The 117,544-nt window shown below is 36.7% G+C and overlaps 4 protein-coding genes across 5 annotated transcripts; 3 read left to right on the forward strand and 1 right to left on the reverse strand.

Moving 5' to 3' along the window:
* The first annotated feature begins 1,130 nt into the window (after nucleotides 1-1,130).
* On the forward strand, nucleotides 1,131-6,003 carry LOC129246124 (uncharacterized). Its single transcript, XM_054884686.1, has 3 exons — nucleotides 1,131-1,571; nucleotides 5,353-5,574; nucleotides 5,737-6,003. The coding sequence occupies exons 1-3, from the start codon at nucleotides 1,439-1,441 to the stop codon at nucleotides 5,829-5,831; spliced, it is 450 nt and encodes a 149-aa protein (XP_054740661.1). The 5' UTR covers nucleotides 1,131-1,438; the 3' UTR covers nucleotides 5,832-6,003.
* Nucleotides 6,004-14,549: 8,546 nt separating this feature from the next.
* Nucleotides 14,550-114,252, reverse strand: LOC129243384 (uncharacterized). Its single transcript, XM_054880357.1, has 8 exons — nucleotides 112,825-114,252; nucleotides 23,243-23,759; nucleotides 22,974-23,169; nucleotides 20,407-20,692; nucleotides 19,614-20,325; nucleotides 19,407-19,553; nucleotides 15,780-15,865; nucleotides 14,550-15,683 (listed from the first exon to the last, which is right to left on the reverse strand). The coding sequence occupies exons 1-8, from the start codon at nucleotides 112,857-112,859 to the stop codon at nucleotides 15,152-15,154; spliced, it is 2,511 nt and encodes an 836-aa protein (XP_054736332.1). The 5' UTR covers nucleotides 112,860-114,252; the 3' UTR covers nucleotides 14,550-15,151.
* Nucleotides 35,130-47,803, forward strand: LOC129243386 (lysozyme). Its single transcript, XM_054880360.1, has 4 exons — nucleotides 35,130-35,814; nucleotides 39,595-39,683; nucleotides 39,823-39,886; nucleotides 47,283-47,803. The coding sequence occupies exons 1-4, from the start codon at nucleotides 35,664-35,666 to the stop codon at nucleotides 47,414-47,416; spliced, it is 438 nt and encodes a 145-aa protein (XP_054736335.1). The 5' UTR covers nucleotides 35,130-35,663; the 3' UTR covers nucleotides 47,417-47,803.
* LOC129243385 (lysozyme c-1) lies at nucleotides 53,985-67,350 on the forward strand. 2 transcript variants are annotated; one of them, XM_054880359.1, is made up of 5 exons: nucleotides 53,985-54,464; nucleotides 63,090-63,247; nucleotides 63,625-63,777; nucleotides 66,777-66,925; nucleotides 66,995-67,350. In XM_054880359.1, exons 2-5 carry the CDS (start codon nucleotides 63,100-63,102, stop codon nucleotides 66,998-67,000), a joined length of 456 nt encoding a protein of 151 aa, XP_054736334.1. In that variant the 5' UTR covers nucleotides 53,985-54,464; nucleotides 63,090-63,099; the 3' UTR covers nucleotides 67,001-67,350. The 2 variants fall into 2 exon arrangements, with proteins under 2 accessions (XP_054736334.1, XP_054736333.1); XM_054880358.1 differs by having other exon boundaries at nucleotides 66,777-67,350.
* Nucleotides 114,253-117,544: the final 3,292 nt, after the last annotated feature.

Below are 117,544 nucleotides of genomic sequence, written 5' to 3' on the forward strand. Positions count from 1 at the left end.
AAAAGTAGAGTAAAGTATGGAATTTAAAGTGAATAAATTATTTTTGGAAAAAATTTAATTTTTGTTTTTTTTTGTCAAAGCGGTACTTACTTTAAAAACACGCCTCGTATATTAAACTTTTACAACATTTGCGGTAGGAACAGCGATTTCCATAAAAAAATAGGATTTATGGCATTAAAGTAGTTTGGAGGAATGCATAAATAGACGGACTGAGCCTTATGCCAATAATCACATAAGAAATAAAGGGTAAGCATGCTACTGTATTGAAATTAATATCGTTTTTCTATTATTCAAATATTTTTATTAAAAAATATTTAAATTTTTATTCAAAAATATTTAAATTCAACTAACAGTCATCAATCACATTACTTACATATGTACTAGTGACTATAAGCTACTGTCTGCATTCTGGCATAAATTTATTAAATCCTTCATCGCAGATGTGTCATTGTCCTGAAATGTGTGCCACGCGTATTTTTCATATAAAAGTAATTTGCTAAATTTTAAAAATGTAAATGCTAATGACTGGGAAAGACAAGTCAATCTACATGTGTAGGTAAATTCGCTTCAAGGAAGTTTTCCATTCTATCCTCGGCGGATTGTTGGCGTATCACACATGCACACCCACACACACACACCCGAACATACATTGGCATATAATTGCGATTAGCGCCACTTCACAGGTAGGTTTGTACAAAATTAAATTTACATGCATGCATGCACACATACATACGCGTACATTCGCGTGTGAACGTATTGTATGTATATTGGTGGGTGTGCGTAACACTCCTCCAATTCACTAAAAGCACACAGGACACATATACACGCACACATACGAGTATATACGTACATATGCATACGCACATGCCTGCACAGTTATTATTTGTAACTAAATATTTTTTTCACATTTTTATTGTTGTGGTCACACAAGGCTATCATCGTCAACTTAGTGGCTATGGCAGCTAGCAATCCAAAAAGCAAATAGCAAACGCGACCAAGCCACTCGACGTGCTACATTTAATGTATGTAGTAGAGTACGTGAAAACGAGGCGGTGGTGACCAAGTCAAATATCCTTGCGTGCGGCTTGGTGGTCAGCTCAGTTCGTGTAACGGTGTTAGCGCAGCCACAACAATCTTAAATGTCGCGTGCGCCAACTAACTTTGCCAATTATCGATTTTCATTTTATAATTTTTGACTGTTGGCTATTGAAAACAACAAATTAGAACAGTTACTGTGACAAAGTCAAATAGCCAACTAACCAATGTGGCGACCATTTCGAATTTCAGTGGAATAGTGGATTGTCGCATACAACAATTTAAATATTAAACTAAATATATGCAAAAGCAAAAGAAAAACTCAGCAACCAAGGAATAAAATATTTTTTTTTTGTTATTTTTTTTTTTTAATTATTGAAAGAATTCCCGAAATTGTTGCTCTATGAGTATGCTGGGTTTCGTTTATCTCTTTTTGATACTCGGTTGGATTCTGATTGTGTTATTTCTTAAGTGCAAAAAGTCGATTACACCACATTTTGCTTTCGCCGAAAATTATACAGACGCTATTGCGGCTGGTGAGTGAAAGTGTATACAAAAAAAAGAAATAAAAAAAAAAAAAAAAAATTATTAAGTAGTTACAAGTAAATATATTGCACTAAAATATTACAGTGCTGGCTTTCGATGCTTTGAATGCTCAAAAATTCACTTGTTTGGGTTGAGGTAGGGTTATCAAAATGGGTACGTTACGACAACGCATTTGACTCTAGTGACGTGTAAACGCATCGTGGTGCCACAATGAAAGTACCGCCGCATGAAAAAGAAGGGAAAAAACAGATTTTCTTGTCGTGAAAGTTAACATATTACTTACATACCTTATGATCAAAAAGTACCGGGAATGTTTAATTTAAACGAACCGCGCTCATGGGATCCGGTCTATATTTTTTCCTTATGCTGGTAGGACTGTAAGACACACATCTGTCACTTTTTAACGCCACTTCGTGGAAGAAGATTTCAGTCGATAGAGGAGATCAAAGAGAACACGATGAAGGAGCTGAAGGCCATCCCTTCGTCGGCCTACCAAGGGTGCATGGAGGACTGGGTTAAACGTTGGCACATGTGTCTTCAGACGGGTCCCATTTTGAAGGAGATAAAATAAATTTGTCTGAAACTTAATTCTGTCTTGTTTTATTTAAACATTCCCGGTACCTTCTGATCATAGGGTACATACATAATTGGCATTTACACCCGTTTTGGGTGTTTGGCCGAGCTCTTCCTCCTATTTGTAGCGTCCGTCATGATATTGTTCCACAAGTGGAGAGACCTACAGTTTCAAGATGACTCCGAACGGCAGATATTTTTATGAGGAGCTTTTTCATGGCGACCGGTATTAGAAATTGTGTTTTTTGCTTTTTTTTTGTTGTTTCACCGAGATTCGAACCAACGTTCTCTCTGTGAATTCCGAATGGTAATCATGCACCAACCCATCTGCTACGGCGGCCGCCGCACCAACCCGTCGTATTAGTTTGGGGAAATAAATCCGTAATTTTTGCGAAAAATTTTTGCGCAAATGGCTTAAAACTGTTTTACGGTCGATCTTTAGCTCCTGGGTGAAACTACGACTAGTAATATCTCTGTGAACTTCGATTATTTTTCTGATCGACATTTTCTTTAGCATCAAAAATGTCTGAACGGAATCGACTGAACCAAAATTGAACGTAATTACCTGTTACAGTATCAGTAATATAAACACCATTCACAATTTCAGCGCCCTGGCTTGCATTTGCGCCTTTCGCCTTTATCAAAGTAAAATTGTAAAATATACCGGATTTTTCCTTTGTTGACTGCCACTATTAACACCCTGTATTGAGATGAGATTAGATATGTGGTTGGTTAAACAAGTCCTAGCACGCAGTCAGGAAGACCATTTTACCACACCTGAATAGATTACAGTGGCAGGGATAGAGAGACTGGATAGATACGGTACGGATGCTAAGACTGAACAATTTGGTTTGGAGTCACTCACCCTTCCGCGAATCTTTTGGCCTCTTTGAAAAATCTTAAGAGATCCTGCAGAAGAAGAGTATGAACTTGATACATACTCAATACATCGCAAACAACAGCCTAAGTCTGATTCTAGAAAACGCCGGACAGCTATAGGAAAAATGCTCTCCAATTGCCTCGTTTTACCGGCAGGATAGGCATGTTGGGTCGTCAATGATTTCCATGGTATTCATATGCTGACCACAGGCGTTGTGCCCTGTAATTACATCCACCAGTACTCTCAGATCCTTCCTGCTAAGCTTTAGGAGAAATATCACTAGTTTCTTGTTTTGCACTTGGCTACTCTGCAGGAACCCAACTCAGACCAACGTCTTGTATGGGTAGACCTCATGATGTCGTCAATTCATAGTTGAATCGATGCAGAATTGACACCTAGAAAGGGTTCTGATGGTATGCTTTTAGAGCCTTCATTAGCCAGTTTATCATCTTGTCACTCACAACTCAATGGAACAAAGGAAAACTCGCAAAATATTTTTTTAGTGTGAATTGTCGCCTTGATAAATTGTAAATTGTTTGATCGATACTTTATGAGATATCGATCTATGGCAATGTAGAAAAGCGGGTAGAAGAAGCTTGAGTGGCTTATTAGACTTGCAAAAAGGTTACCAGTAGAAGCTGGGGTCCAAAGCCTAAACTCGCACTTTGGATGTATTCCGTTTTAGTAAGACCGATTATGTCATACGGAGCATTAGTATGATGGTCTGCATTAAACAAACAGTACAACGTTAGGCGTACAACGAGCAACTTGCGCAGGAATAACTGGAGCTATGAAGCCGTGTCCAACAGAGGCACTTAATTTCATGCTCTACCTGCTACCAATAGACTTACAAATACGACTAACAGCAACGAATACCGCCTTCAGAATAAAAGAAGGTGACTTTCGGAGTGCTAGGATGTTTGGTCATAGAGTTATTTTAGACAGGCAACGGCTTTAGACTTTAGAATAGAGTTTAAGGTAAAGTTCCCCACGCGAAAGGAATGGGACTTGAATTCAGTAGTCAAAGAGAATCCAACTGCACTTTAGACTGACGAATCCAAGAAGGATTGCGCCTGGTGAATTGGAATAGTATCTTCCAAGCAGAGGTGCACGCGATAAGGGAAGCTTGCAGGATAATTAGAAACCATGCACAACAACAATCGGAAGCACGTATTTTGTCAGATAATCAAGCAGCCATCTTAGCTTTAAAGTCACCTACAACCAATTTAAAAATCATCAGGCAATGGAAAGAAGAACTTAATGCTTTAGCGCGCACGACAGACATCACACTTTGGGTATCTGGGTACCTGGTCATAGGAACATGGAAGGAAATGAGAAAGCTGATGAGCTGGCAAGACGGCGGCATCCTATAATGAATCCGAAGCGGTAGAAAAAGGCTGCGCAAAAGAGAGATACTCTCGCTATTCCAGAAGCCGGCCGTTGACAGATGGACTGACATGGATACCTGCTAAATAACTAAACAAACGTAGCCCGATTTCAACAAATCCAGAACTGGAGAGTTGTTAAAAAAGCCGTGGGAAGACGTATTCAGAATTAAGTCAGCAATAACCGGCCACTGGGCTTTGGGAGACTAGGAAGATGGGGTGGGAGACCAGCAGATGCCAGGAAGATGGGTAGGCGTACAACTATAAATGTAGAAGCTGTAATCAAGAAGTATCTAAGAAAACAGTCTTTCACTATCTGTGTGAGTGCCAAAGTCTGGGTGTTCTGCGTCATAATATAGAATGCTGGGGGAATTCTCGATGGTTAACTTGAAAGAAATTGCAGAAAAGAAAATAGACGACTTAGGCAGATTCATAGTCAAATTGAGATAGTTCGACTAACAAAAAGTAGTGGTTCTACAAGGGGGTTTATCAAAATGGCATCTTTTGTGCTAATTGTGTGTGGGCTGTGTCACTTAGACAGCACCTCCAACACCACCAGTAAGCGTACTATATAACACATTCAAACCTTGAATCTCACCTCCATCCGATGGTCCGAATTTTCGATGACGCTGCGGCATAATTGAGGTTCTATGTCGTTTATGTGCCGAATTATCTCATCCTTTAGCTCTTGAATTGTTGCTGGCTTATCGACGTACACCTTTTCTTTCAAATAATCCCAAAGGAAGAAGTTCAACGGTGTCGTTGATGTTTAGGTGTGGTGCACATTCAACATAGGCCCTTAAAATTTAACCACCCTTTATATTGAAAAAAAGTTTTTTTAGTCAGTGTTATTCGTAGGCGAAGAAAAACAACTGTATTGGAACAGAGCGAAAGCCGAAATAGTAATTACTTTTCCTTACTTAATTTTCTCAGATCGTCGTCCGTCAGTTCATATCATACAACTACCACCGGAAGAAATGGATAACGAAGATCAATTCATCGACTCGTATCATCAACGCAGCAGTAGCCTTCGGCGGCATTCGAATCGCTCGCAACATTCGGCTATGCACGAAGAGCGCACCGTCGAAACGACATATCCAACAGATGCAGTTGTGAATCCCGCATACATGCACGATGAGGAATATATCATTAATGGTAGGTGGAAATATACTAAAAAGAGGCATGCATCGAAAAAAGTATAAATTTACAAATTAGTTTTGCAAAATGCCAACAAATATTAGAGGGAACATTTAGATATTCAACTTAGTCTGCAAAACCACCAAAAATATACTTTTGATTTCACTTTCTCTGTTACAGCTCCGCCCCCTTCTTATGAAGAAGTTATGCGCCAACCGGAAGTGTATCCCAAAGTGCATCAAAGTACGAGCAAAGTGAGCGACGCGAATATTTAAAGCTCACCAGGGCGCCTCATCTGTTTCTCTTTTGCTGAAAAGTCTGAGCAATTCAACGCTGCATAACAACAAAAAAAAGGAAACAATTGTTACATCTGAGTCATGAGGGTGCCCTTTTTTGTATATATTGTATATTAAAAACCTTCAGCTGTGATTTTATACTAAAATTAATACGGAAAAAAAAAATTTTTTTTTTCTAATATAAATGTTAAATGTGGTTTAGAACTGTATAAATTGTCTTTTTTATTATTAAATACAAATAATTAATAATGAATTTCATATTGATTTCAAAAATAGTTTGAATCATTTTTTATTGCTAAGCGTAATGACTGATACCTGTAACATACCTGTATATTGCAAGATTTATTGGCAACGCAACTTGAAAAAATTTGCTTCACCCCCTCACCAAGAACCCTCATATCCTTGTTTCTTCTTCTTCGTCTTCCTAGCGTCACAGTCCTTGGTGAACCATTGCTTCCTTCACAGCTTCTTGCCATCGTTCTCGATTTATAGCCCCTTCCCTTCAACATTGCACGCGCATTTTCCTAAGATCAGCTGCCACACCTTTCTTTCTGCAATTGGGCGAAGATATAGCGCCTTTCTCGTTCAACGCTCCCTTGGCATTCTAGCCACATATTTTGTTTCATATTTTTGAAAAATAGTTTTATTTTATATTTATTTTATTTTACAATTTTAGTCATATTCAAGCCGTCTCCAGACAAATTGAACAAAAACAAAATTTATAACGCATTTTTTTCTCATTCGGTGCTTTGAATCCAAAAATTTCAATCAGAATGAAAGAATGAGAGAAATAAAATGGCGCCCATCAGAGAGTGCGTGACGTCACACTAGCCTAGTTTTGCAGTGTTGCCAACCCTTTGCTCTTCACGATAAATGTAGTGCTTTTTTATACACAAAAATTGGAGATTCTCGCTGTAGTGTTTCTTAAGCGGAAGTAGCAGCAATTAAGGAAGCAGTGGATGGGTTGGTTACTTCTGTAATTACTGTAAAGGAGGTAAATATCTACTCTGACTGCCAAGCGGTAATTAGGGCCATGAGCTCGTTGGTTGTGCGTTCGAAATTAGTCGCGAAATGTCTGACTTCTCCCTCGATTGCATCCGAATACTAGGCACATTCGGCTCAATATTCAGCTCATTTGGGTTTCCGTTCACAGTGGCATAGAGGGAATTTGCTGGGATAATGAGCTGGCTAGAGGGACACTGGATACGGTTTGATTGCAAAGTGAGGGAATGGGAGTGCCCTGAAAACCTGTGGTCTACCCCTGCAAAGATAGGCCTCGCGAGTGTTGGGCTAGTGCTCAAATGTGTAAAATCGTGAGATCCTTCAACCGCACGGGGGCTCTCGAGGAAACTTCTAAAGCTAACAAAGCTGCAGCTCTCGATTTTAGAAGATATCCTTACCGGTCATTGTCCGTTAGGGGTCCATGCGGTGAGACTTGGGACTGCTTCAAGTCCTTTCTGCAAAAGCTGTCTGGAGGATTAAGTGGAATCATCTCAACACCTTCTTTTTAGTTGCCCTGCTCTCGTCGGGCAAAGATATAGACATCTGAGCTTTTACTTTCTTGCTACCGCTGCGGATATTACAGGTTTAAATATCACTCACTTGAATTTCATTGGGGTCAGGGGTATTCAGAGGCCCGAAAAAATGTTGATTTTTAATAATTATTTTTTTGCTGGTCAATTGCTTTATTTTACAAAAATAAAAACATAGCATTAATACATCAATTTTCGTCTTGACTCTAGCAAAATTAAAAAAAAAAAATTAATAATTATAAAAGTTATCGCTGTTTGTCTGGAGTCTGTTTCTCCACAAGTCCCTTGCGGTGATCCTCACAAGTCCTTGGAGATTCATCTAAAATCAATCGGACAAGAGAAATTAGTTTTAATAATAGATAATCTTGTGCCTGATCGAAGCTTTTTTTTCAAAATTAACAATATGTCAGCCTCAGAAATATTTTTCAGATTTTTCAGACAATTAATTGTTTAAAAAAATCGACATTTTTGAAAAAATCCTTCGCTCAGCCACGAGTTTTTTATGTTTTTCAAAAGCAGTATAAATTTTATTGAAATCTACCAAACGGTTTTTAAGTTACAGTTCAAGTTCAGTTTCAGATCAACAGTTCAAAAAAGATAGTTTTGAGAAAAACGCTATCTATCAGGTCAGTCCATAAGTTCGTGCGTTTTTTAAAGGTGGTTTTAAAATTAATAATATAAAAAAAGATGTTTAAAGTATTTATTAATCAATAATATATTTTCCTTCTTTATTTATAATGGCTATGGAAAATTTTTAATTTCCTGCTCAAAAAATTGTTTGTTCTTGGAGCCAAGATACGCTTCGATATCCCTTTTTGTAGCTTCTTTTGAGTAGTTCTTGTTACTCATATGGGATTAAGTCCACGGAAAAGGGGACAATCACAAGGTGCAATATCCGGAGAGTCTGGTGGATGCGGCATTAGCTCTTATCCGAGCTCGTTCAGCTTGCCCAATGTTTGTCTTGCGGTATGAGGTCTTGCGTTGCCGATGTGAAACCAAACTTTGCGTCTATTCACTACAGACAGTCGATTTTTGTTAAGTGCCTCATTCAGGTTTGACAGCTGAGGGGAATAATAATCACGTTATCGTCTGGTTTGGTTCCAGGAGTTCATAATAAACAATACCGGCCATATCCCACCAAATAAACAGGAGAATCTTTTGGGGTGAAGACCATCTCTAGGGGTTGGTTCTGGTGTTTCATCTTTATATAACCATTGGCGTTTGCGAACAGGACTATTGCAAAGGACCCATTTTTCATCACCAGTAACGATACGGTTCAAAAAACTTTCATTTTCAAGTCGTTGCAGCAGCTGAGAACACACATTCTCTCTCTGCTGAAGGTTGGCGACGGAAAATCTTTGCGGAACCCATTCTCTCAGCTTTGAAACCTTTCCCAACTGAACCAGGTGCCTGTGAACTGTGAGCTGTTCCATGCGATGAATTTAACCTCTGAGCTCAGCTTCCACGAGTTCCAGCAAGGCGTCGGACGTAATTAGCTACTGTTGGTTGTCATCCTCTAATTCAAAGTCACTCTACCTTAGTTTCACCTGTTTGGTTCTTTTTCCTCTTAATTAGGAAAGAATGCAGGAATGTGTGCACCCAACCTTTACAATTTCGTCGGTAGTCCACCTTCTGACAGGATAGGCATAGTTTACGAATACACATACATATATACCTACACTCTTGCGTATGCAAAGCAAGCTCTTGATGATGTAATAACGGTGACGTGAGAAAGTACTTACGCAACTTACATACTTAAATATAGACGCATATTATATATAAATGGATATTCTTAAAATAAATATTTAGTTTAACCCAGATCACCCTCCTACATGCAGCGTAAGCATACGCCTACAATTCCATGTACTTCGAGGTATGTATGGCGTACATACATACAAATATTGTAAACTTTTATTTATACCTCCTAACCTACTTATGCATACAACAATATGAAGGAATCACCTCAAAGTAAGTGGTTGCATATTTTTTCTGGAAGTGGGATTATGTCGCAATTGTAGCGCTAGAGAAACCTAAAATAGTAAATTCTCACACACATTTGTTTCATTCTCATTTGTTTGCCAGAAGCTTTCGGAGAATTATGGAAAACCAACCGCCGTGGATGAATCATCCTTGATGAAGACAATGTGAGTTCTTACGTATCGGCTCACACAAGAGTGCTTTGGAAACTCAAAAAATCGAATTAATAGGTCAGCTGCCTTACAGCCCTAATTTGGTACCTAATGTTTTTTTTTGTTCACGCACATTAAAAATAAAAGGCGAGGTCAACTTTTTTCAAGGGCAGAAGAAGCTGTTGAAGCCTTTAAAAAGTTCGTTTTGGAGGTATCTGATTTTTAGTCGCAAAACTGCTTTAAAAATTCGTTCAAGTGAATGCAGAAGTTTATTGACCACCAGGAAAATATTTTGAAAAGCAATACAGTTATTTTCATTATTATTTTACCATGTTTTCATTATTGGGCGCAAAATATAAAAAGCAACTGACGCAGAAAACCTTTGAGTAGATATCTCTACTTATATAACGGGTGATTTTTTAGCAGTTGGTTTGAACAGCTGACGCACGTTTCGCGTTTTGTTTTACTGTCTAACATCTTCAGTTTGGTCTATAACTTAACCATGAATCGTCTTACAAACAAACAACACTTGCAAATCATTGAATTTTATTATAAAAATACGTGTTCCGTTAAGAAAGTTTATCGCGCGCTTCTTCCATTTTATGGTCAGTTTAATCGACCCACTAAAGCGGCTAATCGAGCTATTGTGACTAAATTTAGAACCAGAACCAAATTTACATTATTGGACATCAAACCACCAACTCGCTTACGTAGAGTGCGAACTGAAGAGCATATCGCAGCTGTATCGGCCAGTGTTAATGATGACCATCAATTATCGACTCGTCGCCGTTCGCAGCAATTGGGCCGAACGACCTACCGCAACGTAGAATTTTTGGTGAATGGGCTCATGGAAAGTTGGCCGAAGGTCCACTTTTTTATCGAAAAATTGTGTTCAGCGACGAAGCTCATTTTTGGATCAATGGGTAGGTAAATAAGCAAAATTGTCGATTTTGGAGTGAAGTTCAGCCAGAAGAATTGCAAGAGCTACTAATGTATCCAGAAAAGGTCACAGTTTGGTGCGGTTTATGGGCTGGAGGTATCATTGGACCGTACTTCTTCAAAGATGCTGCAAATCGTAACGTAACGGTGATTGGTGAGCGCTACCGTGAAATGATATCCAACTTTTTTTTGTCCAAAATGCAAGAGCTTGACTTGCATGCCATGTGGTTTCAGCAAGACGACGGTGCCACATGCCACACAGCACGCGTAACAATGGACTTGTTGAGAGGCGAGTTCGGTAAACATTTCATTTCACGTTCGGGAACTGTCAATTGGCCACCCAGATCGTGCGATATAACGTCTTTAGATTATTTTTTGTGGGGCTATGTTAAAGCTCATGTCTATTCAGACAAGCCTGCTTCAATTAACGCATTGGAAGACAACATTAAAGCATTTATGTGTGAGATACCGGTCGAAACATTGGAAAGAGTACGCGAAAATTGGACTCAGCGGATGGACCATTTGAAGCGCAGTCGCGGTCAACAATTGCATGAAATAATCTTCAAACATTATATTATATGGACTGTATTATCGATTTAAATAAAAATTAATAAATCATAAATTTTTCTGAATTTTACGTGTGTTTTTTTGCAAAACTTTCCTATATCTCTTAAAAAATCACCCTTTAGTTAAAGTCGGGGTCAGCGACCAAGCAATTGTGAGCGCATTTCTACCGTTCGGAGGCGGCATAAATTTATATACATATAAAAGCTGAAACTCTGCTAAACATTAACCAAATTTGTCTTCCAATTTGTAGATAATTTTTCTCCTACGAACGAAGTACATTACAGCTTTCAGACAAGGTTGATTGATTACCAGGTTTGTCCAATCTGTTATTTTGAAAAACGAAATTGTGCGAGCTATTTCGTCTACCACGTCATCGGGTACTCAACAGCCGAATTCTGCCCTCTCATTTCACATGTAGTCATTCGGTCGTCCAATCAGTCGTTGTTCAGACGGTAACGAAGAGACTTGTGTTGATTTTTTCGTATATCACCAACACAATCAGCCCATCCGCTGATTTTGTGAAATTCGCTTGGAGCCGAATAATGGTGTATTAGAACACACCTTCTCAATTATTTTCACCATGGAATTCTGCCCTCTCATTTCACACGTATTCACATCAAGGATGATAGATACCATGTTTGCTCGTTAGGTATGGTGCACAAAACTTTGTTTGAGGGGAACTTTGGATTCTACGTCATTCGTTTTGTGTTTCACAAAATTTAGCTTTAGCTTAGTGAAACACAAAACGAATGTCGTGTGCATATCTATCAGATTCGCTCAGAGCCGAATAACGGTAGCACACTTTTAAAAATCTTTTAAACAATCTTACAATTACAATTTAAACAATCCGCTGTCATAATCCCTTTGACGTCAGCCTATCAACTGATTATGTGAAGTTCACTGAGAGCTAGTTAACGGAGCGATCTTGACCACACCTTCTGAATTCTTCTCACCATGGCTCTCAGGTACTTACATACCTACATGTGTTTAATTATATGTATCATTAGCCTTCCCTGCCGGAAAAACCTCAACTAGTGCAAAAACATGTTAAAAAAATGCGAAATCGAATATTCGAAAGATTTCGAAACTTCCAAGTCTTTTCGCCTAGGGAATGGGTATACAATTTTTCAAGTAGGACCTCTCGGAGCTTGTGGAATAATTAGAAACCATCTAGAACAACTATCGGAATCACGCATTCTTTCAGATAGCCAAGCAGCCATCTTAGCTTTAAAGTTACCTACAACGAATTCAAAAATCGTCAGACAATGCAAAGAAGAATTTAATGCTTTAGTGCGCACGACAGACATCACACTTTGGGTATCTGAGTACATGGCCACAGGAACATAGAAGGAAATGAGAAAGCTGATGAACTGGCAAGACGGGGGCATCCTATAACGAATCCAAAGCGGTGGAAATACGCTCCGCAAAAGGGAGATCTTCTCGCTATTCCAGAAGCCGGCCGTTGACAGATGGACTAACATGGATACCTGCTAAATAACTAAACAAACGTAGTCCGATTTCAACAAATCCAGAACTGACAAGTTGTTGAGAAAGATACGAGCAGACGTATTCAGAATTAAGTCAGCAATAACCGGCCACTGGGCTTTAGAAGATTATATTAGATTAGATTTGTGGGGGGTTGGTCAAGTCCAAGCACTCAGTCAGGAGACCATTGTACTACACCCGGATAGATTTCAGTAGAAATAATAGAGATAGGAAAGATAAAATGTGGGTGGTGAGACGGAAAAATTAGTTTGAGGTCATTCTTCCACAAATCTCTTGGATTCATTGATGAATCTTAAGAGATCCAGAAAAGGAAGCGTATGAACTTTATCCATACTCAGTACATCGCAACCCTATATCCTAAGTATGATTCAGGAAAATGCCGGACTCTTCAAGGGAGCCACTGTTGAAGTGAAACCCGTTATCAACAGTTCATATCTAGATCCGTAGTGTTCTGTTTTAACTCAATTTCACTCTATTTGTCATCTGACAGCAAGGGATCTTACTGAGTTAAGTAACTGGGTCACCTTGCGCAGGGTGCGATTCTTCATCACACACTAACGGTCTTAGCTTAGTAGAAGCTATGGAGTTGGAGCAACCAACTGTATTGAGTTTATCTAAGCCCTGTGTCGTCCTCATAGTAGTCATAGTCAGTCCTAACGAAGACTCATAAAGTGAGAACAAAACACTTGACCCCAACACTTGACACTTGACTCCCCGTTGGGAGACTAGGAAAATGGGGTGGGAGACCAGAAGATGCCGGGAAGATGGATGAGCACACAACTATAAATGTAGAAGCTGCAATCAGGAAGAATCTAAGGAAACAGTCTTTCACTACCTGTGTGAGTGTCCAAGCCTGAGAGCTCTACGACATAGAATGCTGGAGGAATTTTCGATGGTTAACTTGAGAGAAATTGCAGCCAAGAAAATAGACGACTTAGACATAGATACTCATATTTAAATCAAGATGGTTCGATTAACAAAAAGCAGTGGTTCTACAAGGGGGTTTTCAAAATGACATCTTTTGTGCTAATTGTGTGTGGGCTGTGTCACTCAGACAGCACCTCCACCACCACCACCATAAATCTCTACATGGCAGCTTGACAAGATTTAATGGACAAAATTGTCAAAAAACTGTCTTTACTTGGACTACTGATGTAACAGGAGCTGATCTATTGTGAAAGGCCTTTTTTTGAAACCATAGAGTTTTAGGCTTTTTAAAAATTTTAGCACAATTTTAGGTTTGTTGTTCCAAAGATTGCATGGAGATACTACGATACCACCAAGGTGATGAATTCTCTGTCTGCCCAACGCAGGACATTCACAAAGCACGTGTTCTGAGCTTTCTATGTCCATTTCGCAAAAGCGGCAGACATTGGTCTCAGATAGACCAATATTATTTAGATGATACCTCAGACTGCAGTGACCTGCAAGATATCCTGTTAAAAGACGCAGATCTACTCTGCCTAATGAGAGTAGCTTGTCAGATATTGCTTTGTTGGGACTTAGGAATAGTTTGGCTTGACATTGACCAGCACAATTTAGCCAGTGTGCAGCAAATTTCTGCCCATTACCTAAGGAATTCATTAATGTGGCCTTTTGTGAGTCCACAGAAAGGCTCAGGACCAGTAAGTTGCATATTTGCTCCTTGTTTTGCAAGGTCATCAGCCATTTCATTTCCCGCATGTCCTTCATGTCCCGGAATCCAGCCTAGTGTTACTATGTTGAGGTTTAACGTGTTCAGAAGGTTTAGGCAATCATTTACCAATTTAGAGGTGATAGTTGTTGATAGAAGGGCTTTTAGAGCCGCTTGGCTATCTGAAAGTATGTAGATGTGAGTACCTCTCATTTTCGATACCTCTCATTTTCGATACTTCGATACAGTCGCAGATTAAAGCTAAAGTATGACCCCTATGCGCCCCGGTGGTCAATCGCACAAGGGCATCATTTTAGACAAATTTTCCAAATAAGTTTGCACATTTTCTTTTTATAAATAAATACTTTTTATTTGTGTGTTAAACAATTAGTTAAAGGTGTTAATAAATTAGTTGAGTTATATATGAATGTGTGTGTGTTTGCTAATCAAATGAAATAAGATAAATCATAAACACTTACTTACGCATAGTTTAAAGAGTCGTGTAGGTGTGAAGAGCCAACTACGAGCAACTTAGATAACTAAATTAATGCGTGTGAGTACAGAAAATGTTCAGTTATGGCACAAGGAATCAAACAATGCACAAAATACACTTCTGTGCAGGTTTTCAGTGCTACTCAAAAAACAACAAAGGTCGTTGTTATGTTATGAAAATTTTGTTGGAAAGTCGAAAAACCTTAGAACTATCAATTACTAAGAGAAAATGCATTAACAATTTTTTAATATTTGGCTTAGGTGCTATAGTGTTAACTTTACAACTAGAAAATCGATTAAAAAGAAAACATTATTTAATGCATTGGTACAAAGTACTATCACAAGAGTTGCTAATTTTCGGCAACTCACAATTCTATCTCTTACATACACACATACATATACACATATGTATGCTGTATTTCATAAAGACTGACTCGACTTTGAACAATTAGGGTGGCGGAGTTGGCGGCAATAATGTCTTAGAATACCAGCTGCCCTTCCTCAAAGACTGGTGGTGGCCTGTAACTTTAGATATCGCGTTCCATTCTCTGCATCTGCTAGGCGCGCTATATGCTCCGAGGCCGCGTAGCAGGTGGTGGCAGTTGGCGTGCTCGGTCGACTATTGTTCGACTGTTGTCGTATACGCGCAGCGCCCCAAACGAGTACCACCACCGAGGTCACCAATATACCAACGCCCAAGCCGGGTAGGAAACTCTTATTCAATGAATCTAGGAAGCTGTACGTATGCTGTTGTGTGGTTTGTTGCGATTGATTTGCTTCTTCGAAAATTGCATTGTAATTTCGTTTGGAGTTCGTCAGATTCTCGTCCATTGTATGTGCGACAATGGGCGCGAAACTCATTTCGGTGTCTGTATAAGTGGGTAGCTCAGTTTTAAACGGCCGTCTTTGATATTGTCGCACTTCTGGTATCGAACCAGGATTACTCAGCTGCAGTTTGGTGATGTTTGAGCAGCCCACATTCAAGTCAGCATCGTGATTTTGCTCCTGCACCATAACCAAACAAAAGCGGTAGCTAGGGGAAATAAAAAAAGGGGGAAAAAGTATTTTAGTTAAAAATTAAAATCGTTATTTAAAGTTAGTATTTTGCTAAAATAAATGGTGTTATTACCTTTCTCCAATTTCCAAAGAAGAGCTGTCTGGCACAATTACACTGACCGTATTTTGGCCATTTAATACTTTGCTTTCGCAATGGATCTGCAAAAAATGAATATTTAATTATTCATTTAATAAATATTAAGTGAAAATATTACAAAAAATTCAACTTAAACGATAGTAATAAGTATCACTCTGCTATGGAGGAAATGGCAACTGTTTTCCAAACGCAATTTTTTGCCATCGTCACAGTAGCCGAATGGATAATCGAGAGGAGATTGAGCGGGAAACAGGTTGCAGTTTTCAGTGACACTCAGGCTGCACTGAAGGCCCTAGAGAACGCGAAGCAAACCTCAAAGATTTTTCAAGAACGTAAGAAGAAGCTTAATTCCGTCGCAAGACAAAACAGGCTTGTACTTATATGGGTTCCAGGGTACTCCGGTGTTCAAGGAAACGAAATTACCGACGAATTGGCCAACCGTGGATCAGCGGTTATCCCACAAGGGCCAAAGTCAATAACCGGAATCAGTTCCGTAGGAATCATGAATTGGATCAGTGATTATGTACATATGCAATTTACATAAAGAGCGATGGTCTGATCTAGAACGTTGCAGAAGTGCAAAGTGTTTTGTGACAAGTCCGAACAGAAAATTGTCAAACTTTCTACTAAAACTTGGAAGGAAAGATGTTCGGTTGATGGTCGATATTATTAGAGGACACAATCCATGGGGTCAAAATATGACCACCATTGGAATTCTTGAGGACCCAGTAGGCTTGTCTTGCTTGGAGGACGCGAATAGCACTGAGCACTTTCTCTGTGAGTGTCCTGCCTATGCTAGAGCACGGCTACGAGTTTTGGATTCCGATGTCGTGAGAATGTGTAATATTCGTTCTCTAAAACTGGAGGAAATTTACCGATTTGCCAAAGAATATGGAAAATTCTCACAGGACTAACTATCTTTGCCTCTGTCTCTATTCTTTCCTATCTCTTTCTCTGATACTTTTCTTCTTCCCTCCTTGACTGTCTGGCCCCTTTCCCAGAGCCCTAAAAACAATGGGCTTTTTAGCCTGAGTGTTTTAGGAGCCACCAAATCGCTCAGTGCTCCTTGGCTCGACCTTCTCAAATTTCAATTTCAAGTGAAAATAATTTTAAAAAGAGTTACATTCGAATAATGATGATAGGTATACTAAATCTTTTATATCGTACGATAAAAGGAACTGTAGAACTTTAGTTGGTGTACTAACAGGGCAGTGCCTAGTTGCAGCGCATGCTGACAAGCGAAATCTAACCCTTCACGAGAAGCCCCGACGCATTTTCTGTGCTACTGTCCCGCTCTCTCGAAAACTAGACTATGCTACCTCGGGGCTCTCCGTTTTGAAAGACTGGAATCTATCCCTGAACTGGCGCTTGAACGACTCCTAAAAGTGATGACTGATGCTCATTTTCGTTAAAAAAAATTAAAAGGACTCTGATCTGGTACCGCAATGGATCAAAATGGTATATGCGTGGCTTCGACCAGCAAGTGTAGCTTAACCTAACTTATATTCGAATACTTTCAATATAAATATGTGTACACTTGTGCTCACTTAATTAAGTCACCTCATCTATTTACAATATTCGTAATATTTCTCAAGCCAAATTTTTTTAATTAATTTTTTTTTAACATAACAAAAACTATTGCAGAACAAAAACCTTATACTTCAAAGTTCCAAACTTGGTATAAAATTTAAAAATAAATTATTAAAACTTAAAATAAATTCGGAATTTAAAAAAAATTAATCAAAATTTTCAACTTTGTACAATAATTGAAATTATAAGAAAAATTCTGGGCATTCATGAAACGGCACTCATGGCCCCTTCAATTTTAGTCTAAGTGTACTATAAGTTTGAAGTCGTTAAGAAATCGCGTTGATTTCTGACAATTTGTTCGCATTGAAAACTTTCTTCCATATGAAGCACAAGTTCGGATGCCTTTTACATGGAAGAAAATAGTCAACAATGTATGCAAAAAACATTGTCACAAGCCAACGTGATTATTGAGCTACTTCAAATTTAAATTTTATTGCATTAAAATTTATTGCGTTAAAATTTAATGGGTAATAATTTAATGAATTTTCTAAAAACTCTAATTAATATTTAAAAATTTTAATGAAAATATTTGAAATTAGTTACGTTTTTGTGAATTTTGTATAAAGTTTGGAACTTTGATTTGTAAGGTTTTTTTGCAATATATATAGCGACCTATATTTTTTTTGTTAAAAATAACGGAAAAAGGTTAACTTGAAAAAACCTGCGAATATTGTAAAACGATAAAGTGACTTAGTTATGTGAGCACAAGTGTATTTATGAAAGTATTTATGAAAGTATTAAATTAGTGAAGTAGTTTAGGATAGGCCAAAAAATATTTTTTTTTGTTATATTTTCCATTTTGAAAATTTTTTAGAATACAATTTTTTCAACGAGCTTTACGATGACACACACATAGCGCAGCGAAGATCCAGCGGCATCGTTGCATGGGTAATGACGTCCGAATGGATACAAACGCTCCGATTCTGAAAGTAATCGATGCGGTACCAGCTTGTGGTAGCAGAGTAGCAGAGAAAGAGGAAGGCCTCCTCTGCGTTGGAAAGGTGAGATGGAGAAAGACTTGTCTTCACTTGGTGGCCCAACTGGCGCCGGTTAACATGAGAAAAAAACGACTGGCGCGCTTTAATAAACTCGCCAAAATTGCTTAAGAGGTTATCCCGCGAATCAAGAAGAAGAATATATGTACAAGTATGTATAAACTATATATATAATTGTCGCTTCCATACTTTATTAGGTGTTTGGCCGAGCACCTCTTCCTATTTGTGGTTTCGGCTTGATGTTTTCCATAAATGGAGGGATCTATGTTTTTACATCGACTCCAAAGGGCAGATGGGTTTTTTATGAGGAACTTTTTGATGGCATAAATACACTCGGAGGTTTGTCATTGCCTACCGAATTCTCTATAAATTTTTGGTTCCTGCCTGGGGTTTCGAAGTTGCACACTTCCGAATGGTAGTCAAGCACCATTTCCTCCAGATTCCAGTGGTTGAGTATGTGAGTTGCGAAAAATCAGTGCATTTGTATATGGAAATAATATCAGCTTATGTAGTAACCAACTGCTGCCAAGACGAAGGTTAAAAACACTATGCCAAAATTTTCTACATTGAAGGAATCTCAAAATTATTAAAATTTTCCTGTTTATTGCTTACTATAATCAAGGCGGCCGCCGTAGCCGAATGGGTTGGGGTGTGATGCCATTCGGAATTCACAGAGAGAACGTAGGCTCGAATCTCGGTGAAACACCAAAAAGAAGAAAAAGTTTTTTCTAATAGCGGTCGCCCCTCGACAGGCAATGACAAACCTCTGAGCGTATTTCTGCCAAGAAAAAGCTCCTCATAAAAGCATCAAGAGGCACGCCACAAAGGAGGACGAGCTCGGTCAAACACCCAAAAATACTTGGACTGTATGACACGGAATCACTCAGTTATCGGCTAGCTGCAAAGCTCATTAGGTAAACTCGAATGTATCCTTTTGAAAATTGTCTATTTTGATTAGATATTTTTTATCAAGTGTTCATAGGAAATCTAAAACTGCACACCTCGCTTGCGAACTTACCGGTGAGTTATCGATTAGTATTTCGTTGATATTCTCCTCTTTGTAGACAAAGATTGCATCGCACATATAATCGTTCTTACTCAGATTCAGTACCCAGGTGAGTATTAATCCATAATCGGCCGAAAAATGCAGTTCATGCAAAACAATCTACAAAAGCAGTGTAAAGTGAGCAAACTCAATTTTCGGGGCATCTGGCTCAGCACTTACCTCCTCTGATAAATCTTTAATGTGTGTCGTATGATTTTGTCTCGTTATCGCTTCCAACTGCTCGATTATATTGGCGTTGTCCTTCTCCACATTGTCCATTTCACAGTTTAAAGTCTCCAATGGTACTTGTATGAGCGGTGCACCCTCCAGCCGTGGCGGTGTCACACAAGTAGCGCTTATCAAATCGCCCGACTGTATATTGGCCACCTGCAACCACTCGGCAAACGAGCGTATGGTGCAGTCACACGACAAGGGATTATCCTGCATGGAAAGGCTCTTCAATTCACGTGCCCCATCCAAAGCATTCTTGGCCACAATCGAAATATCATTACCGGCCAAACGTAGCACTTGAAGCGATGGTAGCGGCGTGATGAGATCAGAGGTCAATGCGCGCAAAAAGTTATGCGTGAGGTCGAGTGTTATAAGACGAGTAAGATGTTGCAGCGAAGCGCTTGAGATGGCCACGATGCCATTGAAGCTGAGATCGAGACTTTCAAGTGTACCCAGTCCGTAAAAAGCGTGATCTTGTAATACATCAATTTGATTGTGACGCAACGAAAGGCTGGTAAGACCGGAGAAATTTTGCAGCGCCTTGTTTTGTATGCTCTTGATGAGGTTGCGATTCAGTTCCAGCGATTCTAGATTTCGCAAACCCGGCAAGGTTGTGGCAGTGAGCGGACCATTCAGGTTATTGGCTGACAGGTCAAGTTGTCTATTTAAGAAACAAAACAAAAGTTTATTTTCAATTAAATATTTAGAAGAATGCCGGTAGGAATGAGATTAGTTGTATTACCGTAAACTGTAGCATGACGTGAGCGCTTTAAGGCTGGTTGGATAGTCTCCCAGACGATTGCCGCCCAATTTTAGTACTTCCAACTTACGCAAGTTCATAAATGTACGCTGGGAAATGCTAGATATTTGATTGTTACTCAGCTCAAGATAGACCAGATTGGAGAGCCCGGCGAAGTCAGATGTGCCTAAAGCTTTTATTTTATTGTTGGATAAGTCCAAGCGCTCGAGCGCAGTAAGTGTGGATATGGAGTTCCATGGTACACTTAAAAGAGCATTTGCGGGCAGACCTACATAGACGAATAGGTAATATTAGTTAGTTAAATGTTACTGAGTCGATGGCGATATGAAGAAAAACTGCAAAAGTCCGCCACCGTATTAAAATTTTATATTGAGAGCACTTCAGACCATAAACAAATTATGTTTATCCTTCTAAAAATCACCAATTACGGGTTTTTTAGAATAACTTGATTTATTTTTCTTTTGGCCGGGACAACTAATAAGTACAGCACTCAGACAATATTAAGTCCATCGCACTGTACTCGGGTTCTCTTTTTAATTTTTTTTAAATCTACCCGACCTCCAAAGAAATATGAGTAGATGTCTTGTGGTACCAAGGAGCCATGGCACCATCTTTATGACACGAAGTCACATGCCACTCGAGGTCAGTACCTATGTAAATAGGCGACACATCCTTAATGATCCAAAAAGTACTAAAATACTTAGGTATTCAACTTGACTGCAGGCTTATCTTCTGGGCCTAGATGCGGCTTGTGGTTACCAAAGCAGCAAAGGTCACGGGTATGCTAAGTAGATTAATGGCAAACATCGGTAGGCCAACACAGAGCAAAAGAAAGCTAATTATGGCGGCCACAAGCTCAATTCTTCTGTACGGCAGCGAAGTATGGGGAATTGTGCTAAACTGCAAAGCCAAGCGCAAACCACTGGAGGCTGTGCAACGAACAGCGGCTCTCAGAGTTGCCTCAGCCTACTGCACTGTCTCAGGTGCAGCAATTTTCGTGATCAGCGGGCAGATACCCGTCGACCTCATGGTCCGGGAACGAATGGATGCGTAGGACTCCAAGAAGACACACGTCATCACTAGCTTCTCAGAACGGAGATGCCAAACCATGCCGCGGTGGCAAAGCCGATGAGACAGTGAACTGAGTGGTAGATGGACGGCGAAACTTATTCCATCAATAGACAAATGGATCCAAAGAAACTTCGGGGAAGTGAGCTACTTCTTAACTCAGTTCCTTTCGAGCCACGGATACTTCCGGAGATACCTATACCGCATGGGCTAGGTAATCGATTCCAAGTGTATATACTGCGAAGCGCTGAGCGATGACGCTGAACACACATTTTTTAGTTGTAACAGATGGCTCGCGCGTAAAGAAATGCTCTCAGGGAGCAGATTGGCGACATCGCGTCGAGCAACATAATCAGCAAAATGCTCGATCGCTAGGACAGCTGGAACGCGGTAAAGAAATACATCGAGAATGTACTGCGAAAAAAAGGTTGACCTCGGCACAGTGCAACAAAGGGACAGATAGAGACACAAGAAGACGAGCCTATAGCATGAAAGCTGGCTACAAATATAGTGGACCCAGACGTGGGTGAATTGAATTGGTCCTTTATGGAAGCCGTTCTGGGCCCTACCGAAGTAATATAGAAAGCAATTCCGGGAAGGATGCCTCCCCAGAAGGAGAGGAGGGATCGTTTTAATGGTCACACCACGCGACACAGTAAACGACGGGCGCTCTAAGTGCGAAGGCATTTTGAACCCTACCTCACCCACCAAAAAAAAAAACAAGAACAAAGGAACCAAGGTATTCGCTTCTTAGCACATCAGTGCCAAAGACCTCAAGCCTGATTCGAGCGAAGGCCGGGCAGACTCACAGAAAGAAGTCCGCAGTCTTATCCTCCTCTCCACATGCTGGGCAGAGTTCACTGTCTGACATACCTACCTTTACTATGTGCTTCGCCCATAGAAAGCGGCCCGTCATTAGTCCAATCAACCAAGCTCGCTTGTGGGTAAAAGTAACCCGTTTGCTAACCGTGGCTTTGATGGCTGCAGAAGAGAGTAGCAGAACGAGCTTCGGGCCAAAGAAGTTGTCCTCAGAGTCCATCCTAGTTCACCACCGATTTTTAAAAACAATATGTCATTAATCCGTTCTTGAGTAGTTCTATATTTTGTACTAACATACTTTTGAGACCCCAAGTAGTTTTCCGATAGTTGTGTAAGTTACCCAAGCTGTGCCCCCTCTAAGATATACTTTTTATTTCATCAAGCAATTAAAAATTTATTAAAAGTCTGCTTTTAAGCTGTTTTGCTAAGCTCATAAACAAAAACTTTATAAAACTTTACACTCCTAACCCCCATAGAGCTCCTCAGGGTCGGAATTTTAAAAATTGGATGACAAACAGCTAAGTTATAAACGAGAAATAAACCGTTTCAGTGGTTTCCAGAAGTATCACAAAACAACTTTTTTGTATAGTGCCTGAACCCCTTCAACATACGTTTTTGGACTTTTGCAAGTTTTTTGTTTTTCAAGCCACTCTAATACCCACCTAAAGCCTGTAACGGCCCTTTTATGCCCAAAAATGCCGATTTATGTACTCGTTTAATTTCACCAGATGAAATCACCAAGCCATACAATGAAATACCTTCGAAGATTTTTGCATCACTCAAGAAAGTCACATTCCGCAAAGAGCAGTCCAACAGCGAGATTGTATAGGGCGACACTCTCAAATTACTTGCAAGTACCTGGAATTGACAAATTGTGAAATTGAATATTAAATCATTTAAGGCTGTTTTTTTTATTATACTCGTATATTACCGTTAAGCCATGCAAATCGCCCGTACAACGGAGCGTATGTGGCAAATCGCAGCCACATTCCAAACTCCGCGAACTCGTCACATTCGGACACTTCCACTCAACAGTGGGATCGTAAACGGGAATGGCGGATATTTCGCCAGCCTTTCGCCGCTTAGGCAAACTCTTGTTGAAAAGCTTTCCCGTGGATTTTATGGCTGGTGGCGGATGTGGAATCATAGGCGTAGGTCTGACTTTCGCAGTGGCAGCACCAGCCAACATAATCGAGTTGGAAATGTCGCTCGCATTGCTGGGCAGTGCGTCGGCAGAGGATGTGCTATAGGGTGAACTTTTCGTTAGTAAAGTGATTGTTGTTATTGCTGCAGGCATTGGGGTCATCGCAGGTACAACTGTTGTTGCTGCTGTTGTTGGTGCTGTGGCTGTTTGTGTTGCCTTCGCATCGGTACGCGAAATATGCAAATCATTGCCCATCGATCCACGCATTAAGATGATACAAATGAGCAAATTTAGTGAAATTGCGCTGTAATAAAGAAAAGAAAGCGTGGATGCATTTAAATTAAGAGACTTCCTTATTATGGCGTTCAACAATGGCAATAATCATTAACAAGACATGTGACAGTGAAATGATAAATAACATAACTGTATACATATATCTATGAATTTTTGACTAAACAGCGAAACTGACTTTGGTCGGTTTTGCTTTTCTATTGAAAATTCTTCATTTTTCATACAAAAAAACTTAATATTTTAAGCATTTTTTTTAATATGGATTCTCGAGCTATGGATATGCATACAAATTATTTTAAATATTGCACTCAAATTCAGTTATTTAGTGCTTGATAGGCAGAAAGTATAAAGTCGTTTTAAGCTGTTTTTTTGAAAGTGCACAGCTAAGTATGCATATGCATGTGCCCATAAGTATATGGCGCACGCATAAGATGAAGTAATTTTTTCTGGCATATGAACTAAATTACGCTAATCATAATAAATGTAGTCACATTTTGATTGAGTCATACAATTCTTACTTGATGCTGGAACGGCAAATTTATGTGAGCTGTGGAATCGTTATTTGTAGTAACTACAAATTACACCCCCGTAGCCGAATGGGTTGGTGCGTGCCTACCATTCGAATCTCGGTGAAACACCAAAATTAAGAAAAAGTTTTTTTCTAATAGCGGTCGTCCCTCGGCAGGCAATGGCAAACCTCCGAGTGTATTTCTGTCATGAAAAAACACCTCATCAAAAATATCTGCCGTTCGAAGTCAGCTTGAAACTGTAGGTTACTCTCCATTTGTGGAACAACATCAAAAAGCATGCCACAAATAGAAAGAGAGCTCGGCGAAACACCCAGAAAGGGAGTACGCGCCAATTATATATTAGGTGTGCATGCAAGTTCCCGCTTTTTGTCAATAGATGCCGCCAGCAGTGTGTGCTAGTCGATTCTAACATAACCTAAACGTCATAAACCAAGCTTAGACATATGGTAAACAAACTGCTTCGACACATTAGTGATTTTGTTTTGGTATCAAACACTTTTGGTTTTGCGAAAATGTCTGATTTTGTGCCGAATAATCGTCATTTGCGAGAAATGTTGATTTTCCTCTTTCATTTGAAAAAAAAGGCGGCTCAAGCGCATCGAGAGCTACAAAAAGTTATCCAGAAAACGGCGGACGTTTAAAGATGAAGAAAACGTTTTCGACTCTTTTTTTGACTTTAAAGGCCCGAGAAAAATACTGAAATTTTTTTTTCCGAATGATCATAGTTCACACGATAACGATAACAATTCTACGTCATTTGAATTTTATTTAATCAAAATCAGTTCAGTGGAACCGGCTACATCTGTGACCACTATGTTAGTGAAGTGAAGTAAAAGTGAAGACCAAGACTCATAAGGCCAAAACATTTTTTTTATTTTTTACCAATATATTAAAAAATAAAATACTGGAAACAAAAATAGAAAAGTATTTTTTCGTTTTCATTTTACATGCTTTTAAAGAAACGCTCAAAAAACACAATTTCAAACAAAGCGAGGGCCTTAAACAAGGCGCGTTCATTAAAAGTAGTGGCACTAGACCAACAGCACTGTTCTGTACGTTTAATTGTTAAAGTAAAGCATTGAGAAACTAGCAAACAAATAATGAATTCGCTTTGTTTCATTCTGAGCTGACAGCCACATGGACACGGCAAAAGAAAAAAAAACAATTCAGCTGATTTACCAACACCACCTTTAAGTGGCAGATAACTGTAAAATTTCGAAAAAAAAAATTTTTTCATCATAAAATGTTAATATAATCAATCCTTTAAGAATATGTCAAAAAAATTTTAGAACGTAAATTTAAGTATTTCTTATATTATAGATCGTCAAGCGTGACGACTCTATTCTTTGCGATCGAGTGCTCGGAGAGGTTGAATTTTCATGTTTTCAAACTTAAGACGCGTTTTTCTCAAAACTATATTTTTCGAATTGGCGTAAACGATAACTCGAAAAGTTATTGACCGATCTCCCTGAAATCTGGCACTCTTTTTTATGATATTACTTTCTATGTGAATTTAAGTTTTAGCAAAAATAGTAGGAAAACTCGCCCCGAAATTCAATTTTTTTAACATTTTATTCCGTGAATTTTTTTTTTTTAATTTTTTTAATTCATATAGAAATTATGACATTAATAAACAAAAAAATTTTTGGTTTTTTGTATTCTGGTCACTGACACCGATGCTACAATGCCCCGCCTTTCTGGCAGAATTGAGTGTACATCCGCCATTTTAAATGATTAAAATAAAAATGAAAAATTTTATATTATTTTAATGTGCAAATAAACTGTATGCAAATTTTGAAAAAAAATATCAGAAATCAGGGAAAATAGGGCCGTTTAAAGGTATCTGTCCCCTTAATAGTTTCGCCTTGGCCTTAAATTACTTTAAAGCCTCAAAAGATTAGAGTAAAAAAGAAATATAAAATAAATATACAAAATAATAAATAAATACTTGTGCCAACTCTGTGATAATCAAAAGGATATGCAACGAAAGAAGATATATCTAAATATTTAAAAAAAAAAAAACACCAGTCTAACGGTTAGACGCGATAGAAGTGAAACCTTCCGTAAAACAAACTGAGAGAGAATAAGACGAAAGCAGCATTAGGAGCAAGATAATTATAGGTTCATTATAATATTGCTATAAAGTTCATATTTTATTTTCTTCATTTTATTATTATTCATCCTCAATGTTTTCAATTTCAACAAATGATACGAGTGGCTTATGATAGCTAAAATATGATACAAATGCTTTGGTTTCGATGTTGTGAACATGTCTTTGAAATACCGCGTCAATGGTTGTTTTTGATCGTGTTGTCGATTCAGTGCGATTCTTACACATTTCTAAATTGAATGTTGTATTGAGAACGTCAATTAAAGGAACCGCTGTGTCCAATGCAAAATTTACGTTAAAATCGCCACTTAAAATCATTGGAACTTTATTGTAATCTTTTCTAAGTATCCGCGATACTTCTGGTGTATACTTTATTAAATTTTCGTGAATGAATTCCGTGATGCTATTTATTGATTTTTTTTCTGTCGATATTCACGACACTTTTCTGCATTATTTTTCGGCATAATTGCGGTAAATATTTAAAAATGAAAATATTTACGAATATAAAAATACACACGCGGTTGCTATTATGAGCGTCCCCAGCAAAACCTGCGTGACCGAAACTCTAACACAATTACATTTTTTTGAATGTTACAAACACATATGCACGCAGGTTTTGCTGGGGCGTGACCGAAACTCTAACACAATTACACATATGCACTCGTATTTGTTTGAAAATCGACTTTTTTTTTGGTTCTCCGTCACCTTTGGAAAATGTGTAAACAGTAAGCAAACTTTATTCATATATTTTTCCTCATTTTTGCATCAGTAAAATTAAACAAACGCCGTGGCCGAATGGGTTGGTGCGTGACTACTATTCAGAATTCACAGAGAGAACGTCAGTTCGAATCTCGGTGAAAACACCAAAATTAAGGAAAACTCTTTTTCTAATAGCGTTCACCCCTCAGCAGGCAATGGCAAAACACCGAGTGTATTTCTGCCATGAAAAAAAGCTCCTCATAAACATATCATAAAATAAAATAAAATAACTGTATAAAAAAAATTTTTTTCTTGTGATTCGAATCAAGGATTTTGGATCGGAAGCTCACATTGCTAGCCGCTCGGCTATCGCGCCATGCTGTCGGCGCTGGCCTAAAAGTTATTTAGTTCGTCGCTACGTGTATATATAATATTCGTAGCCAAGAGTGTCGCTTTTTTCGTTTCACTTTTTCTCAAATCACTCCCAACGATTCTAAAGAAGTTTTCACTTCAAAAATATTTGCCTAATGAACTATTTTGAAAAAATATATGTTAAAGGTAGTCATACCAGGTTGTTCAACATGTTTCGCGGCCCTATGAAAAAAACATATTGAAATACACTTTATTATTCAATATAGTCTCCTTGAACATCAATACACTTGACCCAATGATATGCCAATTTATGAATTTCATCCCTGAAGTGAGAATCTGAAAGGGCTGCAAAATACACTTCCAGACCTGTGTTGACTTCTTCATTTGATGAAAAACGATTTCCACGTATGCATTTTTTTATGGGAAACACATGGAAGCCGCTAAAGGCCAAATCTGGTGAATACTCCAAGGTGGATGCCCCAACAATTTAAACTGTAAGTCATAGATTTAAGCCTTTGTCAAAATGCTCTTGTGACGCAGTGCATTGCCCCGACGAAAAATAATTATTCTTCGTTTGCAAAGAGGGTATTTTTTCATGAATTTTTTCCTTCAGTTGATCTAAAAGGTTACAGTAATATTCAGAATTTGTTGTTTTACTAGTTGGCAAATAATCCTCAAACAAAACTCCTTTTGCATCCCAAGTAACTGATGCTAACAACTTCTTGACCGATTTCTGGCCACGAACTTGTTTTGGAGCCAAAGAACCAGCTTTACACCACTACTTAGCTGCTTGTTTTGATTTAGCATCATGGTGATAGACCCAGATCTCACCAATAGTGATGAATTGATACACAAAATCTACTTTATTCTTTCGAAAACGCTCTATATGTTGCTGAGAAAGTCGCATTCGAATGTGTTTTTGTTTCATTCTTAGCGAATGCAGCACACAGCTTTCTGAAACCCAATACTTCAGTCAAAATATTGCTTATACTGCCCCATGAGATGCCTATGGCTTCTACTAAACCTTTTTCAGTCATTCGACGATTTTCCGATACGAAATCCTGCGTTTTTTTAAGATTTCTGGTGTTGTTGCAGTTTTTGGACATACCTGACATGGATCTTCTTCAAGGCTTATAGAATCACACGTAAATTCAGTAATCTATCTTTCTACTATACTAATTGATGGCGAAAAGTCCTTATACACTTTGAACATTTGCTCATAAATTTCCACAAATATTTTATTTTTTTTTATTTTTGCTTAACTTATACAATCACAAGTTATTTATACAAGTTTTAAAATTGCAGCACTTGCAACGAAGGCCATCAGCTAAGCCTTCCACAAATAAAAATTCAGTCACTGCACGAAACTTGATTTTTTTTTCTTGTAAACAAAGAATGAATTTACAGATTGAAATGACACTTCACGTACATTCATATGAAGTGCGGACCAACAGAACAAAAACAAAACATGAGGCTAGTAGCAATGTTCTCTCTTATCGAACAGTAAAACATATTAAACAACCTAGTATGTTGTAATACTTGCCCTAACCGCTATTCCAAATTAGAACCATGGCCGTACAAAATCGTACTGAATCTTAGGAGACAAGGTATGAAAAACGCGATAGGGGAACTAATTGCGAGGCATGCAAATAGATTGGGGGTACCACATAATGACATTTGTTGAAGCTGTAAAGATGTTGAAGAAGAGGAAACTATGGAATACTTCCCCTGTAGATGCATTGCTCTATACAAAAAAAAAGAAGACATTCCACGCTCAATTTCGCCATTCTTCACAGCATTGAAGAGGTCTCACAAATATGGTAGCCGAAATCAACAAAGTTCATTAAATCCACAGGTTAGTTCAGAGATGACTTAAGGGTTTAAAGGACGAGCTCCAGTGGTTGTATTACAATTGACCTATTCAGGCCTAAGTGTGCGGATGACAGCCACTCAACTTAACCTAACCTAACCTATGGTACAATTTTTTCTCATATACTACCCCCGCCGCAAAATTATAAACAAAACACTATTTTTTGTTTTTTAAGAAAGTTATAGTTGATTTTTTAAGAGCTATAGGAAAGTTTTAGGGGTGATAGTTATAGAAAACTATATAATATAAGTTTAAAACTTTATACAAAACAAAAAACAATTTCATATAAAAAATTGCCAAAAAACAACGGCCCTTTGTAGTCACTTGAAAATTGCACTTTGTACTAAAACTCAATGAGCTATAAAACTGCATAGCTTGAAAAATTGAATAAATCTGGTTAAAAGGCTGAAAGTTTTGATTAGTTAAAACTTTTCATGATTTTGTATATATAAGGTTTGAAATCTTGCTTCATCTGCTTTCCTGCTGCACTTCCCTCCTATGAAATAAAGTATACGCAATGGGTATCTCAATTTGCAGCTTCCCTTTCAAATTCTTTAAAATAATAAATTATTGAGAAAATAATAAATTTTTGAAAAAAAGAGTGTACAGTATTGCTATATAAAATCGATAAATTCACGAGCATATGATTTTTTTTCTTAATATATAGTAGTAGTAGTGTAACGTTCTTTATTTGATACAGCTAAAGTTATATGAATACTAAACACAGTCTCTACGCGTGGGAAACACTCCACTTTTATGTACTATTTGAACTGTACTACTGTGTCCAAAAAATAAGGTGACATTGTATTTATTTTGAAAATTCTTTATTTATTCTTCCAAATCAATTTCATCCCCTTCAAAGTAATCCCCTCCCGACACAATGCAATTCAATGCAATCCAATTTTCGAAACACTGGTTGTAGTCACTTTCCGGGATGGCCTTCAGTTCCGTCTTCGTTGCGGCTTGAATCTCCTCTATCGTGTCAAAACGGTGTCCCCGGAGCGGTCTTTTGAGCCTGCTGAACAGCCAGAAGTCGCACGGTGCCAGATCAGGTGAATACGGTGGTTGCGGAACGATATGGGTTGAGTTTTTGATGAAATGATCACGAATTACGAGTCCAAAAAATTCAATGTTTTCGGTACCAGTCGAGATTTGACGCGCTTGAGGCCCAAAACATCCTTCAAAATGGTATTGACTGAGCCTTTCGATATGCCAACATCATCAGCAAGGTCTCTAATCGTTAATCGACGGTTTTTCAACACCAAATCTTTGATTTGTTGGACGTGAGCTTCGTCAGTTGAGGTTGATGGTCGCCCAGGACGCTCTTCGTCTTCGACACGTTCACGACCGGCTTGGAACTCACTATACCACTTGTAAACATTTTTTTTAGACATAGCCTCATCACCAAAGGCTTTCTGCACCATCCTCAACGTATCCGAAAATTGATTCCGCAAACAAAATTTAATGCAAATTCTTTGCTCAACAAATTTCGACATTGCAAAAAACGAGAAACTCACTTTTAGCAGCTCACAAAACGACGCGTATCTCAAACAGTAAATGAATATTTCACATGAAATTTGACATAGATGTCACTCACAGTACTACCAACCTAAAAAAAAAAAGAATTCTCCTAATCCTTCAAAGCGCGCAGTTTAAAATCAAATGTCACCTTATTTTTTGGACACAGTAGTATATACACGTATTTATTCATTCATTTTTTCTGTTTATACAAAAGCACGCAGTTGTATATTTATAAATTAAACTTGTTGCTTTCAAAACGTCTTTGGATGGATTTATTACTCATATTGAATCAATGACATGTCATAGAAAATAGTTCTCAGGAACACATCATCGCACTACTGTTTTTGGGTCAAGACAGAAAACGTTGACATTTTGACACATATAAACAAAATGGTTGCGAGATTCACAACAAATTTGCCTGATAACTTCATTAGATGCAAACCAATTTGCCAATTACTGAAATTAACCCCAACTTGACGCACATTGTTTTCTAGTTTTGCAACAATCTATGAAGAATATGTAAGCATTTTATTTACGTGAGTTAGATTGAAAGATTTCGCCGTGCAATAGGTGGGGATTCCTATGACTAGCTGAGGTCTGAGTCTTATACAAACGAGCCTCGAACCAACTCAGCGAGTGCTAAGCAGAAACATTGGCGAACAGGGTTGTGTAGCTCTTCTAGTCACAGCGCACCGCATTACTCGTTAGTGTTGATGACTATGAAAAACATTTGAGCTTTGTGTAGCCGATAATCAAGAAATCAACTGCAAAAACTTCTAAGCCTTCATAAGGGACTCTGGAGATCAGCATTTAAGTTCGCTTTTGTATTTATCCACATGTGTAATGCTGATAAAAATTATAAAATGATACAAAAATACAAATATTTAAAAACGAATAAATGATAAATAAAAACACAGAAAATTTATTCGAAGGACAATCACTCAAAAACTACTGCCCCTATTTGAATATTTCTTGCCACCGTTGAAGGCCTTTGGGTCGCAGATATTTATTTGTTTTTAGCGTGTGGCCACCTGTATGCATTAAAAAAATTATTACACAATTTATATAAGTTTTACAGCAGAGCCATGCCAAGGCAATTTTAAGAAAAACTATTCCGAAAACAATTTTTCAAAGCGTTGCCACTAGAATATTATTGGAAAAATAGCACGTTATCACACATTTTAGTTGAATATGAAAATATAGGTATCAACTGAAAGATGCTTAAACTGGCTTTAATAAAAAATATTTTTTACTGGTGTTGCCACTTATTTCTTTTTGGAAATTAAGAATTAAAAAAAAATAATTGTAAAAAAATATATATCAAATGAAAAGTGTTTAAACAAACTTTAATACAAATTATTTTTTGCTAGTGTTGCCACTTATCTTTTTTGGAAATTAAGATTTTTTTTTAAATAATTGGAAAAATAAATATGTATATCAAGTGAAAGATATTTATACAAACTTTAATAAAAAAAGGTGTTTGCTGGTGTTGCCACCTTTGCTTTTCAAATTAATAAATTGATTAGAAAAATATGATTGTAAAAAAATATATATCAAACGAAAAGTGCTTAAAGAGGCTTTAGTAAAAATATTTTTTGGTAGTGTTGCCATTTTTTTTTTTTTTGGAAATTAAAAAATTGACTACAAACATATGATTGAAAAAAAAATATATATCAAATGAAACGTACATGTTTTAATAAAAAAAGTTGTTTGCTGGTGTTGCCATCTAATGCTTTGGAAATTAAAAAAATTATTACAAAATTATAATTGTAAAAAAACAGATATCAAATGAAAAGTGTTTAAACAAGCTTTAATAAATAATATGTTTTGCTAGTGTTGCCACTTATTTTTTTTTTGAAACTAAGAATTTAACTACAAAGATGTGATTGTAAAAAAGTATACATGTATAGGAGTATGCTTAAACTGGCTTTAACAAATAATATATTTTGTTGGTGTCACCACTTATTTTTTGGAAATTAAGAATTAAAAAAAAAAATATAATAATTGTAAAAATAGATACATCAAATGAAAAGTATTTAAACAAGCTTTAATAAAAATATTTTTTTTTAAATATTTGTAAAAAATAGATATCAAATGAAAAGTGTTTAAGCCGGCTTTAATAAAAAATATTTTTTTGCTGGCGTTGTCACTTATATATTTTTTTGAAACTAGGAATTTTATAACAAAAATATAATTGGAAAAAATATATATCAAATGAAACGTACATGTTAGATAATAATTAGATTTAAATTAATAACAACACTTAGTTAGAGATTAGGATATGGGTATGGGTGTTCAAAAGAATGAACGAAACAAAATTGAAATTATTTGTGCATGGCGTTGCCACCTAACTTCTATAGCGCCAATGGTAAATAGCAATGCAGATAAATTAAGTAGTAGGACATATGTAGATTTCATGCAAATTAAAATTTATAATCAAAATAATTATATAAAATAAATTATTTTTAATTCAAAAAGTATTGGAATATAAAGTATGTGGATATGTACATCAAAAGGAAAAAAATATATATAAACTAAAAACAGAAGTTGTTTGCCTTTTCCTTTCGAAGATTTAATTCGTTTAAGAGGAACGCCATCGATTTTTTTTACATTTTCTTAAAGTAAATATATTCAAAAATATGTAAAAAAATTTAACTTAAAATCTTGAAAATTGATGAAGTTATACCCAATACAATAAGCGTAGGTAGTGAGTTACAACGGCGAATGAAAACTTTAAACGCATTCTTCTCAAAACGACTTTTCTGTACACGGTGGCCCCGATTTCTCGAAGACTTATGAACCGATTTTAATTTTTTTTTCTAATTTTTGTACATTGGCTACAGTCGTACATAGCCGTTTTTTAAAATTCCAAAAATTAATAATTGTTCAAGCCTTTCGAAAACAAAAAAAGGGTAAAAACACAAACTCATTGTTCAAACCTGCACCATTGTCTCAAACAAAAAAAATACCTAAAAAAAAAAACGCCACGTACGATGATGTATAGATTACGATATTTTTTTGGTTTTTTGCTTTCAGATGATTTTTCACAGCTGTATCGTTGCATTAATATTAAAAGCAATTGTAATTGTTAATATTTTTTAATAAAAATTGTGTTGGTATAGTTGAATACACATATATGTTAAACAAATTATAATTTGTCCGATTCTCAAATAATCATCCCTACTTATGAAAAAAAAACTCATGAAAATCACTTAATTTTCACGCGTTCACTGGTGTTCCCCCTTAAAAGTAAGTAAGTAAGTATAAAATGCCTTCAGTATTAAGCAAGCGAAGCTGCAGCTATAATGACTTTTAAGCATCAACCACTGAGTATTTACAAATTTTAAATTTCTAAAAAGGGATGTAGTTAGAAGATTCAAGCATTGCCTATTATCTAAAACGTGCTTTGTAGTTCAATCACATAAAATTTTCCTAGGGTTATTGAGGTAAGGAATGCATCAATTAGATGGGCGTATATGTAACACACATAGATATGTTAAAAATAGTTCAAGATTTTAATATAAATTATGGCTTGCATAAGTATATTCTGTACTGAACGCACGAGTTGCACCATTTGGGTTCGCGTGACTCTCACTCCTGTAACCTTCTTAACTCTAGGACTTAGGTATATTGAAGCAAGAGTCCTGAAAATGTAATATATTGTGAATTCAGTCCATTTGAGAATATTTCACACTCTTTTCATTTAGCCTAGAAGACATGGTGTTATATTAAAAATCAAGCGAAAAGTGGGCGCTTTATATGCAAGTCAACTGTTGACTTAATTTTTCATTGCACTAGTAGAAGTGTTAAGACGATAACGAAAACGAAAACGAAAACGAAAGTGAGTCTCTAGTGAGTTCGAGAATAATACAATTGAAAGATCTTCTAAGCTCCATCTACTTAATTCACTACTTTATCGCTACCACATCACATCCATTCAAATCCAATTATGTTTGTATCTGACGCCTGCGGTGTCATTTTGATTATCGTCTGCTCTGGCGATGAACGTACATACATACATACATACGAGTGCGCAAACATACATACGAATAGGGGCAACCTATGAAAAGATCGTCTTTATGCTAATGATTCAGAGTAGCGCTAGAACACGAAAAATAAATTTTATTAGTTGAACTGTACATTTGTATGCACCAAAAGTGGCAAATTATGAGGCGACACCAGCAATGCATAACGAAATGTGGAAAATTTAAAATTGTCGCAACAAATATCCAACGGAGCAGAGGCGACACAGCGAAATTGGAGTGGTCCGGCCCCCGAGGCTTTAAAAACCTTAATTCCTCTTGTTGTGCGACAGTAGTGCGGTAACACTGAAGCACCGAGCTTTAACAGCTGTGGCAAGCGCTTAAACTCGCAATCCTTTAGCGTGGCCTAGATGCAAAGCAAAGTGATCGCAATCCTTACACACGTCCTTAAGGCGATACGCAGTTCGCAGGATAATTGATAATCAAATTCAGTGAAATAATCGAATAAATCGAACAGCAAAATAAACAGCGGTAAATTGCAAATTTTCGCCAGAGGTCGGAGTATCAATTGACCTGCTGCTATATTTGTCGCGCAAAAATCGTTAATTACATGGAAAATTCACTAAACAAACGAAATCGAAGTGCCGACTTAATCTAAGCTTTAAGCATTGCAATTGCTTTAACATATGCGCATGCTACATACGTACATACATGTGCAAAAGTGAATAATATATTTCGTATTTTGAATCGATTCCTGGAATTTAGCCGGCGATCGTGAAACCGTAGTTCTTATCAGCTTTGAATATAAATACATAAATTGGAATACAATAATATGCGCTTCAAAACGAAAATAGCATTTCTCAGCATTTCGGTGATGTTGAGCTGTTGCTTGTGGACGCACAGTGAAGCAAAAATGCTAACAAGATGCCAACTGGCCAAGGAGTTGCTGGCCCATGACTTTCCAAGAAGTTATCTTTCAAATTGTAAGTCGTTTTTTTTCGTTTTTTAATTGAGAAAAAGTGTGCACTAATACAGATACATTTTTAAAAATTATATTATATATTAAATATGTATGCATGTATGTACATTAGGATGGCTCACCAAAATTTTGTTTACATGTTACCATCATCTGAATTATTTAATATTTACTATTGAATTTTCATGTGAAAATTCACTTTTCAGCAGAATTGTTCGATTTTACTTAATGTCTTTTTCTTCCCCCCAAAAATTGTCCAAAAATTTCTATCCTACGCTCTATTAACCCTTTTGCATCATTCGACTCAACCATCCGCGAACAAAAACTCTCTCTTATCATCAAGAACGGCATAATTCGCAATAAATTATTTTTTGTTAATAATTGAGGAACAGAAATCATTTTGGTACAGTTACAGTTTGTTATACTTCTTTTTCATTAGAACAAACAGTAAAAGTCTTGCCCGAGCAAAGTACTTTGAGTACATCGCGCCTTTCGAGCGGTGATGCAAAAGGGTTAAAAAACAAAGTATAGCGATTCGATGCCTGAAAACTGATTTATTTTTAGCTTTGTGTACAATAAGAAGGAAACTGAAAAATTTAATTGTAAATTAAAAAATTTGAAATTTGAAATTTTTTCAGTTTTGAAAATTTTGGTATCAAGTTGTTTAAAGTGATATGCCCTCGGTTTTTTTTTACTTTTTTTATTTTTTATTTTTATATTTATTATATTTATATTTTTAGAATAAAATATGTTTACAAAAGTCATTGAAAAGGAAAAAATTTAATTTTGAAAAAACAATATTCTTGAAAAAAAATTTAATTTTTTGTTTGAAATTTTTAAAGAAAATTTTGTTATTAGTATTTTTAGAATAAAATATTAGTATTTACAGAATGTATTGAAAAAATAAATTTAGTTTGCTTAAAACTTTTGAAGAACATGTTTTTTGTAGTTTTTGATAAACGCAAACAAATTTTTTTCTTATTTTTTTTTAGAATAGAATTAACTTTTCATAAAAAATTTTATTAAGAAAAAGTTTTGAAAAAAAATTGTCATTTGCTTAAAACTTTTTGAGAAAAGGTTTTTTTTTAATTCTTAAAAACACTACCACTCAGATTTTTTTTATTTTTTAAGGAGAAATGAACTTTTAATAAAATTTTTTTTTAATAGAAATAGTTTTTTTGTTTAAAACTTTTGGAGAAAATTTGTTTGTCATTTTGAAAAACCCCTTTAGTCAGAGTTTTTAGGGTAAAATAAACTTTTAATAAAACATTCTTTGAGAAAAAAATTTGTTCGTTTAAAAAAGTTGAAAAAGTTTTTTTGTCATATTTTGAAAAAAAAGGTTTGAAAAAAATTAGTGTATTTGGTTTTTTTGTTTAAAACTTTTGAAGAAAATTTTTCTTCGGCATTTTTGAAAAACACCTCACTCAAATTTTTTTCGTTTTTTTGTTTTAGGTTTTTTTTTTCTTCTTTTGGTTTTTTGTTTAAAAGTTTTGTATTTGGTAATTGTTGAGAAAAGCTCCCAATCAAATTTTTTTCTTAACTTTTTGGAGGATAAAATTAACTTTTTAATAAAAAAGTTTTTTTGTCCTACATTTTTTCCTTATTTCTTTTACGAAAAAATAAACTTTTTTTTTAAGAAAAAATTGTTTTCGAAAAAAACTGGTTTTTTGTTTAAAAGTTTTGAAGATACTTTGTTTTTGGTAATTGTTGAAAAACACCCCCAATCATAAAAAATTCCATAAAAATTGTTTTTTGAAAAATAAAGTTTTGAACAAATTTGTTTTTTGTGTGTAAAATTTGTAAAAAAAAAATTTTTGTCATACACTTTTTTCAAATTTTTTACGAGAAAATAAACTTCTAAAAAAAAAAAATTTTTTTTGAAGAAAAAAAATTTGATTTTTTGTTTAAAAGTTTTGAATATAATTTGTTTTTGGTAACTGTTGAAAAACATAAACTTTTAATAAAAATTGTTTTTTGAAAAATAAAGTTTTGAGCAAAGTTTGTTTTTTGCTTAAAATTAAAAAAAAAAAGTTTTTGTCATAAATTTTTTTCAAATTTTTTACGAGAAAATAAACTTCTAATCAAACATTTTTTTTAAAGAAAAACATTTTTTTGAAGACAAAAATTTGGATTTTTGTTTAAAAGTTTTGAAGATAATTGGTTTTTGGTAATTATTGAAAAATACCTACAAACAAATTTTTTTCTTATTTTTTTTAGGATAACATAAACTTTTAATAAAAATTGTTTTAAAAAAAAAGTTTTGAACAAAGTTTTTTTTGCTTAAAATTTGTAAAAAAAAAGTTTCTCATACATTTTTTTCTTATTTTTTTAACGAGAAAATAAACTTTTAATCAAATTTTTTTTTATAACAAAAAATTGTTTTTCAAAAATAAAAGTTTGGTTTTTTGTTTAAAAGTTTTGAATATAATTCGTTTTTGGTAATTGTTGAAAAATACCTTCAATCAGATTTTTTCCTAATTTTTTTTAAGATAAAATAAACTATAAATTCTTTTTTTTTTAATTAGTTTTTTTTTTTTAAGTTTTAAGGAAAATTTTATTTGTTAATTTTTAAAAAACGTCCAATTTTCTTCATATGTCTTAATATCTAAGACTAATATCCCCGAATGTTTCATAGTGAAATTAATAAATCATAAATTTCATAGTGATTTCTCTTAACTTTTCCAGTTATATTCAAATATGTATGCAACCCAGTGCAAAATCACGATTATCTGCTTACTAATTTACGTGCCGACGCTTCGATCGATCTAAAAATGGATGCAATACAAGAGTAATATACAAGTTGCATGTACGAGTTTGTATGTTAGCGCTTCGCTGAAGTAGTATTTCGCACTGACTTTTCACTGCTTCGACACACATCTTTGAATATAACAGGAAAAGTTATGGGAGTCCCACTGTGAAACTTTCACAAATAAGAGAAAAATTACCAAAACATTTTTTTTAATAACATTTTACTCTAAGACATTAAAAATAGAACAAAAAAAATAGACGAAATATTTCACTTTGTAAAATTCTATACCGAAATTCTCTACATTGAATAAATCTCAATATTATTAAATTAAAGAAAAAAAAAAATTTTATTTCTTATTAGATTCAAATCTACAAATAAGCCAATTTCCAGGAAAAATGTAATGTCCATTATCAAAAATACTTGGATCACTTCACATGGAATCGCTCAGTGATTTAAACTATATTTTATAGGGGCTCTGAAAACAGCCCAAAAAAACAGAATTTTAAATTAATAAAAAAAATATCTGTCTCGATTTTGACCTGTTTATCTTTGACAGTCTACAAAAATGTTACAATAATAACAAAAGAATGTTTTGTTTTATTGTTTTTCGAATTGCTTAAGCAATTGTATTTATGATATTTAATAACTTTTTTATCTTACCTAGAAAGTTGTAGTTGTTTTTTTGTTTTTTAATTATAAAAATGAATTTTTCTCCAAAAATTGTCAGCTTTAGATTCCCTATTTTGACACTAGAGTCAGACTTCAAAACGTTCTAAGCACGAGCGAAGTCGATTTATTCTTTCTTGTTAAAAAATACGACCGCCACTTTGATTTTCAGAAAGTTAACACGAAATCCGTAATAAGCGATCTCTAAGCCCACCTAATAGAGATTAAAAGCATGGCAATGCTGTTTTCCCGAAATCTTATTTTTTGACGATAGGTCCCTTTCAACTGTTTAACGCACATACATACATACATACATATGCAGCTTCGCCATATTTCAATTTATTATAAACGCTTATTTAATTACTTAATTAGGGGTGTGTCTTGTTGAAAATGAAAGCGGCCGAAGTACTTCAAAAGTTATGCAATTAGCTAATCACAGTGTGAGCTATGGACTTTTTCAGGTTAGTCGGAATAATTGCTTTTTTAGTTACTTGTGTTATTATTATTCGGATTTTTTTCTTTTTCTTTTCTGATTGATTTTATAACTTTTGCCAATTAAAATATTAAATGAAAATATTTCCTATGAAATACAATTTTCAGATAAACAGTAAAAACTGGTGCCGAAAAGGTCGAAAAGGTGGAATTTGTAATATAAAATGCGAAGGTAAGTGCCTTTATATTCTTTTATTTAGGTCCAAAAAAATATAATAATAACTATAATAAATGAGTTAACGAATTATTTTGTTGAATTATTATTTATGAACTTGGATACATAGTTTCTCATATAAATAGTCTCCGCATAAATTAACAATAACTTCATAGGAAAGAAAAAAGGAAAAGAGCGTTTAATGAAGTTTTCAAAATTTAGTGAAAAATACTGCAGGATTCATTGACAATTTGCTGAATTTTCCTAAAACTCAAAACTTCTTTTCTTTGTCAGACACTGCGAGGGCACTGAAGAGCACATATTTCACACTTGGGAGCCTTTTAGTAAAATATCTTGTGAGATAAATTATGAAGATAATTAATCAGAAATATTGACTGACTTACAACCTTTCCAACAATAACCCATTTATGCAAATCGGATTAGCAAACTTTGACTAACTGGAGGTTTGTTTTTGAAATTTGAAAAAGTCGACCCTAGAAGCACCGAGAGATTTGGTAACTCCTAAAACACTCAGGCTAAAAAGGCCATTGTATTTAAAGCTCTGGAAAGTGAAAGGGTATATAGTTAGGGAGGAAAGGAGAGAAGTAACAGAAAGAAAGAGACAGGATAGAAAAGAGACGTTGAGGTAGCTAGACCTGTGTGTTTGGTAAATTTGAAAATATCTTCCAGTTTGAGAGAATATTCGTTCTCACGACATCGGAACTCAAAATTCGCAGCTTTGCTCTAGCAAATGCAGGACACTCACAAAGAAAATTATCTCTGCTATCCACTTTCTGTACGTAAGACAAGTAAATCGGGTCATCAATGATTCTAATGGTGGTCATATGTTGACCCCATGGATTGTGTTCTGTAATAATACCGACCATCAACCGAACCGAACGTCTTTATATTATATATATGTACAATTGGCGCATGCACCCTTTTCGGGTGTTTGTTGGGGCTCCTCCTCCTATTTGCGGCGTGCGTCTTGATGTTGTTTCACAAATGGAAACAGAAACTTTTTTTTATGAAGAGCTTTTTCATGGCAAAAATACACTCGGAGGTTTACCATTGCCTAACGCACCAACCCATTTGGTACGGCGGCCGAACGTCTTTACTTCCAAATTTTAGAAGAAAGTTCGACTGTTTTCTGTTTGGGCTTGTCAAAAAACACTACTTGAAGTTTTACTATTTTATGTTATTGACTTTTTTATTTCTGCCATCTCCATAACTACTGTGTAAAAATTTCAAATTTTATTTCAGTCCTTTTCCATCAGCTTGTACATGAAAAATTGTAGGGCAGAATCAGCGGAAAATCATCTTATTTTGCTACATTTAAGATGGAATGGCTGTGTATACAGATACACCTACTCCCCAGCAAGAAGAGTCCCGGTCACGTAATCTAGTGACGTTACCGTCACGTGTGACCGGTAAACGGTCACCGAACATTGCTCATTACAATCACTTTGTTAAGAGCGTTGGGAAAATCGTACGAAAAATTTTGTGTACGTGTGATTTTCTATCCCCTTCATACATATGGATTCGTTTCAGTGCCAGTTACATATAAACGTAGCGACAAACAAAATAACTTTTAGCGCACCGCCGACAGCGTAGCGCGATAGCCGAGCGGATAGCAATGTGGGCTCCCGATCGCTATTAGAAAAATATTTTTCTTAATTTTGGTGTTTTCACCGAGATTCGAACCGACGTTCCCTCTGTGAATTCTGAATGGTAGTCACGCACCAACCCATTCGGCCACGGCGTTTGTTTATTTTTACTGATGCAAAAATGAGAAAAAATATATGAATAAAGTTTGCTTAGTGCTTACGCATTTTCCAAAGGTGACGGAGAACCAAAAAAAAGTCGATTTTCAAACAAATGCGAGTGTATATGTGTTTGTAACACACAAAAAAGTGTAATTGTGTTAGAGTTTCGGTCACGCAGGTTTTGCTGGGTTATATTCGCGTTACTAACATCGTTTTCCAATGCACGGTATGAGTCTTAGTATTGCTTTACTAATGGATGGCTCCACAATATCATGCCTCATGCTTTTCCTGAGCATTCGAGAGTTGTCAGTGCCTGCAAAGTGACGATGGTTGTTAGGAAGCAGTTTTTCTACGATTAGATGTTTTATACCAATAATCAGGACAATCTCCCCGGGGGGCATCACAATGGACTAAGAGCCTATGTGTGCCATAGTAGGCAATGGCTACAAGCTAACCTAACCCCACTTAATATTGATAGTCACAGTAGATATCGACCCAGAAACGAAGGGTTATCTTTATAACTACAGTAGATATCGAGCCCAGGGTCAGCCGAGTAGAAGGGTTCGCTGGTTGCTGCCACTTTTGTCAGTCCATATAGAGTTGCAATTGGACGCTTTCAACCATTAGATGCATTCAAAACCCTTGCTCTTCTTTGAATCAGTCCTTGGAATCCAATATTAGCAACTGCCGTACCTTCAATTCGCCTGCTGCACTCAGTTTACTAAAATAACCTCTATAAAAAAATTTTGTGATCTCCTACTTAGCGCATGATCCTTAACACAGTGCGTAAATGGTGTTTTTGGCACTTTTTCCTCATAGCTGCCACAGCTTAAACTCAGTTGATGCGCTTAGTTCTCTTAAAAACTCGGTAGCTACAAATTATTTTCATCTTTTAGGTAGCACAGAGCAATCACACAGTAGATTTCTGAAAATTGCTGGTCACTCTTCGTCATAGCAGCCGCTGCAAAACACATTGTGGGGGGTTTTAGATGTTCTGCGTGTCTCCTGATAAGAATATGGCTTGTACGTGGGCCTAAAGCAATGATAATATTGTCAAGGTTTGTACCTCGACCTTCAGATCTGTTGAGCTCTCTACTCGTCATCACAATAACTCATTCAAACCCAGTTATCTCAAAGAAGCTTGGATGGAGCTGGGTTGGGCCGGAGGTATGTGCCTTTCTTCGGGCCGTACTAGGTTGAGTTGTTTGCTACTTACTCTTGCTGTGGCATTGCGTTCGAGAAGCAACTATGCTGGTGTTTCTGGAGATGGGTCACAGCTTCGTTGGTATCTTTAGGAGAATTAAATCGTATCTTTAGGAGAGCAGTAAAATGTTGAGACGGTTTTCCGCCTATCCTAAACATTTCGTGACTGTATCCGAGGTAATGCAATACGAAAGTTAAGCGGCACAATAGGTGCTCGGTTTTGCCATAAGAGCTTCGTTATATGATAGTTTGAGAATCAACACCGTCTCCTAATCCACTGGTTTTGCTCTCTACTGCAAAACTCGATTGATTTCATATATACCAGCAATCTACTTTATGCACCTTAAATATGAAATACAGATGACAATAATTCTTCACACTTGTGCGCCTACGTGGGCGATATTTACGCGTACGAATGACGCTAATTTCAATTCTACGGTATCTAATATGTTTTACATATATTTGTGAATGCAAGAAATAATTTCATTTGACGTCAATTGTCTTTTGCTGTCCCTAAGGTACGCCAGTTGTTTCTTCCCCTTCATGTTGACCGGCGCAAATTAGCAACGCCAAGTGAAGAGATTTTTTTATTTAGACTCTTCAATGCAGAAGGGACTTTTATCTTTCTGTGCTTTCACCAGAAGATACCGTAATAAATACTTTTAAGGCTGTTTGTGCAACATATGAATTCGCTTTGATGCTTATTGGACATGTTGTTAAACTCTCAAAAGTCAAGTAAGGAGTTCGAAATGTCCATCTGGGAATGTCGTGAGCCACTTAGAAGTCGTTTTGAAGCGTGAGAACGTTGAAACGAACACCAAATAGCTTACGAAAGCTCAAATAGATGCTAAAAGTTAACTTACATATCCATTCTTGCGACATTACTTAGCTACCAGAGCGAGACCCTTATTAGCTGCAACGTCCACGTATATACATACATATTACTGATAAAGCCCTGCAACTCAAAGTTCCATTGTCAGCGGTGTTCGGCGCTTTGAATGTGAAAAGGCGTTAACATTTTTCTTAGAATATTTTTCGAGAACACTCCTGAATGTTATTGACACCGTACAACTTAATTCATTTTATATATTTTTTAACGACTTCGAAATAGTCTCTACCTCCTGTTTGTGGCCAATAAGAAAAAGTCACAGAGGACAATATCGGTGTTATAGAGTGGGTGCGGCTGGCCAAACACCATCAGTAACGACGCACTGTGGAGATGAACATCTTTAGGCAAACCAATCGTTGAAAGTGGCGATGGATAAGTCACACATTAAGAAGCAGAAGCAAATAGCATCACGAGAATGCCACTGGACTGTAACTCGCAAGGGAGCAGAGATCGCGGCCGACCAAACAACACTTGGAGAAGGTCGATGCTGCACGAACTATCAGATGCCGATATCTCATGGGACGGTGCAAAAATAACTGCACAGAATCGTGTACGATGGAAGAGTCTTGTCGAGGCTGTATGCCCCCGTGAGGGGTAAACAAGAAAAAAAAAATTATTATCAAACAAAAAAGATGGCCGATTTAGTTCGGTAGTTGGAACAATATTTTCCTGCATCTATTTAAATAATAATCTTTTGTGAAATCTCGTTTTGCTTCCGCCGAAGAGGTTTTTCTCGAATTCTAAGCCAACTGATGGGACAAATTTTATTCCGATATCTGATTATTTTGTGATTTTTGTGTTTTAGTTAAAGGCAGAATGGTTTTCCCCTATAGAAAACCTCGTACAGTCGATTACATTTCCATGAAAACCAGGAAGTCACAAGTAAATAAATCCATGCGTTCTGTATATTAAAAGGCATAACTCTCGTATTTTTGTTGCGGTTACATATTCGTATAATTAAAGTTGCTTATCTGCAAAATACACACGCGAACTTTTACTTTGTTTTATGTATGTATGTACGTACATTGGAATTCATCATTCAAAAAGTTGGTACGGTTTTTCCATGGGTATTATAAAAATATTATATTTTAAGAAACATATGAAGAAAGAAAAATATGAAGATTTATGTGCTGAACTGATTTCCAAGTACGTCGGAAAATCGAGGTTTTTATAAATAAAATTATTTTTAAAAATATTATTATTTCAAAAAAAAAAAAAAAAAACAGTCACCTCAGCTAATAAAAACATTTAAACGTTTTTTGTTTTCATTTTTATTTAAATGGTGAGATGAAAATCCACAAAACGCCAGGGTATTCCATCAGCTGTGAGAACAAACTGTATTTTGACGGAAAACTGTACTCGTATGTACCGTTATTGCGCCAGTTTCTTGTTTTTTATGATTCCTATTGACCTCTTATTTAAATTGTGTTGAATCCTTTTTGTTTTGAATCGATGGCTTTGTATTTATTTTAATGTATTTCATTTTCAATTATTAATTTTATTGTTTAAATTTCGTTTGATTTTGCGTATATTCTTATGTTGTCTTGTTATTTTATTTTTTTAAATTCCTTGCAGTTTCTTTAGAAAACTTGGCTTGGTGTGTAGTTGTTTATTTTTGTTGTACCCGATAGGTTTACGTGACTTTCTAATCGAAGAGCCATTTTGTGACTCAGAATTTAAGGTTAAAATGTCTGCATAATAATGTTTAAGAAGTTTATAAACAGAATTAAAATAAAGATATTTGCTCAACAAAAAAAAGACGTTAATTTTTCAATCAAATATCAATCAATCAATATTTATAACCTTTTAAACTTCTACTCTTCCAAGAATATTAGCTGAAGTTTGTTTTGGACAAACTATTTTTTTATACAAAACTCGGGGTTCTTAAATAAATTAACCTTTTACGAGTATTAGCTGAGGTTTTTTTTTGGAAAAAAAAAATTTTTTTTTTATTAATTATTTAAAAAAAAAAAATTTTTTAAATTATTATTAAAGAAAAAAAATATTTTAAAAAATTATTTAAAAAAGAAATATTTTTAAAAATTATTATTTTTTTATGTTAAATTCGAAAGCCTTGAATAAATTAATCTCTTACAAGTATAAGCTAAGGTTTTTTTTTGGAAAACTATATTTTTAAAAACAAATTTTTTTTATACAAAACTTGGGAGTCGTAAATAAATTAATCTTCTACGAGTATTAGCTGATCTTTTTCTGAAAAAAAAATATATTTAAAAATTATTAAAAAAAAATTTTTTTTAATTAGAAAAAAAAAATATTAAAAACTATTTAAAAAAGAAATATTTTAAAAGTTATTATTTGTTTTTATGCTAAATTCGAAAGCCTTAAATAAATTAATCTTTTACAAGTATAAGCTGAGATTTTTTTTTTTGGAAAACTATATTTTTAAAAACAAATTTTTTTTATACAAAACTTGGGAGTCTTAAATAAATTAATCTTCTACGAGTATTAGCTGATGTTTTTTCTGAAAAAAAAAATTTTAAATAAAAAAAAAAATATTTTTAAAAATTATTAAAAAAATATATATTTTTAAAATTAGAAAAAAAAATATTTTTGAAAATTATTTGAAAAAGAAATATTGAAAAAAAAATTTGTTTAAAAATTATTATTTTTTTATGCTAAATTCGAAAGCCTTAAATAAGTTAGTCTTCTACGCGTATTAACTGCGTTTTTGTTGGAAAAAATATTTTTAAAATCTAATTTCTTTTATAAAAAGCTCGGAAGTTTTAAATAAATGAAATTAATTGGTTGCTAAAGAATTTTTGCTAAGAAATTTCAAAAATAAAAAATTTAAATTTTGGTTTAATAAAGTGCAAATTTGAAGGTACTCGAAAACCTCGTCAGATTTTGTTTTAGTTTTTTTTTTCGTTTTTTGCTGGTGGTCTCGAGTATTTTCTCCATATAACGAAGGCTTTAAATTTTTTTTATACAGAAAAAATAGGCAACACCGTCAGAGAAAAATAACTACTAAAAACCAATTTTTATTTTCAGCTACTTAAAGCTTGCACTTTGTTGAAAGGACTCGAAAATCACGTCACATTTTTTGTTTGTTTTTTTTTGCGTTTTTTGCTCGTGGTCTCGAGTATTTTCTCCATATAGCGAAGGCTCGAAATATTTTATATGCGGAAAATAGGCAACACCGTCCGTCAAAAATAGCTACTAAAAACCAACTTTCATTTTCAGCTACTTAAAGCTTGCATTTAAAAAGTTTGAAAATTTGATGAAAATTTGTCGAAAAAAACAGTTGAGATAGTCTAGTTTTTTCGCTGGCTGGTTTTTTAACTCGTTCCAGCTCAATTAAATCGTAATATTTTTTGTGAAATATTTTCCCAGAAGACTTAGAATGTAATAAATTTCATAAAAACTTTGAAAAACCGCAACTTGTTCGCCGAGACACCCTAATGCATGTGCATATGTACAAATATGTTATTCAATTTATTATCTTTTCAATTTTTATGTAAACGAAATAATTTCTTTATATTTTTGCTTATTGTAATTTGCAGCAGCTGCAATAACAATTTTTTAAATTTTTTTGCAGATTTTTTAAACGACGAAATTTCTGATGATTCCCGCTGTGCCATGCAGATCTTCAATCGACACGGTTTTCAGGCTTGGCCTGGCTGGGTGAAGAAATGTCGTGGGCATACGCTACCTGATGTCTCCAGATGCTGAGTGTAACCGCTGCATCCTATTCTATGCGAGTGGCTGATGTATAAAAAAAATGCCACAGTAGTGGTTGCTGCTCATTTTACAAATGTACACATGCACATATGTATGTGTGTGTCGCCAGAATTTATACATACATACATACACACTATGAGAAATATTGACTTTTTATACAAACAAACGATTAACATTTAAGCATCATAACGCATACAAATCTACTACAAACATACAAATATACATACATACATTGATTGTTTTCGAACATGCGAGGCAGGAAGCATTCACAAATTTACACATAATTGTTGTGAAAACAAAAATAAAAAAATCATTAAATTATTTTTAAGTTTTATAAGTTCGATTATTATGTAAGTAGCGAAAATCGACAATAATAAACTTAGGCTAATAAATTAGAATTAATTAAATTAATTATAAAAAAGAAATAAAAAAAAAAAAATAAAAAAAAAATAAAAACAAACTATCTACAGACGATTTCAGTCAAAAATGCCTAAAATAAAGTAGAGAGCCAAAGATTTAGTTTTAGGTTTCGGATTTCGCAAGCATCAAAACTTATCCCTTGTGCTGGAATTGCAAAATGTTGTGTATCGTAAAATACTCTAATGGGGTTACGGGCCTTACGGGATTACGAAACTGTGGTAATTTAAAAAAAACTAATTACTTTCGCTTATAAGTTGACTTCGGCGGCCGCTGTAACCGAATGGATTGGTGCGTGACTAGCATTTGGAATTCACAGATAACGTAGGTTCTAATCTCGGTGAAACACCAAAGAGAAGAAAACGTTTTTTCTAATAGCGGTCACCCCTCGGCAGGCAATGGCAAACCTCCGAGTGTATTTCTGTCATGAAAAAGCTTCTCACAAAAAATATCTGCATTCGGAGTCGGCTTGAAACTGTAGATCCCTCCATTTGTGGAACCACATCAAGACGCACCCCGCAAACAACCCGAAATATGAACTGTTGCAACTCATATTGCAGGGCAAGATTGAAGGAAGAATAGCTATCGGGCATAAGCAGTTTTCTTGGTTGAGGAACATAAGGTAGTGTGGACCGGCATACAACGTGTGGGCCCCCTTTTGGAAGCAGCTAGAGAACGCGAATTATTTTCAAATATAGTTGAAATTTTAAATTAAAAAAAACACGAAAAGAAAAAAAATTGTAAACAAAATGTTCTTACTTATAAATTATTTAATCGCTTACATTCGAATACGCAAGCAAATAAAGAAGAAGAATATGTAAATAAAGGGTTTTCCAATAACAGGTGTTATCTATCGCTATCGAGAGATTATTAATGATTTTTTATGGCCGGAATTGAACGGTATTGATCTGGACAACTTTTATTTTCAAGAAGACGGCGCTACGTGCCCCACAAGCAACAAATCCATTTATATTTTACGGGAAAAGTTTCCGGACCGTATTATCTCTCGAAGAGTTGATCACAATTGGCCACCGATATCTTGTGATTTAACACCTTGTGACTTTTTTCTTTGAGGCCACGTGAAAGAGAAGGTCTACGCCAACAGCCCAGGGTCGATTCAAGACCTCAAAGATGGAATTCGTGAGGCTATCGAGGACATAGGGCGGCAGTCACTTTGCAATTCGGTTATGGAAAATTTCATGAAAAGGTTATTTCTCCTGCAAGCGTGGTCGTGGTGGTCATTTGCCTGATATTATTTTCCACTATTAACGGTATATTTTTCTCTTTATAATGAAATAAACATCCGATCATTTATTTAAAAAAGTAACATTTTTCTTCGACGGACAAAATAACACTACTTATTAAAAAACCTTTTAGTTCATAATTTGAATAAAAAACAAAAACAAAAAAAATTTATTACTTTTAAATTGTATAATTGTTTAAATTACATGAAATTGAGTTCTGAAATTGTGCTAAGTCAGCGTTCTAGCTTATAGTGAGCTGCATAATTATTTTGAAGGCCCGTCCTAGTGCACATATTAATGTAAGTAGGTGCCTCCAAGTATACACCCAATCATGTAAAAAATAGTAATATATTTCACATAAAATCGAAATAAATAAAGTATTAAGCAAAAAAAAATAAAATTATAAATGCAAATTTGCGCCCGTCAACTTTTAGCTCATTTGTATGCAAACCCATCCCGATCTACAATTTCCGTTCCAACTTACTTTTGCGCAAGTCACACATTCTTATCACTTGAGCTGATAAGCGAAACGATGAAACGATAAAAAAGCTTGATTTTTATCAACAATGCGCTGTGACATATGGTAAACAAACCTCTGAAGCAAATGTATGTATGTAATGCACGTAAGCGCTGCCCAGTAGTAGTAGTTCATCGTGAATTCCTGATTTTAATTCGTTTTACTTAATCCGATAAACGCTTGTGAATTTATACAACTATGTACGTGCATGCATACATGTCTTCGAATATTTATTATATTTTAATTTTAATTTTTTTTTTGGTATTGTTTCAAAATCATTTACTTTACCAGACTTCTCTTTTTCATTCCTAAACAGCTGCCGCCCGCGCTCGAAATCAGCTTATATGAAAATGTGCTTGAATGCCGAGTTGGTAGTGAAGAGAGAGCGTTTTGAATGTAAAATTTATAAAAGCTTAGCCACACGTCGCAGAGATATACAATAATATGCTAATTATTCGCATTATAACACCCTACACACAGCAGTGTGAGGCATAAGCATTCCAGGTAGCATCACGCGTCATACAAAAAAACGAACATTGGTGCTGTTTTTCATGGGAATTAATTATAAAATGTGTGATACTCGTATTTATTTTAAGAAGATCTTAAACCCTTCTTTAATATCTTCTTAAATAAGTATAAATATCTTCTTAAAATAAAAAATTTATAATTCCCATGAAAAACTTGAATAACTCAGCCAAATTTCGACTTCTAGGTAGGTAGTTAGGGTGGCTGTCGCAATGACACACTTAGACCATTCATAGGTCCATTGTGATACCACTGGTACTTATCCTTACCCTATGGGATCCTTTTCAAACCATTCGGTAGCGTTGTACCGGTTCGAGCAAGTTCATCTGCCTTGCAGTTCCTTGCTATGTTCCTGTGGCTTAGCACCAAAATAAGGTGTACTTTGTAGTATTTTGATACGTCATTTAGAAGTTTATAACATTCTATGACTTTTTTTGACTGTAGACTTCTAAGATATCACTGGAAAGCATTTCCTCGCCCATACATTTTCTTTACGTCGCAAATATCAGCGCGCCTGCGTTGCGTTGATTCCTAAATATAATTTAATATATCTCTGGTACATTTAAAAATTCCGTTGGAAAACAGCAACTTTTTTTTTTGGTTAGGTACCCTTATATATGTTACAAGTACATATCGGCGTCTTATGGAGAAAATTTGAAAGCCCGCTTTTCCTAAACATATCTACAAGTATTTTAGATGCGACCGCCGTAGCCGCTTGGGTTGGTTCGTGACTACCATTCGGAAGTGCATAAGTGTGAATCTCTGAAACATTAAATTATAGAAAAAGTGTTTTCTAATAGCGGTGTGTTTTCGCCGCTCGACAGCCAATGGCGACGCTCCGGGTGTACTTCTGCCATGTAAAAAAAAATAAATAAATAATTGGCGCTTACACCCTCGTATTCGTCTTGACGTTGCTCCACAAAAGAAGTGACCTATAGTTTTAAGCCGATTTCGAACGGCAGATAGTTTTTAAGAGGCGCTTTTTAATGGCAGAAATACCTACACATTCCTCATAAAAAGCATTTTGGGTATGCAGTTTTAAAGTCCATTGAATTTTGGCATAACAAAGTGAACGTTTGAAGTGGCTCAAAAATCGCGATGAATTTTGAATTTTTGTTTTTTTTTTTGCTGATGCTGTTAAGTATTTTCTTCCGAAATTTTTTATATACAATATCATATAAGAAAACACCCAGCACTGTCATAAAAACGATGAGAATTTGTTCGAAAGTTCATAACTCAAAAACTGCTGTCCCGAATTTTATTTTTTTTTTCACCATTAAAAAGCTTAAGCGTTGTAGATGGTCTGTGTGTAACACTTAGTTTAGCAGTGTTGTCATATGTTTGCATTGAAGAAGCAATTTAATAAAAAATGAGCGTAGGTATTACTACATGGATATTTTTACGAAAAATCTAGTTCAAAAACATTTTTTTGACAGTGTTGCCACTTTAATTTTATTGCAAAACTAGCAATTTATCATATATTTCATTTGATTATTAAGATATAGGTATCAAATAAAAGGTGTTTAAACAGGCTTTAATAAAAACTAGTTTTTGCTGATGCTGCCACTTTGTTTTTTGGAAATTAAAAAATTGTTAACAAAAATATAATAGAAATAAAATGTTGCTAATGAAAGCTGTTCTAACAAGTTTTAATAACATAAGTGTTTTGCTGGTGTTGCCACCTATTGCTTTGGAAATTAATAATTTGATTACAAATATATGATTGTAAAAAAATACTTATCAAAAAAAGGTATTAAAAAGGCTTTAATAGAAAAGAGTTCTTCGCTGGTGTTGCCACCTAAATGCTTTGAAATTAATAAGTGGACTACAAAAATATAATTGTAAAGAAATACATATCAAAAAAAGGTATTATAAAAGGCTTTAATAAAAACTATTTTTTGCTGATGTTGCCACTTTGTTTTTTTAATAAAATAAGTGTTTTGCTGGTGTTGCCACATACTGCTTTGGAAATTAATAATTTGATTACAAATATATACTTATCAAAAAAAGGTATTAAAAAAGGCTTCAATAAAAAAGAATTCTTCGCTGGTGTTGCCAATTAAATGCTTTGAAATTATATTAATAAGTGGACTACAAAAATATAATTGTAATACAATACATATAAAAAAAAGTATTAACAAAGGCTTTAATAAAAACTAGTTTTTGCTGATGTTGCCACTTTTTTTTTGAAAATTAAAAATGTGTTTACCAAAATATAATAGAAATAAAATTTTTCTAATGAAAGCTGTTCTAACAAGTTTTAATAAAATAAGTGTTTTGCTGGTGTTGCCACCTATTGCTTTGGAAATTAATAATTTGATTACAAATATATGATTGTAAAAAAATACTTATCAAAAAAAGGTATTAAAAAAGGCTTTAATAAAAAAGAATTCTTCGCTGGTGTTGCCACCTAAATGCTTTGAAATTAATAAGTGGACTACAAAAATATAATTGTAAAACAATACATATAAACAAAAGTATTAACAAAGGCTTTAATAAAAACTATTTTTTGCTGATGTTGCCACTTTTTTTTTGAAATTAAAAATGTGTTTACCAAAATATAATAGAAATAAAATGTTTCAAATGAAAGCTGTTCTAACAAGTTTTAATAAAATAAATGTTTTGCTGGTGTTGCCACCTATTGGTTTGGAAATTAAAAAATTGACTACAAATACATATATAATTGTAACAAAATATGTATAAAGTGAAAGGTATTAAAACCGTCTTAAACAAAAAGTTTGTTTGCTGGTGTTGCCACCTAGTGGTTTGGAAATTAATAAACTCACTACAAAAATAGAATTGTAGAAAAATATGTATTAAAAGAAAGATATTAAAACAGGCTTTAATAAATAAATATTTTTTGCTGGTGTTGCCACCTATTGCTTTAGAAATTAATAAACTCACTACAAAAATAGAATTGTAGAAAAATATGTATTAAAAGAAAGGTATTAAAACAGGCTTTAATAAATAAATATTTTTTGCTGGTGTTGCCACCTATTGCTTTAGAAATGAATAAATTTATTACAAAAATAGAATTGTAGAAAAATATATATCAAAATAAAGGTATTGAAACCGGCTTAGATAAAAAATTTGTTTGCTGGTGTTGCCACCTAATGGTTGGGAAATTAATAAACTCACTACAAAAATAGAATTGTAGAAAAATATGTATCAAAAGAAAGGTATTAAAACAGGCTTTAATAAAGAAATATTTTTGCTGGTGTTGCCACCTATTGCTTTAGAAATGAGTAAATTTATTACAAAAATAGAATTGTACAAATATATGTATCAAAAGAAAGGTATTAAAGCAGGCCTAAATAAACAAATATTTTTTACTGGTGTTGCCACTTATTGCTTTGGATATGAATTAATTGATTAAATATGTTTTTCGAATGGCGCTGTCATATATTTTTTTAATTAAAAAATTATTGGTATTGCCCTATAGCATAAGTACGTATGTAAATCAATATTAAAAAATATAAACTAAAAACAAACATTATTTGGCTTTCACTTTCAAAAATTTAATGCTAAGTGTTTTATAAGTGTTAAATACTTTAATCGGTTTATTTGATGCGCAAGCAAAGCGGACACCAGTTAGTGCAATAAGTTAAAAATTTCATAACAAAAAGCAAAAAAAAAAGCACATAAATGAAGTTAACCCAATCATAAATTTGAATAGCGTAGCGCATCATGACCACATCTTATGCCAACAGGAATTATTCAACATCAACACACACACATACACACGCATACACCTTGAGGCACTTGTCGCTCGCAACGTAAACTACGCCAGAATTCAATGTGATGAAAACAACAAAAACAAAAGACCAAAACATGTTTCATTCACGCTGTAGTTACCGCTCGGGGATCATTAAGCGCGCATTGCTTCTGCTAACCGCCGCTCGATCGGATCGTATTTTGTTTTCTACAGTTCACTTTTGTTGTTGGCGTTGTGAGGCGGGCGCACACAAAGCAAAACTAATTAAAAGTGTACACGAAACTATAGAAACAACAATAACAAACAAAACTAATCTAAATTACCAAATGCTAAATAAACACAACTAAGCACAGAAAAAACCAAAATTACAAAGTGCATAGGCTGATTTAAATAAGAAAAAAAGTTTTGCATAAAGTGGTTTTAGCATTTGCCACGCACTTGAAAGTAAACTCGAAATTGTGAATTTTAGTATTTAATGCCTGCACGTCTACACGTGGACGTACATATACACATACATATGTACATGGATATTTGCTAAACTTTGCAGCAAAGAACGCTAAAGCATCTGTTTACCTGTTTGTTTGTGTGTGAGCACGTGAGATTATCGAAGTTCAATATTAAGTAAGCACTTTCGCCTGTCAAAAATTGATAATACACAAACCTTGCACTCTCATAAGCAATGGTAGATCGGGAAATGTAACGGGTGTTTTTGTTATGCGCATAAGATTTTGGTTGAGAATGTCTTCAATGACAGCTGCATAAATATAGGCCTGTTTTTGAACTATTTTTTCAGCATAAATGCTGGGTAACTTCGCTGGCAATTTGCCGAGCAAAAATAGTGTTTACCAATTGTGGGAAAACTACTTCCAAATTTCACGACCCGAGCACCCCACTTACAGAGCACTTCGTCCAAATTGCGTTGCTCTACAATACTTCGATTTCTCTATTCAACCAAATGAATAATGCAAAACCCATTCTTTGCGTACCGAAAAAGAATTGACCGTAGCAGAAGTGAGTGTTGTACTGAATCCAAATTTGTTGAATGAACTCGGCCACTACGAGTATTTGAAAGATTTTGTGTGAAGATGCTTATCAGTGCCGACTGAAACAAGAGTTGAAGCAATTAGGCCACCTGTGATCGGTGAATGGACTGCAGAGCATTGGAAGTTGAACCGGATTTTTACTCTCATATTAACTTCAACGACATATCTCACTCACTTTTCTGTCTTAACGAGTTCGTAACCAAGCAAAATTGTTACACTTCAGTGAAGCCAATACTCAAGAGACTTTCGGGACATCATAACATTCTAAAAATGTCGCGTTATTGAATAGAATTATAATTTTTTTAAAGCCTGTTTTATCAAAAAAACAAAAAACAAAAACAAAATATATATATAAACATTAAAAAAATTATTATTAAAAATTATATATATATTTTTTTGTTTGTTTTGGTTTTGTTTTTTTTTTTTGATAAAACAGGCTTTAAACAAAATTTTTTTTTTCCAGTAACACATAAATTAGTTATTTTGAAATTTATTCAGCGGTCGAAATTTTGATATAGAGTTTTTTAAGCACTTTTCTAACTTTTTTTTAAGGGGTTACATGGGTTTCGTTGGTTCAAAAAATCGATTTATTTTTTTTTTGCTTATTAATTTCTACAACTTCTCAGAAATATTATCCTAAATTTTCAAGTCGATCCGAATAATAGTTTCGGAGATACAGTCTTTGGAAGGTGTGCGCTCCAATCCACTTTTATTGTTACTCAAAACTTTAAACGCGTTTTTCTCGGAACCGTGTTTTCAAAGTCGATTGTCAAATGTTCTCGAAAACTACTCAACCGATTTTGATGAATGAACGAAACGTTTGACCGAAGGATTTTTTTTTTTCAATTACAACTATTTAAAAAAAACAAAATGTCAAGCAAAATTGACCAAAATTTTCCTTTTTTTGCTTTTTCTTCGTTCAAGCTCGAGTTTATCGTCTTAATTAAAGCACTAATTTTTGTTTTTTAATTTTTGATGAGCCTGTCAGGAGTTATGCTGACAACGCGGACGCACCTTTTTTTCGAGGAGTCACCGAAAATGATGTCACAATGGAGGAATTTTAATTTTTGTTTTTTGAAAATTTCAGAAATTATTCTTTAAATATGTATCTATAAGACAGAAAAAAGTTTGAATTAAATATATAATTTTTTACATAGAAAAAAAAAATATTGAAAATAGGCCTTTTTTTACCCGACGAAACCCATGTAACCCCTTAAGTATATTTTATCGAATAATTTAAAAAAAAGTTAGAAAAGTGCTTAAAAAAACTATATATAAAAATTTTCACCACTAAATAAATTTCACAATTACAAATTTTTTTTTAAATGTTTTCAGCGAGATTTTTTAGAAATTTCAAACTTTTTTGCCTGACGACTAATCGCTGCACAAACGCATTGCCAAATCAAATATTCAATATAAATGGTAGTTATTATCTATAACTGTTTATAGATATTTTTTAAATATCAATTCAAATTAGAGATAAAAAAGTTGTAATAAAAAAAGTACATTTTCAGATTTTTCTGTTTCGAAAAATTACGCAGGACAAACGTAAATTTTTGACGGAATAAAAGAAATCCATTATTTTTGTATCAACTTTTTTTTGCAAATGGTTTAAAATTGTTTCATAGTCGACCATTAGCTCCTGGGCGATGCTACGACTACTAACACGTCGATCAACTCTTTCTGTGATTCTATCGACGTTTTCGACATTGTCGACATTTTTTACATTATCGACATTTTGTTTAACATCAAAAATGCCTAAATGGAATCGACGAAACCAAAATTGCACGTCATTACCTGTTACAGTATCGGCACCATTCACAATTTCAGCGGCCTGGCTTGCATTCTCGCCTTTATCAAAGAAAAGTATCGCCTTTTGATCCATACTTTACAGCCATTTCCCCTGAAAATAATGGATTTCTTTTTCCCCAACCTAATATTAAAATATACTTAACGGGATATTGCGAAAAAAGTCATTTTCGTATGTTCATCTTAACCCAGTTTTCATGCCTGAATCTTTATTTTTTAAATGGTGATTTTTTTGATATTTTCTTATTTTTAACACCTGCAAACCAAACTTATCGATACTATTGCTTTCTAGACCCTTTGCACGCGATTTATATGTATGTGGCGCCATCTGTGTGTGTCAGATATTTAACGTAATTTTAGTCGAGCATTTTTAAATAGTAAGCATATATCATTTAATGGAAGATTGAGAAAATTACCCCTGTTAAGGCTAGATAAACCTAGATGTTCAACAACAATCTCACATAAATCAAAAAAGGTCACTGTTTTCGCAAGCTCTAGCGAAGCGATAACCCCTAGTGAGGATGGAAAGCAGAGCCAAAGCAATTTAATCGCTGGATGATAGCGCAGGATTTGCACCATTTGCTTAAATACCACAAATTTTTTTAACTAAATGAGTTAAATTGCTGGCCAATTCACTGACTTGCTTGTAATTTATTTGAATAAAAAAATGATGTAGCTCTTAAAGGCATCCCCTTTACACATACTTATATGCATACCAGGTGCTTCCCATAGCCTCGCTCGCGTATAAAATTAAATGGTGGTGGTGGTGGCGGTGGAGGATTTATCTGAGTGACACAGCCCTGACCCAATTAGCACAAAAAATACCATTTTGATACATCACTTGTAGAACTCTATGTCGTGGAGCACCCAGTCTTGGGCACTCACATATGTAGATAGTGAAAGAAAACATTATTGACATCAAATAGTATACAAAAACAATTTTTTTGTGACATATTTTTTGTAGTAGTGTGGCATTTTTTAAAATAAGCGTCTTAAAAAAAAAGATAGGTGGCTTTTCAACAGGATTTTGGCTCTTCAGGACATCTGAAACGAAAAAGTTACACTGATTATTATTCTGTAGGCTTGCCATTCTAGTAGTTGCTACTTTCGTTTCTTTTCAGCCCTTACTTTCCATACTACAGTCTGATTTCCACCCGAAAAACATACCTTTTTTTCAAAAGTCCGCCATTTTGTTATTTTTCAAAAAAAAAAAAAATTGCCATTGTAGCAAAAAAAATATGTCAAAAAAAAAATGTTTTTGTATACTATTTGATGTCAGTAATAACATACGATAAAATCAAAACGATCCCATTTAATTTTCTTAAAAAAAAATTCCTAAAAAATATCTATAAAAAATGAGTATTTGATCAGACTACTACCTTACTTTCAGCTTCTAAATCTATCGTTGTACTGGCACCCCATCATAATGGCATGGTTTCACAAAGGCCAATGGTCGGTAATTCTAAATATGTCTGCTCGTGGCTTTCTTAACAACTTCACAGTTCTAGATTTGTTGAAATTGGGCCACATTTGCTTAGTTATTTTGCAGGTATCCGCGTTGGTCCATCTGTCAACGGCCGGCTTCTGGAAGAGCGTGAATATCTCCCTTATGCGCAGCCTCTTTTTACCGCTTCGGGTTGGTTATAGGATGCCTCCTTCTTGCCAGTTCATCAGCTTTCTCATTTCCTTCTATGTTCCTATGGCTAGGTACCCGGATACCCAACGTGTGATGTCTGCCGTGCGCGCTAAAGCATTGAGTTCTTCTTTCCAAATGCCTGACGATTTTTGAATTCGTTGTAGGTAACTTTAAAGCTAAGATGGCTGCTTGATTATCTGAAAAAATACATGCTTCCGATAGTTGTTGTGGGTGGTTTCTAATTATCTGCAAGCTTTCACGAGCACCTCTGCTGAAAGATACTACTCCAATTCCCCAGGCGAAAAGACTTGGAAGCTTCGAAGTCTTTCGAATATACACCGGCGCCGACGCCGCAGTCCATCTTGGATCCGTCAAAATTAAGTGAAGTGGTATTCTCTTTGAATTCAGATCCCATTCTTTTCGCATGGGGAACTTTACATTAAAATCTATCACAAGTCCAGGGTAGCGGTAGTAAAATCTGATGAATTGCTAGTAAGGCCTTGTCTGTCTAAAATAACGTTATGACCATACAAACTGGCATTCCAAAAAACACCTTCTTTTATTCTGAAGGCAGTATTTATTGAAAGGCGGTCGTAAAATGAAATACTTAATGTATTTAACACATAACGGCATTAAATTTTTGAATGTAAAAACTTGAAATTTTTTTATTTTAACGTACTTTTTATTAGAAAAAATTCTAATACTTTTGGAAATAAAAGTAAATGACAACTCCACTAAACTAAAGCTTTATTCATTCTTTTGAACACATTTAGATATCTGTACCCAACCTCTAATGGGATTTTGTTATTAATTAAAGCTTTTAAATAAAATTAGATGGCAAAGCCTTTCAAAAATATTATTGGTGTAAAGCTATTAAATTCATGTGTATACATAGATATAGTAAATATATAATCTTCTTCTTGACTGGGTGAAGAGGATGGGTCCATGTGTAGAAGTCCACGCAAGTGGAGTTCCTAATCGCCATTCACTTGGGAGGGGTCAGGACGATTCTTCTGCACGCGGTCCAAGCAGCTCAACTTCCGTGCTTCGCCCAAGTATTCTCTGGGTAGGGTAATAGTTGTATGGCTTCGGCTAAGGCCTTTATGCACTGCGACCAGATTGATCTATTGTGCGCCCCTAATTACTTAATTATAATTACTTAGTATACCGAGGAATCGAAGCAGCTCCTTAAGAGGGAGCAATTGTAGGTCTTCCCCTTCTAGTAGGTACGAGCCCAAAATTCTGTGTCTCATGTGGCCTAATGCCTCACTTTTGGTGATTAAGTGTTTCATAGACTCCTTTTCATCACAGCAGAAACTGCATGATCTTGTACTACTGTACATATTCGATGACTCTTTGGGCCCATTCCAATCGACGAGGCTTGTCCGCAGGCAACAATCTTTGCGTCAGTCGAATCTTATATGGGAATAAATGCAAATCAATGCAGATAATTCGTTGTAAAGTGGTCCGAGCAATGCCCAACTGCTGAGAACGGCTGTTTTGGCATGTCCTTGGCGACGTCTCAACACTGGCCCGTACAAGAGCAATATTCTCATCCGATCGCCTTGGTCGGTTTTGATTTGGCCTCTTTGGATTAGAAAGAGCATCACCAGTCGAAAACCTTTCGTACAAACGTTTAATGGTGTTCTTAGAAGGAGCACTTTTCACATTATTTAATTTTTTATACGCACGTTGAGTTTTCACAATTGACTTCTTTTGTTGAATGTAAATTTCAACAATTTGGGAGCGTTTGCGTGGCGTGTACTGTTCCATGGTAAAAATCTGCTTTCAACGCGGTATGTCATTAAGCGATCTGACGTCTCTGTCAAAAGATACAGGGTTGCCGCCAGATGGGTCCGTCGAATATGGGAAACCCTGTAGATAATCCTCAAAGTGTTTATTATAGGCAAAGTGACCTGTAAGTGCTCCATAGAGTAATCAGAGATCCTTTTTATCTAGGGTTAGAGCATATGTTGCTCTGTTGGCATTGAAGTTCAACAACTTTTTGAAGTGTTTAAGGCCCCTTGTGTCGTTCCAGTGTTCCCTGATTTTAGTTTGGATCCATTTTTTGGTTTCCTGTTTTGTATTATCTTTGCTAAAGCCGATAAATGGGGTTGACCCTATAAATAGCCCTTCTGTCCCTTTTTTGGCATAAAAGTATGCCTTCTCGTTTCCATCCGCTGGGTAACTTAAGCACATCCGTTCGAGTATGAGCTACTGTGAGAAGGTGAAACAACCCAGGTTATTTGGTTGTGCGTTGGTCTTGGGACCCGCCACGTAAAAATTGTATATAAATGTATATCATTTTTATAATTAATATATTTTTGTAATCAATTTCTTTATTTCCCAAAAAAAAAACAAATAGGTGTCAAACACCAGCTTTCATTTTATTTCATATAAGCTTGTTTACCCTTACCAATACCTTAATATTCTTGTGAAATTTGGGAAAAGTTGCTATTTTTGCAATAAAATTCACCTGGCAACGCTAACTTTTTTTTTTAATTTTTTTCAATAAATTGTTCTGCAAAATATTTGGCTTGACGTTTGTTTGATAAATAACCTTTTTTTAAACACAAACAAGTGGCCACACTGGGTCAAAATGAGTGCTACACGCAAATCATTTGCGGATCCATAGGTTTTTCAACGGTGTAAATAACTTCACAGTCGGAGCGGTACTTTTTGACTGATGCGCTTTCGAAGAAAGAAATCTACGTTTATACATTTATACGCAGATATGTATGTGTATGTGTAGAGATGTATGTTTATAAAGAGATTTTAGCGGGAATAAAATTTGAGATTAGAATTATGAGCATAGAAGTGCTTAAGTTTTGCTCGCTAAAGTGATTTACCAATTCATTTAATTTATTACGGCTGCTTTGCTTGTTTTTATATACATTGTTTCTGTAATGTACATGCATTTTTGTATATATGTGTGTCTAACCTTGTTATATTATTTTTGTTAATTTCTTGGCATATCATTAAATACATTGCATACATATGTACATACCCGCTGCTTGTCTACTACTTATCATTTAGATACTTGAGATACCCAGGAAACCCGTTTCGTTATTTGTCTACACTAACAACATTTAAGGGGGGATTCTACTGTAAAAATCAAATTTTTATGGATTTTGTTTTCATACTTGTATTAATTTATTTAGTAAAAAAAAGTTTAGGGTTACATAAACACAGGTCTTGAGTGTACAAAAAAATTTTTTTAATTTATTTTCATTTCAAAATGGCAGCTGTACAGCCGCTCCCCCGAAACGCCTTTTGAAATCTGCCCACACTGTCGCGCATTTAAAAAAAATCTGAAATGAAAAAAACCAAATTTTTTCTATTATATATCAATATTTTTAGTTGTTAAGCCTATTACTTGCAAAAAAAAAATTTTTTTGTAAAATTTTTGAAGTTTTTTAAAAAATCGACATTTTTTTGTTGTCATTTTGTTATTAAAAAAGGGGTTATAAATAATAAATTTTTTCCCACCATAGCTTTAAAAACTAGTAAATATTGTTAAAAATATACTATCAAAGTTTGAGCTTGATATGTTAATTTTTCACGGAGCTGTGATGTGGGCAATTTTGAAAACGTGGTTTCGAGAAAAACACGCATATGACCGTAAACCGCTCGAGCGCTCAGTTTATACCTGCTTTGCTAAAATTTTTATAACTTGAAAACTATTCAAGATTTCTTTTTAAGATTTTCATGGAACATTCTGGAGTTGTTTCTGAGTATGTTTCAACAAAAAGTAAAAAATCGATTTTTTTTAAGTTTTACAGTAGAGTCCCCCCTTAAAAGAGGTTTCGGCACGTAAGTTTTGTTGGGCGCTACATGTGTACACACATCGTACATATTTACATTGATTATTATGCCAACAAGTCTAGTTGGCCGGCCGACACTTTAGTCAACATGTGGGTGGAATTTTTATTAGTGATACCCTTTGCGCCCATAATGAACTAATTTTATTTTTCGTGTGAATTTATGGGTTTTAATTTGTATTTTGTTTTTGTGAAACCGCCTGTTTGTGGTAATTTGTTTCCGATTTATTGCTACTGAATCACAGCGTATGGCTCTATGCACTGCCCTACATCGCGTACTAAAAGTAGCGTTGCTATATATACTGAAAATTTAGAACCTTTTGCCAGACGTCAAATCGACTTGCATCGGACAGGTATCATTAGCGGGCTCTTGGAAAGTAATTATATACAGCATATTTTACTGCATTTAAAAACGAACTTTGCGAAAATGTGTCTATTGGTGGTAGCACAAAAAAAAGTTTTTCCAGCCAATGATTCGGATTAAGAAAACTTTAAAGTATCCCTTTTGAATTGCATTAAAATAATTATAATTGGTTTTTTTTTTGTTTAATTTTCATTGAAATAATATCTTTTTAAATAACAAAAATTCTTTCTAAAAATAAAAAATAAAAAAAAATTAAAAAAGTTTATTTCTACCAAAAAAATAAAAATTTTTGTGTCTGAAAAGATAAAAATAATTAGTTTTATTTCTATGCTTATTCAGGTTTCGCCACTCAATAATTTTACCTAAAGAGTTTAGTTTTTACTTGCTTAAAAATAATAATTTTTGTTTCTATGTTAATTCAGCTTTCGCCACTCAATTATTTTACCTAAGGAGTTTAGTTTTTATTTATTTACGAAAATATGTTAAAAATTTTAGCAAATTTCGTCGTTCATAAAGTTTTGAATTCCGTAACAAAATTATTAATATGAAATTTATTTATTAATTTTTTCACAGATCCTGAGAAATGATCCGCTCTAATGTAATGCTAACCACACTACTGCTGGGCTTGCTGCTGTTTAATGCCCAGGTGGATGGTAAAGAATATATGCGCTGTCAATTAGCGCGCGAACTTTTGGAAAAATATGGAATCAACAAAACTTTTCTCTCTAACTGTAAGTACTTTATGTAATTATCAATGCTACGAGGTGGGCCAATTTAGTTCCGTGAATATGGTCTATAAAAAGCAAGCAAACTAAGTTATGCCCGGATTTCTTTGCACTATTTTTGATGACAAAGAGCGTCATTATAGTAAAAACACTCACTATTTTAGACCAGTTGGATATGAAAGTTAGGCAAAATAATTAAATGGCAAAATTTTATTAACAACCTTCACAGCAGTCTCCCTCAAACTTCATTTACTTGTGGCTTTATTGGCAAATAACTTTGAACCAGAACTTTGCCCCAAATTTTCTTAGAAATTGCCCCACCTCGTAGCTAAAATAAACACTAACACAACTAAAAAACACAAAAACAATGTCCTATTCGACAGGGATATGCTTGATTGAGCACGAAAGCAACAGGAATACCAAAGTGGTGAAAACAAATCCAAATGGCAGCGCCAGTTATGGACTCTTCCAAATCAGCAGCAAGGATTGGTGTCGCGTTAATCGCAAAGGTGGCATTTGTGATAAAAAGTGTGAAGGTGAAATGCATTTTTAATACTAAAAGTTAGAGACAGAATTATAAAATCAGCCCATATTGACAAGTTTTGACTATCTATTTGTTTATTTTTTAATTGCAGCTATTTTATTTTTATTTTTTTAATATATAATTCATTCTACAAGGTGGCGCAAAATTAATCACCCTATTGGAAGGTTTATAATTTTTGCAAATGGCGTCATACGTCAATCATATTTGATACTTGTGAACTAGACAGTTCCAGCATAGGAACAGACAAGCAATGGAGCGCAAAATATTTTTTTTTTTTTTAATTTAATAAAAAAGTTATTCAGAAACAAAAGTGGATGATATTAATTTCGCGCCACCTTGTATAACGAAGATCAGATTATTGCAAGCTTCAGACTTGGTACAAAATTCTAAATTTCTTAACTATAATTAAATTCTAAATTTCTTAACTATAAAAGCGGGTACGCAATTTATGCTCATTAAATTTTAGTGTACAAAAGTGCAAATTTGAATTAACTAAAAAACTCGTTGATATTTAATTTTTTTTTCACTGACGGAGCATTCGTTATAAGAAGAAAATTTGATACAGCATCAAGGAAAAAAGTTATCAGAAATCAACTAGGATTTTGAGCCACTTCAAACTTGCACTTTATCAGGCTCAAATTAAATAGGCTATGAAAATGCATACCCAAAAGTGTTCTAAAAAATTGAGATTTTCACAAATTGGATGAATGCTTAAAAATTTTGGTCAAAGGTTGAAATTAGGATTTATAATTTTGAAAAAAAAAATAACAATTAATATAAATTTGAAAAAAACATATATTTGTATAAAAAAAAATTAATATTAATTTGAAAAAAAAAATATATTTTTATAAAAAAAACTTAATATTAAATTGAAAAACGAATAAATGTCTAAAAAATTGAGTTTCGATGAAATTGGATGAATGTTTAAAAATTTTGGTCAAAGGTTGAAATAAAGCTTTAAAATTAAAAAAAAAACATTTTTTATAAAACAACATAACTAGTATCAGTTTGAAAAAAAAAAAATATTTTCATAACAAAAATAATTAAATTAAGTTGAAAAAAAAATTGTATAAAAAAGAAATTGTCTAAAAACTTGATATAATGATAAAAATTGGATGAATGTTTAAAACTTTTGGTCAAAAGTTGAAATTAGAATTTATAATTAAAAAAAAAAATAATTAAGCTTCATTTCAAAAATTATATATTTCTATAAAAAAAAGAAAATTTTGAAAAAAAAAAAATAAAGAAACATATTTAATATTAATTAGAAAAAATATATATTTTAGTAAAAAAAATAACTAATATTATTTGGAAAAAAATGTATAAAAAAATTAGCAAAAAAGTTGAGACTTTCATGAAAATTAGATGGTTGTTTAAAAATTTCGGTCAAAGGGTGAAAATGGATTCATAATTTGAAAAGAAAAGTTTTATAAAAAAAGTAATTAATATTAATTTGAGAAAAAAATTGTCTAAAAAATTGAGATTTTGATAAAAATTAGATGAATGTTAAAAAACTTTTGGTCAAAGGTTGAAATAAGGATTTAAAATTTAAAAAAAAAGTAAAAAAAAAATAATTAATATCAATTTGAAAAAAAAAACATATTTTCATAAAACAAAAATAATTAAATTAATTTGAAAAAAAAAATTTATAACACAAAATTGTCTAAAAAATTTAAAAAATTAAAAAAAAAAATATTTTTTATAAAAAACATATTTAATATTAATTTGAAAAAAAAAATATTTTTTATAAAAAACATATTTAATATTAATTTGAAAAAATATATATTTTTGTAGAAAACAATAACTAATATTTATTGAAAGAAAAAAAAGTTTATAAAAAAATTAACGAGTAATTATAGTTAATTAAATTAATTATTTAATAATTTTGGTCAAAGGTTGAAACTGGATTTATAATTTGAGAAAAAATAATTTTTTATAAAAAAAATAATTAATATTAATTTGAAAAAAAATTGTCTAAAAGATTGAGATTTTAATGAAAATTGGATGAATATTAAAAATTTTTGGTCAAAGGTTGAAATAAGGATTTAAAATTTTGCAAAAAATTGTTAAAAAAAAAATTAATATTAATTTGAGACAAAATATATTTTTATAAAGAAATAATTAATATTGATTTGAAAAAAATTATTATAAAAAAACTAATTTTCTTATAAAATTCAGATTTTGATGAAAATTTGTTTAATGTGCAAAAATTTTTGTCAAATGATGAAATTAGGATACATAAATTTGAATTTTTTTTTAATAATTTATATAAAATTATATATTAATTAAAAAAAATTAATAAAAATAATTATAAAAAAATAATTAATATTCACTTGATAAAAAATAAAATAAAAAAAAAATAGTTTAATTAATTTGAAAAAAAAAAAACTTTTTATAAAAAAATAATTAAAATTAATTTGAAAACTATATATTTTTATAAAAAAAATAATTAATTCAATTAAAAAAAAACAATTTATTAAAAAAGATTGTCTAAAAAATTGAGATTTTGATCAAAATTTGATGAATGTTAAAAAATTTTAGTCAAAGGTTGAAATTGGGATTTATAATTTAAAAAAATTAAATTTTTTATAAGAAAAAACTAATTAATATAAATTGGCAAAAATATACTTTTATAAAAAAAAACTTAAATTAATTATAAAAGAAAATTTATTAAAACAAAAATTGATCAAAAACTTGAGATTTTGATGAAAATTCGATGAATGTTTTGTTCAAAAGTTGAAATTAGGATTTATCATATAATTAAAAAAAAAAATTGTATACAAAAATAATCCATATTAATTGGAAAAAATATATGTGTATTGGTATGAAAATAATAATTCACACTAATTTGAAAAAAAAAGATTTTATAAAAAAAATAATTAATAACAATCCGAAGAAAAGTATAGTCAAAACTTATCAATATGCAGCGACGCCACTCACTATTGCTATAGGCGATAAATATATGAGTACTAATTTTGAATTCATTTCCAGACTTCCTAGATGATAACATCGCCGATGATGTGGCTTGCGCGAAAATGATCTTTGAACGTGCGGGCTTTAAGAACTGGTCCGGGTGGAAGGCATCCTGTCGCAATACGCAGAATTTACCAAATCTGGGCTTGGCGTGCAATATACAGACAGTGAGAGCGAGTCGAACATTGAGAGTTGATCAGAAGCCTAATTATTATAATATATTTAATATCAAATAGGTATAGTCGATAGCGGAGCAGAGGGCAGATTAGTAGTTTTGTTTTGTTACAGCAAAGTGCTCGAGCGTACGTAGGCACATACACACATAAATGCCTACATGCAAATCTATTATGTGCATATGTACGCCTCATTTAAGGCCAGTACGTCGGCCTACACATTTACATACTTATGAACTATGAACTACTATTGGCAAAGCTACTTACTGATTCAAGACAAAAACAAAAAAAAAAACGCAAGAATTTGAAAACATAAGCAATAAAAATAAAATAGTACTCCTAAGGCAAATCATCGCCGCAAACACTTTTCGTTTGCGTTTGATTTTTTGCCGCCAAAATGTGTCTGAAAAAAATTGGAATCTTAAATGTTTTATCTTCTATGAATTAGCCGACTTTAAGTATTTTTTTATGCTTTGTGTGCCTTATCAAAGCTACCCATACATATGCAATGAAAAGATGTGAGCAGCATGAGGCGGGGGGGCTCATAAGCAAAAAACCTGAGGAAAGTGAGAAATTTATGCTTCAATGAATTTAGTGTTCACCGTATCATACAAAATCAGCGTTGGCTGTTCGGTACTGGCGATCGATGTTGCTATTGCTGAAGTAAACAACTGTGATAATTGGCCATAATGAAGCCAAAGCGGCCGATAGTTGAACCACAAAGGTAGCTGCTATGAGAAAACTGAAAGTGTTAATGGAATCATTTAAGTTGGAAGTTAGTGAAGAAAACGTATGAAAAAAAGGATTTGCATGGAAAAAAAATTAAAAGCGAATGAATGGCAAAAAATGTTCTGCTTCAATACTTACAGCGCCATATTTTTTTTACAATAGTTCAAGTTTTCACGGCAGGGGTATGCTTTAGTCGCCCTTTCACTAGCGCTAAAGGTAGTTACATAAATACATTGCCTTTAATAAGTATAGCACTAGGACTTATTCCGCAGTTTTGAGAATATATTTGTTTCCTATTTAATTTTAATGAGTTTTTTAAGAAAATATAGTTTATACGCTTACAAAAATCATATAAAAAAGTTTCAAACTTTGTGCAAAAAAAAATATATATGTATAAAATATGCATCGAAATATTACAGGTATGCATTTTTATAGCCCATTGAACTTTGGTATAATAAAGTCCAAGTCTTAATTTTTCCTGGCGAATGCGAACCGTCAAAAAATGATCAAAAATTAGCCAACTTCCACTTTATTATATGAAAATTTAATGGACTATAAAACTGCGTACCCGAATTTTTTTTTAAAGATTTTGATAAATAATATTTTTGAATAAATATAATTAGCCATAATTTCATACAAAAAAAAAATAATTGAAATTAAAAGTTAAATGAAAAAGACTTGGCAGATTATGGCGCAGAAATTCACTCTTAGGCTTACCATTGACTGCCTTCGGGTAACCGCTATTAACTCGAAACAGCTGTGGTGCCAACCCACCGAATAGAAGTCAAACTAATATAGAAAAGTAATTATTTTAGCATACAAACAATTCGATTTAAGAGAACAATTTTCGTAACGTCATCATAGATATTTTGGTGATTTTTCCGAGCAAATCCCATTAAATCATTTAATACAAGGTGGCACAAAATTAATTACCCTCCCGGAAGATTTATAATTTTTGCAAATGGCGTCGTAAGTCAATCATATTAGAGACCTGTGAACTACACAGCTATGTATTTACCAGAAAATATTATATAAACCTTCACTCCTTAGACTTCCCAAATTAAGCAACCAAGTTCTCCAGCTTTCATCGGAAGTTAAATATTCTGGAAGATATTTGAAGCCACTAATTTAAAATCGGGTAAAGAAGGCCAGAGCCTTCTATCAGGTGATTTTTTAAGAGCTATAGAAAAGTTTTTCAAAAAACACACGTAAAATTCAGAAAAATGCATGAAATTTTTATTTAAATCGATAGTACAGTCCATATAATATAATATAATGTTTGAAGATTACTTCATGCAAATGTTGACCGCGACTGCGCTTCAAATGGTCCATCCGCATAGTCCAATTTCGGCATACCCTTTCCAATGTTTCGGCCGGTATCTCACATATAAATGCTTTAATGTTGTCTTCCAATGCGTTAATTGAAGCAGGCTTGTCTGAATAGACATGAGCTTTCACATAGCCCCACAAAAAATAGTCTAAAGGCGTTATATCGCACGATCTGGGTGGCCAATTGACAGGTCCCGAACGTGAAATGAAATGTTCCCCGAACTCGCCTCTCAACAAGTCCATTGTTACGCGTGCTGTGCGGCATGTGGCACCGTTTTGCTGAAACCACATGTCATGCAAGTCAAGCTCTTGCATTTTAGGCAAAAAAAAGTTCGACATCATTTCACGGTAGCGCTCACCATTCACAGTTACGTTACGATTCGCAGCGTCTTTGAAGAAGTATGGCCCAATGATACCTCCAGCCCATAAGCCGCACCAAACTGTGACCTTTTCTGGATACATTGGTAGCTCTTGCAATTCTTCTGGCTGATCTTCACTCCAAAATCGACAATTCTGCTTATTTGCGTGCCCATTGATCCAAAAATGAGCTTCGACGCTGAACACAATTTTTCGATAAAATAGTGGATCTTAAACTTTCTTAACAGAACACGCATTTTTATAATAAAATTCAATGATTTGCAAGCGTTGTTCGTTTGTAAGTCGATTCATGGTTAAATTATAGACCAAACTGAAGATGTTTGACAGTGAAACAAAACACGAAACGTGCGTCAGCTGTTTAAACCAACTGTTTAAAAAGATAATAGCTAAAAAATCACCAGTTACTTCTGCAAATCTATGTTCGGCTAAAAATGAGGACTCAAGCCTCAGGTCTTGCTTTGAATTTACAGCGTAGTGGTTCTGCCAATTTTAACCTACGGATGTCTGGTGTGGTGGGAAGCTCTTCGGAAGGGAGGTTGCAAAGGAGTGCATGTGTTGGCATTACCGGAACATGTGGAACTTGCCCCAGTACTACCCCGAATGTCGTTTTCTACTTACGTCCCATCGACGTTTACGTTAATTCTATGCTGCTCAAAGTGCAATCCGGTTAAAGGTGATTGGCCTCTGGTGGCAATTTATCAAGGCACATAGTAGCATTTCTAGGCAGTTAACACCGTATTTCTCTGAACTTCGTACAGATCTCTCTATCCGCAAACTGGAGTTTGAGGGTCGTGACAGGACAATCTTTCCAAGTTGGCAGGATTGGAGCGAGAGGAAAATCTATACCGGTTCTGGTACCTCTGTTTTCCCCGCCGGATCCAAGATGGAATCCGCAGCAGATGTTTTCTCTAAATTAGCCAACTTATCTATTTCCTTAAAAATGCAGAATACTGCTAGTGCTTTTCAGGCGAAAATCTTTGGGATCCAGCAGGCATGCAAAATGTTTAGTAGTAGTAAATGAGATATTAACGTATTTTCCGATAGTCAAGTCACGATCAAGGCTCTAACGACGCCATGGTGCAGATCCAAATTAAAGGAGGCGATCAAATCTCTTAGGTGTGCAGGCAAAATTCCTATGATCTAGGTTCCATCCATGTATACACAGATGGCTCAAAGCTCGAGGGCAGGGTGGGCGGAGGTGTATAATCCGAGCATCTGGGGATCTCCTTCAGTTTTCGGCTTCCCGACTACTATAGTGTCTTTCAGGCTGAATTGATGGCAATAATGAAAGCCACGACAATGGTACAGTGGAATACGATACCTGGAAATGATATCTATCATACATTTTCGCTGATAGCAAGGCGGCAATAAAATCCCGCACAAAGGAGTCGATGACCTGCAAGATTGCCATGAAATGCCGCAAATCTCTTATCAAGATGGTTGAGTTATTTCACCTATAGGTAACATGGGTTCCTGGCCATTTGGACAGTGAGGATAACTACTGAGCCGATGAACTAGCGAGACTCGGCACCTAATTGACCGATGAGTACACAGACAATGACATAGGCATACCCTTACAAATATGTAAGTGACTTATCCTTAAGGAAATCGTAAGAGTACCGAACGAAAGATGGCGTAACGACCTGCAGAATCGCCCGACTCTCAGTGCTAAACTCACAGAATTTCTCATAAGCCCAAATAAACAAAGTCTTAGAATACTGACTTCAGTTATAATGGGGCAATGTCTAATAGGTAAGCACGCCCAGAGAATTGGTGTGCAAACTCATGACTTCTGCAGAAGTTGTCTAGACGAGAAAAACACCTTCTGTGTCAATGTCCTACTCTATCCAGACGTAGACTCGCCATTTTGGGTCGACAATCCTTTAATGAATTGGAAGATCTCGACTCTGTCGAAATTAAGGATCTTACAAAACTTTTGAAAAGTACACATTAGTTTTAGGAGGGATAAGGGAGTGTGTCCTACAGTGGGCAACCGCTTCTACCTAACCTAATCTAACCTAGGTTCCAGGACATAGGAACATGGAGAGAAATGAAATTGGTGATGAGCTTGCCAGGAAGAGCAATTGGTCTCAGAGATCTCCTACGTCATCCAATTTCCAAACTCGTAGCTGTGATTACCGGACATTAGACGATCGACACACACGCGGTAAAGCTAGGTTTACCATTTAACCCCGATCTCAGAAGCTGTGGAGACCTTTCAGAGAAAGAGTAATTTATATGTAAATGTCCGGGTTTGGTAGCTAGATGATTATGGTCATTGTGTGATCCTTTCTTCCTTTTTTTATTTAATAAAAAAATTATTCAAAAGCAGCAGCTTATGGTAAGACAGTCATTCTCTTCCAAATATTCACGGTTCGATAGACTTCTTAAAAAGATTGTCAGCGAAAATCAAATCGAAATATCTAATAATCTTTTGGGATACTTTTTTTCGACGGCGATCAACGGCATCTCATTTCACGTCAATCAATCCAGTGCCGCGTTCGATGGACTCGTTTCTAGTTGGGTGTAGGAATACTTATAAAGTGGCCTCAAATTGACACCCTCTACTGATCTACTAAATTCGAAATAACTTTCCATCATCGTACCGCGAATTCGTTTCCTCCTTCTCCCACAGGCATAACTACATTTAATGTGCAACAAACTCCTACACCTCCATGTAAATATGTGGCTCGTTGCACTAAATAAAGCAAATAAACGCGCAATAAACAACAAGTAACCATAAATGTCACCTGTGGGCGTTTTCAGCACAGCCAGAAGAATTCAGAGTTGTTGGCAGAAAAATAAACGCATTTTGTATATAAGCGAGCCGCACAACAATGCAGAATAGACGTGCATACATATTTACATTCCCATACGCTTGCATTCATACACACAACGGCATACATAGATATCTACATTTATATGCACGTACATATGCGAATAGACAGCCCATTGAGTTTGGGCGCATTCGTATGTACACATATGTGTGTGTGTATGTGTGCACTCACTAGTGGTTTTTTATCTGCGCGCATGCGCGCAGGTTGACTGTCTGCCTACCTTCCTGCCGGTCTTGGCATGTCGACTACTCGTCCAGCTGACAGCCTACGGTCGTTGTCGGCTGTCGGCTGTCTGCAGCCAATTTTCATTTTTGCAATCCAAACTAAAAACAAGAAAAAACAAACACAAAAACAACCAAAAGCCGCTAAGTAGAGAAGCAAAAAAACAAAAAACAAAAACAATAATAATACTTCTGCATGGGCGTCGTGGCAGTGCGCGCAAAATCAACAAAGAAGCGACCATCAAACGTCCTCGCAGGCGGCAAAAAGACTATAACACGCCAGCATTCAATCTTCAATTGCGCAGGAAAGTAAACCGTCCGGGGATCGCAGAAGCATATGGCTATGTAAACATACATACATACATATATGTACATCTGATATATGCTTACACAAAGCTAGCTATGTGTGCCTTCATATTTAATGCCTCGGCTACGCGCTGTTGGCTCATAACAACGGCCAAGAGAGGTGTTCCAGATACTCACGCGGCCGCACTCCCATCGCGTACATGCCGATATTTCCTGTTCGCAATCAGCGATGCAACTCGAAATTTCGAATGTGCCCAGATGGGTGTAAAGGTGCCTCATTGTGTTTGTTGCCAGTCGTTAACTTTGTGGTTTCGGTGAATCATCCACAGCAAATGCAAATTTTTATTGCTAAATTGTCGTAGGTACTCGCAGGCATTTTGCAAAGCGATTGCAAAAATATTTCATATGGCTGGTATGAATTTTCTGTTGTTTAGGCGATCGTTCGAGGGCGCACTGTGTGGGCATAGATAGGAAAAATTCACAAAATGAACTACACGCATGAGTCTGAGTTTGGGAGGTGGTTATGGTGATGCGGAGCATTTGATAGCATTCAAATGGTGAATATTTAAAAGAGATATGCGAGAAGTTGAATTAATTCACAAGGAGGCTTTATTGGCGCTTATTCTTCTGTCCCACAGTGGCTAAAAGACTATCAGCCCAGTGCTGCATTTCGATTGCGATCAAATTTTTTTAGCAATATTTTTTTGGTGTGAAATTTCAGCTTATAAAAGGTGTTCAATTTAGGGATAACGGATTTTAAATTGAAATAAAACAACGGAAACTCAAATTGATTGCACAATCTTTAATACTTTGAGTAGAACCATTCATGACACTTATTTTTTTAAGGATAATCCTTTTCAAATGTTGGCCGCAATTGCGCCATAATTCGGTCATCCGTGTGCACCAATTTTAAATGACTCGCTGGAGGACTTCGGTCGGTATCTCCTGAATAACTTTAGTAAAGTTGGCTTTCAATGCTTCAATCGAAGCTGGTTTATTCACAAAGCAATAAGGCTTCACATACCTTTCTTACTTATGTGTCTTCACTTGTGTGTCGGTTTTGGCCGAATCCAAAATGGCGCGCCAGCTGTTTCTGTCCTGCGTTTGTTGGTGCGGGTAGGAAGTCTCGATTGAAGTCAGGTCCTGTAGCACTTGGTCTTTCCACCGGAGATGTGGTCTTCCTCTTCCACGCCTTCCTTTTTGGGTTCTCGTGTCGTCAATTCGCCTTGCGGGTGACATGGCCAAGTTAGCGTAACCGCTGTATTTTTACAAGCTTCACTATGACCATGTCCCTATATAGTTCAAACAACTCGCTGTTCTACCGTACGTGGTAATCCTCACTAACACGGAGGCGGCCAAAGGTCTTACGAAGAATTTTTCTCTGGAACGCTTCCAAAACTTTTTTATCCGCTGTTGACAACGGCCATATATTAGGATAGGAATGATGAGCGTTTTGTAGAGTGCCAGTTTAGGCCTTCGAGGGAGAGCTCTACTTCTCAGTTGCCTACTGAGTCCAAAGTAACACCTGTTGGCAAGAGTTTTTCCACGCTTGGGAGTCTAGGAAATGCAAAGCAAAGTGCATGATTACATTTAATATGGCAAATGTCACAATCGATTTTTGTCCCTTTCGCGTTTTAAATTGGCACACTGCCTTCACGCGGCATCCCCTGGAAAAGCTACGGACATCAATCCGTAGTGAACTAATGTGTGCAGCGAGCCTTCAAGCTTTAAGGGTTTTGCGTCGGGTTTGGGGCCCACCACTTAAAAAGTCACTCCAAATAAGCCTCAGACTTTATATACCCGTACAAATAAACGTCCGAAGGTGTGATATGACACGATTCTGGTGGCCAATCCACTGATCCGAGACGAGAGATAAATTGCTCACCGAAACGACCACGGAGTAAATCCATTGTTTCCCAGGCTGTATGGCAAGTAGCACCGTCGTGTGTGTGGAGATCACAGGCTTCAATTTCCGACATCAAAAAGTCATGTTTCATAACTCGATAGTGTTCGCCATTCACTTTTACCTTGGCGCCAGCCTCGTCGTTGAAGACATATGGACCGATAATTCCTCAAGCCCATAGGCCGCACCAAACGGTTGTTTTCAAAGGATGTAATGGCTCTTCTTGCATGGCTTCGGGTTGCTCATCAGCTCAAATACGGAAATTTTGCTTCTTGACGTAGCCATTAAGCCAAAAATGGGCCGCATCGCTGAACAAAATTCGTGTTCCAAAATGCGGATCTTCGACTTTTCCAGAGCGTGGTTTTTCGTAGTACAATTGTACGATTTGTAAGCGTTGTTGAGGAGTAAGCCTTTTCAAGCAGATATCAAGGCCTTAGACTCCAACTCCATTTCATCCAAGCTAGTCTTACAGTGTAGAGAGGAACTAGAATTACTTAGTAATCGGCTTGAAATTACTCAAATATGGGTTCCCGGTCATAGGAATATACGGGGTAATGAGATAGTGGCTGAGCTAGCAAGAAAAGGTTCGACACTAGAAATAGCAGAGGCAATGGCAGTCTCCACCCCACTCAACACAATAAAAGCATCCATTGCTACAAACTACTATGCTTTAGTCGAAAGAAGGTCGAAGCGATTGACTACATGTATTACAACAAAAAACACATGACCTTCGTATAAAATCCAAAGGACGAATGATCTGTTAGGATGCTCTCGGCCAAACATCTCATGCATCACTGCAACCCTTACAGGCCGTTGGAAAGTAGGGGATGATGCAGCTAGACTCAACCTAGCCTTCAATTCTATCTGCAAGCGGAAGGGGCAAAGGAAAGTCTTTTCCACTACTTATGTGAATGTCCACGGCTAGCTAGGGCACGACTCCGCTCCTTCGGTAAGCCTTTCTTGCAGCAAATGAATGAGATCTCAAACATCGAGATAAAGAATTTGCTGCTATACTTATAACTATATATATACTCTGTGGGCAAAAAGTAAGGTGAATTTATTTGTCAAACTTCGCGGTATTAAAATTTCGCTCTAGTTATTTTTTTCATGAGTTGGCAGCACTGTTAGTAACATCTGGGCCAACTTTCATGTGAATGTCATTATCAGTAATACATATATTTACGCTTGTGTTTACCAAACGACCAAGAGTGCATTTTTCGATTTTTACAATGTCTGATTTGATTGAGCAGAGAAGTGCCATCAAATTTTGCTTGCGGAATGAAATTTCGGCTGCGGAAACGTTTACCATGTTGCAGAAGGCATTTGGTGATTCGACCATGTCGCAGAAAAATGTTAATAAGTGGTACAAAGACTTCAAAGAGGGTCGAGAACGTGTTGATGACTTGGAGCGCTCCGGACGACCATCGACGTCAACAGATGACCAACATGTCAATCGTCGGTTGACTGTTAGAGACCTTACTGATATGATCGAAATATCAGAAGGATCTGTAAAAACCATTTTAAAAGACCATTTGGGCCTACGAAAAGTCAAATCTCGTTTGGTACCGAAAACTCTCAATTTCTTGGAAAAAAGTCGTCGCGTTGATGTGTGTGAAACAATGCTTTCAGACTATCAGGACAAGCTCAAATGCATCATTACGGGAGATGAGACTTGGATTTATGCTTACGACCCTGAAACAACCGACCAATCAAGCGAATATCGTGCTAAAGGCGAGGCCAGACCGAAAAGAGCACGTCAAAGTCGTTCAAAAATAAAGATCATGATGACAGTTTTTTCGATTTTCGAGGTGTGGTGCACTATGAATTCCTTCCACCTGGCCAAACTGTTAACAAGGAATATTATTTGAGCGTTATGCGTCGTTTACGTGAAGCGATTCGTCTAAAAAGACCAGAAATATGGGACAACAACTCTTGGTTTTTGCATCACGATAATGCACCGTCTCACACTGCACTCGTTCTTCGTGACCATTTCGCCTAAAATTCCACGCATATCGTTCCGCAACCACCGTATTCGCCTGATTTGGCTCCGTGTGACTTCTGGCTATTCCCAAAACTCAAGAGACCACTCCGGGGAACGCGTTTCGAGTCGATGGAGGAGATAAAACCTGAATCGAAGAAGGTGCTAATGGCTATACCGGAAATGGACTATTTGTCATGTTTCGGGGGTTGGAAAAATCGTTGGCATAAGTGTATTTCATCGAGAGGGGATTATTTTGAAGGGGATTAAATTGATTTACAAGAATAAATACAGATTTTTCATTTTACAACCAAACCTTACCTTTGGGCCACAGTATATATGTACAGGGTTGGCCATATTAAACTGACCCATTGAGTAACCCTATAACTTTTTACTGTAATTTGAAATCTAAGGTTTACGTCAACAAGCCAAAGACACTAGGCGCACTTAAGGCCAATATCCGACGGGAAATAGCCGCCATATCGGCCGAGACGCTGGCCAAAACTATGGAAAACGCCGAAAAACGGGCACATTACGCTATATGAGCTAAGGGCGACCACTTGCGCGATATCATATTCAAAAAGTGATGTAAACGAATCTCCTTGAACTAAATTAAATGTTTTTCACAATGAAACACAAAAAAATGTTTCTTTTTCCATATTTTTTTAATAATCACATGGGTCAGTTTAATATGGCCAACCCTGTATATATTGGCGCGTACACCCTTTTTGGGTGTTTGGCCGAGCTCTTCCTCCTCTTTCTAGTGTGCGTCTTGATGTTGTTCCACAAATGGAGGGACCTTCAGTTTTAAGCCGACTCCGAACGGCAGATATTTTTATGAGGAGCTTTTTCATGGCAGAAATACACTCCGGCCGCCGCTGCTATACTTGGGCCTCACTAAATGGATCTGACTTAGAACAAAAAAACATCATCACACGAGTACAGTGGTAGAAAAATGGTGCTAGTCTCTAATTAGGATTATTTCAGTGAAAATACTCAACAACAACAACAACAAGTATTTCCAAGATGAATGTCAATGAATGCTGACAAAAATTATGTATTTAGTTTGACAGTAGTCACGCGTGATTTGTCAAAAACCTCCTATTGTAAAAGTAGCTAAAATCGTATCCCCCTTTACTTACTATGATACTAATAGTAAATTTTGTAAAAAAAAACCATATAATTCGCATACATACCATACACCCATACATACCTGCATTTTTTCTAACCATAGATACATTACAACGGCTACCTGTCGCATTGCATTTGCTGACGACTGCCGATTGTGCGGCTGAAATTTTTGTCCATACATAATTGACATGGCCATAACAATAAACCACAAACAGAACAGTCCGATACTTATGTGCATACGTATGTAAATAAAACAAAAACATTTAACATTTACAAAAAAAGAAAAGAAAAAAACAAAAACAATGACAATAACATTGTTGATAGTAACAAAGCCTGGCGCTGCAACCGGAAATTAAACGCACTCAAACGTTTCAAAAATTGTTGTTGAAAACCCCAGCTAACGCACAAATGAAACAGGTGGCCGAAGAGAGGGAAGCATGGCAGACTTTTTAGTGTAAATGAGAATTATATGCAAGCACCGTGACAATCGTCGACAGCTATTGAGTCGATGCGCTGGGCGGACGGATGCACGGATGGACGTACGGTTGGCTGGCCCGAGCTGAGAGGAATTTCAATACAAAATATTTTTATGTGCGATAAAATTTAAAGCCTTGAAGAGCCGATGCATGAAGTTACAGCGCAATAGGCAAGTAGCAAGTGGCAACTGGTGTATGCTCGCCACTACTACTAACTAATTGAATGAGGAAGTGGTAAATTATAAATTTCAGTTTTTAGGAAAAACATTTACATACATACTTGCCTATACACACATACATACATCATTTATAAACAAATTTTGATTGTGGCGTTGCTGCGTTACTTATTTGTCCGCTCAAATTTGTTGCGCACTGGTAAAATAAGCGTCGTAAATGATTTAATTATTTCGTTGCAGTTTAGCATAAACTTCATAGATTTCATGGATTTCCATGCGGTGTTTGTATGTGCGTATGGATGTGCAGCTATGTGCATGTAAGGTGAGTGGATGCACTCTGTCGGAACCATGCGCTGCCATTTAAGTCAGTCAGTTACGCTCTGATTTATGTGTAATATTTTTCCTGTCAAAACAGAAAAATGCTTGGCAACAAAAAAAAAAAGAAATCCAAACCAAAAGCATTACTAACAATACAGTAGCTGTAAAATGGTTATGTTGTATGCCGGCTTTGTTGCATTTCATGTATTTGAAGTATTGAATTGCATATGAAACGGAAGCGTACTTCTTCAGCGGAAATTCAAATACTAATTTGGTGGGTGTTCAGTACTGCATGCCAAATAAATACTAAGGTGTAAAACTTTAAAAGTTCTATGTATTTCTCTCTTCCTTTTTCAGTTCCCGGTAGTGAATACAAATGGCCCGTGTTGCGTCTTTACTTTGCGCGGCAGCATGACACTCCTCGTCGTAGCAATTGTTTTTTCGAGCTCGTCGAAATCCGATTTCTTCTTCGGCGGCGGAACGAAAAACGTTGCTCCATTGCGCGTGCATGCCGCATTGTTGGGCCATACTCTCCGAGAGCAGGTGTGAGAGTCGAGTGGCGAATCTTCAGGCTGTCTGTTAGAATTGCAGCTTTCCGATGTCGAACAATCTTTGCGTAGTTAGATGTGTGTTTTTTGCTGCACCGAGATAATGACCCGATTTGATATTGGATCCCCGGATTATATTGTACGTACATCTAAAATACTAGAAGCGTGTTTTCCAAATATCCATCTTGGTCGATCTGGTTTCGCCTTTTTCGAACCGGAGACAGCCCCGTAGCTTGGTGTATTTTTTTTGTGCTGGAATCTGGTGCTGCAGCTGCTACCAGCTCCGACGAAGTTGTTCAGCCTCTGTCCGTTACCAGATGTTTGGTGGTGCAGGCTGAATTTTCCGACCGTGGGATCAAATATTCCCTCCTTGCTTATCGTGGCAATAAAGTTGTCAGGCATGATTTTTATGTCGTGGCGGGCTCAAAACTCATAGGAACGTCATAGGCCCTAATAAAAGCAATCAGAGATATTAAAAAATATAGCTTTGATGTGGATTATCGTCAGACGCTCGTCCACTGGAGTGAGTGAAAGTACTTGAGGACGAAGTCTCGTTATAAATCTAACACCGAATTTGCGCTCCTTTACATGATAGCTGTAGTAGATATCGAAGACATCGACCAGCCATGCAGAAGTACCTTCCTCATTAAGGAGCGGACATTTCAGGTGCATGCCCTTAAATCGTAGTCCTTAGTTAATTCGCAGTGATCGTCATCAGATGCACAGTTCTCATCCGAGGCTCTGTTTTCTTTTTCATTGAGGGAAGATTGTTACGTGCGCGTCCGAAACCCTCCGCACAACCAAGTATTCTAGGCTGCTTCGCCTTCTCACATTGGCTCGCTCTCGAACGGATATTCGGAAGCTTCCCAGAGCATACTTGGACGGAGTCAGTAGTCAATTTATATTATAATACAAAAAAATATAATTCCTTTTTAAAGAATTGTCACAAAATTTATGTTTATTATATTTCGCTCCTCTTCTTGATAAATTTTTTTTCGCAATATTCTTTTTCAATTTTTTAAAAATGTGTATATAATTTTGTTTAAAAAAAAAATCAATAATTTCAGGCTTTTCAAAATCTATGCTTCCAAAAAACAATGTCTTACACGGATGCAATTTTTTTGCGAAAACATTAATGTAAATAATTTAATTTTCTTTAAAAAATTACTTAAATTTTTTATATAATTTTTAAATCTATGCTTCAGAAAGATTTCTTCATTGATACAATTTTTTGCACAGTGGTCAATTTATATGATATGAAAATATATAATTTTATTAAAAAAAGTGTAAAACTTCTTCTTAGCTTTTGGAAATTTATGCGTAAAAAAGTTCTTACACTGATGAAATTTTTAGCAAAAAAGTGAATTTTTATAGTTTAAAGATATATACAAAATTGGTTTTTAAAAAAATTGTCAAAAATTTTAATTTTATATAAGGTGGCGCAAAAGTAACCTTGCGATGTTTTTTGGCTGTAATTTAAAAAAAAAAAAAATGAAAAACTTTGATTCTTGTGGATTATTTTTATTTGGTCTCTTAATTTTTTTTACATCAAGTCGAGAATATGATGTTATGTAAATGGCCGCCGCCACAGTTGATTGCCATTTGGCCAAAACTTCCGGCGATGGGTCCTCACATCCTTGACGGATATTGTCTTTAAGAGCTGCAAGAGTCTGAGGCTTGTTGACATAAACCCGCGACTTCAAAAAGCCCCACAAAAAGAAGTCTGGAGAGGTCAAATCAGGCGATCTTGCTGGCCAGTGCAAATCGCCAAAACGGGAGATTAGGCGCCCGGGAAATGCATCCTTCAGCATATCGGTTGTGGCACGTGCAGTGTGCGCCGTTGCACCATCCTGTTGGAACCACATGTTTTCCAATCCCCATTCATCAAGTTGCGGCAAAAAGAACTCGTTGATCAGTGCTCTGTAGCGCTCACCATTCACAGTAACCCTTTGGCCCGCGACGTCTTCGAAGAAAAAAGGTCCGATGACTCCTCCAGCGAAAACAGCACACCATACAGTGACTTTGAGCGGGTGTAATGGCTCTTCGTGGGTTACACGCGGATTTTCAGTGCCCCAGAAGCGTAAATTTTGCTTATTTACGTACCCGCTAAGATGGAAATGGGCCTCATCACTCATGATTATTTTTGATGAAAAATCATCTTCCTCTTGGTGGTGATTAAGGATGGCTTGAGCGTATGTTAGACGCGATTGGCGGTCAGCAGCTAACAGCTGATGCACCGTCTGGACTTTACGTCTTACGGAAACATCTTCAAATCATGTACCAAAATTCGCTGTAAAGACCGTCGACTGATACCCATTTGCGTGGCACGTCGTCTGGTCGATTTCGACGGCGCTTCCATGACATCCTCGGCTACAGCAGCAATATTCTCTGCAGAACGGCTATTCCGGGGTCTGCCACAGCAGCATCTCGTGTTGTGCCAGTCTCTTCGAGGCTAGCGGCTAAACGTCGCAGTGTTTCACCAGTAGGCGTTGGACGGCGAGGAAAACTGCGACGAAATTCACGTTGTGCCAAAGTCACCGACCGATTATTGGTCAAATAAATAGTCAGCAATATTCCGCGTTCTGGAGCAGTGTAGCGTAACATTGTTTATTAACGTGTATTTCGCATGTGTTTACTACACAAATGTCAAAACAGAACTGACATTAGGGGCCAATCGTAAAATTTATAGCATTTTCTGATAGGAGGATTACTTTAGCGCCACCTGTTATATTGTTTCTTTCATTCATCTAATTTTAGCGCTAAAAAAACACTTTTTTTTAATTTTTTACAGAAATATGGCTTAAGATACTTTAATAAAATCAGTTGCATGTTATTGTACATCTTTTCAATAAGTTTTTAAAAAAAATGACGTAATGCTCCCCCCCTACATTAATAAAATTTTTTTTTTTTCATTTTTGTAGTTTTGGTGGCAAAAAAACGTAAAACGAGCATTTTTGCCGAAAAATTTCGCCATATTTGTAAGTGAAAAACAACCTTAAAAAAAAAAAATAAAAAAAACAGTGTAGGGGGGAGGTATTTTTGATTTAGAAAACGTGTACCAAATTTGAAAAGAATCGGTTGAATAGTTTCGGAGTTGTGATTGGCACCGACTTTTAAGAAGTCGTTTCGGGAAAAACGCGTTTGAAAAAATGACTCTGAAAAATTATCGATGCTCCGCATTCGAGGTAGAGTGAGAGTTCTGCTCCGATCCACTTAAAATTTTGACACAACATTCTTGAAATGATTTACTATAAGATGAGTGAAGAAAAAAAATTTCGATTTTGTGACCCTACCCTTTGATTTGGAGATTTGACGGAGCTCTTCCTCCCATTTTTGGTGTGCGTCTTAATGTTTTCCCACAAATGGAGGTACCTACAATGTTAAGCCGCCTCCGGACGGCAAATAGTTTACTAAGAGAAGCTTTTTGATGGCAGGAAAGCCCCCTTTACTTTATGATTTAATTGATAAAATTTGGATATTTGATATTAGATGAAAAATGTCTTACACTAAGTTCTTCGATCTAATTAAAATTCTGTACATACAAATAGACGCCACTTCTCAAACTATTTGATATTAAGCTTATCTCCGAAAAAAGATATCCACGTCAAACGTGTTGAGAAATACAACCGTTGCCGCATTGTTTTTATGCAGTGAAATGTCTAAATGCAGCACTTACGAAAATTACTCCATTTTATACTACTATTTTGCTCATTTGGTATTCTTTCCCTTTTTTTCGCATATAAATATGCAAAGATATTGTGACATTTTAAAGCGGCAAAGCGAAAAAAAAAAATTGCCAAAAGAAATCATTCACGGTGCGTTTGCTGTTGCCACAGTCACTCTATAGTTGCTATTTTTCTGTGGCGAAACTGCGCAAATTAAGGTTTTGGGTATGCGCTGTGACGGTTGTGGCGTCGGCGGCATCATTATCATATCGCAACGATGCCATCTGTTGGTTGCGGAGTATCGTTGATTTCGTTTTTTTTTCGTAGTGGCATGCAGCACCATTAAAAATCTCGGAACTATTGCCACACATTTAAAGTCAGTCAACAGTCAACACACCTTCATTGCACTTACACAAACAAGCTTTGAGCAAGGCAAGCGAGCAGGCGGCAGGCGACAGACAACAGCAGAGTGGTTGGTAGGCAAGCAGAGAGACAGCGAAATAAAGCTGATGGTGATGCTTCGCAAACGGTGCTTTTGCTCAGTTGATGTGCCTTAATTCCAGCGCATTCGGTGTTCAGAGACTTGACGTTCTTTTCGTTTTGCTTTTTATGCGATGATAATTTTTGTTGTATGTAGTTACAAAAATTTATTTGGTGTTCTCTTTTCTCCAGCGAATACTCGCTTGCCTTGCGGTTTTAATTTGCTTTGCAAAGGCGTTGTAACACCCACACGCGCTCAGCGAAAACCCAACTTGATATGCAGGCTTGTTAAGCATACAGCTTTACATATATAAATATATTAAACTATATATTGTATGTATATAAATGTGTACACACATATATGCGCTTAAGCACAAATAAATATATATACTTTCGTATGAATTAATGTGAGTACATATTTGAATGCATTTGGTTACTAGCAAATTAAGAGTCATTATTGAAACCGATTACCAATGGTGATTTTATAGAAAAAGTAAACGTAGAAGAAGGAAGTGTGTTACTTATTTACAGCTGTAGTATCAAGAAGAGAAGCAGGTTTTATTCTTAAGTCTATGGTTTTTTGGTTTTGTTTTTGCAAATTTCCAAATTGCACAGCCTTCAATTGTATGGGAGAAATTATATCGCACACAACAAAATTAGTGCAGATCTCTCTATGTTTCCAAGTAGGTAAGATTAGAATGAGGAAAAAATCTGTACCGATGATGGTACCTCTGTCTTCACTGACAGTTCCAAGATGGAATCCGGAGTCGGAGCAATTTATCTATTTCCTTAAGGGGGTCCCCTTGATGGTGGTCTAGAAATTTCAAAAAATCCAGTTTTTGTTTTTTCGATATTTCGAAAGTATAGTATCTTAAGAATATACTGTGAAATTTTCGTGCGGAAATTCCCAATATTATAAAGGGTTTTCCAATAACAGGTGTTATTTTGAATAGCCCGCTATTTCGGTAGATGTCACTTTTGAAGCTGTCATTTTTTGATATTTGACAAGTAGAAACTACGCCATCAATAAAAATGGAATGATACACGCTTAAACAACACATTGAAATTATTAAAATTCACTGTAAAAATGGTGAAAATCTGCCAGAGACGGCTCGTAAAACTCGAACATTTTTGGGTCATCGAGAAGCACCTTGTCGGACCGCAATACAGAAATTAGCGGAAAAATTCAAGTTGTTGGGACAAGTTAGTGATGTAAAGAACAAAACCCGTGCACGTCGCTGAAGAACAGTTGAAAATATTGCTGTTGTAACCGAAAGTGTCGCGGCCGCCGTAGCCGAATGGGTTGGTGCGTGACTACCATTCGCAATTCACAGAGAGAACGTCGGTTCGAATCTCGGTGAAACACCAAAATTAAGAAAAACATTTTTCTAATAGCGGTCGCCCCTCGGCAGGCAATGGCAAACCTCCGAGTGTATTTCTGCGATGAAAAAGCCCCTCATAAAATATCTGCAGTTCGGAGTCGGCTTGAAACCTTAGGTCCCTCCATTTGTGGAACAACATCAAGACGCACAGCACAAATAGGAGGAGGAGCTCGGGCAGACACCCAAAAAGGGTGTACGCGCCAATTATGTATATATATAATCGAAAGTGTTGAAGACACCCAGGTTTGTCCATTCCTCGTCGTTCTTTGGAATTAGGCATTCCACAAACGTCATTAAGCCGTATTTTGCATAAAGATTTGGGTCTTAAAGCTTATAAAGTCCAGTTAACACAAGAACTCAAGCTGACCGATCATCAACAAAGTCGTGTATTTGCTGATGGGGTCGTTGAAATGCATGAAAATGATCCGGAATTCCATCGAAAAATCATCTTGAGTGATGAGGCCCATTTCCACTTCGGTGGCTTCGTCAACAAGCAACATTGTTGGATCTGGGGCTCAGAAAATCCAAGAGTTATTGTTGAAAAGCCTCTCTATCCTCAACGTGTGACTTTTTGGTGCGGTTTATGGCACGGTGGAGTCATTGCGCCTTAGTTTTTCGAAAATGAAGCTGGAGCAACAGTTACGGTGAATAGATTGCGCTATCGAGCGATGATTAACGATTTTTTATGGTCGGAATTGGATGGTATTGAACTGGACAGCGATTATTTGCAACAAGATGGCGCTACGTGCCACACAAGCAACGAAACCATTGTTCTTTTACGGGAATATACCTCTCATAACACCTCTTATTGGAAAACCCTTTATTTGCGTTTTCGCTAAGACGCAGCATTTACAAAAAACAAAAAACTCCACACGCACAAAACATGAGTCGGAAAATAAAATATTAGTATAATTTATTGTCTTTATTACAGTGACAGCTGCAACAGCAACAGATACGCAGCATTAAAATATGTAAGCAAACAGTTCTCAATTTCAACTACGTAAAATAAATATCAATTGAACGGCAGTCAACATAAAAACTCTAGATCTCACAATTAATTTTACTCTTTTGGGTGGTAAAAAAAAATCAACTGCATGCACATAATTCATTAGCTGTTTCATTTTTTTATTTTTTCCTTTATTATACGTATGGGTTCGTATACAAATACTTTGAGTTGAAGCATTAAACATTACAGAGGCGAATGAAAAAAATTATAACTGCCGATGAACTGACCATATTTGACCAGCTATGCGAATGTTCGCAGTTGTACTTAACTAACAGTGGCACTTCGCCAGTCGCCACTCGAGTGCGCTACTACGTCCACAAGTATTGGCCAACAATAAAAGAAACAACTGTTGCGATTGTTGTTTTTCCCGAAATGGTGAAAATCTCTAAAAATCAATGCGCATTTTTCAAATTCATTTGATGTTGTGAAAATTGCTTTGTGTGCATGTGTGTGAAATGTTTTAATCATTGAATTGCAATTGCCGTTGTTTGTCTTTGGAATCGAAAAAAAATTATCCAGAGAAAATGTCATGTACCAAAATATTTGTGAAATTCCAAGAAATAAATGTAAATTCATATTTATATGTATGGAAGGCTATTTCCCACGACTGTTAAAGCTAGAGTTACTAAACGAGCAGTCGGCCAATGGAATGCTCTGAGTAATTTCAAGAAAATTTCATACATTTACGCCTTTTGAAATTTAAATTTACTGCAAGTCACTCTCTCTCTCTGGTGAACTCCTGTAAGGAGGAACTCAAACGTCTCGAACGTGCAGGAAACATTTCCCTTATCTGGGTTCCTGGGCACAGGAATATAGAGGGAAATGGAATTGCCCATGAGCTTGCTATGAAGGGGTCGACAGAACCGGTTTCAACTATCCCCTTCTCAGACATCGATGTCCCCTCGACCGTTGTTAAAGGGAAACTACACAATTTCTTTCTAAAAACAGCGCAAGACAGATGGAGATCTGTCTCATCGTGTACTATTTCGAAAACACTATGGCCTCAAAACGATATAAACAGAACGCTTAAGGTGATGGGAATCCCCCGCCATTCAATTTTGAATTTCATTGCGGTGTTCACTGATCACTGGGTGATCGGTACTCATGCGGAGAAGCTTAAAATTCCGTACAACCCCTATTGCAGAAGCTGTGGGGATCCTGCAGAGAAAGAGACTGTTGAACACTTTCTCTGCAAATATCCGGCTCTGACGGCTAGGCGCTTGAAATTCCTTAGCATGCCCTTTGGGGATGACTTGAAGAAATTCTCCAGCCTAGATCCCTTTTCTCTCCTCCACTACATCAACAGCACTGGATGGCTGTAGACGGTTTTCTCTTCCCTACATTTTTTTTCACAAGTAGTGGTCCACATTATGGTATCAAAACGGCACGTAAGTGCTACTTGAAGTGTGTCTGGAGTACTCTTGCGATCTAACCTACTTACCTAAGTTACTCAGTAAAAAGTAAAGCGTTAAGCAGCAGATTACTCCGGTTTTGGTACCTAAGCACAAGGGTTAGGTAGGGCGCGAGCTAGCTGCCGAACTTGTAAGATGAGATATAAGATGCCTTAGAAAACTTATTGAGTACGAACTGCTTCCTGGCTTGGCTACAATATCAAACACTCATAGGTTTATTAGTCCAACTGTTGTAAACAAATCTTTACAATTTAATTGCTCTCTCCATTCTTTCGTGTGCTATTTTGAAAACCCTTTGTCTCCAGTACAATAGATACAAGACGCAGGGAGTTCTGCAGACTCCACGCCATTCAATTTCAAAAACTTGTAAATGCGCTTGCCGGTCAAGCCCACTTGGCCGATCGGCACACACGCAGAAAAACTAGATTTACCATTTAACCCAATATAACACATGGTTTACTTCTTATTATACGCAAGTCTAAAATTTTTAGAAAAATCAACGACAATGTCCAAAATACTTGGATAACTTGACACGGAAACGCTCAATTTTCTCACCTAATATCAAAAAATAATCTAATGCGATTGCAGGCTCCAGCCATATTGATTAATTTGCAGAAGCGAGAGGTGCTGCATTCGAGAGAAAAGTCTTCATGCTAAACAGCTAGCGGTCGTTGGCACTTCTTCTATAGCAGTAACTGTTATTATTTTATAGCCGCAATTTTTATCTTTCTATTATATTTTTATCTTTCTATTAAAATGAAAATTATAAAACTTTTACACTTTTACTACAGAAACAAAATCGCTTAAAACCCAACCAACCAATTTGGATCTACTGAAATGGAAAATCCGTACTAAAATACCTTTTAGTGCTTACTAAGTGAAAGGAAAGTACGGATTTCGCTTATAAACATTGCGATAATGAAATCGTTCATAATTATATTCATGTCGATAATGTCAGCTCCGCAGTAAAAGTTGAACTCTTATTGTTTTTATTTATTATAAATTTAGCAATAAGCCATAAGTAGTATGAAAAATCGCAGACGAACTGGAAAATTAGAGTCAAGCAACAACAAATCACGAAAACAAAAGCTATGAAAAAATACCCATGGCTATAGAGCAGACTGCCAACCGGCAGCAGCTGCCATCATTGCTTTGTGGCCTTAGCAAATTTTCACTCAACTCAATAATTTCACTACGTACGCTACAAAAACAATAACAAGTCAAACTTTGTATGTGAATAAATAAAGAAAATCAGCGCAAATATTGAGAGTATGAGCAAAGAAAAAATATATGTAAGCAAAACAGAGCACCAAACAATAAAATCATTTTTTGTTGTTGTTTTTTAGATGCTTTCATTCAACGAACACAATACTCGCAGCGTCAAGAGCGCATGAAGTGAGGATTTGTTGCAGTAGTGAGCGTGTGGAACAATGGACAGTGGCAGATTGCGTCGTGCGGACATCAGTGCTATAAATTCATTCATGAAATGCTGCTTTTATTATGCACGTACTCGTGTGTGTGTGTGTGTGTGTGTGTAGGTATGTAACCATTACTTCAGAATTGAATTTGCTGCTCTCCAGCTCTGCTATTTGCTTTTGGTATTCTTTCGCTTGCCCTTTCTTTCCATTGTCGGTTTGTGAAATAATAATTGAATTTTAAATGCTTTGTCATTTGTGTAGGTAAAATGAAATTTGGTGCGGAGCAGGGCTGTTGTAGTGTAGTGCTGTGCAAAATGTTTCGCTATTGACGTAGGGACAGGATATGTCGCCGACGACGCTAAAGATCACACAGAGCAAATATATTGAAATGCTACGTGTTTGTTTATGCAAAACCCACACATACATACAAGTGCATGCAAGTATTTCTTTCTTTCTGGGGATATTCATGTCGATCGCCTTTGTTCTGTGCTGCGTAAAGACGGAAACGGATATACATATGTGCATATGTATGTATGTATAGGTGTCCACGTAAAGTAAAAAAATATTTGAATTTAAAAGAAAACTGCCAGCATATAATTGGGACGATAACTGCCCTGCGATTGCGATTTATCTTAGATCTGTAGTTCCTGTCCATTGATAAGGAGGGCAAAGTCAGCTAAAAGCATTAAGTGTGAATAAGAATTTTCAGAACACAGAAAGAGAAATGCCTATTCTAGAGTTTTTTTAATCACATAGAAATGCCCTTCAGTGATAAGAGTCTTGGCAAATGAATAAATTTATGTTCACGGATGACTCCATGGATACCCATCAGACTCAAGTTCAGCACTGACCACTGTAATGTCATCCAAGCAGAGGTAGCGGCAATTGAAGAAGCAGCTGATTGGCCGCTCACTTATGTACCATATTAACTCTAACAGAGCCTTGGGCTCGATGATGGTGCACTCGAAGCTGTTTGGGGAATCCGTGACTTCACTTTCGATCGCATCCGAATTCGATTCCGAGGATTGGTCGTTCTCCACCTGGAGTGGTGGGCTTTGCGTCAACTCAGTGAGCGCTGGACAAGTACACAAAACTGTAAGGTCGCGAGGCGCTCGAGGAATCTTCTGAGGTTAACAAAACCCCACTCTATACACTCTAGAATTTCGTGGGTGCTTTTTTTTTTTTTGCCGGGACAACTATCAAGTGCAGCACTCAAACATTAATTAGGTCCATTGTACTACACTTGGATTCCCTTTTAATTTTCGTTAAATTTACCCGATCTCCGAAGAAATCGGAGTAGATCTTGTGGTGCCAAGGAGCCAAAATGGTCGCTTCTTAACACAGACCAAAGAACACACGCCAAAGACCTCAAACCTGATTCGAGCGAAAGCGGGGCAGACGCACAGGAAATGGTCCGCCGTCTCATCCTCCTCTTCACAAGCTGGGTGGAGTACACTGTCTGATATGCCCACCATTTCCATGTGCTTCGCCCACAGAAAGTGGCCCGTCATTAGTCCAACCAGTCGCCTGCACTCTCTTCTTCTTCTTAATTGGCGCGATAACCGCTTACGCGATTTTGGCCGAGTTTAACAAAGCGCGCCAGTCGTTTCTTTCTCGTGCTAACCGGCGCCAATTGGACACACCAAGTGAAGCCAAGTCCTTCTCCACCTGATCTTTCCAACGCAGAGAAGGCCTTCCTCTTCCTCTACTACCACCAGCTGGTACCGCATCGAATACTTTCAAAGCCGGAGCGTTTGTATCCATTCGGACGACATGACCCAGCCAACGTAGCCGCTGGATCTTTATTCGCTGCGCTATGTCTATGTCGTCGTAAAGCTCATACAGCTCATCGTTCCATCGTCTGCGATATTCGCCGTTGCCAACGTGCAAAGGTCCAAAAATCTTACGCAGAATCTTTCTCTCGAACACTCCAAGCGTCGCTTCATCGGATGTTGACATCGTCCAAGCTTCTGCGCCATACGTCAGGACGGGCATGATGAGAGTCTTGTAGAGTGTTAGTTTTGTTCGTCGAGAGAGGACTTTACTGCTCAATTGCCTACTTAGTCCAAAGTAGCACTTGTTGGCAAGAGAGATTCTACGTTGGATTTCAAGGCTGACATTGTTATCGGTGTTAATGCTGGTTCCTAAATAAACGAAGCCTTTTACAACCTCGAACTTATAACTGTCTACAGTGACGTGGGTGCCGATACGCGAGTGCGCCGACTGTTTGTTTGAAGACAGGAGGTACTTCGTTTTGTCTTCGTTCACCACCAAACCCATTCGCTTTGCCTCTTTATCCAGTTTGGAGAAGGCAGAACTAACAGCGCGGTTGTTAAGGCCGATGATATCGATATCATCGGCATACGCCAACAATTGTACGCTCTTATAAAATATTGTGCCTGAGCGATTAAGTTCTGCGGCTCGTACGATGCTCTCCAACATCAGGTTAAAGAAGTCACACGACAGCGAGTCACCCTGTCTGAAACCTCGTTTGGTATCAAACGGCTCGGAGAGGTCCTTCCCAATTCTGACGGCGCTACTGGTGTTGAGCAACGTCATCTTACATAGCCGTATTAGTTTTGCGGGGATACCAAATTCAGACATCGCGGCATACAGGTAACTCCTTTCCGTACTGTCGAATGCAGCTTTGAAGTCGACGAAAAGGTGGTGTGTGTCGATTCTCCTTTCATGGGTCTTTTCCAAGATTTGGCGTATTGAGAATATTTGGTCGATGGTAGACTTTCCAGGTCTGAAGCCACACTGATAAGGTCCAATCAGTTGGTTGACGGTGGGCTTCAGCCTTTCACACAATACGCTCGCTACAACCTTATAGGCGATATTTAGAAGACTAATCCCGCGGTAATTGGCACAAATTGCAGGGTCGCCCTTCTTATGGATTGGGCAGAGCACACTTAAATTCCAATCGGCAGGCATGCTTTCATCCGACCATATTTTGCATAGGAGCTGATGCATGCACCTTACCAGCTCCTCGCCGCCATGTTTGAATAGCTCAGCCGGCAGTCCGTCGGCGCCCGCGGCTTTGTTGTTCTGTAGCCGTGATATTGCTATTCTCACCTCGTCATGGTCGGGTAACGGAACTACAATTCCGTCGTCATCGATTGGGGTATCGGGATCTTCACATTCTCTAGGACATGCGCAGCTATCACTGTTTAACAGGTTCGAGAAGTGTTCCCTCCATAATTTAAGATTGCTCTGTACGTCAGTCACCAGATCGCCGTCTTTGTTCTTACAGGAAAACGCCCCGGTCTTAAAACCTTCTGTAAGCCGCCGAACTTTCTGGTAGAATTTTCGGGCGTTGTTCCTGTTGGCCAGCATCTCAAGCTCCTCGCACTCACGTATTTCGGCCTCTCGTTTCTTCTGTCGGATATTACGTCTCTCTTCCTTTTTCAGCTCTCTGTAGCGATCCCACATGTCTCGCGTTGCGCCCGATCGCAGCGTAGCTCTATAGGCGGCATCCTTTCTTTCTGCGGCAGCATGACATTCCTCGTCGTACCAATTGTTTTTTCGGGCTCGCCGGAATCCGATTTCTTCTTCGGCGGCGGTACGTAGGGAACGAGAAATGTTGCTCCATTGCTCGTGCATGCCGGTTTGTTGGGAAGTGCTCTCTGAGAGCAGGAGTGAGAGTCGAGTGGCGAATCTTCTGGCTGTCTGTTGTGATTGCAGCTTTTCGATGTCGAACATTCTTTGCGTAGGTAGATGTACGTTTTTTGCTGCACAGAGGCGTGTGCGCAGTTTGGCTGCAACAAGGTAATGATCCGAGTCAATGTTGGGTCCTCGGATCGTACGTACATCTAATACACTAGAAGCGTGTCTTCCATCTATCACAACATGATCGATCTGGTTTCGCGTTTTTCGATCAGGGGACAGCCAGGTAGCTTGGTGGATTTTTTTATGCTGGAATCTGGTGCTGCAGACTACCATGTTTCGGGCCCCGGCGAAGTCGATCAGCCTCTGTCCGTTACCGGATGTTTCGTTGTGCAGGCTGAATTTTCCGACTGTGGGACCAAAAATTCCCTCCTTGCCCACCCTGGCGTTGAAGTCGCCAATCACGATTTTTATGTCGTGGCGGGGGCAGTGCTCATACGAACGCTCCAAGCGCTCATAGAAGGAATCTTTGGTCGCATCGTCCTTCTCTTCCGTCGGGGCGTGGGCGCAAATTAGCGAGATGTTAAAAAATCGCGATTTGATGCGGATTATTGCGAGACGGTCGTCCACCGGAGTGAACGACAGTACTTGGCGACGAAGTCTCTCTCCCACAACAAATCCAACACCGAATTTGCGCTCCTTTACATGGCAGCTGTAGTAGACGTCGCAAGGTCCTATGGTTTTCTTGCCTTGCCCCGTCCATCGCATCTCTTGGATGGCAGTGATGTCAGCCTTTGCTCTTACGAGGATATCAACCAGCTGGGCAGAGGCACCTTCCCCATTAAGGGACCGGACATTCCAGGTGCATGCCCTCAAATCGTATTCCTTATTTCGTTTGCAGGGGTCGTCATCAGTGTTGGAAGTTCTCATCCGAGGCTTTGTTGCTGTTTTCATTGGGGGGGATTTTTAAGTGGCGGGTCCCAAACCCAGCGCACAACCAGCTATGCTGGGATGCGTCGCCTGCACTCCCTTCTGCTTAATGACAGGAGAGTTTGCGACAGTCTATCGGACATGACAGGTAACATCAGTTTAGTCCATCTGCAGTCTCTCTCAGCCTGCGAAGCTCACTTGTGGGTTGTAGTAACCCATTTGCTAACCGTGGCTTTGATGGCCGCAGAAGGGAGTGGGTGCCCTTACAAGGCATTGTCCGCGAGGTATTCAAGCTCGGAAACTCCGCAATACTTCGAGACTTTTTTGCGTCAACTCTATGGAGAATGAGGTGGAATCATCACAGCATTTTCTGCTTAGCTAGTCTGCTTTCGCGGGGTAAGCGGGGTAAGATTTAAGCATCTTGGCTCTCATTTCTTTGCTACTCCTAAGATATTAAAAGCGTGATGAGCTTGATCAGCAGTAACTCAGTCATCGTTCGGTCGTTATCAACAAATATACATACACCCGCCCCCTCCTCTTGCCTTCCTTTCTATTGGTTTCCGTTCATTATTATTTCATTGCAATGATATCACAACAGACGAATTTGTTTTCGTCCAAGTTAAGTGAACCTGTGGACCATAAAAAGCTTATTTATTTCTGTATATTAAGGATTTATTAAAAAAAAAAACAAATTCATGGAGTTGTAGCGCATCTTACTAATCCAATTTTTCAGCAGCCTTTTGGCGATTTCTGTAAATATCTCATGACTGGCTTGGACTATATTCATCTTAAATGCTATACATGTTTTTGTAGCTCCTCAAATATCGTCTTTTCAGAACTAAATTGCATGTTTTTCCCAATCTTGTTGAAGTGTTAGGCGATTCATTTGCTTCCGTGGAAATATGATACTAATTCACGTTCAAGATTTTGAGCGCAAAGGAGCTGTCAGTATTAAGATAATCTTAAATTCTTTATAATTTTCACTAAAAAATCAGTTAATAAAATTCACCGCTAATTAAAATCCTGGTTCTTATGCTTTCGAAGCAAGATTCCACATACAAATGCCGCCATCGAAAAACTCTCTTTTCAAAAACCTTATTTACTTAGAAGCACAACTCTTATGGTATTATTTGTGGATCTTTGTAAAGATTTTTGAGAACACTCTGAGCAGTTATGTTTCGATGTTACTGACTTTCATGTTAGAGTAGCTTCATTTAATTTTTGTTTTTTTCTTGTTCACTCCTCTCGGGAGCATAGGGCCTCGACAAGACTCTTCCATCGTACACGATTCTGTACTGTTTCCATGAGATGTCGGCATCTGCTAGTTCGCGCAACATCGACCTTCTCCAAGTGTTTTTTGGTCGACCGCGACCATTCTCGTGATGCTATCTGGTGGTTTTCTCAATGTGTGACCTATCCATCGCCACGTTTTGCGTTTGGTTTGCCTAAGGATGGGTTCCTCGTTCGTTGAGCTCCTCAACGCGTCGTTGCTGATTGGGCCTCGTGACGAAATATTGTGGCCTCCATGTGTGATGGTGTTAGAGACCAGCCATGTTTCGCTTCCGTATGACAATACGGACTTGACGCATGAGCCGAATACTCATAGCTTTGAAGGTTTGCGAATTCCCCCATACTGTATGCATTTCCCCGAATGCGCCTCTTGCTTTGTTTAGCCTGCAGTTGGCATCTTCATCTGCTCCACCATCTGCCGTGATGATACAGCCGAGATAGCAGGAGCTTTCGACGAACTCCACCGGGCATCCGTCAACCAATATATGCCTGGTGTTATTGTGGTTAACTCTATTAGCCTTGGTCTTGGCGATGTTGACCTCCAGTCGGACAGTGCGTGCCAGTGCGACTAATCTGTCCGCCTTCGGTTGCATGTCAGAGAGTTTGTGAGAGAGGAGGCAGATGTCATCGGCGAAGTCCAGGTCCTCCAGATGTCTGGTGAAACTCCATACGATGCCGTTTTGTTTTTTTCTTTTGTGCAGGGTCAGTTGGCTCATGACGTCATCAAGGACGATGGCGAAAATAAGGCGCCACAGGGGACAACCTTGCCTTACGCCTGCCTTGGTACTGAATAGATCACTTATATCGGCTTTGTGAAGCACTGCCAATTCGGAGTTCTCGTAGAGGACTTTGATGAGGCGGGATATATTGGCGGGTACTGCCTTTCTACTCAGTGCCAGCCATATTGCGTCTCGTTTGATAGTATTGAACGAATTCTTAAAGTCTATGAACAGCGGAGCGCCAGAGCGGGGAACGCCACTCAACTGATTGTTCTACTATAAGTTTCATTTAATTACAATATCTCAATTTGGCATTTAATATAAGGTTACTTAAAGAGTTAAATTTCAACAGAGAAGCCGCCATCTTGATTTTGGTCTTCCAAGAAATGTCCAAGTGTCTAAAATTTTAATGCTGACTTTAATTTAGGTATTTAATCAGTAAGAAATATCTAAGCACAAGACAAACGTGTGTGGCTCTATTTCGTAAAATTATGTTACTGTGGACTTAAGTTAGTGAAGAAAAAATGAAAATGAAATATTAAAGTTTTCTTTACGCATTAAATATAGCCAAAAATCAACTTCAAATAATATAAAATATTCAAACTAATGACGAAGTAAAACAAGTAAACAATTTAGCTGCGCCTACACATTTCCGATAGGCATACCAAACACACATACACACACGAACATACATGCATACGCAAAAAACCCATACTCAAAATAGAAAAATACAAATAAATGCGGCTACATGTGTCGCTTGTCAGTTGTATTGAAAGATTTTCATTTTTGGTGGAGGCGTACGCCATCACCTGAATAACCAGTTTTAAAGCATTTAATTTGATTTTCATTAAAACTAAACTATTTATTTTTGATTTCATTAAAAAACAAAAACACACACACACACAATAAGCTAAGTAGTTTAACAAAATTTGTGTTTAAATACTATAAAACTGACTGGTGGCATGCCACTCAAGTGAAAACAAACCTATGCGGTCGATCGCTTTGTGGTCCATCGTTTTGCTTTCATACGCATCCTCATTTGTATGTATTAAGAAATGATTTACGTATATTTGTAAAGTTAGCGGCTGCTTAACTGCTTAACGAAAAGCGGCTAAATAAGAAATGATTTTAATTTTTCGAAATTTAAAACTCAAGTTCAAAACCCACACACGCCGCGTGTTACATGGGACGGGCGACACAGGCGGCGGCAGCAACAGCAGTAACAGCAACAGCGTTGCTGATGGTGGCGTTGGCGTTGGCGCACTGCGTTGGTGTGATGGTGTTGTTAATTGGTGGATTTCGAAAGCGTTTCTGATGTACCCACTGATGTTGTTGTGACGTGTGAGTTGATGATGTTGACGCCGTTGTAGCTGTGACTATTGCCGCTGCGGCAATTTTTGTAGCTTTTGTTGTGCGACTTTTAATGTTTTTCGTTGTAGGCGTTCGTCAGTCGCCAAAGTTGAAATGGCGTGCTGCTGATACGAGTTTGCGTATACGTCAATACAGGGTGCAGTAGCTTAAGAAGTTTAGTAATATACTTTTAAAGTTGCACAGCTACATTTATAAAGCACACTTTCCTGCTGCGTGCCACTCGTTTTGCCGCAATCAAACTATCATTTCATTAAATTGGTCGTATACAAACGCGAGTGTCGCCTATTAGTTGTCACCCACGGCGCTGTTTGACTGGCAATTCCTGCGTGCAACGAAACCAGATATGCGTCCATAGTAACCGCACACCGTTGGTGGAAACCATACTCACACACACGTACACACACACTCCTCATACATACGCCATACACGTGCCGACAAGTAGGCGAACAGGCGCACGGATGGCAACATATGTCATTCTCATAGCCAAATGGGCCGATTTATCAAAACCACAAGAATATAAAATGATAGCAGCAGGCGTTCACAGTACTTGGCTTGTAAGCATACGTTGCCAATCGAATCGAGGCCGATGCTTTGCGGCAAAGCTAAATTAGCTAAATTGAATTAATAAGTTCGTCTTCAACTGACTAACTAACATAAACTAATGAATAGAAAAAGAGCTAAGGATAGGCGCTGAAAATTCAAAGGGCAGCCAGCCTCAGGCAAGATTGCAAGGGGACCGCATTTATATGCAGCAAGTCATCAACTCCGATTTAAGTATAATGAATCTTCCTCTCGGATATTTACAAGTGCTCTGGTTATTCCCTGTGGCTACCAAATATTATATATACAACGAATTTTCTATTGTGTGGCTCATGCTTTGGGTTTACATCCCACGAGCCCAAGTTGCCTAAAGAGGGCTGCTATAAAACACATACGAAAGTTAGTTTTATGGGGATAGAGCTTCTGAGTTTACTTAAATAGATTCGAAAAAGGCGCAGGCGTATTACAAGATATCTACTACAAAGAAGCGTAAAGGTCTAGCTCCATCTGGTAACACTAAAGACCAATGGGTCAATGTGATGGCTTTCAGCCAGCCAGGTCAACCTAATCTAATCTAACCTAGTTTCACGGGACCATAGTGCACTGCAACCTCTGATGTAGTGTATTGTGCTTGACCCCAAGCCTATATTTGAATACTTCTAATGAATATGAGCAGTTCCACGGGTTTTTTTCCATACCACCAATGCATCACACCATCTAAGTGAGCGAGTCTTCGTCTTGCATAAATATACTCTAATATTTCATGGTGGCCCAGCTAACAAGCTCAACGGACCCTTATTTCTGCTAGTTATAATTTCCTGAAACGGCTCTGTCGACCCTTGCCTGGAAAGCTCATAGGCAATTTCATTTCCCTCTATGCTCCTATGCTCTGGAAACCAGATAAAAGACATTTTCCTGCGCATTCGAGACGTTTGATCTTCTCCAACGAAGCCTATAATAACGCGTCTAACTTCCAATGAGGGTTCGTAAGTCCTCTCAATCTAGGTTTAAGAGCCTTAGTGCAAGATGATCCTCTAGAATGAAGGATAAACTATAATGCGTGCATCTGCCCTATACTTTGCATCTAATGCTGTATGCATTTCTTGAGAGTAGTCATCATCATCATTATCATGCACAGCACTACTGTTCGGTGCGAGCCTTATTTTTCTCCACAATTTTTCTCCATGCATCTCGGTCCATAGGCATACTACGGTAATTGGTCGCTCCTATGCTTCTTAGATCATCCTCAACGTCGTCAAACCAACTTTTCCGCGGACGCCGTCTCCGCTTTTCGCCATACATTCGTACATCCAAAACTAACTTCTTTAATCTGGCATTCTGCAAACGTGCCCTAGCAAGCGGATGCGCTGCGATTGAACAAACTGCACGAGGTTTCCGCCTTGTAAGAATTTATCTAGCTCGCTGTCATTTCGGATGCGATAGAGACCATTTTCTTCTCGCATTGGACCCAGTATTTTACTCAGTGCACAAGAGCTTGATTTTTAACAGTTTAATAGTCTAACGTGGGGAAAATATGCTCTGTTTGCAGTCTGGTCTTGGATAGCAATCTTTGCATTATCTGTTCTACTGAGAAACAATCTGAGGTATTTATTTCATCCGCACTTTCAAATTCATGATACACAAGAAGACGAGCCTATAGCATGAAAGCTGGCTACAAATATGATGGACCCAGACGTGGGTGAATAGCATTGGTTCTTTATGGATGCCGTTCTGGGCCCTCCCGAAGTAATATAGAAAGTAGTTCCGGGAAGGGTGTCTCCCCAGAAGGAGAGGATGGATCGTTTTAGTGGTGACACTACACGACGCAGTAGACGACGCTCGCTGTAGGTGCGAAGGCATTTTGAACCCTACCTCACTCACCAAAAACAAAAACAAATACTGCGTCGACCTTCCACATTGGTACTCGCCTATTCAAACACTGATGTACAACTTTCCTGAAGGTTTTATACACTGCACTTGATGATGAAATTCCGCGAGTTTTTTGGTCAATAAGTCCTCGCATGTCGTTTTTATCTACTGTTAGTAATGAATAGATATATTGGCGATCGACTGGCAGTAGAGGCGCCTTTTTTCGCCATTTCATTACCCTCAACCAGATTATCAAATACATGCACGCAGTTAGCTGAACGCAAGCTGAAATTTTTCAAAACCATCGCCGTACAAAAGCAATCAGTTAAAAACTAGTCGAAGAATCAGTAATAAGTAGTTGAGAAATAGCGCATTAAAAGAGCACTTAAAGTTAGTTAAATCCCCTACTGGGACATGAACATTTTTGAACGTTTAGCTGTTTTTATATTTCACATTTCACATTTTTTATTTAAATATCCGGCATTCTTTGCGCCACCTCATAAGTAAAACAATTACAGTCTTATCTTAATGCAAGTATACAAACAATGCTGTAAGTTAAGAGTGAGAAAATTTCATTTAGATTAGAACAAACGTGTAAATATGTCGTAAATGGCCTACATAATCCCCTGACTGCTTGTCTCGTACAATTCAAGTGTAAACATTTTTATCAAGATTGGAACATAAATACAAATTTTTTTACAAATTTACATACATACATACCTACACGGGCGAGCAAAACTGGTTGCATGGTGAATTTTTTTTGTTATATTTAAAATGTTTTCGACTTTTAAAATGTTGCAGACTCATTTGTTGCTGCTAAATTGTACCCATAAATAGTGAAAAAAGGCATGTTTATTAACACTTTTTTTAGTGATACTGATAGTCGTCATCATCATCATCTCATTTATTAGCGTTACAGCCCGGGGTTGGCTTTAGCTGCCCCAGCAATCTTCCTCCATTTAACACGATCCAGCGCAAGAAATTTCCAGTTTTTGACACCCAATTTTTTCAGATCTTCGCTTAAGGTATGCAGCCAAGTTTTTTTTGGTCTACCACGGGGTCTTGTGGAAAAAGGATTGTAGTCCAGCAGAAGTTTTTGTGGCCTACCGTCATCTATTTGACGGATGATTTGACCTGCTTATCTGCTGCGTTGCGATTTTTGATAAGTCTTAGAATATCTTCGCCATTGCAGAGACTTAGCAGCTCCTTGTTGTGCCTGATTCTATAGTCGCCATCTTCTTCGCGTATTAGACCAAATATTTTACGCAATATTTTGCGCTCAAATATTCTTAGGCGCTCCTCGTCTGCAAGAGTCATGCACCAAATTTCTGCGCCGTAGATCAGACAGGTCGAATGAGCCATTTATAAATAGCGAATTTGCACCTAGGTGAGAGAGGTCTTGATTTCAGGAGATTTATTTTAGAGTATTATGCACGATTCGCTGCCATTATTCTGTCATATATGCTGTCCTGCATGTTGTTGTTGTTACTTATTAGTACGCCCAGATGTGTAAATGTGGACACGCTCTCAAAACTAAAGTCTTCGATGTTAATAACGCCAAACGTTTTCCTTTTCATTTTTGAGATCCTATTGAGATATATATTGGGAGTTGCTTTTGTCTATTGCCAGTCCTAATCTCACATTGTTTTCTATCGCTAGGAAGATGTCATCTAGGAGGCGTCTATTACGGGCGACAATGGTTATATCGTCCGCGTATGCTATAGTCAGTGAGGTCCTGGAAAATAGGTGCCCCGATCTCATGAAGTATTTAATGGCATACTGCAAAACTAGAAAATGGTTGTTGAAAGAGCATCACCTTATTTTACGCCGCTGTTGATATGAAATGCGCTCTTCATATTTTATTGTATAGAAACTCTTGCCTTCGTGCCTTTCAGCGTAAGCATCGTCGATACTGATGAACTCGCACTTATTCAGTCAATTTCCATATAACAGTGCAGAATTGGAGCAATAAATTTAAATTTAAATTTGCAATGCAAAGTAATAAAAATTGCGCGAGTATGAGTGAATCTCTGGCGACGCCTCGAAAAAAGAGGTTTGGCGGTGTTCAACTACCGACAAACGATAGTACATCAACATTTTGACCAATTTTGATTATTTTGCTTTTTTGATTTTTTTTAAGAATTATAATTATGTATTATCATTAAGCATTGTCTAACAAAATTCATACACATAAATCCAAGTTTCAAACCCTTTACAAAAGTGAGAAAAACTCTAAAAAATTTGTATCACAATTCCAAGGGCATTAATGAGAATTTTTGCTTTTTTATAGCTTTTTAAATTCTAATATAACAAAGTACAAGCTTCAAGTTACTCAAAAAGCTCATTGATTTTGATAATTTTTTTTTTCTTGTCTCCAAATAACAAATGCGCGACACTGCAGCGGAATTATCTAAAAAATTTGAATGCAGTTGTGGGAAAAACTTTTTTGAATTTGTTTAATTTTCGTAGTACTTAGAAACCAAAAAAACGATTTTTACTAAAAAACGAATCTAAAAATTTGTTATTGTATGATGAATATTTGCGTTCGCGGTAGCCGAATGGGTTGGAAGTAAAAGGATCAAAACCACTGGTAGAAAACCTGAATTGAGAGAAAAATTTGTTTCTAATGGCGGTCGCTCCTCGGCAGGCAATGTCAAGCCTCCGAGTGTATTTCTGCCAAGAAAAAGCTCCTCATATAAATATCTGACGTTCGGAGTCGGCTTGAAACTGTAGGCCACTCGATTTGTGGAATAGCCTCAAGACGCACGCCACAAATAGGAGGAGGAGCTCGACCAAACACCCAAATGGATGTAAAAGCCAATTATTCGAGTATATATGAAGATTTTTTTTTTAATATTTTTTATAATCCAAAGTGATTCTAGGGTAACAAAGACATTCACTATACCTTCTATTTACCTTTGTCTAACACCTAGAATTTTATTTTTAAAAAATTTCTATGATCTTATCTGTTAAATTTCAATCAAAACGGTGTTGCGTAAATTCCTTTGGAATTGTGCTTCAAATATAAAGTAATTGTTGAACAGTAGCGAGTGAGTAGTAAATACTTGTTTGTTTGATTATTATTGCGGGACACTGACATCACACATAAAAATGTCGACACACGTAAACTTATTTTTGAGTCTTAAGGGGACCGATACCTGTAAACGGCCATATTTTCCCTGATTTCCATTAAAACTATTTTAAATGAAAAAGTCAATATAATTTTTTCAAAATTGGCATACAGTTTATTTATAAATTAAAATAATATAAAATTTTTTTTATTTTCAATCGGCGACCATTGCAGCATCGGCGTCAGTACCGAGAATACAAAAACCCAAAAATTTTGTTGTTTATTAATGTCATAATTTCTATATGAATTAAAAAAAAATTAAAAAAAAATTGCGGAATAAAATGCTTCACAAAAAAGAATTATGTGACGAAAATTATTTTTTTGAAAAATTTTCGAAAACTTGTATTCACATAGAAAGAAATATCATAAAAAAGATGTGTGCAAAATTTCAGGGAGATCGATCAATAACTTTTCGAGTTATCGTGTACGCCAATTCGAAAAATATGGTTTTGAGAAAAACGCGTCTAAAGTTTGAATACAACGTAACTATATCTCTCCCAGCGCTCGAACGCAAAGAATAGAGTCGTCACGGTTGACGATCTATAATATAAGAACTACTTAAATTTACGTTCTAAAAATTGTTTGACATATTCTTAAAGGATTGATTATATTAACATTTTATGAAAAAAAAAAAATTCGAAATTTTACAGATATCTGCCCCCTTAAATTATGACTCGATGACTCAGGTCATTTTCTCAAAATTTTTCGAACCGAAGTTTGTCTATGAAACGACTTATCGCTTCTTTTTTTGGAACCTCATTCAATATTATAATTTTGTTTTTTTTTTTTTTAAACTCAACACTAACATAAAATGCTGTCCATTTCCAATGAGTTTCATTTTTTCCAAGTTGGGGCATTTTTTGACCTATTTCTAGCAAATTTTTCTATTGACATTTTTTTGTTTTTGTTACAAAAATGTGTTGTATTGGATATTTCTAGCAAATTTTTATTTTCAAACTTTTTTAGTTTCTATTTTTTTTTTGTAACAAAAATGTTTTTTTTTTGGCTATGTTGCTAAATCATTCCATTCATCACGGTTTACATTCTTCGACATTTTTTTGTTTTATTGCAGAACTTGATATTTTACCCACTGCGTATTATATAAAAAATAGTCAAAGACGTAGTAAAATGTGTATGCTTAAAGGCTTTTTAGATCAAAATGTTCTAAACAAAAAATTGTATATTAATTTTTTAATTCAAATTTAATTATTTTTTACTCTAAATTTAATATTTTTTTTAATTCTGCATCTATTTATTGGAACTTCCTCCAAAACAATTTTTTTTTCGACTCAGAAGTGGAGCGTTAATAATTTACAGCAGTTAGATATTAGCTATTAGATATAAAAAATGGTACAGGGTTTCCTTGTTTTTTTTTGCCACCTCCATTACTGCTAATGCAAAGTGGCTTCTTACTGCTATTGCGAAAGTGGCTAAGAATGCGTTAATTGTGAGTAAATTGTCGGAACTTGTTATTTGTTGTTATGTTGTTAGCGCCTAACATCACTCTCCCAGGCGTAGGTTGAATAAACTTAAAACTCTGACTCAGTTTGCTATTTTTGCACACAAAGTATGTGTGCTCGTGTTTGTGTATGTCCAACGACAACAACAACCGCTGGCATGCTGAGACTTTTGCCACTTGCCTTTGTTCCATTCAATTCCATGGCTATTCAATTAAAAATGTAAATTCACTGCATTATAAAGACTTAGTCAACGGCAAAATACTTAGTCCATTAACAAAGAATGACGTTCAAGTTCGTTAATATAGCATTTGCAGAGGTGCCGCAATTAGCATTTGACCGACAGAGAAAAGCAACAGCTTAAAATTAGACTATGCACTACTACTACTACTGTGAGGATTTACATGTTGAGCGGCGCTACGATCGAAGTATAGAATCGGAACACACATCTGTGTATGCGTAAACTGGAGCGCACACCTATAGTGTGAAGAATGAGTGTGAAAGGTTATTATGAGGTGTGAGTTTGTTGTTGGTACGCATGTTTTACTCTCATTTTCTGCTATTATTTTCTTCATAGGCTGCGGGCTTTTTGTGTTTTTGTTTTCTCTAAAGTGAATAATTCCTATTGTCAATGAATGAAGCGCCCTATAAGCGCATCATACACAATTACACAACAACGACAAATGACAAATATTTAGCTTAATGTAGCCTAAAAAAAGAATCAAAAATAACTTAAAATTAATTTTCAAACTTCAAGTGGTTTTTAGCTGCTGTATATGAGTGAACATGTTTATGTGTTTCCCAATTCTAAACAAGCGAAGGCAAACCTGCTGCACAATAGCCGCAGCCACAGCTACAGCCATAGCCACAGCAACAGCCACTGTCACCGCCACCACTTTCGTCAGCAGCATAGCAATAAACCAAAAATAAGAAACAATTAAAAAAATTAGTGTTTACCACATGTGGGCGTTCAGGTGGGTAGACGGTGAGCTTGTAAACCGATGGCTGCTGTTACTCTTTGAATAAATACAATGCGCATGTCAGTCACAAAAGACTTCAGACACAAACTCAGTTGTGTCGAGAGTGAACGAGAAGCTGGAGTGAAGTTGAGGAATAAGTCGGCGGCATGTTGTCATTTCAATACAAAATAATAAAAGATTCAAAAATACTAAACAAAAAAATACTAAAAAAATATACTAGCGAAAATGTTAAACAAAGTAGAAATGTTAATAGACGACTAGCACTGGCAAATAGGTACAGTGCACTCGCGATAACGTGGCGATCGGCCGCCTCTGAGTTGAAGAGGTTAGCCGCATATCTTAATTGTGGCAAATAATTATACTTTGAACATAACCCCACATCTACACCCTCTATTGAATGTGCCTTAACATCTGCCAAATTTTTTTTAACCCAACCTTACCGCCAAAAAAAAAATTGTGTTTTGACTTTTTCCTCCGTTTTCTCATGTGGGCAACTTGCTGTCGTAACATTTCATTTTCAAAATGGCAACAAGCAAATCGAATCGCTGTATTCGCGCGGTAAAATAGAAATAAAGTTTAAATTTCTTTGTTTCATTTATTTTTAATTTACTTTCTTGACAGTGATGGCAAGAAACTCGGTAAGACGTAGACATTTTAACAGTGAACTTTGAAATTTGCAGTCTTCATCTCACATTTCTGTTTTAACAGAGGTTCTTTACCATAATCTGTAGACGGTATAGAAGGAGTAAGCAAACTGTAGAAACAAATTCGGAAATAGATTAAAAATATTAAAAATTTTTTTTAATAAAAATGAAAATTCTAATAAATATTTTCAATCCAAATAGTCCTTTATTTTACACAATAAATTGCATAAATTAGTTAGTTTTTTCAAAGTAATGTAAAAAATGACTGCTGCACAGCTTTTCTTTGAAAAAGCTTTATTATAAGATCGCAAGACCAGACCAAACGCAACTACAATTTTTAGTTTAAGGTCAAACATTTTACTTTTGTTTTTGTGTTATATAATATATGTACATGGTCATGTTTTTTTGGCACAATAAAGACCACCAACAACAAGCCATGGAGCTCTGACACCACTTGGGGTATCATTTAGCGCAGAAATGAGCGCAAAAGGCAACTTATCAGCGATAGCTCCCTCCGACCAGCCTACAGAGAGCTGGCGAAGCAAGTAAAGAAATCGGCCTGAAACGATAAGAGAAAGTTCGCTGAAGACCTTACTAGCGAAACCGAAGCGGCAGCAGGAGTAAACAACATGAGACAGCTGTACCGCATAGTTGGCCGCCTAACCAACCAGCAGAGTAACAGCAACCAGCCGATTAGAGATCTGAATAGTGCTTTGATGGCTTCCAATGATGACCAGATCCGCAGATGGAAGGAACACTTTGAAGCAACTAGCAACATTACTCTTAGCAGTATACCTAGCTTTGAAATGGGTAGCACAACAACCAGCAATAAAATAACAACATCCTGCCCCAGCCTAGCGGAGATTAAGAATGCAATTCAGAAGCTGAAGTTCAACAAAGCTGCGGGCGAAGATGACATACAGCCTGAACTAATGATTGCCGACCCACAAATAGCAGCGGAAATTCTTCATCCTCACATCACCACCGCCTGGAGCAATGAAAATCTGAATCCGTCCCAGACAAAAGGCATCATCGTGAAGCTGCCCAAGAAAGGCGACCTGCGTGACTGCGGCAACTGGCGAGGAATAACCCTTTTTAATACCATCTACAAAATTGTAGCTGCGATCATACAAAGCAGGCTCAAAGATATCGAACGCTCCTTAAGAGACGAGCAAGCTGGTTTTCGCCCTCACCGAAGCTGTGACAAACTCTCTGACATGCAAGCGAAGGCGGACTGACTAGTCGCGCTGGCACGCACTGTCGGACTGGAGTTAAACATCGTCAGGACCAAGGCTATGAGAGTTAACCACAATAACGTAAGGCAGATATTGGTTGATGGATGCCCGGTGGAATTCGTCGAAAGCTTCTGCTACCTCGGCTGCATCATCACGGCAAATGGTGGAGCAGATGAAGATGTCAACTGCAGGCGTAACAAAGCAAGGGCGGTATTCGGGCGAATGCATATAGTTTGAGGGAGTTCGCAAATCTCCAGGCGCACTAAACTACGATTATTCGGCTCATGCGTGAAGTCTGCATTATTTTGCGGAAGTGAAACATGGCTGCTCTCCAACACCATCACACAGAGGTTACAATCTTTCGTCAACAAATGCTTCCTCTGGCCAAACATCATCAGTAACGACGCACTTTAAAGATTTACGAATGAGGAACACATCCTTAGGCAAATCAAATGCAGAAAGGGGCGAAGGATAGGTTACACGTTGAGAAAATCACCAGATAGCATCAGGAGTATGGCACTAGACTGGAACTCGCATGGGAGCAGAGGTCACGATCTATCAAAAAGCACGTGGAGAAGGTCGATGTTGCGCGCACTAGCAGATGCCGACATCTCATTGGACGGTGCAAAAACAACAGCACAAAACCGTATACGATGGAAGACTCTTGTCGAGGCCCTATGCTTTATATGAATGGTCATATATAAGTTTTATATAACAAAACCTCTTTTTCATCAAAAATTAAGAAAAAAATATGACCCTTTTTTTAAAATGCTATATATTTCTCAGTTAAAAGAAAAACTTAAATATTCTTATTATAGGAGTTTCCCTAAGACCTTAGAAAATCACAATCAGTTGAAAACTGAGTTATTTTTCTGACGTGCACAAAGTTTAGTGTATCCTTACAGATACTACATAGCGAAAGGATTAAAGATGCATAGATTTTTTACTTTAGCACCAAAAGTATAGCAAAAAGTATACTCATTTGTCTTTTAAGTACAAATATTATTCAATACTTATCTAACATCTGCCCCTTCTACCGAGCTACAGCCAGTGTACGTCACCTACTGGTATCCTGTACAGAACTTGCTTCTCAAAGGCATCCTCACTTCGGCAACAGTTATTCTCTTTTACTTTTAAAAAGTGCCACTGAAGCCAATATCAACAAAATTTTTAAATTTTTAAAGGACACCTTCTCCGTCATATCTGATCCAAAGAAACGTCACCAGCCAGTCAGCCCAGCCAGCCGAAAGCCTCTGCTGCCAGCGATGCGTTTGCTTCAGGTTACATAATAACTTACAATAATTTATTTATTATTATGTAAGCTTTTTAAAATTAAATTAAATTATTCAATACAATTATCAAATACTTTGAAAATCGTAAAACGTGAAGGGTTTATAAGCCAATGGCAAATAAAAAATGTCCATGCTAAATGGTGTTCACGTTAATGCCAGTTCACTGTATGTCCATATGTATAAGTAGATACGAGTATTCCGAAGTAATTATGCAGATTTGTGAATCCAGAATTCGGTTGACCCTAATATTTTTCTAAATGACTCCATTTATTGTCCTATTCTAATCCAAAATTAATGCAGTACAATGAAAAGTATAAAAGCTTTCAATTTTGCCTTGGCGATTTTGTCTATTCAAACAAAGAAAATTGATAATTCAAAAGAAAAGTTACAAGTGAATACACCCTTTTTCTTTAGTGATTAGCAAGATAATGAATGAAATTAAGTTGTTGGTACATTGGGGTATTTCACTATCCATTCAAAAAAATCGTTACTGTTTTTTCAGTGGAATTAAAAAATTTATTATACAGGGTGGCTCATGAAAGCCGCTACCAAAAAAAATTGAATAACTTTTTTTCTTTTTAAGTTATCTGTTCCATTTTTGTTTTAATTTGCAGATTGATCTTTAAAATTTATTAAAATGGATAACTGGGACACGCAAACAATAATTTGGATAGTCCGCCGCTATCACGCACTGGAGTCCGTAGTTTTGGTACAGAGAGAGTACAGGCGGATGTTTGGCGGCGATCCCCCGAGCAGATGGACCATAATGAGACTGGTGAATAATTTTGCTGAGCAAGGAACAGTCGCAAGAAGGCCTTATCATCGAAACCCACCAGTTCGGACGGAGGAAACGATCGCTGCTGTAGCTGCAGCTATACAAAGCAATCCAAGGGTTTCAACAAGAAGCTTATCTGCTCAACTTGGTGTCAGCCGACAGTCTTTGCAAACAATAATGCACAAAGATTTAGACTTATTTCCCTACAAAATTCAAATGGTTAACAAACTGAATGCAGCAGACTTGCCGATTCGCTTGGAATTTTGCCAGAAGATCCTGCAAATGGTGGAAGAAGACCAAAACATGTTAAACTGCCTTTTCATGTCTGATGAGGCCCATTTCGATTTAAACGGCAATGTGAACAAACAAAATTTTCGAATATGGAGTACTTCTAATCCACAGATACTCCACGAGACGGAATTGCATCCTCTTCGCGTGACAGTGCGGTGTGCGGTTTCTTCACGCTGTATTGTCGGGCCTTATTTTTTTGAAGAAAATGGTCACACCGTTACGGTTACTGGAGACCGTTATTTGAAAGTGCTGAAAGAATTTTTCTATCCAGAACTACGTCGAAAGAGAATTCCTTTCAACTCTGTGTGGTTTCAACAAGATGGGGCAACGTCTCACATAGCCCAGACTGTTATGACAGAGTTGCGACGAAAATTTCCCAATAAAGTGATTTCAAGAAACTCCGAATTTCGTTGGCCCCCAGGTCGCCTGACCTTACTGCACCTGACTTTTTCTTGTGGGGCTTATGTAAACAAGAAGTTTATAAAACAAAGCCAACAAATTTGGATGAACTAAAACAATCCATTCGGGCAACAATTGCGGCTATTCCTGTCGCAACTCTCAAAGCAGCAATGAACTACTTTTTACAAAGATGCCACACTTGTGTCAACAAGCATGGGGGGCATTTAAATTCAATTATTTTTAAAACTAGTTAAGCTACATTTAATAAAATTTAATGACCTTCAACTTGAAAAAAAAAAATAAATGAATTCCATACACTAAAAAAAAGTTATTTGAGTTTCTTAATGTAGCAAAATTCATCAGCCACCCTATATTAGTTTGAGGAAAAAGAAATAGATTACTTTTCGGTATACGGCTGTAGCGATCGATATCTCGTAAAGTATCTGGTTGGCCTACCACCACTTGATGTTTTCAGGACCGAGCACGGCTCCGGCTCTGGGGTCTACGTGGAATCCAGCGGGACAAAACTGCACTTTGCTCTTGGAATGCATGCATCTGTGTTTCAAGCGGAGGTGTATGATGCTCAAGAAGTGATGAACTTTGTGGTGGAAAACATATGGAGAGGCAGATCTATATGTGCCTGCAGCTATAGCCAAGCTGGGCTCATGGCCTTTGTCAGCCCTCCACCCACTTCAAGGGTAGTCGAGTTCTATAAATCCAGGCTGAACTATGTCGGTAGCCATAATAGCCTGATGCTAACATGGACCCAAGGACACGTGGGTATCATGGGTAAGAAGACCTCTGACTAATTAGCTAGGATGAGCTCCGAGACCAACATCTTTGGCCCGCAGCCCTTTCTGCCACTCCCTTTTGCAGCCATCAAAGCCACGATTAGCAAATGGGTTACTGTAATCCACAAGCGAACTTGGCAGGCTGAAAGAGGCTGCAAATGGACTAAACTGATGATGATCGATCAAACAATTTAAAGTTTATGCCCGTTATCAAAGTGACATTTCGCACTAAAAAAATCGTTTGCTGTTTTTTGTTTGTTCCATTCAGTTGTGAGTTGCAGGGTGTTAATAATGGACGACAGCAAAGACACTTTACAATTTTTCTTTGATAAAGGCAAAAATGGAAGCGGAGCACTGAAAAGGTGAATGGTGTTTAATGGCCCGATACTGGAGCAGCGTATGGCGCAGAAGTGTGGGCGATGACAACATCCGATGAAGCGACGCTTGGAGTGTTTGAGAGAAAGATTCTGCGGAAAATTTTTGGACCTTTGCCCGTTGCCAACGGCGAATATCGCAGGCGATGGAACGATGAGCTGTATGAGCTTTACGACGCTATAGATATAGCGCAGAGAAAAAAGATCCAGCGGCTACGCTGGCTGGGTCATGTTGTCCGAATGGATACAAATGCTCCGGCTCTGAAAGTATTCGATGGGGTACCAGCTGGTGGTAGCAGAGGAAGAGGAAGGCCTCCTCTGCGTTGGAAAGATCAGGTGGAGAAGGACTTGGCTTCACTTGGTGTGTCCAATTGGCACCGGTTAGCACGAGAAAAAAACGACTGATGCGCTTTGTTAAACTCGGCCAAAATCAAATAAGCAGTTATCGCGCCAATTAAGAAGAAGACTGGAGCAGCGGGCCTCGTCGTAAATGTCGATAAAATCACAGAAATAATCGAAGTTGACCGGCATGTTAGTTGTCATAGCATCGTCCAGGAGCTAAAAGTCGACCATAAAGTAGTTTTAAACCATTTGCGCAAAAATGTTATGCAAATGTATTTCTTTTCTCCCAAACTAATATAAAGATCACTTAGTTTACTTTACCCTCTTACCATAAAAATGTGTAAAATGGTCAAAACTTTTACTCTCTTTAAGCGAAAATTCAGACGTAAACTTTCAAATCGCCGATCCACGTATTTTTTGTTTTGCCCCCTCTATTAGCGCCCTCAAAGAATGGTTATCTTGCCGCGAGGAGGAAGATTAGTAAGTGCAATAATGCTAAAGTAATTCCGACGGTAGGGTCTCTGAAGAGCACCGAAGCTAAAGAACATTCCACCTAATAGCGTCTGAAATCGGTTAGTGGCAGCTACAGCGTGGACTTCTCAGCGTCTGTTCATTAGGCTAGATGCGGCTAAGAGCAGGTGTCGGTCATTTAGCATACGGCTCGCTATATAAATGTGTTTAAACGGTCAAGATTGGTTGCGCATGATTGGTACTCTTACCATAAGACAACAACACCCAAGAAATGGAATTCCGCCCTATGCACCAAATAAGAGCGCATCTTTTAAATTTATGCATGCATTTTTCAACTCTTACATAGAATATTTTAAACTTCTAAATGACGTATCTAAATGCTACAAAGTACACTTTATTTGGGCGCGAGGCCAGTGCAAGGCAGATGAACTTGTTCGAACCGGTATAACGTTCGGTCTCCAACCGGATAAGACGGCCCATACCTATAGCCACTTGTAAATTACATATATAGGGAAACCATCAAAAAGGTAAATACAAGTTGGCAAAACCTCACAACATGCGAACTAAGCAGGCAGGCATGACCGAAATGGAACAGCGGTCGATCAAAAATCTTGTTAAGATTTAACAGAGAAGAAATAAGAAAAATGATAGGGTATTAACTGGCCATTGTTTAATAGGCAGCCACGCTAGAAGGTTAAGACTTCCGTACTTCGGTTTCTGTAGAGGCTGTCTTAATACAGAAGAAGAGGAAACAGTCAGACACCTTTTATGTGAGTGTGAAAGCTTAGCTATGAGGAGGCTCCGCACGCTGCATACGGCATTTTTAACGGATCTAAAACTAACGAAGCTTTGCTCGTTTATTAAAGCTATCGGATGGTTTAAAAAGGAATCCATAGAGTAAGGATAAGCTCCAGTGGTATCACAATGGACCTGCGAAAGGTCTAAGTGTGTCATTGCGACAGGAATAAATTCTAATAATTAGAATCCGTTGCCGGAAATTTGTTAGTTTGGAAAAATTTTGATTTTGTAGTACTGAATAACAGATAACCGATAAGTTGGGCATCAAAAGTTGTCGTTATAATGTAAGATGAATTTTTTTCTCGATTGTTGAGGGTGAAATTTTGTATTGCTGGTCCGCTTTTTTTAATTAGGGAAATGAAAATGGAGATTATTTGCGCCAATAGTATAACCTTACCCAGTATTTTTTAATAAAAATCACAAAAAAAGTCGCGTGTATTTTTTAATGAGGCATTTTTTTCATAAATTTACTTAGTAAATATGTTCGAATTTCATGTTAAATCAATTTATAATTCAATTCATAATATAATTAAATAAAATTGATTTAAAAAAGTTAGAATTTTAATGTTTTTTTTTTTTGCAAACCGCTGTTAAGAATGAGCTCTCAAACGCTACCTTAAAACATTTCGCCAACCAAATGAAATTTTAGAAAAAAAAAAAAAAAACATGCAGCCATAAAATTATTTAATGTATAGCTTTTTAATGTTTTTTTTTTTTGTTTTTTGCAAACCGCTGTTAAGAATGAGCTCTCAAACGCTACCTTAAAACATTTCGCCAACCAAATGAAATTTTAGAAAAATAAAAAAAAAACCATGCAGCCATAAAATTATTTAATGTATAGCTTTTAATCGGCATACATCTATTTGTATACAAAAACAAAATCTGACATCACTTACCTCAAATAAGCAGACGCTCGTATATCAGCTGCCATGGCTGCTGCTGCTGCTGTTGCTGCTATGTATTTCAGGCCGATGTATTAACTTTAAGCGAATTATACAACTAGCACACGAACTTGGTTTAGCAGTTCTCCGTGCCGGTTATGCGTTTCCCAACGCTTAGCTTATCTATGCACAGTAGAAACTACACTTTTATGTGCAAGATAAATGGCGATTTTTGGAAAATCGTTTTGAGTACTTCAGTGTGACACTACACCGAACGCACCGCCTTTGCAAGTACAACAACAGCGATAAGGTATGCCTGTTAGGTAGGGGTCCGTACAATACAAATATGTACGTGCTATTTGTTCACTCCGAGCGATTTGCCGTACAGGTGATAAACATCTTATCTCGAACAGAAATACGTGCGTTTGTCTCTACACAGAAAACTTCCTTATTTGCGCAATGTGCTCGTTTACCACTGACAGACGAAATGTTGCTGAATGCACTTAAGATATTTTTGGACGGTTGGACGGTTGTGCGGTTTGTCCTTTGGTGACGGTGGCGACACAGCACGGCAGCTCAGAATTTTTAATTGCTTTTTTAGTTACCTGCTATAGAATTTATGAATGAATGCATGAATGTGCCACTGTGCTGGCTGCTGGGCTCATTGGGCTCACAAACAAATCTCGAAAAGAAGCATTTGCTGCCTTTTTCGTAAATGAGCGTGTGTGTGTGTGTGTAGTATGTACTTTTACCTACAGTTAGCAATCACTTTTGCGCGCGGTTTGTTTAATCACTCAGTCGTCAAAACGTATTGTTGCTGATTCATTCATGAAAATGCAAACAAACAATGAACCGGAAACGGATGCCCGACTACAATGCAATTGAATAAAAAATTTTATTTACTTTGCTTTCCTTGCTCTACTCCGTTGTGCCACCAGCAGTTTAGCATTTACCTGCACGGACCTTTTTTAGACGTTGTTTTTGAGCTGAAGATTAAGAGGATTGTTTTGGTGCACGTAAATAGAATTAATTACTGGAAATATTTTTTCATTGTTTAGCAGCGGTTGCAATATTTAAACGTTTAACTCTTCATAGATTTTTTTGTTTTTTGTTTTTTGCTTACGAGTATGTAAATATATGCATTTTTTTTTAAATGCATGTAAGTATGTATGTATTTATAGACAGTCTGTAATATTTGTTATTAAATTTAATTAAATTCGTTCCACATCGTTACTGACAGCCATTGTTTGTTTTTTGACTCAACATAAAAGACTTAAGGCACAAACTCGATGTCTCGCGAATTCTGTGAACAAATCAATTATCTTTTAAATTTCTTTCTCAATTTTGCACCTTTAAATGCATTTCGCACAAAAATTACACACACTTCGGCTCACAACAATAATTTCACCCAAATACCAACAACTGTGCGGCTCTTCGTGTTCCGTTGACTCGTCAGCGCGCAAACCAAAACTCAACTGAGTATTTTAGTAGGCAACATGTGGGCTTGGAGCACGGACCATCATCGGTAGGTTGCACTACATTGCCTACATACAAACACACATGCACACACATACACACATGGTAGGCTGGCTGACTGTTGAGTTGTACGCTGACAGCTGTTGTACAATAAAACTCTAGCTTGGTTGGTTGGTTGATTACACGATGTTGTTGTTTTTGTTGTTGTAGCCATAATACACGATCACCTTATTTTGTTGTTGCTGTGCTGGCGGTGTTTGCAAACCTACACGCGTCTCAATGAATTCATTCACAAAAACTGACGCAGTCAACCGGTAAGAATAACATTGCGCTCAGCATACTCACCAAACTCTCAACTCAACATGTTTGAACGTTTGCATGAATGTGTTGGCGCTCGCTCTCCTGTTAAACTCAGTAAATTGTGTAGGCAGTTGGTAAAAAGCAAATAAACATAAATACAACAACAGCAATTGTTTAATACAAATTTATGCGCCTACCAAATATATCAACGAAAATGAGCTAATATGTCTATTGTATAGCACACACACACATATCCACACATACACACATAAATCTGTATAAGTAGATATTAGGGAATATTGGGAGGCGTATTGTGTGTTAAGACTTACAAAAGCATTTTCATTCCTATTGAAAGCGCTAATCCCCCATTCAATCTAAATAAAGGCGTGTAGATTTGGCGAAATTTTGCATTTATGGCGTTTCGCAGGTCATTCACTAAGGTGTTAATGCGGAGTTAATTGTTTTGCCGCTAAGCAGCTGAGTTGAAGAATTTCGATTTACTACACGCATCAAATACTTTACGTTTGTGAGATCTACTGAGTTAAGTGAGCGATTTGAAGAGACTGCGCTATATATTTATTTTGCATATGATACATAAATACTCGTACATACATATGTATATATGTATGTATGTATATCATGGAAGTGCATAAGCGCTTATGCGTATTTAACCTACAAATATTTGCGGTTGCTGCGGTTTTGGTTGTGCCACCAACCATGCCAAGGCAGTGTTGGCGTATATACTAGCAGTACATCTTAAGTTTCTGTTAGGGGCAGTACATACAAACGTATACAAGTGTATATACAGCAGCGAACACAAAAAATGTAGTATCAACAGTATTTTCTAAAAAACAAATAAAAAAAAATTGTATTTAAATTTTAAATAAACGGGCACACTTAAGGACAAAACAATGATTTACGGCGGCTAAAAATTTTAAATCGTTTTTTTTTTGTGGATCAGAAAGGTTTATGAGAACTTTGCTTTTGTTTCAAAATATCTAATTAAGGTTTGTGGAATTATGAATTTTATTTAAAAGAAAAAAATTGCGCATTGAAGTAGGAAAATGATATATACAACTTCCCTTAACTCCAGCTGGAGCGTAGGGCCCGAAAATTGTAAACATTAATTAGCGACTAGCTTTAGTACCACTGTTCTCGTGTGATGTCTTTATTTTTATAGTATTTCATGTTTTTTCATTGAATCAGATTCATTTCGGGAGATCCAAGTATAGCAGCAAACTTTTCTCAATGTCTGAGATTTTATTAATTTGCTTACCGCAAGAGCGAAGTCTTGCTAGACTTGGACATTCGCATTTTTTTGTTCCTTGTTCACTCCACTCGAGAGCATAGGACCTCAACAAGATTCAGTCTTGCGTTGTTTTCGTTTATCTATTTTGCTTTCTGGCTGGGCAGTTGATTAGCCTACCGCTACAATCGCATAAGTAGTGAAAAAGACTTTCTTTCGCCCCTCCGCCTGACAGATTCTACAGATGGGATTGAAAGGAAGTTTAAGTCTGGCTACACGAACCCCTGCCTCCTAGTGACCTCTAAGGGTTGCAGTGATACGTAAAATAGTTAGGCGAAAGTATCCTAACAGGTGATTCGTCCTCTGGATGTTGTACGACGGACATGTTTTTCTTGTTGTAGTGCATGCAGTTAATCGCTTCGACCTTCCTTTGACTAAAGCATAGTAGTGTGAGGCAATGGATGATTTTATTGTCTTGAATGACACCACCTCTGTTATGTCTAGTGCCGAACCTTTATTGCCTCATTAAACTCTATATTGCTATGACCGAGAACCCATATCAGAGTAATGTGAAGCCAATGACCAAGAAATTTTAGTTCCTCTCTACACTGTAAGACTAGTTTGGATGAAATGGAATTGGAATTTAAGGCATTGACAATGGCACTGGAGCAATCCACAATGCACTCAGAGAGGTTTGACGGATATTTTCTTTACTGATGGGTTCAAAAATTAAATAGGGTCTGAAGCCGGATAGTACTTAAACGATAGTAATAAGTATCACTATGCTATGGGGAAATGGCAACTGTTTACCAACAGAAGTTTTTGCTATCCTGAAAGTAGCCGAATGGATAATCGAGAGGAGATGGAGCGGGAAACAGATTGGAGTTTTCAATGACAGTCAGGCTGAACTGAAGCCCCTTGAGAACGCGAAGCAAACCTCAAAGATTGTTCAAGAATGTAAGAAGCGTATTAATTCTGTCGCAAGACAGCACCGGCTTGTAGTTATATGAGTTCCAGGACACCCCGGTGTTCAAGGAGACGAAATTGCCGATGAATTGGCCAACCGTGGATCAGCGGTTTCCCCACAGGGACCAGAGCCAATAATCGGAATCAGTTCCGTAGGAATCATGAATTGGATCAGCAATTATGTAGGCAATTTACATAAAGAGCTATGGTCCGGTCTATAACGCTGCAGAAGTGCAAAGTGTCTTGTGATAAGCCCGAACAGAAAACTGTCAAAATGTCTACTAAAACTTGGAAGGAAAGACGTTCGGTTGATGGTCGGTATTAATACAGGACACAACCCATGAGGTAAGGATATGACCACCATTGGAATGATTGAGGACCCGATGTGCCTGTCTTGCTTGGAGGAGGCGGATTGTACTGAGCGCTTTCTCTGTGAGTATCCTGGCTTTGCTAGAGAAAGGCTACGAATTTTGAGTTCCGATGTCGTGAGAGTGAGTAATATTCGGTCTCTAAAACTGAAGAATATTTACAGATTTGCCAAAGAATCTGGAAAATTCCCACAGGACTAACTACCTTTGTGTCTGTTTCTATTCTTCCCTATCTCTTATCATTATCTTTTCTTATCTTATCCAAGGTACGGAACTGCAATATGGTCATGAATCGCTAGCCAACAGAACTTAGGACAGACAAAAAGAAATGTTGTTGGTGCATCGCCTACGATACTCGCCGTCACCAACGGGCAAAGGT

The sequence above is a fragment of the Anastrepha obliqua genome, chromosome 4, assembly GCF_027943255.1.
Source record: "Anastrepha obliqua isolate idAnaObli1 chromosome 4, idAnaObli1_1.0, whole genome shotgun sequence".
Classification (NCBI taxonomy): Eukaryota; Metazoa; Arthropoda; class Insecta; order Diptera; family Tephritidae; genus Anastrepha; species Anastrepha obliqua.

Coding starts and splice junctions, on each gene's coding strand:
- LOC129246124 (XM_054884686.1), top strand. CDS start 1,439: ATGAGTATGCTGGGTTTCGTTTATCTCTTTTTGATACTCGGTTGGATT. Junction 1,572..5,352: donor TACAGACGCTATTGCGGCTG/GTGAGTGAAAGT, acceptor TAATTTTCTCAG/ATCGTCGTCCGTCAGTTCAT. Junction 5,575..5,736: donor TGAGGAATATATCATTAATG/GTAGGTGGAAAT, acceptor TCTCTGTTACAG/CTCCGCCCCCTTCTTATGAA.
- LOC129243384 (XM_054880357.1), bottom strand. CDS start 112,859: ATGGCAGCTGATATACGAGCGTCTGCTTATTTGAG. Junction 20,326..20,406: donor ACGTCATGCTACAGTTTACG/GTAATACAACTA, acceptor TTTCTTAAATAG/ACAACTTGACCTGTCAGCCA. Junction 15,684..15,779: donor TCTTTGGAAATTGGAGAAAG/GTAATAACACCA, acceptor TATTTCCCCTAG/CTACCGCTTTTGTTTGGTTA.
- LOC129243386 (XM_054880360.1), top strand. CDS start 35,664: ATGCGCTTCAAAACGAAAATAGCATTTCTCAGCATTTCGGTGATGTTG. Junction 35,815..39,594: donor AAGAAGTTATCTTTCAAATT/GTAAGTCGTTTT, acceptor TTACTTAATTAG/GGGTGTGTCTTGTTGAAAAT. Junction 39,684..39,822: donor TGAGCTATGGACTTTTTCAG/GTTAGTCGGAAT, acceptor TACAATTTTCAG/ATAAACAGTAAAAACTGGTG.
- LOC129243385 (XM_054880358.1), top strand. CDS start 63,100: ATGATCCGCTCTAATGTAATGCTAACCACACTACTGCTGGGCTTGCTG. Junction 63,248..63,624: donor CAAAACTTTTCTCTCTAACT/GTAAGTACTTTA, acceptor CCTATTCGACAG/GGATATGCTTGATTGAGCAC. Junction 63,778..66,776: donor TTGTGATAAAAAGTGTGAAG/GTGAAATGCATT, acceptor ATTCATTTCCAG/ACTTCCTAGATGATAACATC.